Genomic DNA, 114,283 nt, shown 5'->3' on the forward strand with positions numbered 1-114,283 from the left:
GTGTGCAGGCCAGTCAAGTTCTTCCACACTGATATCGACAAACCATTTCTGTATGGACCTTGCTTTGTGCATGGGGGCATAGCCCATGCTGAAACAGGAAAGGGCCTTGCCCAATCTGTTGCCACAAAGTTGGAAGCACAGAATAGTCGAGAATGTAATCGTATGCGCGTTAAGATTTCTTTTCACTGGATAAAAAGTGTCTTGAACCATGAAAACAGTCCCAGTTCATTATTCCTCATCCACCAAACTTTACAGTTGTCATTATGCATTTTGGCAGGTAGCGTTCTCCTGGCATCTGCCAAACCCAGATTCGTCCATCAGACAGCCAGATGGTGAAGCGCGATTCATCACTCCAGAGAACACGTTTCCACTGCTCCAGAGTCAAATGGTGGCAAGCTTTGTAACACCCCACCGGACGCTTGGCATTGCGAATGGTGATCTGCTCGGCCATGGAAACCCATTTCATGAAGCTCCTGGCGAACAGTTATTGTGCCAACGCTGCTTCCAGAGGCAGTTTGGAACTCGGTAGTGAGTGTTACAACCGAGGACAGACAATTTTTACGTTCTACAAGCTTCAGCACTCAGAGGTCCCATTCTGTGAGCTTGCGTGGCCTACCACTTTGCGGCTGAGCCGTTGTTGCCCCTAGATGTTTCTTACAGTTGACCAGGGCTGCTCTAGCAGGGCAGAAATTTGACAAACTGACTTGTTGGAAAGGTGGCATCCTGTGACGGTGCCACGTTGAAAGTCACTGAGCTCTTATCCCCTGTCAATGTTTGTCTATAGAGATTTCATGGCTGTGTGATGTTCAGCAACAGGTGTGGCTGAAATAGCAGTGTCCACATACCTTTGTATATATATATAGTGTATATCTGTCATCTCCATTGCCTATGATAAGTAGATTCATATTGTGGAGACTGACACGGAACCCAAACCGGCTGCGCGCGTGCGCCATCGTGCATACATTTATTTTGCCCCCTCCCACACCAAACTCGATCACGACACGCAGGTTAAAATATCAAAACAAACTCTGAACCAATGAAATTAATTTGGGGACAGGTCGAAAATCACATGTATGGCAATTTAGCTAGTTAGCTTGATTTTGCTAGCTAACATTAATTTGTCCGGTTTAGCTAGCTTGCTGTTGCTAGCTAATTTGTCCTGGGATATAAACATTGAGTTGTTAGTTTACCTGAAATGCACAAGGACCTCTACTCCGACAATGAATCCACACATAAAACGGCCAACCAAATCGTTTCTAATCATCTCTCCACCTTCCAGGCCTTTTCATCGTTTAACTTATATGGCGTCGCAGATGCTCGTTGGCTCGCGAGAGCAGTGTGGGTGCAATAATTGAATATCAAGGATTTCTAAATTTATTTTGCGACGCTCGAGCACGCGACGTGTTCGGTCTGGTCAGGATGTCAGGGACCATTTCTTACAGTGTGAGCTTGCTACCATAACAACAAAAGCATCAGTACTCTATCCCATCTATCCTTTGCTTCCTCAGTTCTTAGCACACCCTCAGCTCTGTCAACCTCCAATGCTGGACTGTGACCCACAACATATACAGTAAATACAGCAGTGGTATACTAGCATTATCCCCTCCCCTTACTAGTGCGCTGTCCCTTTAAATCGAGGTGCTCTGTCAATGCTGCATTGTCAAAGCGCCAGCGCCACCTGGCCAAACTGTAATCGACTGCAAAGTGCACTTGGAAGTGCTCCCAGATGCCGCATATCAGCGTACCTTCCCCTCTCACTTTCCCTGGGATAACCAACCTGCCCCAAGATGGCAGATGATTCATGTCCGCTCAGGATACAACAGTCTGCTGGAAGTGCTGCCTGCTGAAATACGACCAGTCTATAACATTTATTGTCTCAGGATAAGGGAGGCAGCCTGAGCGGTAGTATAAAAGGATGTGTATTTTCTATTAATATTAAAATAAATATTTCTAAACCCATGACCATAACATGTTGTCATATTCGATCGAGTCATAAACGGTAAACCAGCTTCAATTCTATAGTGTATGAGGGGTAGGCTGGGCTTTGAAGAACATGTAAACAGACAACACTGGCTATAAGGAGAACCTTTTCTCCACCCACTGACTGACTGTGACTGACAAGTCATTCCAATGTCAGGCAGCTCTTTGCTATGCAGTAAGGAGGCGGCTGATGGCTGATCTCTCCCTTGATGCCTGGTTCGAGACAAAAGCACTGACCTGTGTCTCCATGATGCGCCGCTTTGATTTGCGTGACTCTGGCCCCACCGCTCTCCTCTGGCAGGGCAGTGACAATGGGCTACTCCACATAACAACACAGAGACACAGTCAATAACTTGAGGAGTGGTGCAATGTTTTTACTTAGAAAACTACAGTATGAGTCAAAAGTTTGGACACGCCTACTCATTCCAGGGTTTTTCTTTATTTTGACTATTTTCTACATTGTAGAATAATAGCGAAGACATCAAAACTATGAAATAACAGATATGGAATCATGTAGTAAAGTGTTAAACAAATCCAAAAACATTTTATATTTGAGATTCTTCAAATAGCCACCCTTTGCCTTGATGACAGCTTTACATACTCTTGGCATTCTCTCAACCAGCTTCATAAAGTAGTCGCCTGCCTGGAATGTATTTCAATTAACAGGTGTGCCTTGCTAAAAGTACATTTTTGGAATTCCTTTCCTTCTTAATGCGTTTGAGCCAATCAGTTGTGTTGTGACAAGGTAGAGTTGGTAAACAGAAGATAGCCCTATCTGGTAAAAGACCAAGTACATATTATGGGAAGAACAGCTCAATTAAGCAAAGAAAAACGACATGAAGGTCAGTCAATACGGAAACATTTCAAAAACGTTTAAAGTTTCTTCAAGTGCAGTCGCAAAAACCATCAAGCGCTATGATGAAACTGGCTCTCATGAGGACCGCCACAGGAAAGGAAGACTCAGAGTTAACTCTGCTGCAGAGGATAAGTTCATGAGAGTTAACTGCAGACATGAGACCTCTCAACATCAACTGTTCAGAGGAGACTGTGTGAACCTGGCCTTCATGGTCGATTGCTGCAAATAAATCACTACTAAAGGACACCAATAAGAAGATGAGAATTGCTTGGGCCAAGAAACACAAGCAATGGACATTAGACCGGTGGAAATCTGTCCTTTCGTCTGATGAGTCCAAATTTGAGATTTTTGATTCCAACCACATTGTCTTTGAGACGCAGAGTAGGTGAATGGATGATCCTTGCATGTGCGGTTCCCACCATGAAGCATGGAGGAGGTGTGATGGTGTGAGGGTGCTTTTCTGGTGACACTGTCAGTGATTTATTTAGAATTCAAGGCACACTTAACCAGCATGGCCACCACAGCATTCTGCAGCGATATGCCATCCCATCTGGTTTGCGCTTTGTGGGACTATCATTTGTTTTTCAACAGAACTATGACCCAACACACCTCCAGGCTGTGTAAAGGCTATTTGACCAAGAAGGAGAGTGATGGAGTACTGCATCAAATGACCTGGCCTCCACAATCACCCGACCTCAACCCAATTGAGATGGTTTTGGATGAGTTGGACCGCAGAGTGAAGGAAAAGCAGCCAACAAGTGCTCAGCATATGTGGGAACACCTTCAAGGCTGTTGGAAAAGCATTTCAGGTGAAGCTGGTTGAGAGAATGCCAAGAGTGTGCAAAGCTGTCATCAAGGCAAAGGATGGCTACTTTGAAGAATCTCAAATATAAAATATATTTTGATTTGTTTAACATTTTTTTGGTTACTACGCGATTCCATATGTGTTATTTCATAGTTTGATGTCTTCCATATTATTTCACAATGTAGAAAATAGTAAAAAATAAAGGAAAACACTGGAATGAGTAAGTGTGTCCGAACTTTTGACTGGTACTATGTCAGGGTATAAATGTGGTGTTTTTTATTTTAAGCCCATAGAGAATAAAAGAGAAGATGGTGTTGAGAATGTTTAGCAAGAGAATAAATGTCCACATGCAAATGCGCTCACGCACATATGCACACACACTATAGATGATGCATTTATTGATGAAAATATTATTATATTATTATAAACATATTCACCAGTGTGAAATAAGTGAGTCCTTCCCTTAAATGACTTAATGAGGCACACAGGTGCCTGTTTAGTTAGGAACAGTTGTTCCTATCCAGCTAGAAGGACCACCGTCTACAAGGTACCGCTCTTTTTCACTATTGTAAATGTGCAATTCATTACTAGAATGAATGTATCCATATAAAGAGTTGGGTCCTGTGGCTTGTGTTTGTGATAATGAGAGAATAATAATCACAGAAGTTGTCCTTACTCTGACCTTCTCCTTTGGGTGATGTTGATGGGCGGGTCAGTGATGAGGGGGGACGAATCAGAGGTCAGGGGAGGCGGAGCTCGGACCTGGAGCCCAAAAAGACACTTCTTCTTCTTGATCTCTTTACCAGAGACAAACCTGGATGACATCACAGAGAAAAAGACAACAACTTTGTAAAGTCAGGTCATCGTTCTTTTTAAAACAAGTTATCATTATGGTCTATGTTTTCGTATCGTTCTATTGACAATATCAAAGATTTAAGAAACAATTAACTAACTGTATTTTCTTTACCCTTATGTACAATTCCAGAAGCAACGCTATCATAAATCTGGTCAAGCATAGCTGTGGCTTCTGTTTATTCTTCGCATCATATGCAGACTCTCACCTGTCTTTGTTGGAGTTCAAAGCGTTGAGCAGATTGTGACAGCGATCTTGCCTTGGTGTGTCAGAGAGCTGGGGGACAGGGAAGAATGAAAATCAAGAGCTTGATTAACACTGTGGATGGTAGCCTGAAACAAATGTTAACACATTTAGAGACACATTGACATTCATTGGTGAAAGGTAAACATTTCCATGGATAACGTAGTTAGTTATTAATGTGATTTGTGAACAGATCATTAAAAGAGTGTATAACTGATTTAAATGCAACTGCAGTACCTGAGAGCCACATAAAATACAAGTGGTATTTACCATTTAAAATGTGCTAAATAACAATGACAAGTAGCTAATGAAATCAAAGCACATAATTACCACATGACTGCTAAAAAATTACGCTAGCTAACACTTTCACATCGTTTCATCATAGCACATAAGTGAGGAAATGTTTATACCGAGCCTAGAAGCAAAGAGTCCCAATTCTCATTGGCAAACGACATGATTTCATGGTCGAAATCAAAGTATTTTCTCTTGCAGCACAAGGAGAGGTGGTAGAGCACCAAATGGGCCAAATCTACCCTGTATTTACAATAAACACACCAGGAAAAGACACAGTTAGTTCAGAATTTTTCACACCACAAAGCTTTTCATTACATCATTGAGTAAGAGGAATTAACATATTGTAACCCACATGACTCAATAAACCTGTCAGAAGAAACTGGTTTTCAAGAAGGTTTCAGTGTGATAATCCCTGCAGTTTAAATGATGTAATCGTCTCTTAGCAGATACTGTATAGCTTTACCAGCTCATGGGTAGCCGTTGAATTGTCTCTGGTCCGTTTGCACAGACTGAGCACTGGAACTCATAAAACCTTTCAGAAAAAAAAGGAAACACAGATGATTCTATTTTTGTCTGTGATTGACCAGATATAAAAGTCAATGGAAACATAACATAGCACGCGGTTGCTGCTGTCAGCAAATTCTTCCCAGTTTCCATCACTTGTTTAGCAGATATACTGTAACAACCCACCACATTCTACCTCACCATCAATCTCAAAAATTATTTTTCTATGCAGAAACAAAGAGTAATATAATATATCATGGGCATTAAACCAGTAGGATAATACAGATGGTTAATGTGACAATAATGGTGTAGCGGACTGGACTAATTTGAATTCATTTTTACATCTACCACATTACATTGGACACCAGAGAGGCAGAATAACAACTGCACTGCTATTAGCAATAAACACTAACAGCATTAGCCCTACCACTGCCAGTTTTATAACCTCTCTGTTATGGTTTGACAATGGTAATGCAAAGGAGCAGTACAAGGTTATAGATAACAATACTCTGACTCACCTGTCTCCGTATAACAACGGCTTGGTCAGACACTGTGTGCAAGCTTCATGAAACCACTGACCACAACTTCCACACTGCAACATTTTCAGGTTCCACCTGCAGTTGATAAATATAAACATTATCCACACTCCCCAATGGCCTAAAACATAGCTAACATCTGGTGGCCACCTGAAAAGAGTACAGTATATTATGTATTTTTCAAGAGGCTGCAATACTCAACTGAAAAACACATTATGTCTTGACAGGAGAGCTGTATAATGGTGAAAAGGACATACAGGGTTCTGACATGAATATTCTATTAGTTTTTGTCGGTAAGGAAAATGAATAGCAAATCTTATTGACCAATACATGTGGTAAACACTAGTTATAAAATGTTATTATTAAGTGATAATGCCAGAGGAACAGTGTTTGGAGGATATATTAGTGTGGGTATTGTTAAAACCGAGACGAAGTCGAAGGCTGGCAAACCATGCCAATATATCATCCAAACACAGGCTTTGAGGGCATTATCACTTTTATACAACGGGTTAACAACATATTCAAATAATGATTGACATATTTTCATTATAAACGTTATTTTGATTAATTTATTCATACTATTTCATCATTCCACAAGATATAGTCCCGACACAAATCTAGGGTTGATACCCAAGCAGGCTGGTCATTCGTTCTATCGGTTTGGTTGCCAGAGAAGCGACCCAGTCGTTCAGTCTTTTTGTTCTGTATCTATGGATGCGACCCAGTCATTTGTTCTGAATGTTCCATTGAAATACTGACTTGCAACATTGTTATTCTTGCTTGCTAGCTAGCCAACTACGGCTAACTTACAGTCATGTCAAACAGTGCAGCCAGAATACGAGCAAAGTCGCTGCATTTGCGTTTGTTTAAGCTGTTTTCTAGTGTCATTTATTTGGATATATCCGTAACAATGAGCTAATGAGGCACGATTTCGCCTGGCATAGAAAATGTGCTCTCTCTTTAGGACACTGCTGTTCAGAGGAACTGGCCAACGCCACAGCTAACCCAATCACTTCAAACTGAAGATGGAAAAGCAACAAACTAGCTGCACTTTGTTTCGTTTTATATATATAAAAATGATGTTGATTTGTAATTTCAACTGGCTGAGAAAAGCTGCCTGCATGTCTGTCTCATCCCGACTCCCAACACGTTTGTTACTATGGGACAGCTGGAGATAGAATTTGAATGTTGAAACAATGTTGCAAATGTCAGAGAGACAGACACCAAGGTTCATACAAATCTCTGATGTTAAAAACTAAATGTTGGTCTCAAAGAAATGTGAGATAATGTCAGATGCTTTTTATAATGGAGATCAGTGGATTGCGCAGTCAGATGGAAGAGTAAATAGGCATTTTAACATCATAGACGTAGCCAGTGGTAACTTGTAGAATAGACACCATCTGGAATGCGGTTTTAACCAATCAGCATTCATGATTAGACCCACCCGTTGTATAACATAATTTATCTATTGAGGGCATCTGTTAGAAGCTATAAATTGTCACTCACTCTCCAGGTCCGGCACAGTAGCAGTAACACTGCTGCTGGTTGGTCAGATGCTGTGGGTCCCAGTCTAAAGATGACAGCTGATAGGGCAGCCGAAGTTTCATGATTTGCATGAGCCGGGCAAACCGTCCTCGTTTGATGGCTCCCCCTCTCTGAAAGACAATTTTGACAAATGGATTCACTACAGCGACCTCGCCACTCACGGTCATGTCAGTACATTCAAGATAGATGACATTGGATGGGAAACTATCCAGAATAATCAATTAATCTCATTTTATTGTAGGTCAGCTGAGTGAGATAATATCTTAAGAAAAGTCAGGTCAATGAGATTGACATTGACCGATGAGCAATTAGCCTTTAACCACAGTGCTCCCTCATCTAACACCTACAGTACAGAATTTGAGCATACATGAATTACTGACCATAATGACTATAATACAGTATAATCTTGAAACAATCTGCATTGACAAACTGGTCAGATGTCCAGGCACAACGTAGAGGAGCATCTAATCCCTATGGTGAATAATCCAGAGTTGTAACATTTCTGTGGTTTCCTTCAGATATATCCATTGACAACATTGTTTAACACAACACTGGTATTGAAATCCTCTGGATAGATAAAAAAAAAAATGTTACAAGTCTGAATTGGATATTTTCCCTGAGCCATGAGGCAGAGTGTGAAACAAAGATTAGCAGTCTAACCTTGGTTGCCACTGCAAAGACACATTGCCGACATATCCAAGAATTGCTGTCAGCTTCCGGCTCAATGGACGGAGTGTGGCACTCCGGATGATAACCTTTTATGGAATGGAGAGTGTTTACTGTAATTCACATACTGAAGATATGTTACTGATGGAGGCCTTTTCCTTGTCTCTTTTCATGAGATATTATACACTGAGTGTATAAAACATTAGAAACTGCAACGCTGCTGGGTTTTTCACGCTCAACAGTTTCCTGTGTGTATCAAGAATTGTCCACCACCCAAAGGACATCCAGCCAACTCGACACAACTCTGGGAAGTATTGGAGTCAACATAGGGACGGCATCTATGTGGGACGCTTTCGACACCTTGTAGAGTCCATTTCCCCCGACAACTGAGGCTATTGTGAGGGCAAAAGGGTTGCAACTCAATATTAGGAAGGTGTTCCTAATGTTTTGTACATTCAGTGTATATTATCCGGTAGAATACCTGAAGACAAAAAATAGATGCCATTGTTTTTTTAAACTTTATTTAAAATAGTTGTGCCTATCCGTCATAAGTTATTCTTTGAAAATACTTCTATGAAGAGTACATAACATGCTGTGTTTTCTTACCGTGACGACATTTAAGACAATTGATGAGAGATTCTTTAAGTGGCGGGGCATCACAGATACAGCAAACTTCTTCCACTCCAACTGAGACTTAAGCAAGAGAGAAAATGAGTGAGTAACAGAGAGAGGGGGAGAAAGAGAGAGAGAGATCACTCAACAGTGTTAATTTATGTATATTGATTCATTTCATTGCCACTTCATTGATTTCAATGTCTCCTGCACCCTTTCAGATTTCACTCCTTTTGACATGTGGATATTTGGCTGTGCTTCCCTCCACTTTACACTACCTACGTGGGGGCGCCATTTCCCTATGGAGTCATTACACTAATAAATTCATAAAACCACCAATTACACCTAAAAGTACCCCATCAGAATTTCCAATATTTCCAGGGAGTGTTGTATTTCAACCTTGACTAGAGACATTAATTGCGCAACATTCTTTTGAACTACAATGGATCGGAATGGAGAGAGAGCATCAAATTAAGAACAAACTTTTCAAAGCTGAGAGAAAAATCTAAAAACATTTTATGAATTTCTTTAATCTCCCTGAAGTGAATCAAGGTAGGGTAAAAGTAAAGATTATTCAAATATGATAATAGTTGGAGCATCTTCAATTAGCCCCCTATCTATAGAAAGAGTAGATGTGTATGAAATATTTGTATCAACATTTTAGGGGATATTTCTTTGATTTAAAAGTAATTCCCACAGTGCCCAAAAACCCTCTGTTAAAGGTTTTGTGTTAACTGAGGAAAACAAGAGTAAGTTGTAAGTCTTACAAGAGTGAATGTCTTTTCTTAGGACCCAGAATTCCGAGTTGTCCTCAAATCTCACCAGACAACATTGCTTGACTCCATCTACCTGAGGAGAGGGATGGAAACAGAGTGGAATTGTTCACTCAAACCTAAATGTAATACTTTCCAAATGCGCACATGCATGCACGTACGCACACACACACACACACACACACTTACTCTTTTCACATTGCCTAGGTACAGTAGTCCATCACTCCATCGAGCCAACACATCATCCCCTTCACTTACTCCCCCCATCCTGAAGAGAAGTGAGAGAGATAGAGAGAGAAGGGGTGAGGAAGAGGAGGGGGCTCATGTGAAATGGAAATCCAATTTATTTACTGGATACTTTGCTGCCATTGCCGACAGAGGTTTATGGCCTTATCGTTCCATGGGCACTGGGCTGGAGTGGATAAGGGGTTGCATTCTCACAAACCCAACACAGCCACAGTCAGAATCCAGCAGATTTAATGATGAGTGTAAATGCCCATGCATGGAGCAGGACAAACCATTATGACACAACACATGTGAGAAAATGCATTCACCACTGCATGATGACTGCACTGTAGTTTGATTGTAACACCACTGTACGCCTCTATACTTTGCTTTCTCATGCACTTCTGTGTTGTATCCTCTTTGAAAATCGAAAACGAAAAAACTTGAATAGAAAGGAATCGCTGTAGCCTATGGACATAATCTCTGCACATCCAGCGGTTGTTCCAGTGCAGGCACTCAAGTCAAAGAGACACATGATACATAATAGCGTTTTCAGATCAATAAAAATTAACATAGACCGTGTTGCTGGATGAACAGAGAGCCATTGCTACCTGTCAAGTCGAACTCCTCTCCGTTGGGGTCACAGCGATTCCTGTGCCGGCTTGACATGAAATATTTTCTCCCTTCTGTTTTCCTCTCGTCTCAATTACTGCCCGGTTGGATGTGAAGCCTACGTGTGTGCCAAAGTGGATGTGCATGTATGTGTCTGTGCCAAGCGCGTATGTCTGTCAAGTCGTCAGTGAGACACCGTCGGTACGTCGGTCTTTCTCTCGGTCTGTATGGTCTGTCTGTCCTCCGCGACGTAGTTTCGTCATGTTCCGGTGCATTTGCTCTCTTTTCTCCACCTACTGATGCTATTAAGCGTGTTTGTCAGAGCAGCACGCGAATCAACCCGCGAGAGACGCCATCATCCCTGCCTCTTTCTCGACCGACTTGTTGTGACGCAGACATAAAACACCGAGAGATAGAGTGGGAGGGAGATAGTGGGGACCGGGTCAACCGCGGCGGGAACACCTTAACATCCGAAGAAATTACCTCTAAACCGTTATGACAAGGCAAGCTGTGTTTTCTAAAGAATTAACCAAATTGTGATAAAAGCCCGTTAAAAATCAGCCGACGACGATAGTCGCTGGAGTTTAAGTGGGCAATTAGTGGAAGTTAATTGGTACCTCCCGAAGAAGGGTGCTGCAAGTTTGGAGTCCTGGAGAAAGTTTTAGAAGGGCAAGTGGAAGTTGCGCTCACACGTGTTATTCACTTTTTTTCCCTTTTTTCCCATTTCAGCAAATTGCACAATAAATAGTTTTCTTGCTATAGTAAGCATTTTTATTTCCTTCCAGCTAAAATAAAACTATAATCATAATGTAATCATACATTTTCTAATTTCTTAAAATTACTACACATCTTGATTATATAGCCTAGGCTGCAATATACAATATGTATAATAAACATTGTGAATGTTTATATAGAGTTACTTTGTGCCGTTTTTGTGGTCCCCTTGCCAGATAAGCCTATTTTCAGGTTTTGGACTATACAAAGCTAGCCTACTATGCCTAAGTAATTAAGGATAATTTACGGCTTGGATTACTTTGAGCACTTGTCACTGTAGTCATCAAAGGGAATTGATGAATGTGATTTACAATAGTCTATAATTGTCCTATACATTTCCTCTTAATATACATACTGCGTGTGAAATATTGATTATCTATGATCAATCATCTATTCTTTACTGCTCGGGTAATATATACATACGCTCAGCAATGTCATCATCACTTGCCTCTGCTCACTATCACCATGAATATCACTGGTCACACAAGCTTTCAATTCTCACAACAACTGGGTGATAACATAACATGGTAATAACCAATGTCAGAATGAGTAACAATTTTACTTATTTACCATTGGTTAATTAGGAGCCCTGGAAATTTCACACATGTTCATGTGTATCATTTATGAACGGAAGATTAAAGGGCATTTAAGTGTCATAACATAACTTAGCACTGACAATTCTACGAGTAGGCAACATAGCCTATAGTTTAATAGTCAAAACAACAAGTGATGAGGTGTTTCATATGTTATTTTTATCGTTAGATGATATGTATTTGTTCATTTGCTTGTCGTTGTCATTTGAATTTATCAAGCATATGGTAATTTTGTACTCAAAATGGCCACTGGCATTTCTAAAGGATGACAATGAGTTTCCATTGGCAACACTAGATGGCGAGCACACTACACCTTCTAATGCACTGCTCTGTCAGTACTGTAGTGGAGTGGTAGGCTAATAAAAATGCAGTGGTGGCATTTAGCTGAACTACAGTTCAATTCACATAACTGTGTGATGACAGAGATATTTTGAAATGTATCATTAGCATTTGGATGAGGATCACTTTGAATAATGGCAAAGCGGAAATATGCTTCTAGCAGTCTCACAGCAAGATTCACTATTTACCAAGAAAGGATAGTGAGCCCGTTAGCCCAAATTAAGTATCATCACAGAAGAAAAAAAGGACCCCTATTCATGTTAATACGGGGCTTGTGCAGAGGTCATAAGGGTGACAACTTGATGCCTTTCATGTGCTCTCCCTTTTGGAATAAAGATGCCTCTCACACACACAGCCGGGGCTTTGTGAGCAGTTCTGTCATGAGACAGAGAGGAGGGGAAGGAGACAGTCATGAGCTTCTGATAAAAACTCAGTGAGCTTCTGATAAAAGCTCAGTGTGGCTAGTGTCAATAGAAGGATTTAATTAAGAATATTAGAGTAAGCTTACAGAGAAAGAAGGCAACAAGCACCATTATTAGGATAATGTGATACTACATCCAGGGGTGTCATGGACAATGTTCCCTCTAATTGAGCACTGAGCAAATTTCAGGTCTGATGAGCGCAAACTTGAACATTGTGAACATTTACTATGAGCACTGAGGCTGTACCCGCTTTAAGTTACAGTTTTAACCGTGTCCAAGTAGACTACTGTGGCTATTTGATTATAATGTAGGCCTACCAGAGTGGCCTACCATCAAAAACAATGAAGAAAAAGCATCCCATAACATATTAACATGGAAATTGCTGTTTAATCATTCTATAGTAGCAGCCATTGTGTGCTGTTCAATATAGGTCTACATTCCATGAGACCTTTGAAGAAAAAAACCATACAGGGCTTGACAAGAACCTGTTAATCCACTTGTCCTTCAGACAAGGAGGTCGACTGAAAATGTTGTTGTATTGTTTGATGCAAGAAACCACTTTACAAAATAAAATGCATTATTATTCCCATACCATTATTACAGAGAATAAGACAAGTTATGCTACCCCCTGCCTATTGGCAACAAGAGTTTATTCAAGCATGCCTCAAAATACAACACTGCCCCTTTAAGACAAAATAATTGCTGTTTGCCTGGCTAGTTTTTTCAAAGAAGTCTAGAATTGTACACGTTTTGTGCTCTTGTAGGAAGGAATCACTCCCCTATTGCTGACTACAAATGATCTAGAACTGTGCTAACTCACTAACTAGCAAAGGATATTAAACAAAATGTGCTCACATGGCTACATGTAACTCTCGCCTTGATCTCATCTACTCACGATCGCTCATGCTGTAAACACAGTTTAGTTCAAAGTAAATGGCACAGATCCATATATGGAATTGTCTATTTGCATATAGGCCTACTGCAGCTCTGATTGGTTATGCCGCACAGGTATGTTTAGAGTAGGGGCTGAGTCATGCCTGTCAATGTAATAGAATCCTACTCTGATGTGTTTTGCCTACAGCAAAATCTCTTGCAAAGTTAGTTTTACTATGGTTCGTTTTGTTTAGGTATGTTGCATTGAAAGTGGCTAATATTGCATTGATTCAATCACCATTGCCACAGTAAAGGGAAATATTAATAGTGTTAACTAACAGTGAAAACTCTAGAAAGCTGAATGAAGTTCAATCATTTGCTTCTATCCATGGGCTCATATTTCTTCTGTCTGTGTGGCAGTCAGGGATACTGCAAGCCTGCACACACGCAGCTTAGAGGGAACTTTGGTCATGAGGGAACTTTGGTTATGCACCCATTATTATAGAAGGGGGTTGTTGTCGTCCCCCTGAGTTGGAGCATTTAGCATTTTTCAAACACCTGAAAATGTTTTTCCTTCAATCTAGAGCCATAATAATTATGACTATGTTAAAAATATATTTATCTGAATAGGTTATCTAAACATACATCTTTAACTATTCAATTGTTATTTTAATGAACGATGCACATTGATTCTTCAAGACCTTTTATACCTTAGGAGTTTAGTACAACTACCACACGGGTATAGAGCATCATAGCCATAAATATGCTTCTCTGCATCTCCACTAAAATCTGGGTAAAAGATTGAAAGGAATTTGAGTCATTAGTAATTGCTTGCTTTTATAAAGTCTAGCAATCTTGCCAGCAGGCATGCTAGCTAATATAGTTAGACCAGCTTCTCTGACTTGATTAATAGCCTGAAATGGCTTGGTAGCTACCCATGCATACCCCACAAGACATGCCACCAGAGATCTCTTCACAGTCCCCACATCAAGAACAGATTATGGGAGGTGCACAGTACTACAGAGAGCCATGACTACATGGAACTCTATTCCACATCAAGTAACTCATGTAAGCAGTAAAAATGTAATTTAAAAAAACATAAAAATACACCTTATGGAACAGCGGGTACTGTGAAGAAACACAAACACTGGCACAGGCACACATACACATGATAAGATATGCACTCTACACACGGATGTTGAATTGTAAATATGTGATAGTGGAGTAGTGGCCTGAGGGAACACACTAAATGTATTCGGTAAAGTGTTATGAATTATGCAATATTTTAAATTGTATATAAATGCCTTAATGTTGCTTAACGAACAGTTCTCATGCTGACGTTGCTTCCAGAGGCAGTTTGGAACTCGTTAGTGAGTGGTGCAACCGAGGACAGACGCTTTTTATGCGCTACGCACTTCAGTACTCAGACGTCCTGTTCTGTGAGCTTGTGATGGTATGCAAATGGAAGCCAGGTTTTAAATTAACATTTTTTAGTCAAATATAATATCTAGTTGTGCTTCTTGCAGTCAATTTGTAGTCTAGATTTGATTTTTAATTGTGTTCTGGCATCCTGACCATCCGCTCACAAAATTGTTGTAACGTTCGTCGTTGGGAGAAAGAGAGGAGGACCAACGTGCAGCGTGTTAAGTGTTCATCTTGTTTTAATAAGAAATACTGAACACTGAACAATACAATAAAACGACAAAACAAACAGTCCAGAACGGTGAAACAAAACACAGAACAGAAAATAAGCACCCACAACTCAAAAGTGAAACCAGGCTACCTAAGTATGGTTCTCAATCAGGGACAACGATTGACAGCTGCCTCTGATTGAGAACCATACCAGGCCAAACACAGAAATCCCAAATCATAGAAAAAAGAACATTGACGCCCTGACCATACTTAAAACAAAAACATAACAAAAGAAGTAAGGTCAGAATGTGACAATCGTCCCGCGGCTGAATCTAGTTGATGATCCCTGAACTAGAGTATCCAGCTTTCTGCTTAGCATATCTGTACTCTGTGGTGCACCTTGGAAGGAACCTTTTTTTTACATGAAAAAAAGAAAATAAAAAAAGAAGGACAAATCTGAGGGGGCTCATACCCTTGTGGCCCCTATGGACATGACACACTGTAATGCCTTCCAGCAGTGTTTGGTTCAATTTCCTTTAGGAAATGTTTTCAGCTACTGTCAGCATTGGAGAAAAAAAGGTGGCAGATAGCCAAAAGAAAATGTTTTTAAAATCGAGCAGATAAAATATTAGGTTCAATCACGTGTGTGTGTGTGTGTGTGTGTGTGTGTGTGTGTGTGTGTGTGTGTGTGTGTGTGTGTGTGTGTGTGTGTGTGTGTGTGTGTGTGTGTGTGTGTGTGTGTGCGTGCGTGTGTGTGTGTGCTTTCCATAGGGAATTATTGGTTTTGTTCTTAAACCCTAATTTTAGGAGCCCATAGATGACTTGACATTTTTGATATTGTACACCAAACACACAGTCAAAATAGACTATATTTCCAAGACGACCACTTTTCCCCCCTCTCTCAGCCAGTGAGACAAGTGTAGGCTATGTTGCTAAACGCACTGAGCACACGTCTACAGGAACTGCGCCGTCAGAGCACAGAAAGCAGTGAGGGAGTGTGCGGCACACGAAAGTGCTCAGTGCTGCTATCAGCACTAGAAGCTTGACAGGCGACCAGAGGGGGACACTGATACTGATAGAGGGGGTGAGAGACTCTCTTCCGACGTCGGTGCTGGAACGGATGGGCGCGACATTCGTCCACTAACCGGTAACGGTATATTCCACGGCGGCAAACACTACAGCTATCCAATGCTGGCGGAATTTAGCTGACCGTAGTTGGACACGCAACATTCAGTAAGTTCGTTCATACGATATTGACATGAATGACATTTTGTAATTTCATCATCTCTTTAATTGCAGGGCCCTCATAACATTTAATATATATGGCCTTCTACAAATAGGCCTAAACCTTGTGTATTTGGTTACTAAATAAACAAATGCTTTACACGCAAACTTTATCATCATATTCCGCTTAACCCCTATAGTGTCTTGTTTCCTATGATTGAAGGTGAACACAATTTGGTTGAGAAGTCAATACAGCACCACCCATCGGTTGGTTGAATTAAAAGAAAACATATGCAATTGGGGCGTGACCATCTGTAGCCTAGTTACAGTGTGGACTCACTCATGCAGACCAACATGTAATGTTTACCTTCCTCAAAAAGTCAGCAATGTCATGAATGGAAGTTATTCAGACCAGTGGATAACCGTTGGTTGTTTATGACGACAAACTAACAGTCAGTATATAGACACATTTTACAGATATGTTTTCCTATATCCAATATATATATATTTAATAACACTAGGTCTAATTATATGTAGGCCCTCAAGACTGAGATACACTTCAAAGTTTAGTACCATGTTCCCAAAGATGATGTGATTGAGTTGATTAGTGTTCCATATAAGCCTATTGTATAACAATGCATGTAGGGTTGAAAAGTGCATTTCATTTCACAGACAAAAAGCTATGTATAACAGGTAGCCCAAATCTAATCTAATTGTATTTGTCACATGTGCCGAATACAACAGGTGTAGACCTTACAGTGAAATGCTTACTTACAAGCCCTTAATAACCAACAAGGCAGTTTTAAGAAAAATACCTAAAATAATAAGAAATAAAGTAACAAATAATTCAAGAGCAGCAGTAAAATAAAATAACAATAGCAAACCCTTAATTATACAGATAAAGAGTAAACATAAAATGTTTGTTCCACCTATTTAAACACCTTTAGCATCATTACTGAAGTAATGACATGAACCATACAAGAACAGGAAGTCTTCTGACATATCCATATGCTGTACATTCATATACAGTAACCTACACCACACTTGCTTGGCAAAAAAATGTCCTGAAACAGTTTCACTAATGTGAATCAGCAATGCATGGTCACATGAATATCTGATGTCTCTAAATGTATATAGTCTAATGGGGCGGCAGGGTAGCCTAGTGGTTAGAGAGTTGGACTAAAGGACAGAAGGGTTGCAAGTTCAAATCCCTGAGCTGACATGGTACAAATCTGACGTTCTGAACTGGCAGTTCCTAGGCCGTCATTGAAAATAAGAATTTGTTCTTAACTGACTTGCCTAGTTAAATTAAGGTAAAATAAAATAGTGGTACATGTCAACATCCTCCTCCTGCCCTACAGTGTAACAGCATTTTCTAGATTTCCATCATCATGGCAATCCACATCTCAGGGAGGGAGAAGGGAAAAGGAAGGATGAGCTGGCATTCAAATTCAATGCTGGAGCAGGGCACAGTGAAATATAAATCATCATGTAAACAAATGAACTGCAACCACCAAAGCTTTGGTACACAATTATTTTTATTGTACAGTATACAGTGTTTATTGTACAGTATATTGTGTTTATTTTTTTATGCTTTTCCGAGTTAAAGTCCATGAACTATGAAATTATGTTGGTCCTGTGCCATTGACTCTCATTTACTGAGTAGAAAATTGAAATTATAACAAATTAACCCCTTAAGTGCCTATTGTTTATTTTGTGTCTCTAGCCGTCGGCACCATGATCCCTCGTAGTATGCGAACAGGTGGGATGGACCTGCCAGGGGTGGAGTCAAGGGATGTACCCCTCATTGGCTACCGGCCTTTAGCGTCTGACGATGTTCGCCTCAGCAGCCAATCAGGACAAGTGACTGAGAGTACTGGACTGGACTCCTCTGAGGTTGGAAGTGATTTTATATTTGATTAACTTGATTAGGAACATGTACTGTAAGTAACTAATTCACAGCAATTAACTGCAGTAGTAGTTTCATCTGGGGCAGCAGGTATTCTAGTGGTTAGAGTGTTGGACTAGTAATCAAAAGGTTGCAAGATCAAATCCCTATGCTGACAAGGTAAACATCTGTTGTTCTGCCCCTGAACAAGGCAGTTAACCCACTGTTCCTAGCCTGTCATTAAAAATAAGAATTTGTTCTTAACTGACTTTCCTAGTTAAATAAAGGTGAAGAAAATTGTGATGAAGGACACATCAAGGTGCAGTTGCACTTTAATACCAGTAACGTTATGGAGGGCACTGTTTCCTGTTCTCTCATATAGCAAACTTTCTCCAGTGGTCTCATATTAAATAAATTCATCTATGGGGAATCCAACAAATGGCTGATTTGATACAGACACTGTCCTGGGGCCCCCTGGGTGCACATTTTGGTTTTTGCCCTAACACTACATAGCTGATTCAAATAACCAACTCACCATCAAGCTTTAATGATCACATTCCTCAGACCAACCAGGGTAGGGGGTTAGGGTATTAGAGCGGTGGTCTGTGAAACCGTGGTAACAGGGCTCCCCTACCAGTTCCTTGAGTAAACAGCAGATGCGGTCGGTTGGTTTTCAAAGAACCTCAGGGATTTCAGTCATTTTGATTTCGAAGACGGACACTAAAGAGGAGGTACTTTCCATCAAGGCATGCCAGTGAATTAGATGATGTTTGACCATGTTTGTTCCCATTGTAAATTCTCGCCTCTTTTATAGGAAAGATTGTGTTTGTGAGATATTATACTACTTAATTTATCAATCAATCAAATGTATTTATAAATCCCTTTTTACATCAGCTGATGTCACAACGTGCTGTACAGAAACCCAGCCTAAAACCCCAAACAGCAAGCAATGCAGGTGTAGAAGCACGGTGGCTAGGAAAAACTCCCTAGAAAGGCCAGAACCTAGGAAGAAACCTAGAGAGGAACCAGGCTATGAGGTGTGGCCAGTCCCCTTCTGACTGTGCCGGGTGGAGATTATAACAGAACATGGCCAAGATGTTCAAATGTTCATAGATGACCAGCAGGGTCAAGTAATAATAATCACAGTGGTTGTCGAGGGTGCAACAGGTCAGCTCCTCAGGAGTAAATGTCAGTTAGCTCTTCATAGCCGATCATTCAAAGTATCTCTACCGCTCCTGCTGTCTCTAGAGAGTTGAAAACAGCAGGTCTGGGACAGGTAGCACGTCCGGTGAACAAGTCAGGGTTCCATAGCCGCAAGCAGAACAGTTGAAACTGGAGCAGCAACACGGTCAGGTGGACTGGGGACAGCAAGGTGTCATCAGGCCAGGTAGTCCTGAGGCATGGTCCTAGGGCCCAGGTCCTCCGAGAGAGAGAATGAAAGAGAGAGAGAGAGAGAGAGAGAGAGAGAGAGAGAGAGAAAGAATTAGAGAGTGAATACTTAAATTCACACAGGACACCGGATAAGACAGGAGAAATACTCCAGATATAACAGACTGACCCCCTAGCCCCCCATCACATAAACTACTGCAGCATAAGTACTGAAGGCTGAGACAGGAGGGGTCGGGAGACACTGTGGCCCCATCCGACGATACCCCCGGACAGGGCCAAACAGGCTGGATATAACCCCACCCACTTTGCCAAAGCACAGCCCCCACACCACTAGAGGGATATCTTCAACCACCAACTTACCATCCTGAGACAAGGCCGAGTACAGCCCACAAAGATCTCTGCCACAGCACAACCCAAGGGGGGGCGCCAACCTGGACAGGAAGATCACGTCAGTGACTCAACCCACTCAAGTGACGCACCCCTCCTAGGGACGGCATGGAAGAGCACCAGTAAACCAGTGACTCAGCCCATGTAATAGGGTTCGAGGCAGAGAATCCCAGTGGAGAGAGGGGAACCAACCAGGCAGAGACTGGGAACCAGACCAGGCAGAGAATGTGGTTATCGATGGTATCAAAAGCTGCACTAAGGTCTAGGAGCACGAGGACATATACAGAGCCTCGGTCTGATGCCATTAAAAGGTAATTTACCCCCTTCACAAGTGCAGTCTCAGTGCTATGATGGGGTCTCAAACCAGATGGAAGCGTTTCATATACATTGTTTGTCTTCAGGAAGGCAGTGAGTTGTTGTGCAACAGCTTTTTCTAAATTTTTTGAGAGGAATGGGATATTCGATATAGGCCGATATTTTTGTATATTTTCTGGGTCAAGGTTTGGCTTTTTCAAGAGAGGCTTTATTTATTGCCACTTTTAGTGAGTTTGGTACACATCCGGTGGATAGAGAGCCGTTCATTATATTCAACATAGGAGGGCCAAGCACAGGAAGCAGCTCTTTCAGTAGTTTATTTGGAATAGAGTCCAGTATGCAGCTTGAAGGTTTAGAGGCCATGATTATTTTCATCAATGTGTCAAAAGATATAGTATTAAGAAACTTGAGTGTCTCCCTTGATCCTAGGTCCTGGCAGAGTCGTGCAGACTCGGGACAACTGAGCATTGGAGGAATACACAGATTTAAAGAGGAGTCTGTAATTTTCTTTAATGATCATGATCTTTTCCTCAAAGAAGTTCATGAATTTATCACTGCTGAAGTGAAAGCCATCCTCTATTGGGGAATGCTGATTTTTAGTTAGCTTTGCGACAGTATCAAAAATACATTTTGGATTGTTCTTATTTTCCTCAATTAAGTTGGAAAATAGGATGATCGAGCAGCAGTGAGGGCTCTTCGATACTGCACGGAAGTTGCACGGAAGTTTTCCAGTTTGGTTTAGCGCCATTTCCGTTCCAATTTTCTGGAAGCTTGCTTCAGAACTCGGGTATTTTCTGTATAGCAGGGAGCTAGTTTCTTATGACATCTAGGGTATTCTGCAAGGTTAAATTGAGTTCCTCAGTTAGGTGGTTAACTGATTTTTGTCCTCTGACGTCCTTGGGTAGGCGGAGGGAGTCTGGAAGGGCATCTAGGAGTCTTTGGGTTGTCCAAGAATTTATAGCACGACCTTTGATGATCCTTGGTTGGGGTCTGAGCAGATTATTTGTTGCGATTGCAAACATAATAAAATGGTGGTCCGATAGTCCACGATTATGAGGAAAAACATTAATTCCACGGAACAAAACTAGGCCCAGAGTATGACTGTGGCAGTGAGTAGGTCCGGAGACATGTTGGACAAAACCCACTGAGCCGATGATGGCTCCGAAAGCTTTTGTAGTGGGTCTGTGGACTTTTCCATGTGAATATTAAAGTCATCAAACATTTGAATATTATCTGCCATGACCACAAGGACCGATAGGAATTCAGGGAACTCAGTGAGGAACGCTGTATATAACCCAGGAGGCCTGTAAACAGTAGCTATAAAAAGTGATTGAGTAGGCGGTGAGGCCTCATTTAACACAGTACATTCATCAGGCTTCATCAGGCTTAAGCCATGTTTCAGTCAGGCCAATCACATCAAGATTGTGATCAGTGATTAGTTCATTGACTATAACTGCCTTGGAAGTGAGGGATCTAACATTTAGTAGCCCTATTTTGAGATGTGAGGTATCACAATCTCTTTCAATAATGGCAGGAATGGAGGAGGTCTTTATTCCAGTGAGATTGCTAAGGCGAACACCGCCATGTTTAGTTTTGGCCAACCTAGGTCGAGGCACAGACACGGTCTCAATGGGAATAGCTGAGCTGACTACACTGACTGTGCTAGTGGCAGACTCCACTAAGCTGGCAGGCTGGCTAACAGCCTGCTACCTGGCCTGCACCCTATCTCATTGTGGAGCTAGGGGAGTTAGATCCCTGTCTATGTTTGTAGATAAGATGAGAGCACCCCTCCAGCTAGGATGGAGTCCGTCACTCCTCAACAGGCCAGGCTTGGTCCTGTTTGTGAGTGAGTCCCAGAAAGAGGGCCAATTATCTACAAATTCTATCTTTTGGGAGCAGAAAACAATTTTCAACCAGCAATTGAGTTGTGAGACTGCTGTAGAGCTCATCACTCCCCCTAACTGGGAGGGGGCCACAATTGTATGACACTTAGGCCAATGTAATGTCATCACTTTGATATGACAAATCATTATATTCACCCAATAATTGCAGACCGTATCAGTTCAAATTAAGATGAAAACGTGATTGCCATTTATTTGATTGTCTCTTAATTACATGTCAATTAACTCCATAATTTTCCACTGACTAACTCTCATACACTTGCTACTTGGCTTTAGTGCGTAGTGCACATGATGCTCGTCTCATTGGCTTTGACTTCACTTAGCATGCAGTCTCAAGAAACTCCCCGGGCCTATAAAAAGTCACACTGACTCAGGCACCAGCTGCAGTGGTAACTTCCCTGTTGCTCTGTTTGCATCACATGACATGACCACTGTACTATGTGTCTCGTGTTAAATAATCCATGGGTGGCCACCAGCCGGTGGGTCTATGTGTTGTGTGTTGTACAGCTGCCACATCCCCCACTCCACTCAGATATCATAGGCTGGGTTTCAGAGGACATTCTATCAAGTGGAATTGAATCAAGCCACTTGTTCACTCTTTAATGAGGGAAACTTAGATGCATGTGAATGGATTTAGACAATGGAGTCAGGCCTCACAATGACAATCCATCCCCCCCTGCAGGCAATGAAACTTTTCCACACAGGGAAACATGTTCAATAGGTCGGGTTTCATAGATATGAGCTACCAGCAGCAACATTTGTTTTGCTGGTATACTGTAGCTTGGTGGAATCATTTCAGTAGTATTTCCACTTATCTTAAAATGGGGCCTATGGTTTGTCATATAGTGCTGTGGTGACCCATATAGTCTACTGAATATTCATTCTGAACAAAACAACTAAGTGTCTTGCCAATATGACCCTGATAGTTAAAACAACCTTATGAACCAAAGATTTAAAAGAGATTTCAGATAAGACTTTGATATAAGGAAATAGAGCAGCTCTAGAATACCACCAGCGCTCACTTTAAAGAGTAGAGAGGGTACCATGGGATGCACAGATAAAAGCGTGAGAAGAAGAGCGGGGAAGGAAGGGAAGGAAGGGGTGGGAGCCTGAGAGGGAGAGTAGGGAGCTAAAAAAAAAACAATAGGCATCTTTAAATAAAACTTCAGAGGATATATTTACGAGCCCCAATTGTACTGCTGTGTAAAGCAGTCAACAATATTGGCTTCAGCGGTGGGATTACGTTTTCACATGAAAATACGCTCACATACCTATTTGCTCACATACCTATTTGATCATACTATATAACAACCATAGATACTTATTTAAAGAGACATAGCCCAAAATGTCTGATGTTGACGAATAAGTGACAGAAGTAGAACTTGAGACTGTGTAAAGACAGGGGGGAAGATTGAGAGATTGTGAGGCTCTTCCTGCTTCCCCCCCTGCACCGATGCCTATCGTAGTGGTCAGAGGAGGCCAGGTTGTCAGGGAAAGAGAAAGAGAAAAAATAGCAGCTCGTCACAACCGCATGCTGTGCTTCCTGTGTTTGTCTCCGCTCATTATGTACTTCCTCTATGGAGAGAAAAGATGGAAATATAGAGACAAGGAGCATGTTGAATCATGAGAGAGGTTCCACATAAAGAGTATAAACATTGAGTTAACGAACAGCGATGAGTTAACGAGCAGCGATGAGTTAACTAGCAGCGATGAGTTAAACTAGCAGCGATGGAAAAAGTCGGCAAACAAAAGAAAACATTGGACAAAATCTGTAAACATGAGCAGACAAAATGGGAGATTTGAATGATGCGGTATCTGAGGAGAGTCAAGCAAATTTCCTTATCAAGATGTTTCTCATGGAATGAACCTCAGCCACTTACTCCCATGATTATTATCATCTGCTCCGTGAGCCAGCTTTTCCTTACAGCGGAGCAGCCAAGTCCTTGTATTGATTGTTGGGGAAAATGCACTCAAACAGATTCAAAGATTTTGTGCATTTGGTAGAACAGAAACACTGTAGGGGTTGTTACATGCCACAATATTAGACATCCTCATTGGTGCCTCCCTGTTCCATCGCCACTCACAGACTGAGATGTGGTGATTGTGGTTGGTTGAGGTTGACACGGATGGTCCCAAGTAAGTGGTTCTACTGTAGGTAACTGTACCAGGAAGAGTTGTGGGTCAACTTAACCTTAGACCTACTGCTTGAGACAAAAACATAATACCATAGAAAAGTAGGCCTACAGTAGACCTATGTTAAAAATGTAAACAAGTTGTATTTTGCCTTACTTTTACAACTGCAATCTCTTAGAAACAGCGACTGTGCTGTTAGCCTAGTTTGTAACACCCTGATTAGTTGAATGCACAGTGCTACTGTAGGCCTACAGTACAAAGCCTGTAGTCACTGTTTTATGTGACCTGATGTAGGCTAGCATTGATGACAACACAGAAATAATAATCTCTATAAGTCCTGTGTATTATATTATTTCTGTGTACATTAAGGTGAATAAACCAAGGCTATAAATAATCTTCAACTGGTTTGCTGTCCATGTATTTTCACAACCTTCCTTCTGTCTGTTGCATAGAGTCATATGTGTGCAGACAGTGTGGTTATAGGTGCCGGTAAACAGAGCTACACAGGCTAACAAAGGCTAGTAGTCTATGCTAGCTAGAGTTCAAATCAAATTTTATTTGTCACAGGTGCCGGATACCAATGGTGTAAAGTACTTAAGTAAAAATACTTTAAAGTACTACTTAAGTCTTTTTTGGGCTTAAGCAGTTTTTGGGGGTATCTGTACTTTACTATTTATATTTTTGACTACTTTTACTTCACTATATTCCTTAAGAAAATATTGTACGTTTTATCCATACATTTTTCTTAACACCCAAAAGTACTCGTTACATTTTGAGTGCTTAGCAGGACAGGACAATAGTCAAATTCACACACTTATCAAACAAACATCCCTGGTTACCCCTACTGCCTCTGATCTGGCGGACTCACTAACCAACATGCTTCGTTTGTAAATAATGTAAATGGATTTCCATAAATAAAAAAAAAACAAGAAAATGGGGCCATCTGGTTTGCTTAATATAAGGAATTTTAAATTATTTATTATTTTACTTTTAATACTTAAGTATATTATAAACCAAATACTTTTAGACTTTTAATCAAGTAGAATTTTACTAGGTGACTTTTACTATTACTTGAGTCATTTTCTAGGTATCTTCACTTTTACTCAAGTATGACTTTTTTCACAACTGCCGAATACAATTGGTGGACCTTACCATGAAATGCTTACTTACAAGCCCTTAACCAACAATGCAGCTCAAGAAATAGAGTTATATTTACTAAATTAACTAAAGTAAAAAAATAAAAAATAAAGTTACTCAATAAAATAACAATAACGAGGCTATATTGACTCGATGCCGGTGCTGGGGCACAGGTTAGTCGAGGTAATTGTAAATCTAGGTAAGGGTAAAGTGACTATGCGTAGATAATAAACAGCGAGTAGCAGCAGTGTAAAAACAAAAGGGGGGGGGGGTTCAGCAGTCTTAAGCTGTTAAGGAGCCTTTTGACCTAGACTTGGTGCTCCGGTACCGCTTGCCGTGCGGTAGCAGAGAGAACAGTCTATGACTTGGTTGACTGGAGTCTTTGACAATTGTTTGGGCCTTCTTCTGACACCGCCTAGTATATGGGTCCTGGATGGCAGGAAGCTTGGCACCAGTGATGCAGTTGGCCATACGGACTACCCTCTGTAGCGCCTTACGGTCGGATGCCAAGCAGTTGCCATACCAGGCAGTGATGCAATCGGCCAGGATGCTCTCGATGGTGCAGCTGTAGAACTTTTTGAGGATCTGGGGACCCATGCCAAATCTTTTCAGTCTCGTCAGGAGGAAAGGTGTTGTCGTGCCCTCTTCACGACTGTCTTGGTATGTTTGGACCATGATAGTCTGTTGGTGATGTGGACACCAAGGAACTTCAAACTCTCGACCCGCTCCACTACAGCCCCGTCAATGTTAATGGGGGCCTGTTCGGCCCTTCTTTTCCTGTAGTCCACAATCAGCTCCTTTGTCTTGCTCACATTGAGGGAGATGTGGTTGTCCTGGCACCATACTGCCAGGTCTCTGACCTCCACCCTGCAGGAGGAGATCAGTTGGTTAACATGCTAACAGCCAGACCTAGCTTCTACTAGTGCTAACAGGCTGTAGCCTGAACCAGTCTATCATTGTGAAGCTGTGAAAGTCTTCACCTGTGTGTCAACATGTGCTCACCCGCTAGCGTTGTTAGCCCCTTGAGTAAACAGGGCGTGCTTCCTGATTTATTCATTGACTAGGAACATTTATGAAGTCATTAGCGTATGTCACATATTAACAGGTCAGTGTCAGAGGATGTAATGATCCTCAGAGCAGGTTTGTTGAAATGTTGATGATGGAGGATGAGTTTAGTCAATTAGGTCTGGCTCTAAATTTACTCTATTCATTGTGGGAAGAGATATAGTCAAACAGTTTTAGTTACAAATGTAGATCATTCACACAGTTAAAGAGAGTAGGAGAGAGGGAAGGAGGGATTGAAAGAAGGAAGGTATTGTTCAGCCAATAGCTGCAGGCCTTCTCATTGTGTGTAGGCTACGTGAGTCCCCTGTGTGTTCAACAGGTGAGTATAATATTATATCATCCCTCTCCTGTCTGTCTGTCTGTCTGTCTGTCTGTCTGTCTGCCTGCCTGCCTGCCTGCCTGCCTGTCTGGGTGCGAGTGAGTGTGTGCCTGGGTGCGAGTGAGTAAGTGAGTGTGTGTATACGTCTATCTCTGTGTGTGTTATGGGTGTGTTCATGTGACGCAGGCACACAGAGGGAGTGGTCCTTCCTAATGACGGCTCCAGGTGTGTTTATGTGTGTTAAGTCCGAGAACCAGACTAACTGAAAGACAAAGACAAACAATCCCTCGGTCATTGAAAAACGACGGTCAAGGAGACAATAGGAAACTAAAAAGACAGATGAAAGAAAGTGGACAAGATGGTGTTTGTGGCTTTCTGGTGAAGTTCTCAAAGAAGCTAAAGGCTTGTAGCCTGTCTGGACTTGTCGAGACAAAGGTAACTTGTGTTTTTTTTGGGTCAATGTCAATCAGGTACAGATAGGGGGGAAAGAGAAAGAGCAACAGACATGAGATCAACAACAGAAACATGCTGCAGTAGGTAGACCAACATGTTCTGAACCTATGTCACGATAATAGACGGACTCTGGATTTTTTATTCATCCTTTGTTAAACTAGGCAAGTCAGTTAAGAACAAATTCTTATTTACAATGACGGCCTACCCCGGCCAAACCCTATCCCAGACGACGCTGAGCCAATTCTCCGCCGCCCTATGGGACTCCCAATCACGTCCGGTTGTGATACAGCCTGGAATCCAACCAGAGTCTGTACTGACGCCTCTAGCACTGAGATGCAGTGCCTTAGACCGCTGCGCCACTCGGGAGCCCAAAACAAGATCCTTTCACTACATTAACTGAGCATGGACCTTCAGTACTCAGTATTGATTTGAATGAGTGGTTACTGAAGGCACCTCCGCATGTCAAACAGCAAACTGATAGACACGTTATAGGATACAGCAGTTGTTGCGTAACTGTGATGTCTGGTCTGTGGTCCAAAATGACCTGCTTTGTGCTTAATGCATTTGCACGTATATGTTGACCTGGATATTGCTTATTGTGGTTGGATCTCAACTGAAGGGGAGAAGTTAATGCAAAAGGAGGCAGTGCAATGCCCTAAATAGCTTTTAAACGTGTTGAGGTTGTTGTGGTTTTACATGTCGGTCTTCCCCCCCCCAGGTACATTGCCATTGTACTCACGGTAGGCCTGTTTCATGGAATGGCTCAGTGAAACTGTGAGCAGGTCATTTCAGTACAGTATCACAGTTGTTTTGCAAGTATTCAGATGGTTTATTTCATGTAATGTTATCCTTTCTGTTGAAGTGATGCGTTGTTTGTTTTCCAAAACATATGAAAGATGTTGTGATCCATAGGTTTCGCTGCATTTACAACAGACTGTGGATTGTTTTGCGTTATGAAGACGTACTCCACTTACAACCTTATCAGATTTTTGGTGATATTTCACCCATGTTTGTTTGTTTTCTCTTTTCAACCCATTCAGATATTTCCTGTTAAAACTGCTTCGCTCCTTTGAAACTCCTAAATATTGATGTTTATTATTGTACATGTCTAATAACATAATATGCTTCATGGGCACGTCGGGGCATTATGTTAAAACCTGAGGTTCTGGTGCTGGTCATGTGACAGTACTTATTATTATATGTTTGTATTCCACAGGGGGAGACTTCCCCCATGAAGACAACTTGGTACTGTCCTCTGGATTTGGTAGGTCAATGCAACTTGAGATAAGCATGAATAACTCGATTTTGGTGACAGTGGGAAATTTGTGCCAGAGTATGAATTATGCACTTTCTTTCTGAATCAAACTCTTAATCATACTCTTTCTCTCTTCCTCAGTCTACTGTGTTGGAGGAGAAAGAGGACGGAGTGATATACAATGTAGTGGTGAAGCAACAGCATGGCGCCCCCACCAGTGCAACAGTGAGAATACATAACATTATACAATGCACAGAAATTACAGTATAATTACACCTTACATCCTTACACGTTATCTTTGGAAGTCTGTATTGTCATGGTAGTGTTGTTATGAATCTCTCTCTCTCTCTCCCTCCAGTCCGGCTCTCGTTCGCAGTGTGTGAAGGCGGGAACAGAGGAGAAGCTGGTTCAGCACCTCCTCCACTCCTTCGCCATGGGAGACTCCTCCTTCATCACCATCTTCCTCTCCACCTATCGCTCCTTTATCTCCACCAAGAGAGTGCTGGACATCCTCATCGACAGGTGGGGAAGTCAGAGGAAACAATGCATTGCACACCGGTTGTATGTGGTGTTACGAAACATTTTTGAAGTGCTGTAGAAAGACCAAGGGAAGGAAAGGAGACGTTGTGAAGGAGAAACCATCTCTTATTCAGCTTTTTTTTTTCTCTCAAAGGAACTTTTGTCTATCTATTTCTTTCTCTTTTCTTCCCTCTTTCTCCAGATTGCAACATCCACCAGGAGAAAGTACAAGGAGTCAGACTAGGCAACCCTTCAACAGGTGAGTCTGATACTATATATATACTGTATGATCCCTCGTGTGTGTGTGTGTGTGTGTGTGTGTGCGTGTGTGTGTGTGTGTGTGTGTGTGTGTGTGTGTGTGTGTGTGTGTGTGTGTGTGTGCGTGCACACTTCTTGCATTTGTATTTCTCCCATTCCTCTCTCCCTCTCCCAGAGCGGTGTGTATGGTGTTCAGTATGTGGCTGTCAGAGTATCCTGAGGACTTCCGCTCTCTGGGAGAGCCTGGTGTTCTGCTGCGCCTGGCCCCCCTGCTGCCCTCCGACCCCTCTGGGACAGAGATCAGGGGTCGCCTCCTCAGACTGGCAGAGGAGCTCAGTGAACAGGCCCTACTGCCTGACTCTAGTTCAGGTCACTATACACTCTGGGATTATGACAGTCATGGCACTGCCAACCTGAGGTTATATGAGGATTTTGTGGGTGGCATAACCATAGATATATATGGGCAGAACTCTCCTCCAAATTGTTTCCAGGAGTTTTCTGTGATGATCTTCAGTGTTCTATTCCCACTGTCTGCTGTCCACCATCCAAATCTGGTGGAACCTGCTTCTGTAACGACCACCCTGATGTCTCTTTCCACTGCCAACCCGACTGACTAAGCCTTTCTTTTGTATCAGTTAATATAGACCTACATTCATTGGGATTAGTGTTGCATCATCTCTGTCGTTTAGATAGGACCATCGCCAGCCCTCCTGTTGACCCCACTAAGTTTGATCCCACCAATATCCTGGGCTTCCCTGCTGGGCTGATTGCTGAGCAGCTCACCAAGATAGAGATGGTGGGTTTAACCTCTGACCCCTACAGTATCATTACTCCACCTAACCTTATATAGATCATGAGAACATGCACTTTACTACAGTCTTGATTGTGTTCCTCTTTTTCTATTGTTACATCTCTCTGACCCTTTCTTACTCATACTGGACATGTTTGCCACTCTCAATCTCCCTGGCTATGCCTTGCTCTCTCTCTCTCTCTCTCTCTCTCTCTCTCTCTCTCTCTCTCTCTCTCTCTCTCTCCCTGTCTGACTGTCTCTCTCCCTCTGTGTATCTCTTTGTCTGTCTCTCTGTCTCTGTCTCTCTTGGTGTCTCTCAGTGTCTCTCTCTCTCTCTCTCTCTCTCTTTCTCTCTCAATCTTTACTCACTCTCTACCTCTAATTCCCTCAATCCCGGTCCCTCACTCACTCACTCCTTACCTCTTCCCCCACTCTCTCCTAACAGGAGCTGTTTGTGCGTCTGGTCCCGTACCACTGCCTGGGCTCCCTGTGGTCTCAGAGAGACAAGAAGGGCCGCGAGGGTGTATGTTGGTCCGTCCGGGCCACTGTACGCCAGTTCAACCGGCTGGCCAATGCCGTGATGGCTTCGTGCTTGTGGCCCACGCAGCTCCGCAGCCAGCAGAGAGCCTGCCTCCTGGAGAAATGGATCAGCGTGGCAGAGGTCAGCCGGTCATCATTACAATAGAATAACTTTATTGTCCACACACCCGTTTGGAAGCAGCATTCCTCTGGAGGAATTTTAAGGTTAAATACCTCGCTCAAGGGCACAACAGCAATAGGTTTGGGATTTTGAGTTGAAGTAGAGAGTGGGGAGCAGAATACTAAGCTGTCTTTCTCAAAACATTAACAAGACTCCACTGTACTTGACTTTCTGCATGATACTGTCCTCTCTCTATAAAGGTGCTCACAGTAGATGTAGTACTGCCATCCTGTAACTTAGGAGAACATTAGCAGCTTGCAGCAGGGCTGTTCCTGCTGACTCCGCACACACACACACACACACACACACACACACACACACACACACACACACACACACACACACACACACCGTCCTCAGGTTGTTATGGACACATGAGCATGCTGAGTCACTGCCAGACCTCTTTCTCCTTCACAACTAAAAGCCTGGCTAGCTCCTGTGTGTGTGAAGGAACTTGTTTGGAACACACACAATCTCACACACACTCTCAGGCTAGATATCACGGTTTGTTACCAAAACACTCACGTCACCTCATAAACAGGTTTTTATGGGAGAAGTCACTTTAGGAATGTATGTAGTTGACCATGTCAGACAGCGAGTGCCAAACAACCCCATTGATCCGGCTGCAGGTATTCTCAGACAATGCTGCACTGTGTGTGTTTCAACAGGAATGCAGAGCCAGGAAAAACTTTTCGTCTCTCTACGCCATCGTGTCTGCCCTGCAGAGTAACCCAGTACACAGACTACGGAGGACGTGGCTAGAAACTGACAGGTTGGTGGAGGAAGCATTCCGATTGGTATAACAGAAAAACATACTTATTGTTATCTTATTTTTTTGTCTTTGTATGTTTATTGGATAGAGAGCGATACACTCTTAGAAAAAAGGGTTCCAAAAGGGTTCTACCTGGAACCAAATGGGGTTCTTCTAAGGGTTCTCATTCTCGTAACACTATCATTGTCATAACTGTCTTTTTTTCTCCCTTTTTACAACAAAGCCATTTCAAAAACTCAGGAATTTAATCACGTTGTCATTGATATAACACCATCCTTTCCCATAGTCAAACACGTTTAACGTTCCAAAACACTACCGCGCGTTGATCATCTCATCTTGTTATAATTTCCCCAATCATAGCTAAACTAATCATGGCTAGCTGATTCTCTTGGATGTGGATTATAGTGAGGCCCAGTAGACAGCAGAGAAATGTCAGTCCAGGCCCCTAATGCCCTCTTTGGGTGCATGGCTCATTGTTGTTGTCATGTGACTCTGTCTGACAGGGAAGCAGTGAGGAGATACGAGGAGCTGTCCAACATTTTCTCTGAGAAGGACAACTACTCCCAGAGCAGGGAACTGCTGAAAGAGGTGAGTCACAGTGATTGAGAGTTACTGCACACACGTACACACACACACACACACACACACACACACACACACACACACACACACACACACACACACACACACACACAACACATACGTACTGTATGTACATACACATGTACACACAGAGAGACACAGACACACACAGTGCACTGACAGCCATCCCATAATACAAGCGGTATGAGATGAGGACAGGTCTCATGTGAAGTGTCATCGGAGATCACACCAAACGTGTTTAACTCAACTCAAATGAATATATATTCAAGAGTGGTTGCGCTACACAGATCCAGATTAAGCACTACTCCAGAGCTAAAAATCACTTTGAATCATGAATCATGCCTTATAACCTAGAGGAAGGCTTAATCTGGGAGTGTACAGCCTCTCAATGTCAACGTCCTGTCAATCTAAATTCACCCGTTTCTCAACATGTATTGTATTTAGGATGCATTATGAATTTCTGACGGGGGCGGGCTGGAAATCGGTAGGATTAGCAGCATTTTCATTCACTGTTATGCGTTGTGCATGCATCAATACCTTATATTAGCTGCAATTTCACCAAGGCATCCACGCAGGAATTCATCGAAACATATGCCGGAGCTTTCATTTGAAAGCTTCACTCCAGGCTTTGATGTTGGAAAAATCTCACACTGCCTTCTGCTGTGCTTTGATAACTTACTAAGCAAGCTGCTTCCTTACCCTCTCAGTTTGTCTGGAATTGAGGGCCTACACAGTTACGACACAGGGTTTTAGAGCACATAGCCATGGTTCTTGTAACGATTGTCCTCTTCGTCTGACGAGGAGTAAGAGATGTCGGACCAATGTGCAGCGTGGTAAGTGTCCATAACGATACTTTATTTACATGATCACTAAACTACAAAATAACAACGTGAATAACCGAAACAGACGAAACAGTCCAGTGTGGAACAAACACTGACACAGGAAACAATCACCCACAACTCAAAAGTGAAACCAGGCTACCAAAGTATGGTTCTCAATCAGGGACAACGATTGACAGCTGCCTCTGATTGAGAACCATACCAGGCCAAACACAGAAATCCCAAAACATAGAAAAAGGAACATAGACAACCCACCCAACTCACGCCCTGACCATACTAAAACAAAGACATAACAAAAGAACTAAGGTCAGAACGGGACAGTTCTAAATTCTAGATTGTGTTCCAGATTGTCATGCACCTAAACATTGTCACGCTTAGATGTTTGTCTGTGTTTTTCAGGAGGGCACTTCGAAGTTCGCCAACCTGGACGGAAAGATGACCAACAGGAGACAGATAGGGGTAAGTGCTCTTTTTAGCGAGTTTGAAGTCACTCACAAAGCTCATAATCATTTTTGTCCTTGAAGGAAGAAGCATGGAATAAACTGTACAAAGGGCATCAGATAACCCTTTGCTGATGTAACGTAATGCAATGCTGGTATTTCTTCAATAGAGGAATTGTTGATGGTTAAGTAAGGACAACTTGATATACAGTACATTCATAGGTCTTAACCCAAGGTTCTCCATCTTAACCCAAGGTTCTCCATCTTAACCCATGGTTCTCCGTTGAGCATGCATTGAGTAGGCTTCATCTGTGTCTGGGAAGCCTGAAGCCCTATGCCTCTGTTTTTCATAATTCTCCACCCCTCTCCTCTCTAACACAGTCCAGTGCCCAGGGCACAGTACCCTACCTGGGGATCTTCCTCACAGACCTCACCATGCTGGACACGGCCGTCAAAGACAGACTAGAGGTGAGTCCCTTCATGTACTGTAATTTATCCCCCATCATGTGTCCAGCAACAGGAAGTTGGTCATAAGCTCTGGTGGTGAAGTTGCATTGACAGTGACATAATATCCTGTTCCTCCATTTCAGAACGGCTACATCAACTTTGACAAGAGGAGACGAGTGAGTGATGCAGTCAGGGCCTTTGCACGGCTGCTGTTTAAATTCCTCATCACCCGTTGTCCACATGTTGAGTTATTCCAGGATCCAGACTAATTCATTAGCCTCTGGCTCAACATAGCAGATGGTCTTCATAAATTGCTTTTCAGTTGTGCCACTCATTAAACGTGTGGCAGTGTATTGAATTCTGAAGCAGTGCATTCATGCACATATTCATGTTTAACTTCTAGCATTTCAACTGATAATGTGCCATTAGTACTGGAGAGTCATTTGATGATAATGATTTGTTTTTCTCTTTGCAGGAGTTTGAGGTTTTAGCTCAGATCCGACTACTGCAGTCCTCCTGTAAAAACTGTGTTTTCCTCCCCGACGAGGCATTCCTACAGTGGTACCAAAGTGTACCCTCGTTAAATGAAGAAGAAAGGTAAGCCGTGATTCTCTTTTGGTTTTTATTCATTTTACAATCAAACCATTCACGTTTGTACATACATGTTATTTCAAACGGACCTCTACAATTATGATGAATCGCTAATCACATTACATGATGTCTGCAGTTACAGACTGTCCAATGAAATTGAGGTGCCATGCGAACCGAGCTCTGGTCGTACCCAGAACCCTACAGTCATCATCACACGGTGCCCAAAGTAATGAGGTCTATTATTACGCTCTACACACAACATGCCGGTAGTATTCACTGCAGATACCTTTCACTATGTATAGTGAAATACATTGGTTATATGGCTCAGTACTATTGTAAAAGAATGGCCAATCAGCAGTTTCTGTAAACTATACTACACTACATGACCCTAAAGTATGTGGACACCTGCTCGTCAAACATCTCCTTCCAAAATCATGGGCATTAATATGGAGTTGGTCCCCCCTTTGCTGCTATCACATCCTCCACTCTTCTGGGAAGGCTTCCCACTAGATGTAGGAACATTGCTGCGGGGACTTGCTTCTATTCAGCAACAAGTCGGGCACTGATGTTGGGCGATTAGGCCTGGCTCGCAGTTGGCGCTCCAATTCATCCCAAAGGTGTTCAATGGTGTTGAGATCAGGGCTCTGTGCAGGCCAGTCAAGTTCTTTCACACTGATCTCAACAAACCATTTCTGTATGGACCTCACTTTGTACACGGGGGCATTGTCATGCTGAAACAGGAAAGGGCCTTCCCAAAACTGTTGCCACAAAGTTGGAAGTACAGAATTGTCTAGAATGTCATTCTGTGCTAAAACATTAAGATTAAGAAACCCATTTCAGGAAGCTCCCGATGAACAGTTATTGTGCTGACGTTGCTTCCAGAGGCAGTTTGGAACTCGGCAGAGAGTGTTGCAACCGAGGACAGAAAGTGTTTTCAGCACTTGGCAGTCCGGTTCTGTGAGCTTGTGTGGCCTACAACTTCGTGGCTGAGCCGTTGTTGCTCCTAGAAGTTTCCACTTCACAAAAACAGCACTTACAGTTGACCGGGGCAGCTCTAGCGGGACAGAAATTTGGTGAACTGACTTGTGGGAAATGTGACATCCTATGACAGTGCCACATTGAAAGTCACTAAGCTCTTCTGTATGGGCCATTCTACTGACAATGTTTGTCTACGGAGATTGCATGGCAGTGTGCTCGATTTTATACACCTGTCAGCAACAGGTGTGGCTGAAATAGCCGAATCCACTAATTTGAAGGGATGTCCACATACTATATACTGTATATATAGTGACTATCTTGACTATTTGACTGTCAAATTTGTAGTAATGTGGCCATAAGTAATCAGTTGTGGAAAATGGGGTCTGGGGGTAAGTCCTCCGTACTTTCTTCCATTAAAAATATCCTCACACAGTGCAAGAGCTGGTAAATTAACATGCAACATTGGAAAGAGCTGAAAGCCAAGCTTGTACATTTACTATGTATTTCTCAGGGGCTGAGTAAGATGTTTTGTAGCTTGTTGTCATGCAGATTACGGTGCATGATGAACATACATGATATGATTCTCTCACCTCCTTACAGCCTGAATTCCTCCAGGACCAGCCTTGTTGCTGACAGTGACGGTCTTTTTGACTTCCCCTCCCCCGTCTGTCACTTTCTTTCCAAATTCACCAAGGTAATTACAAAATAAGACCTAATATTTCCAGTTATTTTACATATTTTCCAAAAATATATTTGCATTGCCAGCTAGAATTGCAGAACTAGCAATTACTATTCATGCGCAAATACTCGTAGTTATTGCTAAGTATTGCTAAGTAATCAAATATGATTGGTTTAAAACAAATGTTGTAAAAACATACAGAAGAGCACTTTTAAAAGAGGAAAAGCTTTGATCTTTTAATTCTCTTCTGTGTCTTTTTATTTGCTTTGGCCTTCATGCAACATACACTTTTTTATCTTATCATATCAGTAAGTATAATGTTTTTTTAATTATTTTCATCACTATTATTATTTCAGCATATGAAATCCCCCTCAGTTTCCTGTCTGGATGTTGACTCCTCCCCTCCCACCAATGACCCCATCCCGTCTGCATTGACACCATCCACTCCCATTAAATCACATCGTCGATCAGTCTCCTGTGGCAACAATCCCACCAATAACAACAAAGGGTCTGAGCCTGATATGCGGATTGTCAGGATACGGATGGATTTACAAGATGGGAATATGTACAGAAGCATACTGGTACTGAGCTGAGATAATGACATATTGAGTTGAGATTTGATTAGAGATATTTGCCTTTTTTTGGTTTCAAATTATACACTGCACTGCACCCTGCACTCATGACTATTTACTTTAATCCACAAATATCCGTTAATGATAGTAATCCAAAACATTTCCTCAGGTTGTACACAGGATATTATAACTAGGAGTCAAGCTGTCTGGTATCATTGTCCTTCTTCTCTGTTTCCTCAGGTGACAAGCAATGACAAGACACCCACTGTGATCAGTTCTGCCTTAGAAAAACACAGTCAGGACCCCAAACAAGCATCCAGATATGAGCTGATCCAACTATTGCCCGAGGGAAAAGGTAAAGACATTTCTCAACCCGACCATACAAAATCCCTTTAACAGTTCTCTGTTCATATTGATTGTAGTGATGACTTGTCTTGTTCTGCCCTGTAGAGTTGGTCATCCCTGCCACAGGAAACGTCTTCTATGCCATGACTTCCTCGAGTGTGGACTTCCTGCTGCGCAGACAAGGAGGAAACACCCCTTTTCGCTCTCAACCAATCAGCACAGAAACTAGTGCCACCTTCCCTCGAATCAAAGCCAAGGGGCGGAGACAGCTCTTCCCCAAATAGGCTATATCTGAGACATAATTTGGCTAGTGCTTCTCAAGGACAGGACACGATAAGAATGCAGGCAGATATCTCAGTGAGATGTGGCCTTGTCTTTCCTAATCTTTTTCCGAAGTGGAAACACATTCTGACCGAGCTTGTTCTAGCAAAAATGTATCCTGAAACCTGTCTGAACTTGTTTGATGAACGTATTCTTATCTGGGACATTTCAATAAATATGCTGCCTGTTTGTGTACACCAGGGAAGTCCATTAGTGTAGAAGGGTGCATGTTACAACTGGAAATATACACCTAGAACAAGACCAATGCAAATCTTTAACAAAGTCTCTCTGACCATTGGCATCTCATTTCCTATTTAACCAAATGGAATAGCCTTGTAACCAAGAGCAACTGAGGAATCCAAATCATCTTGAGTATTTGAGGAATGTGCCTCAGGTGCCATCCTAGAAATGAGTTGGTAGTAGAGAACTTCATTAAATCAAAGTAGTTAGGGTGATATGACCCTATTTGAATTGACCATGACCACAACAAGTTTTACATTTCTCCATAGAGAGTGGATACAAGCAAGAATATGAATGACGGGGAGAGCACTGGGCTGACATTATGACGTAATGCATCTGAATAAGTGACAGACAGAGTCACTGAAACCTCTCATTATAGCAAAGCACGGGGGCTCATCAAAATGTTTTAACTATGTATTTTGTATGTATGCATCTGTTTTTTTATGTATGGACGATGTCATGATTGTGTTTACATTCCCAAGGAGCTATCAACAAGTGTCTGAATGACATGTTATTCATTGTGAAGTGACATGAAATGTATGAAATTGCCTCAAACTGCAATCATTTCAAATGGGTCAAGACGTGTCAAAGATATACATGATAATTTCGCTTGGGCTTTCTGCATACATATTGAATGATAGTTCTGGTAGTATCTTGTGTAAAATACAACACATTTACATATACAGCCTTGCCACTCCCATACAGAATATCGTCATATTTTGAGTACTAACCATGAGGCATAACAGCATCAGCCCACAAACTCTATCCTAAACAATTCATGTGAAGACACTAATGAAAGTCCAGACTATGTTGTGCGTATTGAAAATATGTCTACCATCGCACCTTAATGCTATACTTTTCTAATACAGCATAAGCTCATCTTTATCAATGGTCTCTGAATGGGTTTAGTTGGTAGTTGGAATGGTAGTCTATCTGAAGAATATTTCATCCAGGACTCCCAAAGTCAGTCCTCAAAGACCCAGGCCAGGTTAGTGAGGGATTCTCACCAATCCCTGAGTGATGTTTAATTGATATTTTCTCTGACGTTTGATAGAGATCTGACAGCTATTAAGGTTTCATTATGCAGTGTCTTTAGTCCAGGAACTGAATGTAGTGGGTTTTGCAGAAGGCTCTGCTTCTATCCAATGAGGATGAGACCAGTAGGAAGGAAAACCTGCACGCATAAGGGCGCATGGGGGACACGTTGTCGGAGGCCCGAACTGGTGAACTCTTGTGAACTCTGGCCAGTGCTGTTGAAGTCTCTACTAAGGCTGAAGCATAGATACGGTAGTTCCAGGGAGAGGATTCTGGGTAACGTAATTTGTTGAAGTGTTAGCGCCAGGCTAAGCTACTGATTGTTTAGTGCCTTTCTCTCATTGGTGCTTGAACCACTTAAAAGTGTCCCAAATGTCACCCTATTCCCTATATAGTGTATTACTTTTCACCAGAGCCCTATGTGACCTGGTCAAAAGTAGTGGGCTTAATAGGGTGCTATTTGACATGAAGCCTATGTGATGTATGTATTGGCATGTAACAGTACATATGATGTACATTCACAGTGCTGTATAAGCTGGCATGTTTATGCACTAAATATGCCCTGTTGTTTTTGTGCGATACATTTCCTTTTTCTATGCATTTTGACGTGACAGTAATATGAGGAATTTCTATGCAACTCCCCGGATGTGTGCTGTAATTCTGCTGTGTCATTTCTTATCAAATAAATGTACAAAGATGTACATATAAAAGATTCAGACTGTGGTTTAGTATCTGGCTTGTTGGTGGGTGAGGAGGTTTAATGAAGAACCGTACACAAAATATTTGTGCACCCCGCAACAGTACTTTCTTTATTGGGACAGAAGACAGTATATTTGCCTGTTTCAAGCTAAGAGCTGAAAACGCCACCAAACATTTGACTAAAAAGTAAAAGAGAAATAAAGAAAAAACATTATACATACTTTAACGATCATTAAAAAAAATCATTTGTACATAAAAAAAAGGTTGAAAACAGACGCATATAAAATGTACCTGAGATCACAATCAACATTTCCTACAGTCATTAGCAACTTATAGAACTACACAGAATGTAGCAAAGTGCTCATTGTTGAATTATTACAGGAGTGCCACTTCCCTTTCAATTATGTTTCAATTCATGGCAATTTATGAAACCCTCCAAAACTGCCATAAAAAAAGTGAATTAGATGCTGGTACCTTATTAATCAACATTCTATGGGGTACCTTGTTCATGGAGCTCAATAATACTAATACACCTAGCTGCTCAGTGAACTGTGTGCATACTAGTAACTTTACACTGATGCTTACTGCTTCATATCTCCCTGGTAGTGCCTTGCATTCTCTACGTCCACATCACACCCGCTAGTCCCTCCCCCGCACATCTCACACTCCAGCGCCGCTGTCCGATAGGCCTTCCACACCGTGGCGTCCTGCAGGCACACTGTCCCGCCCCCTCTCTTCTCCTCAGCCTCGTTCCGGTTGATGTCGCCCACACACACCCAGCCAGCAGCTCCATCCACCCCACCTCCAGTGGTACTCACGGCCCACTTGGAGTGGTCGTTGGAGGCCTTGAAGGTGATCCTCCCGCCTGGGGAGATAAGCTGGATGTCCAGGACCTTCCAGCCCAGGGAGCAGTCAGAAGGTAGGATGCCAGTGGAGCGGATCCAGAACTGGACTAGGAGGTCTGACTGGAGGGAGGGAGCCACCCAGGAGTGGTACAGATCTAATGGGAGTCAGGAGGAGAAATGGGGATATTGTTGTTAAATGTTGGGTCATTCACAACTACAAAACGGCAATGACATGAATGGTCTTTCTAACCATGAAACAACACTTCAACAGTTTAAAAAAATACAAACAAATAGTTTCTAAATTGTTCCTTACCATTATTGAATGATCTCCCTTTGGCAAAGCTGATGAACTCGGTTCCACCCAATGAGGTGAGAGACACGCTGCGATTGGATGCTGGTTGGGTGTGCGGTAAGTTGCTATAGGCCATCTGCCCTTGGCTATTGTTACAGACGTCAGCCAGTGCGGGCACCAGAGAGGCCAAGGAAGCAGGGACACCACAGTCATACACATTGGGCTGGTTGATCTGCAACTGCTCTCCTGCAATGTAAAACATAATACATGTCAATTCAAACATTTTAATCAATGAATTGTGTAAAAAGTAAAGCAAATCATTATGAATTGACTCATCAATCTGTCTGTCTGTCTGTCTGTCTGTCTGTCTGTCTGTCTGTCTGTCTGTCTGTCTGTCTGTCTGTCTGTCTGTCTGTCTGTCTGTCTGTTTCAATATACACACAAGTGTAAAGTAATGAATAAGTATATGTACTTAAAAATATATATGGATGAGCGACGGCCGATCGGCATAGGCAAGATGCAGTAGATGGTATAGAGTACAGTATATACATATCAGATGAGTCGTGTAGGGTATGCAAACATTATATAAAGTGGCATACTTTAAAGTGACAAGTGATACATTTATTACATCCCATTTTTAATTATTAAGTGTCTAGATTGAGTCAGTGTGTTGGCAGCAGCCACTCAATGTTAGTGATGGCTGTTTAACAGTCGGATGGCCTTGAGATAGAAGCTGTTTTTCAGTCTCTCGGTCCCAGCTTTGATGCACCTGTACTGACCTTGCCTTCTGGATGATAGCGTGGTGAACAGGCAGTGGCTCGGGTGGTTGTTGTCCTTGATGATCTTTTCGGCCTTCTTGTGACATCGGGTGGTGTAGGTGTCCTGGAGAGCAGGTAGTTTGCCCCCGATGATGTGTTGTGCAGACCTCACTACCTCTGGAGAGCCTTACGGTTGTGAGCGGAGCAGTTGCCGTACCAGGTGGTGATATAGCCCAACAGGATGCTCTCGATTGAGTTTTCTTGGTGACAAGCCGAATTTCTTCAGCCTCCTGAGGTTGAAGAGGCACTTGTGCACCTTCTTCACCACGCTGTTTGTGTGGGTGGACCATTTCAGTTTGTCCGTAATGTGTACGCCGAGGAACTTAAAACATTCCACCTTCTCCACTACTGTCCCGTCGATTTGGATAGGGGGGGGGGCTCCCTCTGCTGTTTCCTGAAGTCCACGATCATCTCCTTTGTTTTGTTGACGTTGAGTGTGAGGTTATTTTCCTGACACCACACTCTGAGGGGCCCTCACCTCCTCCCTGTAGGCCATCTCGTCGTTGTTGGTAATCAAGCCTACCACTGTAGTGTCGTCTGCAAACTTGATGATTGAGTTGGAGGCGTGCATGGCCACGCAGTCATGGGTGAACAGGGAGTACAGGAGAGAGCTGAGAACGCACTCTTGTGGGTCCCCAGTGTTGAGGATCAGCGGGTGGAGATGTTTCCTACCCTCACCACCTGGGGGCGGCCCGTCAGGAAGTCCAGGACCCAGATGCACAGGGCGGGGTCGTGACCCAGGGTCTCAAGCTTGATGACTAGTTTGGAGGGAACTATGGTGTTAAATGCTGAGCTCTAGTCGCTAAACAGCATTCTTACATAGGTATTCCTCTTGTCCAGATGGGTTAGGGCAGTGTGATTGTGATTGCGTCGTCCGTGGACCTATTGGGGCGGTAAGCAAATTGGAGTGGGTCTAGGGTGTCAGGTAGGGTGGAGGTGATATGATCCTTGACTAGTCTCTCAAAGCACTTCATGATGACGGAGGTGAGTGCAATGGGGCGATAGTCATTTAGCTCAATTACCTTAGCTTTCTTGGGAACTGGAACGATGGTGGCCCACTTGAAGCATGTGGGAACAGCAGACTGGGATAAGGATTGATTGAATATGTCCGTAAACACACCAGCCAGCTGGTTTGTGCATGCTCTGAGGATGCGGCTAGGGATGCCGGCAGCCTTGCGAGGTTTAACACGTTTAAATGCTTTACTCACTTTGGCTGCGGTGAAGGAGAGCCCGCAGGTTTTGGTAGCGGATAGTGTCGTTGGCACTGTATTGTCCTCAAAGCGAGCAAAGAAGTTTTTTAGTTTGTCTGGGAGCAGGACATCCTGGTCCGCGACGGGGATGGTTTACCTTTTGTAGTCCATGATTGACTGTAGACCCTGCCACATACCTCTAGTGTCTGAGCCGTTGAATTGCAACTCTACTTTGTCTCTATACTGACGCTTAGCTTGTTTGATTGCCATGCGGAGGGAATAGCTACACTGTTTGTATTCGGTCATGTTTCTGGTCGCCTTGCCCTGATTTAAAGCAGTGGTACGCGCTTTCAGTTTTGCACGAATGCTGCCACCAATCCACGGTGTCTGGTTGGTTGTAGTGGGTACAACATCACCGATGCACTTGCTAATAAACTCGCTCACCAAATCAGCGTATTCATCAACGTTTTTATCCGACGCTATGGGGAACATATCCCAGTCGGATCGGGTTGTACGCACAGAGAGTCTGCCTCAGCATGAAACAGTTGCATGAAATAGAAACAATTCACAGTTTCATGCATTATAACAGGGTGGATAATCCAAGATCCTTTTTCAGAATTCTATGGTAAACCTATAGTATTCCAAATGACTTTTACAGGATTACAGTCTTACCAATGGCCTGAAAGCGTTCCAGTGGGTAGGTCACACAGATGAAGTTCTGTCCGTTCTGTACACCACTACCTGGGTAGGAATATTGCCCGCTTTCCTTTACAGGGGGGAAATGAGGGGTGCTGTGGACCAACCAGTAGCCCTGTGTCTTGTCCAATAAGACAACACCTGAGATGGAGAGAGGGAGATACCAGTCACTCATTGAAAACGGAGTCATTTCACAACAGTACTTTCTTGTCTGACAAAAACATTAACATACTACAAATGGAGTAGCTGGCCAGATGCCTGGGTGCTGAGATTAACATTATAATGTGATGCCTATACAGTATACAGCTGAGGTTTATATTGTCCTGACCTTTAGTGTGGCCACCTCGGCTACTAAGGAAACCAAATCCTCTTTCTCCCTCCTCGGGTGGTCTCTGGTCATTGTACAGGATGTATGCAATGTCTTCATTCTGCAAGGGAAAGTAGACACACTCATCATCAGAAGATATACAGTGCCTTGCGAAAGTATTCGGCCCCCTTGAATTTTGCGACCTTTTGCCACATTTCAGGCTTCAAACAAAGATATAAAACTGTATTTTTTGTGAAGAATCAACAACAAGTGGGACACAATCATGAAGTGGAACGACATTTATTGGATATTTCAAACATTTTTAACAAATCAAAAACTGAACAATTGGGCCTGCAAAATTATTCAGCCCCTTTACTTTCAGTGCAGCAAACTCTCTCCAGAAGTTCAGTGAGGATCTCTGAATGATCCAATGTTGACCTAAATGACTAATGATGATAAATACAATCCACCTGTGTGTAATCAAGTCTCCGTATAAATGCACCTGCACTGTGATAGTCTCAGAGGTCCGTTAAAAGCGCAGAGAGCATCATGAAGAACAAGGAACACACCAGGCAGGTCCTAGATACTGTTGTGAAGAAGTTTAAAGCTGGATTTGGATACAAAAAGATTTCCCAAGCTTTAAACATCCCAAGGAGCACTGTGCAAGCGATAATATTGAAATGGAAGGAGTATCAGACCACTGCAAATCTACCAAGACCTGGCCGTCCCTCTAAACTTTCAGCTCATACAAGGAGAAGACTGATCAGAGATGCAACCAAGAGGCCCATGATCACTCTGGATGAACTGCAGAGATCTACAGCTGAGGTGGGAGACTCTGTCCATAGGACAACAATCAGTCGTATATTGCACAAATCTGGCCTTTATGGAAGAGTGGCAAGAAGAAAGCCATTTCTTAAAGATATCCATAAAAAGTGTTGTTTAAAGTTTGCCACAAGCCACCTGGGAGACACACCAAACATGTGGAAGAAGGTGCTCTGGTCAGATGAAACCAAAATTGAACTTTTTGGCAACAATGCAAAACGTTATGTTTGGCGTAAAAGCAACACAGCTCATCACCCTGAACACACCCTATCCCCACTGTCAAACATGGTGGTGGCAGCATCATGGTTTGGGCCTGCTTTTCTTCAGCAGGGACAGGGACGATGGTTAAAATTGATGGGAAGATGGATGGAGCCAAATACAGGACCATTCTGGAAGAAAACGTGATGGAGTCTGCAAAAGACCTGAGACTGGGACGGAGATTTGTCTTCCAACAAGACAATGATCCAAAACATAAAGCAAAATCTACAATGGAATGGTTCAAAAATAAACATATCCAGGTGTTAGAATGGCCAAGTCAAAGTCCAGACCTGAATCCAATCGAGAATCTGTGGAAAGAACTGTAAACTGCTGTTCACAAATGCTCTCCATCCAACCTCACTGAGCTCGAGCTGTTTTGCAAGGAGGAATGGGAAAAATGTCAGTCTCTCGATGTGCAAAACTGATAGAGACATACCCCAAGTGACTTACAACTGTAATCGCAGCAAAAGGTGGCGCTACAAAGTATTAACTTAAGGGGGCTGAATAATTTTGCACGCCCAATTTTTCAGTTTTTGATTTGTTAAAAAAGTTTGAAATATCCAATAAATGTCATTCCACTTCATGATTGTGTCCCACTTGTGTTGATTCTTCACAAAAAAATACAGTTTTATATCTTTATGTTTGAAGCCTGAAATGTGGCAAAAGGTCGCAAAGTTCAAGGGGGCCAAATACTTTCGCAAAGCACTGTACACTTCCATGCATATTGTAAACTCTAAACTCAGAAACAAGGGTTATAGTGTCACTAGTGTTAGTTCTTTGATAACGTCATGTGCTGTATTTATTTATCATGGCTGTCTGGGTGAAAGAAAACTCCAATTGCTCCTTAGTGAAAATTAGACAGTGAAACAAGCAACCCACAAAAAGTTATAGTTCCACATTTCAATTTTCTGTGTCATTCTGTCTCATTCCACTGTGACCAAAAACATTCTGAGCCGCCAGCTACCAAAAATAGCTGCTAAATAAATACTGCTATGTGTTACTTCAAATGAAACTGTTAAGGCTGTGTATTTACCACCACAGACAGATGCTGGCACTAAGACCGCACTCATTCAGCTGTATAAGGAAATAAGCAAACAGGAAACCACTCACCCAGAGGCGGCGCTCCTAGTGGCCGGAGACTTTAATGCAGGGAAACTTAAATCAGTTCTACCAAATTTCTATCAACATGTTAAATGTGCAACCAGAGGGAAATTTTTTTAGGTCACCTGTACTCCACACACAGAGACACGTACAAACTCTCCCTCGCCCTCTATTTGGTAAATCCGACCACAACTCTATCCTCCTGATTCCTGCTTCCAAGCAAAAATTAAAGCAGGAAGCACCAGTGACTCGGTCTATAAAAAAGTGGTTGGTCAGATGAAGCAGATGCTAAGCTACAGGACTGTTTTGCTAGCACAGACTGGAACATGTTCCGAGCTAAATCACTTCTATGCTCGCTTCGAGGGCAAGCAACACTGAGGCATGCATGAGAGCATCAACTGTTCCAGACGACTGTGTGAACACGCTCTCCATAGCCGGCGTGAGTAAGACCTTTAAACAGGTCAACATATACAAGGCTGCGGGGGCCAGATGGATTACCAGGACGTGTGCTCCTGGCATATGCTGACCAACTGGCAGGTGTCTTCACTGACATTTTCAACATGTCCCTGATTGAGTCTGTAATAGCAACTTGTTTCAAGCAGACCACCATAGTCCCTGTGCCCAAGAACACAAAGGCAACCTGCCTAAATGACTACAGACCCATAGCACTCACGTCCGTAGCCATGAAGTGCTTTGAAAGGTTGGTCATGGCTCACATCAACACCATTATCCCAGAAACCCTAGAACCACTCCAATTTGCATACCGCCTAAACAGATCCACAGATGATGCAATCTCTATTGCACTCCACACTGCCCTTTCTCACCTGGACAAAAGGAACACTTATGTGAGGATGCTATTCATTGACTACAGCTCAGCGTTCAACACCATAGTACCCTCAAAGCTCATCACTAAGCTAAGGATCCTGGGACTAAACACCTCCCTCTGCAACTGGATCCTGGACTTCCTGATGGGCCGCCCCCAGGTGGTGAGGGTAGGTAGCAACACATCTGCCACGCTGATCCTCAACACTGGAGCTCCACAGGTGTTCGTGCTCAGTCCCCTCCTGTACTCCCCGTTCACCCACGACTGCATGGCCAGGCACAACTCCAACAACATCATTAAGTTTGCAGACAACACAACAGTGGTAGGCCTGATCACAGACAACGAGGAGACAGCCTATAAGGAGGAGGTCAGAGACCTGGCCGTGTGGTGCCAGAATAACAACCTATCCCTCAACGTAGCCAAGACTAAGGAGATGATTGTGGACTACAGGAAAAGGAGGACCGAGCACGCCCCCATTCTCATTGACAGGGCTGTAGTGGAGCAGGTTGACAGCTTCAAGTTCCTCGGTGTCCACATCAACAACAAACTAGAATGGTCCAAGCACACCAAGACAGTCGTGAAGAGGGCACGACAAAGCCTATTCTCCCACAAGAAACGAAAAAGATTTGGCATGGGTCCTGAGATCCTCAAAAGGTTCTACAGCTGCAACATCGAGAGCATCCTGACTGGTTGTGTCATTGCCTGGTACGGCAAATGCTCGGCCTCTGACCGCAAGGCACTACAGAGGGTAGTGCGTACGGCCCAGTACATCACTGGGGTAAAGCTGCCTGCCATCCAGGACCTCTACACCAGGCAGTCAGAAAAAGGCCTGAAAAATTGTCAAAGACCCCAGCCACCCCAGTCATAGACTGTTCTCTCTACTACCGCATGGCAAGCGGTACCGAAGTTCAAAGTCTAGGACAAAAAGGCTTCTCAGTTTTTACCCCTAAGCCATAAGACCCCTGAACAGGTCGTCAAATGTCTATTTGCATTGTGTGCCCCCTTCAACCCCTCTTTTTACGTTGCTGCTACTCTGTTTATCATATATGCATAGTCACTTTAACTATACATTCATGCACATACTACCTCAATTGGGCCGATCAACCAGTGCTCCCGCACATTGGCTAACCGGGCTATCTGCATTGTGTCCCGCCACCCACCAACCCCTCTTTTACGCTACTGCTACTCTCTGTTCATCATATATGCATCGTTACTTTAACAATATCTGCATGTACATACTACCTCAATCAGCCTGCCTAACTGACTGTCTGTATGTAGCCTCGCTACTCTATATAGCCTGCCTTTTACTGTTGTTTTATTTCATTACTTACCTATTGTTCACCTAACACCTTTTTTGCACTATTGGTTAGAGCCTGTAAGTAAGCATTTCACGTGACAAATAAACTTTCATTTGAAAACACTCAAAAACTATCTTTTGGTATTTTTTTCATTAGTCCACTGTTGATACAGTCCCAAAATGTTTGTCATTAGTCCACTGTTGATACAGTCCCAAAATGGTTTGTCAGTAGTCCACTGTTGATACAGTCCCTAAATGTTTGTCAGTAGTCCACTGTTGATACAGTCCCTAAATGTTTGTCATTAGTCCACTGTTGATACAGTCCCAAAATGGTTTGTCAGTAGTCCACTGTTGATACAGTCCCTAAATGTTTGTCAGTAGTCCACTGTTGATACAGTCCCTAAATGTTTGTCAGTAGTCCACTGTTGATACAGTCCCTAAATGTTTGTCATTAGTCCACTGTTGATACAGTCCCAAAATGTTTGTCAGTAGTCCACTGTTGATACAGTCCCAAAATGGTTTGTCAGTAGTCCACTGTTGATACAGTCCCTAAATGTTTGTCAGTAGTCCACTGTTGATACAGTCCCTAAATGTTTTTCATTAGTCCACTGTTGATACAGTCCCTAAATGTTTGTCAGTAGTCCACTGTTGATACAGTCCCTAAATGTTTGTCATTAGTCCACTGTTGATACAGTCCCAAAATGTTTGTCAGTAGTCCACTGTTGATACAGTCCCAAAATGTTTGTCAGTAGTCCACTGTTGATACAGTCCCAAAATGTTTGTCAGTAGTCCACTGTTGATACAGTCCCAAAATGGTTTGTCAGTAGTCCACTGTTGATACAGTCCCTAAATGTTTGTCAGTAGTCCACTGTTGATACAGTCCCTAAATGTTTGTCATTAGTCCACTGTTGATACAGTCACTAAATGTTTGTCAGTAGTCCACTGTTGATACAGTCCCTAAATGTTTGTCATTAGTCCACTGTTGATACAGTCCCAAAATGTTTGTCAGTAGTCCACTGTTGATACAGTCCCAAAATGTTTGTCAGTAGTCCACTGTTGATACAGTCCCTAAATGTTTGTCATTAGTCCACTGTTGATACAGTCCCAAAATGTTTGTCAGTAGTCCACTGTTGATACAGTCCCTAAATGTTTTTCATTAGTCCACTGTTGATACAGTCCCAAAATGTTTGTCAGTAGTCCACTGTTGATACAGTCCCAAAATGTTTTTCATTAGTCCACTGTTGATACAGTCCCAAAATGTTTGTCAGTAGTCCACTGTTGATACAGTCCCTAAATATTTGTCAGTAGTCCACTGTTGATACAGTCCCAAAATGTTTTTCATTAGTCCACTGTTGATACAGTCCCAAAATGTTTGTCAGTAGTCCACTGTTGATACAGTCCCTAAATGTTTTTCATTAGTCCACTGTTGATACAGTCCCAAAATGTTTTTCATTAGTCCACTGTTGATACAGTCCCAAAATGTTTTTCATTAGTCCACTGTTGATACAGTCCCAAAATGTTTGTCAGTAGTCCACTGTTGATACAGTCCCTAAATGTTTGTCAGTAGTCCACTGTTGATACAGTCCCTAAATGTTTTTCATTAGTCCACTGTTGATACAGTCCCAAAATGTTTTTCATTAGTCCACTGTTGATACAGTCCCAAAATGTTTGTCAGTAGTCCACTGTTGATACAGTCCCTAAATGTTTTTCATTAGTCCACTGTTGATACAGTCCCAAAATGTTTTTCATTAGTCCACTGTTGATACAGTCCCTAAATGTTTGTCAGTAGTCCACTGTTGATACAGACCCAAAATGGATTGCATGTCAGCAGTCAAGTTTCAAGATATTGAACTTCCAAGAAACAAAGTGTCACCAGCCATATCAACATGAAAAAAACATTTTGGGCCTGTATCAACAGGTAGTTTTTGAGTGGATTTTCCCTTTAAGTTTCACAGCTCATTCAAATGTGGTTTGATATTAATAATAGATGGAACCAGACCTTCCCCTGCTCATACAGCTGGCCCACTGTCCTCCCCAGGGCTCCAGTGCTGTCATTCACCAACACTTTTCCATCCGTCCATCCCTCGCTCCCTTTGTCCATCAGTAGATAACTCTGTCCATCGTTGGGAAATTCACGATCAACATGGGGGAGTTTGTAGAGATAGAACCTGAGAGAAAGCAACAGAGAGATAGAGAGAGAAGGAGAGATAGAGTTTGATTCTCAGTACTTTGTGTTGTTCTTGCACACCTTGCTATGCACACTGTCTGTGACTAAGTAGCTAACAGACCTAAAGGAAGAAGGTCATATCAGTTCAATTTTCAGTCTGCCCAAAGCTGTTTTCTCACCAGTCAACAGCTTCCCCTTGATCATTGTAACAGGAGATAGGTGAGGTGCCTCCCTCTCCTGGTTGAAACAGGATCAGCAGGACAACAAGTGACAACATCTGAAGCGAAAGCAATGAGGTCAAAATAGTTTTAGGAACTGTGAAAAACTATTGCCAAAATGGCAACTTCAACAATTGTTGACTAAAATGGAAAAGGGTGGCTTTAGAACAAGAAGAGAACGCAGCGATGCATTACAAATTGCATCAGTAGCCGAAAGTTGGTGTTACAATTATGTTACAATGTTGTTACAATGTATCAGAAGTAAACTAACAAAAAGTATCCGATTTTTCATTGAGTTGATATCTAATTGATTTGTCAACTGCTTTAGAACAGAAACCCAACAGGCTCCAGACCTCGTAGAATAAGAAAGAGTTGAATACACCTGCTAACGTTATAGCCTATGCCAAATGTGCCCCATTGAAAATTCTAATTTCTACATCAACAATTATCCTACCTTTGAGTAGATAAGAACTTGACAAGTATGCTGATTATACAGCTTTTCCGTATCCACGTGATCTTTGATTGTGGCAAACTATTCATTTCTAAAGTCGAGATGCATCCTTGTTTTGAAGTACGATGTCACGGGGCGGGCTTACGGTCACGAGTTAATGACAATAGTTTGCTTTAGCTACCCTTCTGCTAGCTCTGTTCCAGGGCGCCTTCAACGCCTAGTGGAGGATCTCGTACTAACGCCCTGGACCAGAGGCACTCTTCTGCCCTTTACACATGGGGAATAACCGAGGTGAAGACAGCTTCAGGTTGGATATTCGCCTGTAGTTTTCCTTACGTTAACCAACAGCAGTTAGGGACCGTCAACATTGTGACAAATCAAACTTTTCATATTTCAATAGCTCTTTAACAATTACTCCTAAAACCTTCAAAACTGGTTGTAGCTAACCCGATGGCATAGACACACATTGCACACACTTTTTTCTGTTGATTTACAACTTGCACTATTTGAAATGATTTATTTACATTTTTTAAATTTCAATAGCTCATTGGTCATATGACCTAGTGACTTCAAACAACAATTCAAACAACAATTCAGAATGTCCAATGACTACCCTTCTATATTGCACACCCTTTAGTTTGTCCATTTTCATCTCACATGATTTTACATAAACTTTTCAAAATGTGGAATTTCAATCGCTCCTTGGTCATGTGACCTACTGACTTCAAACAAGGTTCAGAATGTCCACCCACGACCCTTCTATATTGCACACCCTTTAGTTTGTCCATTTTCCTACATCTTTTGTGAGTAAAATCCTTTTTCCAAAATTGATGTAGGTACATTTTTGTGAAGAGGTATGAGGGTTGTGATATGGGTCAAATCTTTTAAGGGATCAATACATTTCTATATTGCTTCCCCAGTATCTGCATGAACCATCAGGCCAAGTGTTTTTGCTTGACCCTGCTGGACAGAAAGAGAAGGAGGAATTGGACCACTCTGCATTCAAATTCAGGTCTTAGTTATTCCATTGTACTGGATCTAATACATATTAGCATTTCACATACATTCATAAGTGTAATCATTTTTTATGACATACTGTGAAAAACTCTCCTGACTGCCCTTGACCAGCACAAAAACATCCTGTGGCATACTGCATTAGCATTGAATAGCTCCCGTGATATGTCACTTTTCAGTGAAGTTAGGAACCAATATACACAGGCAGTTAGGAAAGCAAAGGCTAGCTTTTTCAAACATAAATTTGCATCCTGTAGCACAAACTCAATAAAGTTCTGGGACACTGTAAAATCCATGGAGAATAAGAGCACCTCCTCCCAGCTGCCCAATGCACTGAGACTAGGAAACACTGTCACCACCGATAAATCTACAATTATCGAGAAATTCAATAAGCATTTTTCTACGGCTGGTCTTGCTTTCCACCTGGCTACCCCTATACTGGTCAACAGCTCTGCACCCCCCACAGCAACTTGCCCAAGCCTCCCCATTTCTCAGATCCTTGACTTCGGCGATGTCATTTACAAAATAGCCACCAACTCTCTACTCAGCAAATTGGATGCAGTTTATCACAGTGCCATCCGTTTCATCAGCAAAGCCCCATATACCACCCACCACTGTGACCTGTATGCTCTCGTTGGCTGACCCTCACTTCATATTCGTCGCCAAAGCCACTGGCTCCATGTTATCTATAAGTCCTTGCGAGGTAAAGCCCCGCCTTATCTCAGCTCACTGGTCACCTCTGAGAATACGTGGACAACTACAAATACTTAGGTGTCTGGTTAGACTGTAAACTCTCCTTCCAGACCCATTTCAAACATCTCCAATCCAAAGTTAAATCTAGAATTGGCTTCCTATTTCGCAACAAAGCATCCTTCACTCATGCTGCCAAACATACCCTTGTAAAACTGATCATCCTACCAACCCTCGACTTTGGCAATGTCATTCACAAAATAGCCTCCAATACCCTACTCAACAAACTGGATGCAGTCTACCACAGTGCAATCCGTTTTGTCACCAAAGCCCCATATACAACCCACCATTGCGACCTGTACGCTCTCGTTGGCTGGCCCTCGCTTCATACTCGTCGCCAAACCCACTGGCTCCATGTCATCTACAAGACCCTGCTAGGTAAAGTCCCCACTTATCTCAGCTCGCTGGTCACCATAGCATCTCCCACCTGTAGCACACGCTCCAGCAGGTATATCTCTCTAGTCACCCCCAAAACCAATTCTTTCTTTGGCCGCCTCTCCTTCCAGTTCTCTGCTGCCAATGACTGGAACGAACTACAAAAATCTCTGAAACTGGAAACACTTATCTCCCTCACTAGCTTTAAGCACCAACTGTCAGAGCAGCTCACAGATTACTGCACCTGTACATAGCCCACCTATAATTTAGCCCCAACAACTACCTCTTTCCCTACTGTATTTTATTTATTTATTTATTTTGCTCCTTTACCCCCCATTGTTTTTATTTCTACTTTGCACATTCTTCCATTGCAAATCTACCATTCCAGTGTTTTACTTGCTATATTGTATTTACTTCGCCACCATGGCCTTTTTTTGCCTTTACCTCCCTTATCTCACCTCATTTGCTCACATCGTATATAGACTTGTTTATACTGTATTATTGACTATATGTTTGTTTTACTCCATGTGTAACTCAGTGTCGTTGTATGTGTCGAACTGCTTTGCTTTATCTTGGCCAGGTCGCAATTGTAAATGAGAACTTGTTCTCAACTTGCCTACCTGGTTAAATAAAGGTGAAAAAAAAAATACAAATAAAAAACATGGAATATTCCTCAACTGCATATATCATAAATTGCTATTGCAAATAGAAGTATTATGTTCAACAGCTGACATTTTCAGATATTATTTTTACAAACACACTTTGGTGCTTACAATTCATTCTCTATTGTCAAAGATTTGGTGGGCACTGTCATTTGTGATCTTTGTGATAGGACTTTATTTTAAGCACGCACTGATGAAACTGTTACTTAATTTTTTTTTCTTAAAGTCTATAAACAATCTACATTCATTCACTCTGTGGTAGGGTTGGATCCTATATGCTACTTTTATTATTGTCCTCTAAATGGTTCAGTGCCTATAATTTAGGCTGTGTGTGAATGGGGCATAAAGGAAATTACCTTTACTACTAAATTACTACTAGATTATAGTGATAAGGAAAACAGCATACACATTTGGCTTGTGTATTCATTTGCCTATAACTAATCAGAATCCCCTTATGTTTACACAAAAAAAGAGAATACTTCAAAATGAGAAGATCCTGCCATGGAAAAGACAACTGGGTGGACATAAAGTGGAAAGGAGGGGTATTAACTCACACCATGCAGCAGGACACCTTCAGCTGTGGGGTCTTTGTAAAGCAGGTTTGATAGTTATATTTTCAATAATGAATGGTTAGCTGTTATGTGACAATTAGGTCAAAAACTCTAATTTATGGGCATCCTGGGTGGCGGAGTGGTCTAGGGCACTGCATCGCAGTGCTAGCTGTGTCACCAGAGACTCTGGGTTCGCGACCGGGTGGTCAGTGGGGCGACGCACAATTGGCCTTGCGTCGTCTGGGTTAGGGAGGGTTTGGCCGGTAGGGATATCCTTGTCTCATCGTGCACTAGTGACTCCTGTGGCGGGCCGGGCGCAGTGCGTGCTAACCAGGTCGCCACGGTGTTTCCTCCGACACATTCGTGCGGCTGGCTTCCGGGTTGGATGCGAGCTGTGTTAAGAAGCAGTGCGGCTTGGTTGGGTTGTGTTTCGGAGGACGCATGGCTTTCGACCTTCGTCTCTCCCGAGCCCGTACGGGAGTTGTAGCGATGAGACAAGAGAGTAACTACTAACAATTGGATACCACGAAAAGGGTATCATCCCCAAAGTGATATGGAACTTTCAAAAACACATGGAGCAACTGCGAAAAGAAATGACTGAGGATATACTAAAATGTCTGGTATGTAATGACATTTCATTCAAAGTAAATGTAAATTCTTTATTTTTATGTAGTTGTGTGGGAAATCCATATGTTCAGTTCATGCATATGATTTCAGAGTTCACAAGAGTGTGCAATATAGAAGGGTAGTCAGTGTACATTCTGCACCATGTTTGAAGTCAGTAGGTCACATGACCAAGGATCTATTGAAATGTTAAATGTAGAACAATTAATGTACAATCATGTGAGATGGAAATGGACAAACTAAAGGGTGTGCAACGTGTAGGCCCACTCAGTGGACATTCTGAACCTTGTTTGGAGTCAGTAGGTCACATGACTAAGGAGCTATTGAAATTTGAATGTAAAAAAGGTTTGTACTTTGTTCACACTCCCTAACTATTTCAACGAGGAATACAAAATGCTGCTCACATTTCCACATGTTTATTAGCTTTGGAAAGCGAATTAATGTCCAAATCGTGAAAATAAGTCTTGCGCAATGTTGTGCACAATTTTTCCAACATCATGACACTTATTTGGAATCTGTGGCTCAAGTGGTTTGAAAGCTATTGAGGTTTGAAAGTGCGAATATCTGTTGAATATCCAACTTGAAACTGTCTTTACCTCGGTTACGGACCATCTATTTATTTAAATGGAAGAGCATATATGACCATAAAGCAAGCCGCAGATGTATGATACATATTTGTTGGATACATATTTTAATGAACAAGTGTGTTTTCTTGCTGTTGTCAACAATGGGATGGAGTTGATACATTTCCACTGTGCTGTGGAAAATTAATCCACGGCACTTATAGGCTAGCCTAACAGCCAAGTTGTCTAGAAAAGTTGGTTTCTGTAAACGGCACTAGTGCATTGCAACACTGTAATGTAAAGGCAGATATCTTTTGTTTGACAAATGAATAATGAATATTGAGTGGTCCAGACAAAGGCTGAGGGACTTTATCACAAGCGTTCTCGTGGAACAACTAGAAACACTCTTGATGCAAGTCTTTAACACATAGTTTATTCTCGTGAGGAGCTGTATTGGAATATAACATGGAAACACAAACACTCTCATTCATACTCATTCACTGCTGCGCTGGGCAAAACTAATTTCCTCAAATTGCAATAAACACATTTAAAGCACCCAAAAGCTTTTGGGGTTTTGAATATCACCCAAATTATTGTGCAGTCAACATACAAATCTTCCCACTCTGTAAGCTTAATATCATACAACAAACATTGGAATTAGTCTCTATAGCATTATGCAACTGAATTGACACCTCTGTTATTCACATACAATTGTTTATATGAAATTACTGATGCAGTCATCGATACAGATGGTACTGTCAGCTCAGACCGTAACAGAACAAAATGGTCATGCCTGGTCTGGCCAGGTGAATAAGAAGCAAAAGCCATTGCACTATAGGGCTACACCACATGCTCTGAGCCATTTGAGCCCATCTATCCAGCATGTGTATCTCTTAGGTTCCCAGAATCCCAGGCAGCTCAGTCCTCTGGTCCTCCATGCGTCCTCCCTGGACACTCAGCAGTAAGGAAAAGAAGTCCTCATCATCCATAGGGCCCGGGGCTGCACTGCGCTGCTCCTCCAGCCTACCCTGGGCCTGTAGTACAGAGACAGACAGAAATACCACATGGCTTGATGCCTATTTTACACTGGACCTGAGGTACGGAGACGAGACATGACACCTACATAACACCATATGACATGATATGTTGTTACACCATACAACATAATACCTAAAGCCCATGTTACAGCACATGACACACAGGTGTAGGATATTCATTTGACCAGTAACATAATCCTGCAGCAACAGCATTTGAATGTTTAGTCCATAATGTTGCATGATCAGTGGTTAGGCTATAAACTGGCCAAAATTAAGCTACATGAAAATGACAATACTGTTAATATAACTGTGTTAGTGCTGGTTTTTGTTAATTTATGTAAATCACGAAGCTCATCTGCATTTTTTGGGCTGCAGGACAATTCTCAGCAACAACAGAGTGGTCAAATGAAGATCCTTCATCTGTAATGACAATGTAGCACTGTAACATGATATCAACGTAACACCATATGACATGATGCCTACATTATATTTTGCTTATGACAAGAACAAAATAATGTTTTGGTCAAATTGACTACGGGCAGCTTGGGTGATTTAAGTAATTTAAGAACACATTCTTAATTATCATGATGGCCAGTTACTTGCCTGCGACATGAGAATCATATTGTACAAGTCCTCGTTCTGCACTGCAATTGGAGCAGACTTTTTGGGCTTTGTATCTTTTACGCTGCTCCTCTTCTTATTGGCTTTCGGCTTAGGGGGTGGGGTGTCATGTAGTTCAGCCCGCTGGTCATCAAGCCGACGGCCTTGGGAGGTAGCCAGCAAGTCAAAGAACTCGTCTTTCTGCAGCGAGGTCATTGAGGAGAAATGCACTGTTGGGAATGGAAGGGGAGTAAAGAGAGTGGAGACATGCTACATTTAGTGGCCTAGTTCAGTTGGTGTCCTAGTTAATCATTCAAGCAATATTATTTCAATATTTCACTAATGTACAGAAGACATCCTAATATCTGTCCCTGCCACAGTTATATGATAGAAGTGCTTCAATGGATGTTGGTACCGTACAGTTATTTACAGCTTTTCCCCTTCACGAGTCAGCGTGTTTATGGGGAAACAAGGGTAGCTAATTGCAACAGCTTTTATGTTTACCACAGTCACTTAGTTAGTTATGATTACAGGGAGTTTTTTTCACATTCTATCACCTCTGTGGGCTCTGTGGGCTGGAATGTAGGTGTTGGGTTCAGAATGGCACCTTCTCCTCCCTCTGAACGAGCACCGCTGGTCATTGAGTCGTCTTCCTTCTTGCAGAGTAAAAACCAGGTCATACAGAGCGTCTGGGAAGTAAGGGGTTAACCGTTGAGCCTGGGAAAGACAGGTGGCAGGTGGCAGAAAGAGTAGCCATTATCAAGTATTTCAAAATGGGTGGTATCACTACTCATTTCAAACACGCTGGCATTTCCACACCTACAAATTCTGTAACCACAAAATGAACCCCTCATTCTTCCACCACTGGGATGTTGTTTGTTCTTTTTCTATATGTGAAAGAAAAACCTTCTACATCAAAAACTAATGCTGCATCAACAATGTTTAGACTGGTATTTGGTCACTAACGGAATTATTGTAATTGTGGGCACAAGGGAAATTTCTGTATTTTTTAGTGAAAGCAAATGTTATAAACCTGTTTTTGGGCATGCTCTGGGTTCAGCGTATCTTTGGGCAACTGGTCAGATGGAAGATGTATATTTGTGCCAACTTGTAATCCTTGTGATGGTTTGTCCGTCTCCAAATCTTGTTCTGCTGTTTTGTATTTTTCTGTTATATCCACCATCACCATCCCCTCTTTCTTGCATTCCATTTTCTGTCCATCCATTACCAATTCATTCATCCCTTTAATGTGCTCAACCCCCTCCTCTGTCCCAGTCTCTCCTTTTGCTTGATTTATTTGGTTATCCTTTTTTCTTTTGTCTCCATCTCCACTTTCAGTGTTGGCTTTTCCAATCTGTCCATGTCTGGCGGTGGCATCCTCTTCCGCACTGGAGTCTTCATCGTTGCTCTTGCCTGTTATTGGCTCTGTCCCTCCCTCAACAACTCTCTCAACATCCCCCTCCTTAATAATGATTAGATCCTCCAAATGCTCCTCTTCAACTGTTTCAACTTTGACCCCTGGGTATTCCATGACAACATCCATTTACGTCTGTCTCAGTGTAAACCTGACAGAAATGAGATAAGACAAATATATCAACTGAAGTTCTGTTGTACATTATTAGGATTGTTTAACTGGTTGTAAGAAAATGTTTTAGGTAATCTAATAGAGTTTCTTAAAATGTTAACTCGCAACAACACATGTAGAAGACCTCTCGTTTGACACAGACTGAACGGCCACTGTAACTGTAAGCATAATATAGTAGAATCTCAAGTGGGGTGTTAATGAAAAACCAGGACTGGTTTCCTGCTCACTTCTTTAAGGCACTAAATTCCTATCTTGGATTGTACTTGCCCGTCTGCTAATCATTACCTTACCCACCCACACTCTCAATAAGTCTATCGTACCTGTGTTTGGCTGGAGTTCAGTTTCTGATAAACATCATCTTCTTGTGTCCACACTGATTAGGGATGGCATCACTGATTCACGACAGTTGTCTTCGTGAGAACTAATTGCTATCAGTTATGCTTCACATATCACCGTGATGAGCTCTTTCTCACTCTCTCTCTCTGCCTGCCTGTCAGCCCTCTAGTCTCTTCCTGTTCCTCTTACCCCAACCCACCCCTATTTATTTGTCCCCTATCTCTGTACGTCATGGCATTATGAGATATTACTGTAAAAAGAAGTGAAGTGGTGCGATGTTATAGCCAGTGGTGTGATGATATCAAATAGCCTTGTTTTTAAACAAAGCCAAATCTCATAATTTGAGATGAACATCAGAAAGGGGGAAATGACTATGAAGTTTTGCTCTGCTCATGTTGCATTTTCAGCCGAACAGCATACAGTCAGAAACAGCAACATGTTGAAACAGGCCCACTGTTATTCTGACAGGGGCTGTGGTTTGACATACTTCCTGTTGACTTGCAGCTAAAGGAGAAGTAGACAAAGTGTGAGAGAGAGAAAGAGAGAGAGAGAGAGAGAGAGAGAGAGAGAGAAAGGAAGAGAGAGTCAGATGTGAGATGTGAGATGTTGATTCTTTTTGGTGAAGTGAGAGAACAGCGGGGAGGGTAATTGTTAATTTGGGTATATTCAAATATGACTTGTCTGAACTATTCTGTAGTTCAAAAAGTGTTCTGCTGTTGTGTATGAAACTTGATCACTATGAATTAATTTGTCAAATGTGTCAAATCTATTAATATCATGGAGTGCATGTATTGTCTGTATTGTCCTGTGTGGTGAGAGTAGGCAACAACACATCTGCCACACTGACTCTCAAACTCTTTTGACTCATCACATACACAGCTGCTACTGCTTATTATCTATCCTCTTGCCTAGTCACTTTACCCCAACCTACAGTTGAAGTCGGAAGTGTACATACACCTTAGCCAAATATATTTAAACTCAGTTTTTCACAATTCCTGACATTTAATCCTAGTAAAAATTCCCTGTCTTAGGTCAGTTAGGATCACCAGTTTATTTTAAGAATTTGAAATGTCAGAATAATAGTAGAGAGAATTATTTATTTCAGCTTGAATTCTTTCATCACATTCCCAGTGGGTCAGAAGTTTACATACAATCAATTAGTATTTGGTAGCATTGCTTTTAAATTGTTTAACTTGGGTCAAACGTTTCAGGTAGCCTTCCACAGCCTCACACAATAAGTTGGGTGAATTTTGGCCCATTCCTCCTGACAGAGCTGGTGTAACTGAGTCAGGTTTGTAGGCCTCCTTGATCGCACATGCGTTTTCAGTTCTGCCCACAAATGTTCTATGGGATTGAGGTCAGGGCTTTGTGATGGCCACTCCAATACCTTGACTTTGTTGTCCTTAAGCCATTTTTCAACAACTTTGGAAGAATACTTGGGGTCATTGTCCACTTGGAAGACCCATTTGCGACCAAGCTTTAACTTCCTGACTGATGTCTTGAGATGTTGCTTCAATATATCCACATCATTTTCCTACCTCGTGACATCTATTTTGTGACGAGCACCAGGTCCTCCTGCAGCAAAGCACTCCACCACATGATGCTGCCACCCCTGTGCTTCACAGTTGGGATGGTGTTTTTCGGCTTGCAAGCCTTCCCCTTTTTCCTCCAAACATAACGATGGTCATTATGGCCAAGCAGTTCTATTTTTATTTCATCAGACCAGAGGACATTTCTCCAAAAAGTACGATTTTTGTCCCCATGTGCAGTTGCAAACCTTTGCTGTTGTTCTGGGATTGATTTGCACTTTTCGCACCAAAATATGTTCACCTCTTGGAGACAGAACACGTCTCCTTCCTGAGGGGTATGATGGCTGCGTGGTCCCATGGTGTTTATACTTGCGTACTGTTGTTTGTTCAGATGAACGTGGTACCTTCAAGCATTTGGAAATTGCTCCCAAGGATGAACCAGACTTGTGGAGGTCTACAATTATTTGGCTGATTTCTTTTGATTTTCCCATGATGTCAAGCAAAGAGGTAGGTTTGAAGGTAGGCCTTGAAATACATCCACAGGTACACCTCCAATTGACTCAAATTATGTCAATTTGCCTATCAGAAGCTTCTAAAGCCATGACATTTTCTGGAATTTTCCAAGCTGTTTAAATGCACAGTCAACTTAGTGTATGTAAACTTCTGACCCACTGGAATTGTGATTCAGGGAATTATAAGTGAAATAATCTGTCTGTAAACAAGTGTTGGAAAAATTCCTTGTAAATAAGAATAAAAGAGAGCCGCACACTCTCAGATGCAAAAATTTAATTTTGAAACGTTGGTAATTACATTTTTGCATTTGAGCTCCTAGAGTGTACAGTTCTCTTTTATTCTTATTTTCAAGTTTTCTACTCCGCTAGCCAGCACCTCGCCTAAATAGGTGTGCGTTTATTTTTGTTCTAGATCGTAAAAATTCCTTGTGTCATGCACAAAGTAGATGTCCTAACCGACTTGCCAAAACTACAGTTTGTTAACAAGAAATGTGTGGTGTGGTTGAAAAACTATTTTTAATGACTCCAACCTAAGAGTATTTAAACTTCCGACTTCAAACGTATATGTAAATCTACCTCAGTTACCTCCTAGTAACCCCTGCATGTCAACTCAACATGGTTCAATTCTCGGGCTGACTCTTTTCTCTGGATATATCAACGATGCCGCTCTTGCTGCGGGCGATTCCCTGATCCACCTCTACGCAGACGACACCATTCTGTATACATCTGGCCCTTCTTTGAACACTGTGTTAACAAACCTCCAAACGAGCTTCAATGCCATACAACACTCCTTCCGTGGCCTCCAACTGCTCTTAAACACTAGTAAAACTAAATGCATGCTTTTCAACCGATCGCTGCCCGCACCCGCCCGTCCGACTAGCATCACTACTCTGGGCGGCTCTGACTTAAAATATGTGAACAACTACAATTACCTAGGTGTCTGGCTAGACTGTAAACTTTCTTTCCAGACTCGTATTAAACATCTACAATCCAAAATGAAATCTAGATTCATAAACTGACTATCCTACCGATCCGGCGATATCATTTACAAAATAGACTCCAACACTCTACTCAGCCATATTCTTTGAGTGTTTCGTGGGTGATTGTCCTATTGTCCTTAGTGTCCGTTGTGTATTAGTTTGCACGAGTATTAGGCTGTTTCGGTTTTTGTTACGTTTATTGTTTTGTAGTGTTTGTATTTGGATTCGTGTTGCTTCAGTTTATTAAACATGGATCGCAATCTACACGCCGCATTTTGGTCCGACTCTCCTTCACACCTAGAAAACCGTAACAGAATCACACTTGTGCAAACTATTACACAACGGACACTAAGAACAATCACCCGCGAAACACTCAAAGAATATGGCTGCCTAAATATGGTTCCCAATCAGAGACAACGATAAACACCTGCCTCTGATTGAGAACCACTTCAGACAGCCATAGACTTATCTAGAACACCCCACTAAGCTACAATCCTAATACAAAACACACCACATACAGAAACCCATGCCACACCCTGGCCTGACCAAATAAATGAAGAAAAACACAAAATACTTCGACCAGGGCGTGACAATATTTCACTGGTCACCCCCAAAGCCAATTCCTCGTTCGGCCGCCTTTCCTTCCAGTTCTCTGCTGACAATGACTGGAACGAATGACAAAAATCGCTGAAGTTGGAGACTTATATCTCCCTCACTAACTTTAAACATCAGTTTTCTGAGCAGCTAACTGATCGCTGCAGCTATACACAGCCCATCTGTAAATAGCCCATCCAATCTACCTATCTCATCCCCATATTGATTATATTTACTTTTTTCTCTTTTGTACACCAGTATTTTCTACTTGCACATCATCATCTGCTCATCTATCACTCGTGTTATTTTGCTAAATTGTAATTACTTCGCTACTATGGCCTATTTATTGCCTTACCTCCTCACGCCAGTTGCAGACACTGTATATAGACTTTTTTATTTATTCTATTGTGTTATTGACCGTTATTGATCATTTGTTTATTCCATGTGTAACTCTGTGTTGTTGTTTGTGTCGCACTGCTTTGCTTTATCTTGGCCAGGTCGCAGTTGTAAATGCGAACTTGTTCTCAACTGGCCTACCTGGTTAAACAAATGTGAAATTAAATTATATTAAAAAATAAACTCTGTACTGGTAACCCGTGTATATAGCCAAGTTATCATTACTCATGGTGTATTTATTCTTCGTGTTATTATTTTTCTATTTTTGTCTCTACATTGTTGGGATGGGCCCGAAAGTAAGAGTTTCACTGTTAGTCTACACCTGTTGTTTACAAAGCATGTGACAAAGGGCCCGAGAGTTAGGATTTCACTGTTAGTCTACATCTGTTGTTTACGAAGCATGACAAATAAAATGTGATGGATAAAATAGTTGATTTGATTGGTAAAGACCTGTGACCTTATTATGAAGCTGATGCATTATTACATTAACTGATATGAAATCAGAAGATGATCCCTCCCTCATCATGGATGCAAATGCTCAATGTATTAGGCAGAATGAAAGATCCCCCTCTTCTCTCTTTTTCTGTTTCTGTTTATCTTTTACACATACACATAGGCCTACACACGCCGTTGCCTCATAGTTATGTCCATTTACCTGATTGTTCAGAATAATTACTTAGTTTAAAGTCATAGCTATGAATATCCCTAGTACAGTAGCCTATGGGCTCTGTCTGGAGTACAATTCGAATTTTATTAACATTCTTGTTCGAGACTTTCTTTGTCAATCGCTAGGGGACTCTAGTGCAGGCTTGCTATAGTGTTTGAGTTTTGAAGGGTGTGTGACTGTGATTACTCGTCCGCGCCACTGTGTGCCGCTCAGGATGTTGCAGCAGCAGCCTCTCACTGGCAACGGGCCCTCTAACGGCCGGGGCCTTGGCCTGAGCTCTCACCCCGGTATGCACCCTCTAAACTCGGTTCATCCATCTTCCCACCACCGCTCCGACGGAGACACAGGCCACGAAGGCGCAGAAAATGGACATGAAAGCCGCAGAGACATTGGCGACATATTGCAGCAAATCATGACCATCACCGACCAAAGTTTGGACGAAGCACAAGCAAAGTTAGTCACAATTGTTTATAACGTATTCAGATTTAGTCACACATTTCTGCAAATTTGCTCAATGGCCAAGAGTTAGCTAAAGTTTTCAGAAGTTTTCAATTTTTTTCTACTTTGAAGTTTTTTAATAAGCTAGCTAGGTAGCCAACGCTGCTAGCTAGCTAATTGGCTTTATGTCATGATATGTTGTTTATTAAATAGTTATTACTTATTCCTCTGGGCTATTTACACGCCTGTTATTGTTGTGATTTTTTTTGTTGCTAACTCGATGAAGAGGGTGAATTCTTGCTAAGCTATAACTGGCCAGTTATCTAGCTATGCTCTATTGCTTTATTGTTAGCTTGCTAATGTGTTACTACTAACGCGTTAGCCAGTTAGAGTTATGAATTGCAATATATTATAAACGGATTGTGGCCATAATCTTGGCATTATCCATTTCATGCTACATTTGTTCTACGCATAAAATGTTAACATATTATCTACATATTGTAGCTGCTGCTAGCTAGCCATAGCATTACGTAGCCAACGTTAGCATAGCAGGCTACAGTGAACTCCAGTCAAAAGGTCACGAACAACAGAGCCGATGTTTGTTGTTGTGAATGACATCTAGTTAACGTTAGCTAGCTAAATAAAGCGTGTGAAAGCAGGGAGCGAGCTAACAAACAAATAGCTAGCTAACTAACAAATAGCTAGCTAACTAACAAATATTTTGTTCGTGCTAATGGCTCGTTGCTAAATAGCTGACTAGATATACAGCTACAGTAGCTAACGTTAGTTAGCTAGCTAATAATAACAATAATATTTTTTTCCAATCGTCAGAAAACACGCATTGAATTGCCATCGAATGAAACCAGCTTTGTTCAGCGTCTTATGTGAGATCAAAGAGAAAACAGGTAAGTTAATTTTCACTAATTGAAACCCTTTGTTTGATTTTAAACTTGTTGCTAATTCGTTTAAAAGTTTCTGGCCATCTGTGATGAAACAGAAGAAGATGTTGGCTCCATCACAATAATAACGAGTTGCGCATAATCCATGCAGTTAGATGACAGTTAGAAAATTCTTTAGCTATTTTACATTTTCAACAAAGATGTATTGTGTATGATGACTTTTCAAATATTACCGCAAGATGACCCTTCCTTTATTTGTTTCATCCACAAAGTGCTTCTCCAAGTCTGTACCTCAGAGGGATAATATTTTAATATACACTGAACAAAAATGTAAACGCAACATGTAAAGTGTCCCATGTTTCATGAGCTGAAATAAAATATCCCAGAAATTTTCCATACGAATTTTTGTGCACAAATTTGTTTACATCCCTGTTAGTGAGCATTTCTCCTTTGCCAAGATAATCAACCCACCTGACAGGTGTGGCATATCAGGAAGCTGATTAAACTGCATGATCATTACACAGGTGCACCATGTGCGGAGGACAGTAAAAGGCCACTCTAAAATGTGCAGTTATGTCACATTTAACTTTAGGTAGTGTGCAATTGGTATGCAAACTGCAGGAATGTCCACCAGAGCTGTTGCCAGAGAAAGTACTGTTCATTTCTCTACCATAAGCCACCTCTAACGTTGTTTTAGAGAATTTGGCGGTACATCCAACCAGCCTCACAAAGCAGACAATGTGTAACCACGCCAGCCCATGACCTCCACATCTGGCTTCTTCACCTGCGGGATCGTCTGAGAACAGCCATCCGGACTGGTGATGAAACTGTGGGAATGTACAACAGAATAATTTCTTTACCTGACTTCAGTTTGGCAGCGTAATCGACTTCAGTGGGCAAATGCTCACCTTCATTGGATATGGCACGCAGGAGAAGTGTGTTCTTCGCGGATGAATCCCAGTTTTCACTGTACCGGGCAGATGGCAGACAGTGTGTATGGTGTCATGTGGGCGAGTGGTTTGCTGTTGTGCGTTGTGAACAGAGCACCCTATGGTGGCGGTGAGATTATGGTATGGGCAGGCATAAGCTACGAACAATGAACACAATTAAATATGGAAATTTGAATGCACAGAGATACCATGACGAGATCCTGAGGCCCATTGTCATGCCATTCATCTGTCGCCATCGTCTCATGTTTCGCATGATAATGTAAGGCCCCATGTCACAAGGATCTGTACACAGTTCCTGGAAGCTGAACATTTCATTTTTATTTGTATTTTTTTATGTATCTGTGACCAACAGATGCATATCTGTATTCCCAGTCATGTGAAATCCATAGGTTAGGGCCTAATGAATGTATTTCAATTGACCTTATATGAACTGTAACTCAGTAACATATTTGAAATTGTTGCATGCTGCATTTATATTTTTGTTCAGTGTAATAGGAGACATTGCAACTTAGTTTACCATGAATCAGATTGACAGACCTCTCTTGTTGCAGGCCTATCAATGCGAAATGCTCAGGAGGAAGAATCACAGGACCCACAGCTGGTGCGATTGGACAACATGCTGCTGGCGGAGGGTGTGGCTGGGCCGGAGAAAGGTGGCGGGGCGGCAGCGGCTGTGTCCGCAGCCACCAGCTCTGGAGGCATGTCTCCAGACAGCTCACTGGAACACTCAGACTACAAAAGCAAGTTGAGCCAGATTCGCAACATCTATCACACTGAGATGGAGAAATATGACCAGGTACTTTTCTAGTTGTTTTTTTTTTCAAGCAGTGGGGCAGTCCCAATCCTTTTGTATTTTTTTTTTGCTGTATTGAAGAGATAGTAAAGTGTTGGAAAGACGGGGAAGATAGAGGGAGGGTGAGTCAAAGAGCAGTGGGCCGGATTCAAACTCATATCAACTCTGACATACACTGTACATGTGTGCTGGGGTCAGTGGCTGTACTTGATTTGAGGTGGAGGGACTTGACACTTTGCACACACTGAAAATTACACCCTTTGGCGAAGTAAACTAAAAGAGGTGATGTTATAATTTAGGTGAGATAATTGAACTTGAACATAAATGACCGACGTCAACAGTGTCGGCCCGCTGTTGACTTCCATCATTTGAGCTCAACTGACTGTCATATCTGTCTCCAATCCCCCCTCTCGCTCTCTCTCTCCATGTCTCCTGTAGGCCTGTAGTGAGTTCACTACCCACGTGATGAACCTGCTGAGGGAGCAGTCACGTACGCGGCCGGTGTCACCGAGGGAGATTGAGCGCATGGTGGCCATCATCCACCGCAAGTTCAGCTCCATCCAGACACAACTCAAGCAGAGCACCTGCGAGGCCGTCATGATCCTGAGGTCCCGCTTCCTCGACGCCAGGTCAGCATGTAACACTGTTATTGGGGTGACATAACACCTGTCAAAACTTGCCATGACAGTGAATGACAATTCATATACAGGTAGTATTTTTAATGAAGAATAAAACATTCCATAAATGAACAGTGGTTCATGGTCATACCAGTCATATTTCAAATCAAATTTATTTGTCACATACACATGGTTAGCAGATGTTAATGTGAGTGTAGCAAAATGCTTGTGCTTCTAGTTCCGACAATGCAGTAATAACCAACGAGTAATCTAACTAACAATTCCAAAACTACTACCTTATACACACAAGTGTAAAGGGATAAAGAATATGTACATAAAGATATATGAATGAGTGATGGTACAGAGCGGCATAGGCAAGATGCAGTAGATGGTATCGAGTACAGTATATACATATGAGATGAGTATGTAAACAAAGTGGCATAGTTTAAAGTGGCTAATGATACATGTATTACATAAATATGCAGTAGATGACATAGAGTACAGTATATACGTATACATATGAGATGAATAATGTAGGGTATGTAAACATATTAAGTAGCATTGTTTAAAGTGGCTAGTGATATATTTTACATCAATTCCCATTATTATTTACAGAGCATAATCATGTTATTACAGTGCAGGTTGTGAATGACTATTGTGTGTCAATATCAGTTGTTACTGTAGTTGTGAAACGTATACTTCTGCCTGGGTTGCATGACTACTCTCAACACACGCACCTTTGTGTTGTCAGGCGTAAGAGACGAAACTTCAGCAAGCAGGCGACGGAAGTCCTGAATGAGTATTTCTACTCCCATCTCGCCAACCCTTACCCCAGCGAAGAGGCCAAAGAAGAACTAGCCAAACAGTGTAGCATCACTGTCTCTCAGGTAACCTTGTGTCATAAGTATATGCATCATATATTTACTATTAGCTCACCCGTTGATACGCCCATATACAGTTGACTCCATTGACCAGCCTCTTACTGGCTCGTTAATTGAACAGGTGTGCAACTGGTTTGGCAACAAGAGAATCCGCTACAAGAAGAACATCGGGAAGTTCCAAGAGGAGGCCAACATCTATGCCATGAAGACGGCCATCGTGGCGACACAGAGCGAGGACTCTCCACACACGCCCAACTCAACAGGTAAGAGCTGAGGAAAGGAACCCAGGCCTAGTGATACAAACTGTTTTGAGTTTATGGTTCATTTGGTAGTAGAAATGGATGGGTTGTTAGTGTTTTTGTGTTACGGAGCAGCAAGAGGAATATATATATATTCTGTTGAGTCTGTCAACAAAATTCAAACTTAAAGGGTACACCATATTTAAAGGGATGGCTTAAAATCAATGTGCTGAAACCCGTATGAATGAAACATCTGTTGCCCAGCAAGTGGGAGGGTTTTCAGCGGTTGAATTACATTTAATCAGCGCACGCAATCGAACCATGTCTGCAAAGCCCGTTACGCAACTGAATAAGATACGTCTGAATTAAAACTACTGAGAAGTGCATAGGAAAGGCCTGCTTGAGAAAGGTGTCATTTTCTAAGTTGGAATTGGGCCTTTTGTTCTGTCTTGCCAACTCCTTGCCCAACAATAGAAGTCCGTTTTACAGCGCAATCAGATCTGGGACGAGGCTGATGTTGTAGGCCTAATAGCCCTTATTAAAGACGTCTCCCCTTTTGTTCCTCCACACAATCAGATCTGGGACCAGGTTGATGTTGTAGGCCTAATAGCCCTTATTAAAGACGTCTCCCCTTTTGTTCCTCCACAGGATCAGATCTGGGACCAGGTTGATGTTGTAGGCCTAATAGCCCTTATTAAAGACGTCTCCCATTTTGTTCCTCCACAGGATCAGATCTGGGACCAGGTTGATGTTGTAGGCCTAATAGCCCTTATTAACGACGTCTCCCATTTTGTTCCTCCCCAGGATCAGATCTGGGACCAGGTTGATGTTGTAGGCCTAATAGCCCTTATTAAAGATGTCTCCCCTTTTGTTCCTCCACAGGATCAGATCTGGGACCAGGTTGATGTTGTAGGCCTAATAGCCCTTATTAAAGATGTCTCCCCTTTTGTTCCTCCACAGGATCAGATCTGGGACCAGGTTGATGTTGTAGGCCTAATAGCCCTTATTAAAGATGTCTCCCCTTTTGTTCCTCCACAGGATCAGATCTGGGACCAGGTTGATGTTGTAGGCCTAATAGCCCTTATTAAAGATGTCTCCCCTTTTGTTCCTCCACAGGATCAGATCTGGGACCAGGTTGATGTTGTAGGCCTAATAGCCCTTATTAAAGATGTCTCCCCTTTTGTTCCTCCACAGGATCAGATCTGGGACCAGGTTGATGTTGTAGGCCTAATGGCCCTTATTAAAGACGTCTCCCCTTTTGTTCCTCCACAGGATCGGGGGGCTTCTCACTCACTGGACCAGACCTTTTCCTGGGTGTTCCACCAATGAATGGAGAGCAGCCTGTCTACATGGGAGCACAAGTATGGAACTTCACTGTCATTCACATCATGTTATATATCATCTTTATTTTAGCTCGTAACTAATTGAGAGCACATTCTCATTCACAACAACAACCTTGTGGAGGAGTTGTATTGGAGTGGAGAGGGGTTAATGTAGGTTAATGTCACTACAAGTCACCACATGTCATTTTCTCTTTGGCAGACTAATGGGAACTGGCAAGGGCAAAACACACCCCCCTCTGCCACTTCCCCAGGAAACGACCACTCAGGGGAGTCTGACTGATGGCCCCGTCCACTTTGTGTCGATGACATAGATGGAAAGAAAACGGAAAAAGACTGAAAGAATGATATCACTCTTACTTGGCTGCAGTTTTTGTATGTCTTTTCTGTTTCTTACTGTCCAATGATATTATGTCCATGTTCATTATGTTTGTATGAGCTTTGTGTGTGTGTGTGTGTGTGTGTGTGTGTGTGTGTGTGTGTGTGTGTGTGTGTGTGTGTGTGTGTGTGTGTGTGTGTGTGTGTGTTGTTTTGTATTGGGATTATGGGTTTTGTTTTCCACTACTTTATATGTTACTGTGGTATGTGGGCAGGGAGGCTTGGGAAATTGCATTACCATTGTTTTATTAGGCTATATTATTAATGCTGTTACAAATATTTTAGGATTTTAGTTTAAAGGTAAGATATAGTTGCATTTAGAGGATGTGGGGGCAATAGAGAAAATCCAAAGATTTTGTGTGTTTGTTTTCTCTTTTCTACTGGGCTTGTTTGTCTGTGTGTGTCTATATCATGAATGAAGTATGTGTGCTGGTTATGTTAACAGTTTGAATGAGTATATCAACAGTGCTGTCATTCTGTACAGTGAGTGAAAAACACCTGTATTCTCTCTACCTCTTTTACAATAAAGACTCTGTATTCACAGTCAGTTGGTTTGTCTTGATTGGTTGATATTAGCATAAGAGAGACAGGTCACCTCGTAATATGGCAGAAGAAGAAAAAATTGCACATTAATCGTTTATTGATTTAGATATTTAGAGTAAATGAAGTTACTCATTTGTTGACTGAGTTTATATCCCTTCTGTCAATCTACTGTTATTTAGGAGCAAGGGGCCTTTTACAGAAAATGTAAACTGCACATGATTGACATGATGGTATTTGGGGTAATTTCAGCATGATATCTCACAGCAGAGCCCCCTTACAAAGCTGTTTGGTTAGAGTCAGGCATGTGGTTATTTAGCTTCTCACTTCGGGCTTTCTGTTCTGCCTTTTTAAAACTTGCTGCCTCAATCTCTGGCGCTGCCCTCCTGGGGTTGTCGCTACTATCGACTATTGATCTGCGATCTGATTGGGTGGGAGCATCTGTAGGAGGGACTACGATCACTCTTTCTATGGGCTCAGTGGCTATTTTCTCTGATAAGGCAACATAAGTCGGTTCGGGCTGCTGTGAACTGGAGCGACGCTGCAGTGCATTCTGGGTACAGGAGAAGGACCGCTGTCGAGGAGCAGGCTGGGGTAACAGGAAGTGCGGTGTCGCTGCTCTCGGGACTTCCTGGGGCCTTTCACGATCTTCGTCCTCTGAGGTAACCTCCTGTAGAGTGCTGATTGGTCTTGGTGGACGCCCCATGATTCTTGGGGTAACCAATGCTGTTGCTGATTGGTTGAGCTGTGGTCGCCAGTTCTGAGGGGAAGGGCACTGCACTCTGCCCATTGATAAATCACTATCAAAAGAGGAGGGAGATCATACGAGTAGGCAGTGATGAATTTGCCTTATCAAGATGAGTAAATTACTAAACGTTATTGTGAGTAGATGTATCAAATGCCACAAGACTTTACCTTGGTGGAGGCGAAGACATATCCCGATGCCCTATGACACCAGAGAAGGAGGCACTTCTCCCAGGGAGCCCAGGGGAATTCACCCATTGGCTATACAGAAAGGCACGCTCATCCCACAGCATATCATTGGTTTGCTCCATAGGAATAGGCCCTCTCTGAACCCTGTGAGCCAATAGGAGCTCCAGGACTTGATGATGCATGCCCTCTCGGGCAACATCCAGTGCCCGGCGTCCTCTGCGATCAGACAGATCCTGATTTGCCCCGTTCAGGAGCAGGAACCGGGCGGTGTCGTAGCAACCGTGGAGGGCGGAGAGGAACAGAGCAGTCTCACCCTATCAGATAGTGGGAGTGGTATATATCAGAATGGGAGTGTCGAAGCAATAAAAATAGGAGTACCCTAAAGTTTAAACACTCTACGCAGATTTAACTGAACATAGTTTCTTTGAAGTTCCTCTTCCTAAATCTTCATACAAGTATGTGAAGAATCATTAAAGCAGAGGCTTCTGCTGGCCTTGGTACCTTGTTGTCCTGTAGGTCCACCGCAGCACCGTAGCGAGTGAGGGTTCTTGTCAAGGAGAGGTGGTTAACTGAGCATGCCCAGTGGAGGGCTGATCTCCCTGGGAGAGAGAGTGCATTTCAAGTGGAGGAAGGTAAGGGAAGGAAGGTGGGAGTTCAGTACAGAAAGAGAGGGAGTAAGTCAGCCAGTGAACAAACATTATACAACAGAGTCAAGCCCAAATGGTGAAAGATGGGGAAGAGGGAGATTTTGAAAGGGAAGAAATGAGAATGAAAATGATGGTGAGGGACTAGGGAATCAGTCTGAGAGGGAGAGAGCGAGAGATAGTGTGTGTGTGTGTGTGAGAGAGAGAGAGAGAGAGAGAGAGAGAGAGAGAGAGAGAAAGAGAGAGAGAAGAGCAATGAAGGTTAATATGGTACATCCACACTGCCTGGGCACTAGGGCACATTAACTTCTGTATCAGTTTGGGAGGGGGGCAGCAGGGGTGCTGTAAAGAGGAATGGAAGGGAAGAGTGGGAAGCCATGTAGGTTTTACCAGAACAGAAGAGAAGAGAAGGGGCACATGGAGAGGACCAGAGAGAGATGAGATCAGTTACACTGGTTACTCAAACCCTCAAAGTAATACAATATAGTAATATGTATGTGAGGCAGTGTGTTTATAAGGTCGTTATTACACCCATGGAAGCTGCATAACAGTTATGGATATTTGTTCCATGCAATATTGATTTTTAAAATACGTTTGCAAATAATCCTCCCATGACACTCTACAGGGAAGTTCAGTTAACTTGTTTTTTTCACCGTCTAGCCTAAATTTTGGTTAATAATGTAATTGGGAAATTGGGAGAGTAAAGTGATACCAGTGTGGTCTGTGTTATTGACCGGCACCCCAGCTCGTAGCAGCTCCAGAACCACACGGTCAAGCCCACTCCGGACCGCACGAATCAGGACCACTGACCCATCTGGACCACACCATTGAACCGAAGCAGACTGTCATAATAATGTTTGGTACAGTCAAAATGGAATACTGTAAATAACAACCAGCGTAATCTACAATTGAAATAAACATATTGACATTTATGTAGAATATGTATGGAACTTACTTGATTGGGTGTTCTGTGATGTGTCGACGGGACAGCATTTCTCTCCCATCCTCTTGGGGGGGCTAAAAGTGGAGCTGAAAGTCAATTTAGTTACTTGCGTAGTTACATTGTGCAAACCGTAAATCATTCTGTGACAAATTAATGTAAAGGAACAATGAGTCATTTTACAAGCCTATTAATACAGTATGTTAACCATGATCAGGAGGTGATGTTACGTTGTATGGGTGATTGTGGGTGGCTCGGGGGGCTGCGGTAGTGCTTCTGCTCTTGCATTCGGTGGTCACAGATGGACCTGTTGATGTCCTCCATAGAACTCTGGGTAAAGTCAGTGTCACTTCCAATATCCAGGTCCTTTTTCAGTGGCCTGAAATCATACGTTTATGCTCTGAATAGCAGTACTTTGTACATACTTAGTGATATTACTACAGTATCACTAATATTGTGTAAATTAGAGATAGTCCAACACAACATTTTTATCTAACAGAGTAAAAGTTCAGTTAGGTTAAAATGACCGTAATGGAAACAACTGAAAGCCATACAACCCATTACAATGAAGCAAACTGTTATCTGATCACAGCGCTGTTGATTCACTAGACTGAACATCCTCTAACTTCACCTATAATCATTCATCTTCACTCACCGCAGTCGAAGGGCATCCTCCCCCAGTGGCTCTCTGCGTCTTTTCTTCTCAGCCTCCTTCGCTTTCCTCTTCTTTATCCCATTCCTGTCTTTCTCTCTGCCTGTCCTGCCCCTCTGCTCTCGGTGGGGTGTGTGCTGTGCCCATGCCTTGGCCACATTGGCTCCGCTGTCATTCTCAGTGACAGTGGATCTGTGCCTAACCCTCTCTCCTCCTCCCTCCCTCTCCTCTCGTCGTCGTCTCACCCTTCTGATCACCAAGACAACCATCAAGACCAAAGCCAGTACCAGGCCCGTTGCCACGCCGATCACAGCCCATATCCATGGAGGTGTTGCTCCTGTGTGGAGATGGGGGGCAGAGATATTAGGTGGTACTCACACACACAAACACGCACACACACACACACACACACACACACACACACACACACACACACACACACACACACACACACACACACACACACACACACACACACACACACACACACACACACACACACACACAAACTATGTAACAGGATACATACCATCATTAGTGTCCTCCTTTTCCTCAACTGGGTCCTCCTCTCTCCCTCCTATTTCCTCCCCAACCCCTCTTACACTAATAATGGCCTTTAATTCTTGGTGAGAGGGGACCGACACACGAGTCGATGACGTAGCAGCCCGCAGGAAGTTAGCTGCTTCGATGGCGTACGGGAAACAGGTAGAAGGAAGACGGGAGCACGGCCTGTTATCCACTTGCAGGAATAGGAGAGAACTGTTTCAGAGAGATTGGGAGTGAGAACATTGATGAGATGTTAACAAAAGAGACTAGGTTAAAGTTTTAAAAAAATAGTGGAAGCAAAATCACAATCTCTTCATAGTTACCCATTTGAGTCATCCGAAGAAGCTTGAGCCAGCAGGTTTTCGAGCTGCTGGGGATTAAAGTTGAAGAGGTCCTTGCTGGGGTCAAGGGGCACCGTGCCGCGCAGTTTGAGGGGCGTCTGCAGGAGGGTGCTGAGGGCCCAGAGAAGGGAACTGTTGGAAAATGTGCCGTGTTGCAGGGGGACGTGGGTGTGCAGGAGCAGGGTGCCCTTAGCCCACAGAGGGCTGTGGTGCCTGTGACAGTCACTCCCGTCCCAGCCACAGGCGGCACTTTCACAGCCCTGGTCACAGTAAGAGTTGGAATAGTGGTCTCGGCAGTAGTGGATGTGACCTGAACTGAGAGAGGGGATAGTTAGAAGGATGCAGAGAAAGCGTGAACCCCAGCTGAAACATCTGGATGTATACAAAAAGGAAAGTGAAAGAGCAGGGTATGTTTCATTCCAGGAACATTTTCTCTCCCCTCTGCTCTTATTCACTCCCCTCACCATGAATATGAGACTACTGGGTTAGAGTAAGTCACCATATTGCTTTCACATATCCAGTCCTATCAGATCCATGAAGGAGAGTGAACAAATGGAAGAGAGGATGGAACATCTTCCTGGAATGAAATGCAGCCCAGATCTCCCTGCTGCTACAGTGTCTTACTTGCAGAGTCCTTTGTCCCTCAGACAGTCGAACCCGTCTCTCAGACACTCGGGCTCGGTGCACTCTTTATCACATGACCCATCTCTAAACTTGGCCTCACACTGTCTGGACGGACACTGGGCCCAGGGGTCACCACCAGGAGACGCTGCTGCTATTTGGGGAGGAATCACTCACACACACACACACACACACACACACACACACACACACACACACACACACACACACACACACACACACACACACACAAACACAAAGGTTGGATTCCCACTTAATACTAATATACTAACTTAAACTGAATCACTTTGGATAAAAGCATCTATTAATTACAATACTGTATTACTGTATCAAGCAAGAACCTGTGCTTTGACCTACATTTTCAAGCTGTGTATTGTATAGGCCTAGGTGTATCTATCACCACCAAGCATTCATTGTTAACAATGCTTGGTACCGTGCCAGCCAGGCAGGCTATGAAAGGTGTGTCCTTGGCATGAACCATGAAACGGGAAATAGGAGGCCTGACACAAACAGGAAGTTTCCAGGAGAGGCGAATAGCAACAGGAAATGGAGTGGGCTGGGACTGGATGAAGGTCGGAGGTCGTCACCCTGGCGATGAGGAATGGAATGGGACAATGGAGAGGCTTGGCAGGTGTGTGAGGGACAATAAAAGTATAGCACAGGAGAGTTGGGATTGGACATGGTGTACTGTATAGCAGTGAACATTCAAGGAAATACAGTACAATCTTTGACTCTTATGCAGGCAAAGCACTTTTTGGTCAGTCATATCTTTAAATCAGTGACACATTCACGCAGCATCTTATAAAGTGATGATGAAAGGATGTGAGAGCAGTTTATGTCAAGTACGTCACAGTATTTTTTATATATCCTCAGAAATCTATAAAACATAGAAGTGAGAACATCAATGTAAAAAAAATGTATGTTTTGTTCTTGGGTTTCAAAATAAAGAAAGTTGCACACTCCATGTATAAACTCCCATAAATTAAATGGGTATTTATCAACGTTTCGGCATCACTGTGCCTTCCTCAGGGTTGCTAGGAAGTACCATGTAGGACTTCCTCTCTTTAGTCAATTACCTAGTAGAGACTTTACCTCACTCTCACAGGTATCGAACATCATATCAACAAGATAATAGCTGGAAGATGGACTCACCTTGACAGCACCTGCTCAAACCCAACAGAACAGCTGTCCACAGCACCAGCATCATTAAGGCAGGCAGGTCCCCGAGAGGATGGAGACGGCAGTAGCCTACTCTCTCTCACTATCCTCCCAGCTGTACCAGTGTGGTTACTAGGTCCAATGCCCTGGTCCAGCTATGGCAGGTCCGGCAGGACTGTACTCCGCTACAGTGTTGTGGGGTATCTCTCTGGGTCTCTTCTGGAGAACTTACTGTCTCACTACGCTCCTGACCACGTTCGCAATGGGACCATGTGAACAGTTTATGTCTAAAGTGGTACACCCCAACTTCCAGTGCTGCTACCACCCACCTCTCTCTCTCTAATTATTTTTCAGAAGCACTGCGGATATGTGGACAACTTCCTGACACTGTGTGGAAAACAATAGGAGCGGTGTGTGTGTGTGTGTGTGTGTGTGTGTGTGTGTGTGTGTGTGTGTGTGTGTGTGTGTGTGTGTGTGTGTGTGTGTGTGTGTGTGTGTGTGTGTGTGTGTGTGTGTGTGTGTGTGTGTGGTCTTTGTGTGAGTCTGCAGTCTGTTTTTCTACTGATTATAATGCCTCAGGATGTAATCTTTCAAATGAACCAGGCCCTGTATTCATGAAGCAATCTAGGTGCCCCCTGTTCATGCAATCATATTAATTACGTTAAAAAAGGCTAAACTGATCCTAAATCAGTACTCCTTCTCTGAAACACATTATGAATATATGCCCTGGAGTAAGCCTGCATATATCACTTTTTTTTTTTACTTCCCTTGCAGGAGCATGTTCTTTGCATTTTAAAATATATATATAATCTTAACTACTGCAAACGACAAATAAAACTATTTCAAAATCTCAAAGAAGGGATAATAACCTCCAGGAATGTGGTGGGTGTTAAAATAGACAGATACAGCTGCAGGCCCATATGTCACCGGTCTCAAATGAAAGGATGGATCCAGGAACAGGAAACTAGGGGGTTCTGCTTTCATCCTGAACCTCAGGACTCATCAATTATGCCAAGAAACAGCCTCACAGCTGGTGGTACAGCAAAGATTGTGTGTCTTTTCAAGTTTTGGTGGGGGGGGGGGTCTATTTCTATTTCAGGCTAAGGCATACTACTTACTCATTATCTGGGCAAAAAAAACTAAAATAGTTTTTATTTATATGATGAGTTTATATATAGAAACATTAGGCTGCTGTGCATTGTCAAGGGGAATATGAAAAAGATGGTCATGGAAATAATGTTTCAGTGATGGTAGTGATGATGGTTATGGTTATCATCGTGTAGGTCATCAAGCATTCCACACGATGTCGCTATTCTGCATTAGATTCCTTTCAAGTTCAAAGGTGAATCAGCCAGTAAGTCATTTACTGTACAACATGTTCATATATATCAATCCCTTACACAGTAATCACCTACTCGTTTCACATAAAGTATAGCATAGTATAATTAATATAAAATCGGCATTTGCCAATGTCAAGAAGGGGCGGGTCGTTCAAAAGGGACTTTCCAATTGTGTACTTTCGGTTTTATCAACTCGAACGTGGGGTACTCAAGTTTAGTCGCTGGCTGCTGCTGTATAACTCAATTAATACGAAGATTGCCCTTTATATGATATGCGTGTGTAACATAGAACATAGGCTAGAGTTATTCTTAATAGATATAGGCTATCGTTTCCTTGACATTCAGAAGAAATTGCAACCTCATTCGTAAGAGCCCACATGCAAACGTGAGTAGTCTATATATTTTTTAAAGCTATTTAAACGTGTTATATTGTGTTATATATTACAGCATGTATTGTAATGCGTTGTTACAATTCGTCATATCTTTCATGAAGCCAAAAAGACAATTCAAATTCACCTAATTGAAAGTGAAAGTAAAAATGGAAGCATAAGATAACAGGTGATTACACACCAGCACCCAATGTTGTCGCTTATTGGACGGTCAGCTGTTTTTCATTAAATGGTCACACTCCCTCAAATATTTTCAGATAATCTATGTCCCAGGGGTTTAATTTGGATTTTGTGCGAACTCATTCCCAAATTTGCCACTTTTTCCATAATATGCTATAATAGATCTATGTGCACATTTCATGTTCCATATGCTATCCCACTTAGTCCTCCTCAATTTACCCCCTGGATATGATGATCCTCAACCTCATTATCTGTCTCTCCCAACCTCCTGTTCTAGAGCCTGTTCAGGATGCCGAAAATGAACTTATCTCCCCTGCTCTTCCTGTGCATGGATGTGTGTGTGGTGCAGACAGTCCGCTTGGCCCAACTCTCCCCTCTTCTCCTCCACCATCCCCTCATCACCTTGTGGGGTGGAAGCCTGCTCCGTGCCGGCCTCCACCTCTTTCTCACCTTCAAATTCCCTGGAAGTACCCCATGGATGAGCAGCTTCGAGGGGCTCCAGAGCATGGGGGTCCTCTGCTTCCATTGCCCACTCTACATCAGCCTTCTCTGGGCATGTGGCCAGTCCATTCTGGGGCAACTATGGGGATGGCACTCCTGGCAGGGGGTGGGTGACAAGTCTATATTACTATTATTATGTTAATATATATACCCTTTTTGTTTTAAAAATTGACAAACCAAACAGACTAAAATCACTTGTTTTTCAGCTACTTCAGGGCTACTGCGTAACAGTCGTAGCATGTTTGTACTGGACACGCTACGTCCCTTCTCTTCTTACCAAGCCCACCAAGGAACCACAGAAGAAGACTGGGGCCTCTCTAGAGAAACTGTTGGGATACATGAAGCCTTATGTCATACGCTTTGGAGCCGTGCTGAGTCTTGTTGTCATCTCCTCCCTTGGTGAGATGGCTATTCCCCACTACACCGGCCGAATGACAGACTGGATTATGAATGAAGACGAGCCTGAAGCCTTTACTCACGCCATCACGGTCATGTCTCTGATTACAGTCATGAGGTATAGTACAGCATATATCAATCATTGGTGATACGATACTCTTGAGTCCTTCCAATTGATGCTCAGTGTTTGATACTACTGTTTAATTTGGAAGTTTCAAGGGCCCTAATCACTTCCACAGGGCATTTATTACACTGATACTGTAGTAACGTGTTTATTTGCCCTCGTTCTCCCATCTCTATCATTCAGTGCTGTGTGTGAGTTTGTGTGTGACCTCATCTACAACATCACCATGAGTCGCATACACACCTCCATCCAGGGCCTAGTCTTCCAGTCGGTGCTGAAGCAGGAGATTGCTTTCTTTGACACAGCACAGACTGGTGAGTCACATCTCATTGCAATCTACAGGTAACTGCCTAAATAAATTAAACACCAACATAAAGTGTCTTAATAGGGTGTTGGGCCACAACTAGCCGCCAGAATAGCTTCAGTGTGCCCTGGCATAGATTCTACAAGTGTCTGGAACTTTATTGGCGGGATTGGCACCATTCTTCCATGAGAAATTCCATAATTTGTTGTAGGGATGCACCGATATGACATTTTTGGCCGATACCGATGTCCGATATTTTCCTTACCAAAAACAAACCCGATACCGATAACCTATATTTAACATTTTAGCAGCCTTTTAAGCATTCTAGTACAGTTAAATAGTTGAAACCAAGTGTCATATGTTCATTTGTTAAATTAGGAACAGATTGTTTAATAACTTGTAAATTCGAAAAATTAATCATCTATGAATGTATTTTATCGCACAACAGATATTCATGACACAAATATTTTAGCTGCCCTGCATTACAAAGATGGTTAAGTTGTTGGTGGCTCTTCTTACTATCCAATCTTGTCTGTATGGAGAAACTTAAATGCTTTAAAATAAATATTGGTGAAGCTGCACTGAAAAGGTGCTTACTGTCCACACTAGTACAGGGAGCACCAAGATACTTGCGCACAGCTTAAGCTAGGATGGGGAAACGGTGCTTGTTCCTTCCCCAGTATCCAAGTGCATCTTCATTCCTGGGAATAGTAGGTTCTGTCAGGAAAATGTTGGCCGATGTAGTAACAGAAATTGAAAATACAATGCGTCTCCATCTCTCTCTCTCTCACACACACACACGCGCACACGCACACACACCAAAAAGTTATTTTGTTGGCATTTACGTATGTCCTCATTACCAGTAAAACATCATCAAAACCTATTTCTTTCACTTACTTGCTGTGCTGTTTCGTTGTTCATTTGTTCAGTCGTTTCATTCTCAACCAGGATTTCATCATACACGTCAAGCAGTGACGTTTCAGCCCTGTCTGTCCGTGGCCTCTTCTGTCGTGGGTCCTCTTCTTTGGTGCTCACTGTCACTGTGTCCTTTTCCATCTTGTCCAGCTGTGTCGGTAACATTTCATGTAAACCCTGTTTCTTGTCTGCATCGAAGTAGCGGTCCTTGTACCTAGCATCGTGCATGTTGGCGACACAGTAAAGAGGCTCAGAAAGAATGCCACCAAATCGCTTGTTCACAGCGTCTAGTAGAGTATTTTTGCACGTTTTAACTCCACTGTCTGTGTCGGAAGTTTTGTTGAGCAGGTGTTTCAATGCCATGACAGATCGTATCACGTCTGCTGCAGACGCAGTTGAAGAGCTTATTTCTTGAGTCAGTTGTTCGAATGGAGCTATCACGTAGCACAGCGTGTACTTTGTTCTTGGGGATTTTCCAAGTTTCAAACATTTTCTCAAATGCCATTGAAATGGCAGCAGCGGTAGGAGAAGCAGCACATTCTTGAGCATGCAATACGGCTTTCCTCAATAGGAAATCCTCATCGACCCACTGTGCTGTCAGACTCAGCATGCCCATGGGGCTGATGTCGCTGGTCCAAATGCCAGTCGTGAAGCTAATAGCAGCGACACCCATAGCAAGTAGCTTGTGGATGTGCAATTCAGCAATACTGTGTAATTAGGGCAACATCTGAAAAATAGCGTCTATTTGGTAGTGTGTACCGGGGCTCGAGATGCTCGACCAGTCGGTGAAAGCCAACATCATCCACAACAGAGAACGGTTGATTATCAAGGGCAATGAATTCCATTATCTTGGCATTAATGGATTCCACCTATGAGTTGTCTCGCTGAAATTCTCTTACTCTTTCAAATGACTGCTCAACTTGAACTTTTTTTTTGCTTTTGTTCCAAGTAGACGCTGAACCTCTGGGGTGATGCACTTTCAAATGAGTAATTAGGTTTGTGGTATTGAAAGATTTCACTTTCTCCCCTCTGGAAATAATAGCAGCACAAACGTTGCATATGGCCTTTTTGTTATCTTCCTTTGAAACTTCGAAATAGATTCACACCGCAGTCATTGTGGCCTAAGTTAGGAACGCTGTGTTGAACATGGAGCGCTGTATTTTTCGTGGCATCCTTACGTCACCTACCTACGTAGGTATGCACTTCTGCTTTGACCTCCGCGTTAAACTAGATATTGGCATTTTTGGCTAAAATCGCCCAATTACGGTGCATCCCTAATTTCTTGTTCTGTTGATGGTGGTGGAAAACGCTGTCTTATGCGTGTCTAATTGGGTTGCGATCTGCGACTGAGACACACACACACCCTTTAAACCTCCTATGATCTTTGAGGCCCCTCTTTCAAAGTCACTAAGATCTCTTCTTCTAGCCATGGTAGCCAAAATAATGGGCAGCTGGACATATTTATACATGACCCTAAGGATGTTCATTGCTTAATTAACTCAGGAACCACACCTGTGGGGAAGCACCTGCTTTCAATATACTATGTATCCCTCATTTACTCAAGTGATTTCTTTATTTTTATCAGGTTTGAAGGTAAGACCCAGATGCAGACTGTGTCGGAGGAACAGTGTTTATTACAGCAACAGGGCAGGCAAACGACAGGTCAAGGCAGGCATGGGGTCGATAACCAGAGTAGTGGGGTAAAGGTACAGCACGGCAGGCTCACGCAGATGTTGGTAATCCAGAGGTGGGGTAAAGGTACAGCACGGCAGGCTCACGCAGATGTTGGTAATCCAGAGGTGGGGTAAAGGTACAGCACGGCAGGGCAGGCAGGCTCACGCAGCTGTTGGTAATCCAGAGGTGGGGTAAAGGTACAGCACGGCAGGCTCACCCAGATGTTGGTAATCCAGAGGTGGGGTAAAGGTACAGCACGGCAGGCTCACGCAGATGTTGGTAATCCAGAGGTGGGGTAAAGGTACAGCACGGCAGGGCAGGCAGGCTCACGCAGATGTTGGTAATCCAGAGGTGGGGTAAAGGTACAGCACGGCAGGCTCACGCAGATGTTGGTAATCCAGAGGTGGGGTAAAGTTACAGCACGGCAGGCTCACGCAGATGTTGGTAATCCAGAGGTGGGGTAAAGGGACAGCATGGGCAGGACAGAGGCTCACGGCAGGCCATGCAGATGTTGGTAATCCAGAGGTGGGGTAAAGGTACAGCACGGCAGGGAAGGCAGGCTCACGCAGATGTTGGTAATCCAGAGTTGGGGTAAAGGTACAGCACGGCAGGGAGAGGTAATCCAGAGGTGGGGTAAAGGCTCACGCAGATGTTGGTAATCCAGAGTTGGGGTAAAGGTACAGCACGGCAGGCTCACGCAGATGTTGGTAATCCAGAGGTGGGGTAAAGGACAGCATGGCAGACAGGCTCACCCAGATGTTGGTAATCCAGAGGTGGGGTAAAGGTACAGCACGGCAGGCTCATGCAGATGTTGGTAATCCAGAGGTGGGGTAAAGGTACAGCACGGCAGGGAAGGCAGGCCAGAGATGTTGGTAATCCAGAGGTGGGGTAAAGGTACAGCACGGCAGGCTCACCCAGATGTTGGTAATCCAGAGGTGGGGTAAAGGTACAGCACGGCAGGCTCACGCAGATGTTGGTAATCCAGAGGTGGGGTAAAGGTACAGGACGGTAGACAGGGTCAGGGACAGGCATTATACCAGGGGATAATGTGGAAGATGGGCGACACCTGGAGGGGGGTGGAGACAATCACAAAGACAGGTGAAACAGATCAGGCTGTGACAATTTTGTAATTTATAGTTGTTGGGTTATTAATTGATTAAGCGAATTGATAAACACATACTGTATGTCCAAAGGATATACCCCAGTTATTTTTAAATGAAAAGGAGAGTATCTTAATTAACATGAGTGATCAGGTCAAGAGTATTGTGCTGATCTTTCTTTTCTTCAAAGTGAAGAGGATACCTTTATGCTATATATTTATGCTTTACGCTATATATATGATATATATACTTGCACACCGTCCCCTCCAAGGGGCTAACTTAACCTATGACCTTTGTTCCAGGTGACCTTGTGTCACGCATCACCACAGACACCAACGACATGAGTGAGTCTCTGAGTGAGAAGTTGAGTCTGCTGATGTGGTACTTCATGCGGGTCACTTTCCTCTTCATCTTCATGCTCAATCTCTCCTGGAAGCTGTCCCTCTTCACCGCAATGGGGCTTCCTATCATCTGGGTCATACCAAAGATATCCGGCAAGTGGTACCAGGTACAGGAAATCAGACCTTTTTCTAATGTATTGTAGTGGAAGTAGCCTGGTCCCAGATCTGTTTGCGTCTTCTTGGCAAAATGTATGGGGTGACAATGACAATAAGAGTTGGCTAGACAGCATAAACAGATCTGGGACTAGGCTATAGTGGGGGTAGTTGTGTGAACTACTAAACACTCCCATGAGTAACCTTGTCTGAGAGTTGCAGTTTCGTGTTTGCATACATCTTGATTCTACAAGTTACAGTCACCAAAAATAGCACTACAGAGCAGACAGAACGTTACCTGACCAATCAGAAGGTAACTGTGAATTTTGTTTTTGTCCCAGGAGCTCGGTGCGAAGGTTCAAAAGTCACTAGCCCAGGCCAATGACGTTGCCACGGAGACCTTCTCCTCTATGAAGACAGTACGCAGCTTTGCCAACGAGGAGGGCGAGACGGAGCGCTACAGGATGAGGCTAGAGAAGACCTACTCTCTGAATAAAGAGGAAGCAGCAGCCTACGCAGCCTCAACCTGGACCAATAGTGTGAGTCTCAGCTTCAATTGTAAACGGTCACAGGGTGAGAGCAATTTATCCAAATTCAGTTAAAAAGAGCTTGGATTGCACATTGATTCATGAGGGTTCATGAATTTGTCTGTAATACGGGCCCTGAGTTATTCCTGGCCATGTGAACTGACAAGGGAAAGTTCTGGACAATTGTTATATAGACTATAACTACTGTAGGTCCCAGAGTTTTTCCTGGTTACATGATCTGGAAAACTCTGAGCCCTAGTCATAATCAATAGTAACCCCATCTGTCTTCCTCTCAGATGTCAAGCCTGTTCCTGAAGGTCAGTATCCTGTATTATGGCGGTAGTCTGGTGACAGGGGGGACCGTCAGCAGTGGGGATCTGGTGGCCTTTGTGCTCTACGAGCTCCAATTCTCCTCTGCTGTGGAGGTAAGGCCATAGATTAACAATCTCCATCCAATCTACCCGCAGCCATCTTATGTTTAATGCCTACTGCCAAATCCAAACAGACCTAAATGTACACACCCTAACAAGGCACTGCCAAGTTGTTCTACAGTAAAATAGGGGTCAAAATGATTTATTAGTATCACAACATTTCAATCATAACTAGAGCTTTGAGTAGCAACATTTTGACTGTCACTTACTGGTGTCGCTTTTACATGTCCTGTCTGACAGGCCGTGATGTCGTATTACCCAAGTGTGATGAGGGCAATCGGTGGCTCTGAGAAGATATTTGAGTATGTGGACCGACAGCCCCAAGTTCCTCCAGAAGGCACCCTTGCCCCACAGAATCTTGAGGGACATGTTGAGTTTAAGAATGTCACATTTACCTACCCTACCAGGGAAGATACACCGGTGCTCAAGGTATCTACAGTATATTTACTGTATACACATATACTGGATATTAATTAAAATTACATATACATTAAATTACAATTTCTCTTAATCTCTCAGGGCCTGTCTCTGGAGCTGAGGCCTGGGCAGATCACTGCCTTGGTGGGGGCTTCTGGAGCAGGGAAAAGCACCTGTGTGAGCCTGCTGGAGAGGTTCTACCTGCCCCAGGAAGGAGAGATCCTATTGGATGGACAGCCACTGCACAGCTACAAGAACCAGTACCTACACGACAAGGTCATTATGAACAGCAATGGAAGCAATGTTACTCTTCTCCTAAGCCATATTAGTGCATAACATAATTAGCTACCAGCCTTTAAGGAAAGGTACATGATCCCAATGTTTGCAAAGAAGTTATTAACCAACTAAATGCATTATCTAAATGAATAATTTCTCTCAGATCAGTGTGGTGAGTCAGGAGCCGGTGTTGTTTGCTCGTTCTGTCAAGGAGAACATCAAATATGGCAGAGATGATGCCACTGATGAGGAGATGTACCGGGCTGCTGAGCTGGCCAACGCCCACAAGTTCATCTCTGACCTGCCCAATGGCTATGATACAGGTATGTCCCAAAAGATGAACTCATATTGACTTCATCCTGATAGGATTGGTAATATTGTTTCCTTGGGGCCTTGTTTAGTCCTTACTGATAGAAAGTTACACTTTTCTCTGCATAGCTTTGACTTTGAACTGTTAGTACTTTTCCTTCCTTAAACTACTGATGACACGATTGTAGTGTATGTGTGTTATTCAGCTCTACTGTTCATACTTAATTGTTGTTCTTTATTCCAGATGCCGGGGAGAAGGGAGGCCAGGTTTCAGGAGGGCAGAAGCAACGCATAGCCATCGCCAGAGCTTTGATCAGAAAGCCTCGGATTCTAGTGCTGGATGATGCCACCAGTAACTTGGACACAGAGAGCGAGCATTTGGTAAGATAACTCTGAATCTTGTTATCTTTCACTGACAGGTCTATTTATTGGGGGGTTAACCAGTTTCTGTTGATCATCTACTCATAATATAACCCAATGGAGGCTGTTTCCTTCCCTAACATGAATAATTTATTTACAATGTATTGTAATCTCAGCTAATCTCTGACAGTTCAGTGGCTTTAATTCAAACATACTCATCATGTTTCTCTCCATGTCCTTAGGTCCACCAAGCTCTGCTCAAGGACTCAAACCCCTGCTCAGTGCTGCTGATTGCTCATAAGCTGAGCACTGTGGAGAAGGCCAATCACATTGTCGTTCTTGAGGAGGGAAAGGTGCTAGAGGAGGGGAGCCATGTTGAGCTGCTGGAGAAAGGTGGAACCTATGCTGACCTGGTGAACAAGCAGAACACTGGCTTCCAGCGCAAAGAAGGGGAGGATCTGAAAAACTAAAACAGAGGCTCCAATCCCATGACAATTCTCAATTTACACTGAAATCCCACTTCTGCCACCATCTCACATTTTCAACATTATTACCTACTATTTCTACTGTATCACATATGCTTTGCAAATACTCTGAGATCATAGCATCAAACTTTAGTTTAATTATCTCCCCTAAGTGATTTTGAGGTACTCAAAGAAAAAACGAATCACAAGAACAGTCCTGTAATATAAAAGGTTTCATGCAAAGAGCACATTTCTATGTTCAACTTTCTATTTGCACTATACTGCAACTTAGGTATTCTTAATGCCCCAAATGCATTGTGTATTTATTTTTACATTTATTTTTGTTGAATTGTTCTCCCACATTTTTGTTATAACTATGTAAATAGGGATCCCAAATAATGTTTTGTTTTCTGTGTACATTGTCTCGAAGGCAGTACAATACATTAGCCGTTTTCTGTTCTGTGTTAATGACAATAAACATTCTGCTCTCTGAAATCATTTCTTCATTTAGTAATCTGTATGTGGGGGAATGGTTACATAATACCCGCACGTTTAGCAGTTGATCTGTATTACAGTGGGAAACTCCACATCTCATGCTTTCACTTTTACTTTTCTTTGCTACAGGCCTAGATAATGATGCCATAGTCGAATCGCATACAATGACCTCCACCAATACTGTTACTGTTTAGAGGGTATTTCAATGAAGGCAATACGATGCTTAACGCAGAGGCAGTTTCATAACAGTTAACTATGCAATAGCATAGTTTTAGGTCCACAAACGTACACACTGCTGGAGCAGCCAGACCCACAGACAAGGGGTAACCCAAACATGTCACTGGGGCTGAAAATCTGAAGCATCCGTTTAAAACGTATGTCAACACCAAATAAATCCAGTCGCTGGTAGAGGGAGTGGATGGAACTAGGTGAAAATGTGCTGACATTCTGCAAATGTTCTCATCGATTAAACATCTGATCTCAACCCTTTTAGCTGTTCCCACAACTGAAATGTTACGAACATAGTGCACTACGTGTTATAGACTTGACGCTTAGCGTAAGTTAAAAAACATTGTTTAGGAGTGCACGGTCGAATTGAGTCTGTCTCGGTCCATGCGCACTTCACGGAATGTACACTAACGAAAATATGCAAATACATGAAACAAACGTACCAAATAGGATCTCGCTAGCTCGTGGCTTTGCCCACCTTGTTCTGCGCACAATTTAATTTGCTCACACTGTAAACGACTAACTATCTTGGGTTAGTTATAAATATCTTTGGTAGCGGGTCCATCACAGCTAAACTGTCGTAACACCATAGCAACAGTATTTGTTTTCCCATTAGCTTTTGTTGAGGCAGAAACTATTCCATGGGGTCCAAAAAAAACACAAAACATGAGAAGTAACAAAACACTGGTACCCTGATAGACAGTCGCACACATTTTAAACACAACGATAATTAAACAATAAAGTATAATAACGCTGATCCACGACATGTTTATTCTTTTTTTTAAAGGTAATTTTGCTGTTAGCTTGAGTAATTGGAGAATGGAATCCTGGCTCTGTGTAAACCTGTGCATTGTCGTGAATTCGTTTTGGATTTGGGTATTGTGAAGAGACCCCTGGTGGCATGTCTTGTGGGTATGTATGGGTTTCTGAGCTGAATGTTATTTGATTATGCAGACAATCTGGATTTGGCGTATTGCTCTGTTTTAGCCAGCTGTGCTAGGTCTTTCTTTGCTGCACAACCATATTACCAGGCACTAATCAAGATGGGACAAGACCAGAGTCTGAACAACTAGTACAGTTGATTTGTGTGTTAAAAAAACGCAGAACATCTAACATCTTTTCATAACAGACATACATGTGTAAGACCAGTTGCAAATTATTTTTAAAATAGGGAAGAGTAATGGCTGAATGCAGCTGCCCTAAGGGACACTGTGATGCTAGAGAAGCTTCCATTGAAGAACACTCCCTGGGTTCTATTGGATAAATAACTCTCCAATCATGTGATTTCAGGTGATGTAAAGCCAAAGCAAGTGGTTATTGATCCTAAATAGTTATTGAAGAAACTCAAAAGACTGCACTGAAAATAATACAGCTCCAACTATCATATTATCCATTTATTTTAAGCAATCATCTGTCATCTGAGTCAGTGCAGTACAAGTTGAGTGCCCTTCTCTATGCATGCTGAAAGTCAGTAGTTAACTTGTTCTCTGAAAAATAGCATTATATTCGCTCCATCAGTTTACTAAGAGCAGGCAGCGAAACTGATTAGGTGGCTATTAGGGCCAAAAAAGGCTGTTTTACTATTTTTAGGCAGTGGAATGACTTTAGCTTCCCTCTATGCCTGTGGACACCCTTTTTAGGCTTTGGTTAAAGATATAGCAAATAGGGGTGGCAATACAGTCTGCTACCATTCTCAATATTTTCTCATCAAGGTTTTCTATACCGTTTGGCTTATCATTATTGATGATAACAATAGTTTTTCCAACTCTCCCACACTAACTTCACCAAATTCAAAACAGCCATCATTCTCTTTCATTATTATACATTTTACACAAAAATATGATGGTTCACCGACCTGAGTTTTTCCACTTCACTAGTGAAACAGTCATTGAAATGATTGCCAATATCAAAAAAAAATGTTATAAATTACCCATCAACTTCAATAAATGATGAAGATTAATTGGGTATTCTACCCATGTAATTTAAGGTACTCAAAGTCTTTAAAAAAAATTCACTGTGTTTTATGTCATTTATCTTGGTTTGGTAGTTTCTTATTTTTGTACATTTCCCAATTTACAGTATGCCAACGAATCAACTGACCAGCCTGACTTGTTTGCCACCTCTTTTACACCATTTCTTTGAACTATACAATTTTTCAATTCATCATCAACCCAGAGGGCTCCAACAGTTCTCAGTTAATTCCTTAACAGGTGCATGCTTGTCAACAATTGGCATGAATAACTTCCAGTGGATTAACTTCTTCATACACATCAATGGGAACTGATATTGCTTTAGAGCAAAGCCCTGCAGCATTATTGAAGATATGATCAATACAAGTGGATGTCACAGATCCAACACTATTGGTATGCACTCTAGTTGGTTGAGTAATAAGCCTGAGTCATATTACAGGCATTAGCCACAGTTAGAAGCTTTCCCTTCAGAGGACAGCTTCCCCTTCAGAGCACTCAGAAAAAATACCTATCTGTTAACATCGCACACACTATTAAGCATTGCGCACATATTTAGATGAGGCAGATGAATTTGCAATCTTCTTATGGTCCATCTGCAGCTTTTTGGTTGATTTTTCTCACTTTCTCCATCAAGGTCTCATGTGGAGACTGGAACGCCATCCACAACAATGTTATTCCGCTTGGATTGTCCCTCTAGATATTTATCTGTAATAATGATTCACATACAGTACTGTCATCATCTCACGTGGACTTAGTTTATCATCATCTTGCTGCAGTCAACTGCAATTGCTAAAATGCCATAGATTTGTTATTTTATCAGGCAAGTCAGTTAAGAACACATTTTTATTTACAAAGACTGCCAATTGTGCGCCACCCTATGTAACTCCCAATCACAGCCAGTGATTGAGAGCAGCATGGATTCAATGCAGCCTGGATTTAAACCAGGTACTGCAGTGAGCCCTCTTGCACTGAGATGCATTGTCTTAGACCATTTTGCCCATTGATTGTGGAACCTTCAGTCTACCATAAGGACAAAACCTGATTTTCCTTTCCTAATTAATCATGTGACTTTTGGCTAAATGTCAGGTTTAAAAACATTCACTTTCAACTTAACCTTTATTTAACTAGGCAAGTCAGTTAAGAACAAATTCTTATTTATAATGGCAGCCTACCGGGGAACAGTGGGTTAATTGCCTTGTTCAGGGCAGAACAAGATATTGTCAGCTTGGGGATTCAATCCAGCAACCTTTCGGTCACTGGCCCAACGTTCTCACCACTAGGCTACCTGCCGCCCCCAACTTTAATAGTCCTGGAAAAATATATTTCACTGCATAAGCTTGTAGGCTACTCTAGCATATCTGTTCAGTAGTGCAACTCATGGGAAAACCCTGGCCTAAACTTTATGATAAACTGGCACATCCAGGGTTACAATTATAGTATTGACTCTGGGCCAAGATGTTGAGAACAACTTCTTTAGATTTCAGAATCATCATGTCATGGCTGAACTGCACCACACTCCCCCTGATGTGACAGATTGCATAACTTCAATTTCAAATAAAAAAACGGAGTTATGCTCCAACCTAGTGACTGAATAAAACCTACAACTGCGGCTGATACAGCCAATGGAGTGGGGACTGAGGCTGCTAGACTTGTAAAATGCACCCAGGGGAGGTTGCGTTTTATTCATCCAATACATTGCAATTCTAACGTTTGGCAGGGGCCTTGGCCCATAAAAGGCTGTTGATTTTCTGGCTATTTTAGCTAGCTACCGTTAGCTACTTGGGGCTAAACATTGGGAAATTAGTACGCAGTCATGACATGAGGAAGACCTACCACCGGTAATAATTGTTTTGTATTTAGAATTCGGTTTCGTAAACGTAAAGATTGTAACGGTTATATAAACAAATAATCTGTGTTGTTTTTATCTAACTAGCTAGATTAGCCGCCAAACTAAAGGAACGGGATATTTTTCTTGCAGGGTGTGGCATGTTAAATTACAGACAGCGTGGATAGCCAAACATAATCTAGCACCCATGCGGAGTAGCCAATCGGAAGCAAGTATTACGAGAAGTAGGACAGGAATTGCACGGAAACGACACGTGATATGTTTATAAAGCGGCAGGCCGAAAGCTTTTCGGCGCCATTTCATTGTAGAACTGTTTGGTTTTTATTTAGTGGAAACATAACAGTGGACAAATTTGGAACATAAAAAGAATCCGGATCCATCCTGATGGAAACGGCCGTTAACCCGCCCCTTGACAGGTACATTTAGAAACATTGTACCTTCAGGCTCGGGTCGGAACTGATTTTGCAGGCTTGAAAATGAACACGAATCGGGACTGAATGGCTAAACCTAGTTAGCTAGTATTCACTGTCGGTGCATCATCTAGCTAACTAGTCTTTACTCAACTTGGACACCAAACAATTAAAATATTCCCTTGGCTAGTAAGATGTAAATATAGAGGTTTTTGTTCCGAACAACCCCTTAGTTAGTTATGCAGCGAGGGTGGATATTGCCATAATGTGGGTCAGCCTACTCAATAACTTAGTACTGGGGGATTGTTTAAAATTGGCTGTGGTGATGAAACGCGGCACTGCGCCACCGCCATTTTCCTGCTATAAATCTTAATGACTGAGAAATAAACCGAGATATGGCCGCAGATGTGCAATTTATTTGTAGCTTATTCCGTTGCTCAAACCCGTTTGTTTACTTTCTGATGTTCGCTAGCAAACGTTAGCATCCTGGCTAACTAGCTTGGTAGCTAGCTGGATTCAGTTGTTGACAAACGATGCGATGGTTCCAAGCTAGCCAGCTAAATTAGCGTTTCAACAAATGGGGTCTCACATAAACAATCTAGTAACAAGAGGAGGTGATTGGATAGTTGTGCAAGGGTTTAAGTCACAGGAGTTTGAAGGTTTTGACTGACGATCCTGAGGGTCTGTTTTGGCGTCGGTGTGTTTACAAACACTCATAAAAGGCGGGGCGACGACACTGACCCCCACGCAATAAGCGCAGAAGCCTCGCCTCTCTGCCGGCTGAAATGATTGCCACAGTTAAGAATTAAAGCATATCACAATCTAACTAGCTAATGCCTTTGATTATAGCCTATTACCGGTTAACACCCACAAATCAATGTTAACCTAACCTCCCAAGTATTTTCGTTGGATTAAGTTTAACCAACACACATAGTATGTTGACCAGTTTACTGCCCTCTCTATCTATCCGTCTTTTTCCGGGTTATCAAGGAATAATATTACTAATATGTTGACAGATACTCTGCAGCTCTTTCTCTTTTCTTCAAATGGGTTAACTTCAAAGCTCATGAGCGTTGCCTACTTTTGAGTCAGTGGGATGGCATGTGCTTGCTGTGAGCCCTGGGGTGACTGGGATAAAAATCATCAAAATCTGGTCCAGTGCAAAAGATGGAAGCGAATAGAGGGAGAACCTGCATGTTTTCACTATTCTATCACTAATGCAGGTTTAACTGCCATAAGTGGGGTACAGTACTGATGTTTAGTACAGTAGTGCTTCAATGCTGCCCCAGTGATTTTCCCATCCAGTGATCTGGGTTGCCGGGCTGTGCCAAAAGTGGCAGCCTATTGATAGAATCCTCATTGCATTGGTGAGAGAGAAGATGGCGAAGGGCCTGTGTTGGCGAAGGGTTCCTTCCTAATGCTTTCCTGCTTGAATTGTAGGGCAATGATGAAATATCGCAAATATCAAGCACATTGTAGCTTACTACTTTTGAAATGCCAGGGCTGAGGGATAATTTTAGCATATGAATGAGTTTTCTGCCCAAATGTATCTCTCCCCTAATACACCCCTTTCTGTCTTCCCACGGCCTGTCCTGTCTATCCCACTACTTTAACCTCTCCCACCCTCTGTTCCTCTCTCCTGGTCAGCATCTCTCTGGGAGTGGTGGGGCTGTCTGGTGGCGGGATGGAGCACCATGTCTCGGGCCCAGGCAAGCGCATGCGGAAGCCCTCGCTGCTGTATGAAGGCTTTGAGAGCCCCCAGTTGCCACATGCGCCGCCCCCTCCCCCGGTCCAGCCCCCCGTCAGGGACCCCGGCCGGCAGGGTTGCATGACCAACCAGCTGCAGTTCCTCCAGAAGGCTATGATCAAGTCCCTGTGGAGACACCATTTTGCCTGGCCTTTCCATGAGCCAGTGGATGCCTTCAGACTCAACCTCCCAGTGAGTTACACTGTTTGTCTATGTGTAGAGATTAGTGGTCACCAACATTGGTCCTAGAGAGCCATAGGGGTTGCAAGCTTTTGTTACAACCCACCACCATGAAGGCCTACACCTATGAGTGTTTGTCCATAGTTGACATCCTTGTCATACCATCATTCAACAGTCGTTACTCTCTTTTTCTTTATTCTGTTCTTTCTTGCTCTACTAGGATTATCACAAGATCATCAAGCAGCCCATGGACATGGGCACCATCAAGAAACGGCTGGAGAACAACTACTACCGCAGCGCCAGTGAGTGCATGCAGGACTTCAACACCATGTTCACCAACTGTTACATCTACAACAAGGTATGGCCATAATATTTACATGTGTAGGTCAGGCTAATGCATCAATGACAACGGACCGAATATGTTTATCATAAGGTCTTTCCATATTCACAGAAACTGTAGATGTTAACGGTGTTAACTGGATTTTGATTATAAAGTGCCAGTGGCCTCTTCTCCTCTCCCAGCCCACAGATGACATAGTGCTGATGGCCCAGTCCCTGGAGAAAGTGTTCCTGCAGAAGGTGGCCCAGATGCCCCAGGAGGAGATTGAGCTGCCCCCTCCTGCCCCCAGGGGCAAGCCTGGCAAAGGAGGCCGCAAGTCCAACGGTGAGTCACTCTGGAGAATGTGGTGGGGAAAAGAACGTAAGGGCAATGTTCAATGAAGAGTTGGTTAATGTATTGTGTATGTTTGGTTAAATATGAGTTGGAACAACAGTGTTTAACGTGTAGTTCACTGTACATTTTTGGCCATAATATTCTTGGTAGTATTACCATTATGTATGTGTTCTTGTGTCTGATTTTTCTCTGTCCATCTTTCAGTGTGGAAAGCTCACCAGGTCCCTGCGGTGTCCCAGTCAGCATACTCCCCCTCCTCCTCTGACACGGGTGACTCCGACAACCCCCTCAGACCATGCTGCCCAAGAGTCTGCCCCCCACACAGCTGTTGAGCCTGCCCCCCACACTGCCCACCGCTAAGGTACCACACCTCACTTCACTAAGACCTGAATAGGAACTTGCTATAGTACTGTACATTGTATTGATGCTACATACTTGTTGCTGCCTTCACACTGTATATAGGCTACAGAACCTCCATTGACAAGCAGAATACCATACTGTAACTTCTCTCTCTCTCTGTGCAGAAGAAGGGAGTGAAGCGGAAGGCGGACACCACCACTCCCTCCAACATGATGACCATGCCCCTGGCCGTAGGAGGGGGTCGGATTGTGGGCCTGGGGAAAGGAGGCCACGGGCAAGGCCTGAGCCACGACCCCTCCACTCTCTCCCTCACCTCCCTGGGGGACATGGACCCCCCTCCCAGCCTGGTTAGAGGACCCATGGGCCCAGGAGGCCCCGTTCTGCTCCAGCCAATGATGGCCGGAGGTGGGAAGACCTTGGCTCGGCGCGGGGGCAGTGGACGCCCCATCAAGCCCCCCAAAAAGGATCTGCCGGACTCTGTGCAGCCCAAGGCGCCGCGGCGGGCCAAGTTGAGCCAGCAGCTGCGTTACTGTAACAGTGTACTGAAGGATCTGCTGTCCAAGAAACACGCGGCCTACGCCTGGCCCTTCTACAAGCCAGTGGACGCCTCGGCCCTGGGCCTGCACGACTATCACGACATAATCAAGTGCCCCATGGACCTCAGCAACATCAAGGTCAGCTTGCAAGATAGAGATGTCGCACTGCCGTGACTCAATGAGAACTGAATGTGGCTGAAATACACAGTTCATAGACTACCTCATATCTTCTCAGATTTGTTTTGCGTGGATATCTGTAACAGTATGAAACCAAGGAGGCTTATCCCGATCTAGAGTCCTCTCCTTCATCTGTTGGAGTTTTAAAACAGTCTCTTTTCTCTCCCATCTTTCTCTCAGAGGAGGATGGACAGTCGGGAGTACAGGGATTCGCAACAGTTTTCCGCTGACGTCCGACTCATGTTCTCCAACTGCTACAAATACAACCCCCCCGACCATGACGTAGTGGGCATGGCCCGCAAACTGCAGGTGAGCTTGGTTCCGTCACCACAACTCACCCTGGAACCCTTAGTTCACTGTTGTTGCCAGACTTCTATGTCCACTTCACGCTCAGTGGGTTTTACTTGCAATGACTGCGGTATGTGGTCGTCTTACCTACCGTGGCTGAACGCGCTGACTGCAAGGCACTCTGGATTAGTCTACTTAATGACTAATATGTCAATCGTTTTGGTCTCCATTTCCTCTGTTCTGTCCTTACAACTTTGTCTCTCGTGATAACCGTTATTGTTGTGTAACAAAACAAAAAGGAACATGATCCACAGTGGTGTTAAAAAACAAGCTCTCACTCACTCCGTTTTGTCCGTCCATCCAGGACGTGTTTGAGTTCCGCTTCGCCAAGATGCCGGACGAGCCCCTCCAGCAGGCTCCCCCCAAGTCCCGTGGCATGGGCGGCAGCATGGGCGCTCACGGTGGAGGTGAGTCCTCGTCTTCGTCGTCGTCGTCCTCCTCCTCGTCAGAGAGCGAGCCCAGCAGCGAGAGCGAGAGCAGCCCCAGCTCGGACAGCGAGGAGGAGCGAGCACACCGCCTGGCCGAGTTACAGGACCAGGTGTGTACACAGGTAGACTCAACCCCCCCGTTCACCTAACACACTGCACCACACACACACTGTACCACACACATAACAGGCCTGCTTTCATCTACACATCACAAGCATAGACTGCATCAAGAGTTTAGACTTCTGTCTGACACAGGGTTTTCTAATATTCTGACAAATCCATGCTCCTATACATACTTTCACTCATTTGGTGTACATGTTTATACAAGTACTCTGTCTGTGTTCAAACATGCATGTACATAAGCCTGCCATTTTCTGTATTTTCTCACTATTACACTAAGGTAGGCCATCATTGTAAATAAGGATTTGATACCTACTGACTTGCCTTGTTAAATAAAAAAATATCACAGTATTCCATCATGACCTAGCCATATACGTGAAGTGTATTTGTGCAGTTGAACACTCCACCTCTGGTCTGACCCCCGGTCACAGCTCCGAGCCGTACACGAGCAGCTGGCAGCCCTCTCCCAGGGTCCAATTGTCAAGAACAAGAAGAAGAGAGAGAAGAAAGACAAGAAGGAGAAGAAGAAGAAGAAGAAGCCGGAGAAGCGAAGCCGAGGACGGCCCAGTGCGGAGGTAGGGGGTGAGGACTGGGAGATGCCGATGAGGACTCCGAAGAGTAAATCCAGTAGCAGGAGCTCAGCTCCCGCCTCCTCACAGGGCAAGAGAGGCCCCGGCAAGAAGAAGGGCAGCAAGTAAGTACACATTGACCTCAAACATGACCTTTCTCTTTGCTTTTACTCGACTTTTCGATCTGTGATCCATGTCCTCTATTTCTTCTACCTTGCTTGTTTCAGTCTCTCATTTTGTAGACTTTCACATGGCTTCCTCTTTCCACCTTTTCTGTTTCCTCCCTTTGCTTTTTTAATGTTTCTTACACCATTTTATACTTCCACTCTCATCACATTCCAATATCCAACTTGACCTGTTTGTCTCTAGAAACTACAGTGGGGTCGCAGAGTATAAATTATTGTATGGGACCGTATATCAAATTCATTTTGATAAGAGATGAAAATGTAATTAATTGAAGGTGATATGTTTATGTAAAAATGTAAATGTACTGAAATGTCAGCTGTCAATATATTTTGGGTGGGATCACGAGAAATAATTGGATCCCCACAAGTTTGGGCATGAAAAAATGGTCTCCCTGCTGGAAAATTTTGCATACAACTTCCTTAGGACTACTCCACTGTCTCTAACCCCCCCCTTTAGAAACACCAAGAAGTCCCAGGCTGCTACCATGCCCTACTACGCTTCGCCTACTTTCTCCATGCTGCCCCACTACGACTCCGAGGAAGAGGAGGAGACGTCTCCCATGTCGTACGACGAGAAGCGCCAGCTGAGCCTGGACATCAACAAGCTGCCTGGCGAAAAGCTGGGCCGCGTCGTCCACATCATCCAGTCCCGCGAGCCCTCGCTGCGCGACACCAACCCAGAGGAAATCGAAATCGACTTTGAGACGCTCAAGCCGTCGACGCTGCGCGAGCTGGAGCGTTACGTCATGACGTGCCTGAGGAAGAAGCCCCGTAAGCCCTATGGTGAGCGGGAACAAATAGCGATAGCTAATGCTAGCTAGTATGTTGTCACTGCAGACACTTGCTAATGCCATGTTATTCTACAAAGAACTGATGCTACAAACTGGTGCTGTGTTGATAATGCTAAATGCTAGTGCTCTGGTTGACTAATACCATACAAAAGGAACCAGTCTTTCACTAAGGAATGTTTGTATATGTGTGTGTGGGCTGAGTATGTAACCTGTCCTCCTGTCTGTCTAACAGTGAAGAAAGGGGGCCCCGGCAAGTCCAGAGAAGAACTGACCCTGGAGAAGAAGAGGGAGCTGGAGAGGAGGCTGCAGGATGTCAGCGGACAGCTCAACTCTGGCAAGAAACCCCAGAAACCCAAGGGTGAGAACCACAGACACACAGAGCTGCTTTTGCACATGTAGCATTTAGCGTTGAGATAAATGCTAATCCTTTTCCCACTTTGTCTCTCTCTCGCAGCGGAGAAGCTCAGCGGCGTGGAGCCCCATGCCCAGCCCTCCCGCCTCAGTGGCAGCAGCTCCAGCTCAGACTCTTCCTCCTCGTCGTCATCCTCCTCCTCTGACACCAGTGAATCAGACTCTGGTTGATGAGACAGTGGGAGAGGGAGGGAACCCCCCGTAGAGCTCAGGGACATGCAGCAGCCCCAGGACGAGGTCTCCTGGGACGGTCTAGGGAGGAAGAAGAGTGCCCCTCCCTCGAATGGCACCCCAGCACGAACACTCCAAGATGATTGATGATGATGGTGGGATTTGTATGCAGGGTGGAGGACGCGTGAAGGTCACTAAGGATACTCAAGGCCAGAAACATAGAGATCAGCCAGGTTCAAGAACAGCTGCCATGTTAGCGCCTTTATTCTCAATGTTGGTAATGTAACAATACGAGAGCGCCTCTGACCGTTCTCAATGAAATGACCATTCAGGATAATGTATATCCAAGTCTTCACTGGTGTCAACAAATTGCATATCTACTTTTGCTGAACATCTTCATAGGTTTTGAAACTATCAGGAATCAACAGCACAGCGGAGAAGCGTCTATCACTTAGCAACAGCTATGGAGGAGGAAGTGGCTCTCAGAACGTTCAGACAGAACCCGCATCGGCCCAACTCTTTGACTCTGCTCAAGACCCCCCAACACAAATGCATTGTTATCCCTCTCCTCCCTGTGTAAATACTTGTACAATTGATCTATGTTTCTTTTATAAAGAAGAATTTTATGGTGATCCCCCAAAGAGGGAGACTGCGGAGTAGTGAAAGGATGTGAGATGTGCCCAGCCCCATGTTGGACACTTCTTGATATGCACTTATAGATTGATAAGAACTGAATGGGTATAAGCAGTATGGCAGAAACCCCACTTGCCCTCCCAGAAGCTATGTGGAGTGAGTATTGTGATGCTTCACACACATCTGTTTTTTCACTACGAGGCAGTCACTGTCTAGTGGTTGATTTTCAGATCAGATTTTCAGACTTATGTATTTTCTGTCAAGTCTTATAGCTACAGGCACGAGTCAGTACATTTTTGTTGTTGCTGTCTGTGTTTCATTTGACATTTGTTCTAACTGCTAACAGACCTACGTTCAGATGGACATAAAGTTCAGAGGCAAAAGGAGAGTTTTATTTCCATTCCATATGTTACTCTTAAGAGATCTAACTACTGAAACTGTTTTCCTTGACAGTGAGATTTGTCCTACATGTACGACACTCACCATTTAAGAAACAGCCCGGGTGTCATTTCCCAGGAAAGGAGTAGGTTTCTTGATGGTGACACTGCAGTCTTACAATCACAGCAGTCATAGAAGCTGATTGGTTCTTCAGTTCTAAGCAATTCCGTTAACTCTGCTTAAAGAAAAATTCCAATCATTTGGTATTTGTTTCATTAGTCCACTGTTGATGCAGTTCCACAATGTTTTGCATGTCAGCCATTAAGTTTTCAACATAGAACTTTCAAAATAAAGAAAGTGTCACAGTATGATGCGCTTTGCAAGCTAACTGTTGGTTGGATGTTAAATCATCATGTACGCAGGAGTAAACATCCTAAGTTGAAGTTTGGACCAAGAGATACATCAGATGAGATGTACAGAAGCTAGGCTGTTAGATATCGAAGGAAATGTGTGTGTATATATATATATATTATATATATTACTGTATTTCAGTGGTCAAATGATCATGTTTCTTTCTACCAGCGAGTCTTTTTTTCCCCAGTCTTTTCTTTTATACTCTATTTTTATCCTCTTCCACTTAGTCATGTTTTTATTCCAGAACATGTCCTGAACATTGTTTTGCCTCCTGGTTGACTGGATTGCTGCCTCAGGAGCATGCCACTCATTTGAAAACTGTATATATTAAAATGAGACCTCTTCTATAAAGCCTTTTATATTTGTTTGCGATAATGTATACGCAGTACACCCCTATTATTTGTCCAGTGCCTATGGAAAGCATTCCGACCCCTTAACCTCTTCCACATTTTCTTACATCACAGCCTTATTCTAAAATTGATGAGGAACAAACAATTTAATCAATCTACACACAATACCCCATAATGAAAGTGGTTTTTAAAAATGTTTGCCAATTTATAATAATACATTAAAAAAAATCACATTTACATAAATATTCAGATCCTTTACTCAGTACTTTGTTGAAGCACCTTTGGCAGCAACTCCAGTCTTGAGTCTTAATGGGTATGACGCTACAATTCTTCTCCGCAGATCCTCTCAAGCTCTGTCAGGTTAGATGGGAACATTGCTGCACAGCTATTTTCAGGTCTCTCCAGAGATGTTTGATCGGGTTCAAGTCCAGGCTCTGGCTGGGACATTCAGAGACTTGTTCCCGAAGCTACTCCTGCGTTGTCTTGGCCTGTGCTTAGGGTCGTTGTCCTGTTGGAAGGTGAACCTTCGACCCCAGTCTGAGGTCCTGAGAGCTCTGGAGCAGGTTTTCATCAAGGAACTCTGTACTTTGATCTGTTTGTCTTTGCCTCAATCCTGACTAGTCTGCCATTCCCTGTCGCAGAAAAACATCCCCACAGCATGATGCTGCCACCATGCTTTACCATAGGGATGGTGCCATGTTTCCTCCAGACGTGACGCTTGGCCTTCAGGCCAAAGAATTCAAAATTGGTTTCATCAGACCAGAGAATCTGGTTTCTTATGGTCTGAGAGTCTTCAGATGCCTTTTAGAAAACTCCAAATGGGCTGTCATGTACGGTTGAAGTCAGTTTACATACACAGGTTGGAGTCATTAAAACTTGTTTTTTAACCACTCCACAAATTTTGTGTTAACAAACTATAGTTTTGGCAAGTTGATTAGGACATCTACTTTGTGTATGACACAAGGAATTTTTCCAACAATTGTTTATATATATACATACACACAAACAAACAGACATTTTAAATTTGACTTGAGTTAGTTCATAAAAAGGAGTCAGTCAATCGAAATAAATTAGGCCCAACCTAGGGATTTCACTGGGAATATAGATATGCATCTGTTACACGGAACCCAAACTGGCTGCGCGCGTGCGCTATCGTGCATAAATGTATTTTGTCCCCCCACACCAAACGCGATCACAACACGCAGGTTAAAATATCAAAACAAACTCTGAACCAATGTCATTAATTTGGGGACAGGTCGAAAAGCATGAAACATTTATGTCAATTTAGCTAGTTAGCTTGCACTTGCTAGCTAATTTGTCCTATTTAGCTAGCTTGCTGTTGCTAGCTAATTTGTCCTGGGATATAAACATTGAGTTGTTATTTTACCTGAAATGCACAAGGTCCTCTACTCCGACATTTAATCCACACATAAAACGGTCAACTGAATCGTTTCTAGTCATCTCCTTCCAGGCTTTTTCATCTTTGAACTTATATGGCGATTGGCATCTAAGCTTTCATAGTATTACCACGACAACTGGCAAAACAGTTGGTCTTTCAATCATCCTTGTGGGTATAACCAATGAGGATGGCATGTTGGGTACCTGCTTCTATAAACCAATGAGGAGATTGGAGAGGTAGGACTTGCTGCGCGATCTACGTCAGAAATAGAAAGGACTTCTATTTTAGCCCTTGGCAAAGCAGACGCTCTTTAGCGAGCGGGAGCAGTATGGGTGCAAAAATTTAATAACATGAATTTCTAAATGTATTTTGCAATGCTCGCACACGCTACGTGTCCGGTCTGGTCAGCATGATAGTATGGGTCAGAAAACCAGTCCATATCTGGTGTGTCCACCATTTGCACGTTTTCAGGCTGTTGATTGTGGAATGTTGTCCCACTCCTCTTCAATGGCTGTGCCAAGTTGCTGGATATTGGCGGGAACTGAAACAACTCGAACACGTCGATCGAGAGCATCCCAAACATGCTCAACGGGTGACATCTGGTGAGTATGCAGGCAATGGAAGAACTGGGACATTTCCAGCTTCCAGGAATTATGTGCAGAACCTTGCGACATGAGGCTGTGCATTTATCATGCTGAAACATGAGGTGATGGCGTTGGATGAATGAAAGGACAAAGGGCCTCAGGATCTTGTCACAGTATCTCTGTCAGTGGAGGCTGCTGAGGGGAGAACGGCTCATAACAATGAGCGGAACTGAGAAAATGGCATGGCATCAAACAACCTGGAAACCGTGTGTTTGATGTATTTGATACCATTCCTCCGATTCTGCTCCAGTCATTACCACAAGCATGTTCTCCCCAATTAAGGTGTCACCAACCTCCTGTGCTGTGCATTGAAATTACTAGTGATAAAATGCAATTGTGTTTGTTATCCGTAGCTTATGCCTGCCCATACCGTAACCCCACTGCCACCATGGGGCACTCTGTTCACAACAACAAACCGCTCGACCACACAACGCCATACATGTTGTCTGCCTGGTATAGTTGAAACTGGGATTAATCCGTGAAGAAGACACTTCTTCAGCATGAGTGGCCATCGAAGCATTTACCCACTAAAGTCAGTGACGACACCAAACTGCAGTCAGGTCAAGACCCTGGTGAGGACAATGAGTATGCAGATGAGCTTCCCTGCGAAGGTTTCTGACAGTTTGTGCAGAAATACTTTGGTTGTTCAAACCCACAGTTTCATAAATGTCCGGGTGGCTGGTCTCAGACGATCCCGCAGGTGAAGAATCCAGATGTGGAGGTCCTGAGCTGGCGTGGTTACCCATGGTCTGCGGTTGTGAGGCGGGTTGGACGTACAGTAAAACTAAGGACAGACACTGTAATGATCATGACTCCACAGTAGGTGGCAGCAGTCAGACGTGGGCTATGTCAGGGCGATGCTGATCATTCAGATAGAAATGTTTTGCGTAGAATAGGGAGTCATGTCTCAGCTCTATTTATTGCGTTTCTATCTGCAAAGTTCTGTGTGTTTCACCTCTTTGATACATGCTAGTTTTGTAAGGTGTGCCATGCATACTCAGAATGCCTAACATGTTCTATGTAGTAACCATAGATATGGTAATACACATCAGTGTCATCCAGATAAAAGATTCAATTGGCTGATGATATTGAGGAAGTCACCTGACACCTTCAGCAGGACTGTTTGGAGTACAACACTAGATTCGGAACAAAAACATTGGTACATTACTGATAAGCCTCACTGGACAAGTGTACTTGGGATGGGGGGCAGAGTGTTCCTGGCTTTAATACTGGGTGTTTGTCTACTGTCACACCGCATAAGTCCACTTTTACTCATTTCATATGAGAGACAGGAATGTGATTAGAGGAAGGAAGCAGACTGGGCATTATTTTGCTTGCAAGAGTCACTTTAGCAGTATACTGGATTCCAGTATTCTATTCCGTAAACCCATAGATGCAAACAGCTGCTTTATATCAGTTCGCATTGTTATTAAAACAACATTTACTGAAAGGCGTAACCAAATTAATTATATTGCATTCAACTACTCTCGTACCAGAGAGCAAGATTGTCATATTTGTAATTTTCCATCTCAACTTGTGTTATTGAACACAAGCAACCATTTGCTGTGGTTTTTGACCTTCTGCCAAAACAACATCACTAGCGACAAAGAGTATGAGGTGGAGTTTGATGGAGATGAGCTCTTTTACGTTGACCCCATGATCTACCGGGTAGAGCAGTGACTGTCAGAGTTTGCCCAGTAGTGGACCCCTGACCCAGGACTGCTTCACTAAGTGTACATGTCCCTCAGAACCTGCCAGTACAATATCCCCCACTGCATTGTGGGAGAAACTTCGGGGTGGCAGGTAGCCTAGTGGTTAGAGCATTGGGCCGGTAACCGAAAGGTTGCAAGATCAAATCCCCGAGCTGATAAGGTATGAATCGGTCGTTCTGCCCCTGAACAAGGCACTTAACCCATTATCTAGGCCGTCATTGTAAATAAGAATTTGTTCTTAACTGACTTGCCTAGTTAAAAAAATATTAAATATTATTATTATTGTATTTTTTTAAGAGCCTGCAAGAGGCAATAGGTGAGTGCTGTTTCTGTAAAGTTGCACCCCAGCTAGCACATCATTATCAGTTTTTTAGAGCTTGGTGAGAGTGTGGTTTCCTATGGTTATATAACCTTACCACAACTTTATGGGAATGGTACAGGGAAGTTGTTTGGCTTTGGAACATTCTCAGCACATTTAAGGTACTTGACGAAGTGGTTTGATATTGCGAATGTTCTCAAATAGTTCAGAGAAGGTTAAGAAACAACATTCTTCTGTGTGAATTTCAGTACTTCAGCATAACATAACATTTCCTCATGGTTCTACTTAAAATCATGTTCTCAAATTGTTCAGAGAATGTTAAAAAAACGTTCCATAAAAAAACCACAGGAAAATGTTTGTAGCGTTCTAATAATGTTATTTAAAAACATATACATCCTGTTCTCAGCATCAATAAAACGCTCTGTTCGGTGCGGTTTTTTTTTACAAACTCTGGTGCATTTAGCCCCTTAGTTCAGGTCGTTTGGACTGGTGTGAACACTATCCTCACTCGGGAGTGAACAACAGAGCCTCCCACATATAGTCCCAGAGAAAGGTGGAACAGGGAGTCCCCAACACACTCATCTGCCAGGTCATTAATTTCCACCCAACACCCGTGGATGTGACTTGGACCATTAACGAGCAACCGGTGGGAGAGAGGAACGTCAGTCAGACCCAGTACTACTCCAATGAAGACTTCAGCTTCAGGATCTTCTCCTATCTGAGCATCACACCTCAGGAGGGGGACATCTACTCATGTAGTGTGGGTCACGTCAGCCTGCAACAACCTCCCACCCTTCTCTGTGTCATACCCTACAGTATGTGTCATACTGTAGGGTATGACACAGAGAAGGGTGGGAGGTTGTTGATACTGTATTAGGGACACTAATACATCAGTTGTTTCTTCACTATATGTGTCCACAGAGGTTGAAGTGCACGCGGCCCACCAGACTGTAGAGAGAGCAGTGTGTGTTGGAAGTGTGACTCTAGGAGTGGTGGGAGTAGCGACAGGAGTCTGGTTTATCAAAAAAGCCAAGAGGTCTGGTTGGGCCTTAAGAACATAGGAAACTATCAGCAATACAGCAAGGGCTCCATGTAACAATACCAAGTACAATTATCATATTCAGCAACCTACAACTGCGCTGGTGACTATGATGCAGTTCACTATTGTGAGGGAAATTTCTGTTAAACCTTACTAATGCTGTTGTACTAAAATATTTCTTTAACTTCTTGGTGACAGGGGGGCAGTATTGAGTAGCTTGGATGAATAAGGTGCCCAGAGTAAACTGCCTGCTACTCTGTCGCAGATGCTAATATATGCATATTATTAGTAGTATTGAATAGAAAACACTCTGAAGTTTCTAAAACTGTTTGAATGATGTCTGTGAGTATAGCAGAACTCATATGGCAGGCGAAAACCTGAGAGAAATCCAACCAGAAAGTGGGAAATCTGAGGTTTGTAGTTTTTCAACTCTTTGCCATTTCAATATACAGTGTAAATGGGGTCATATTGCACTTCCTAAGGCTTCCACTAGATGTGAACAGTCTTTAGAACTTTGTTTCAGGCTTCTACTTTGAAGCCTGAGAGGGGATGAGGGGATTGATCCAGGTGCCTGGCTCAATCCATTGCTTTTCTACAGACAATGGTTTCTACGACCTGTAATATAACTTTTTGAACTTTTCGTCCGACGTTCGGCTGGACCTGAACGCGCTTTTGGATTTGTTTACCAAACGCCCTAACAAAAGAAGCTATTTGGACATAAATTATGAACTTTATCGAACAAATCAAACATTTATTGTGGAACTGGGATTCCTGGGAGTGCATTCTGATGAAGATCATCAAATGTAGCTAGTCAGAAGCTAGCCAGTTTACTGGCTAATGTTAGTATTCAGCTAAACATGGTTTGTGTTCATCAGCTATCCTTTAGCTCAAAAAGCTATCGCCAGTTTTGTACAACGCAACTCAGACCAGAACATACCGGACCTATTTTCTCTCCATATCCCCGGATTTCAACCGCAACCTCTGGACATTTACACCTGGATCTCGCAGCTAGCTAGCTGCTATCCGTGTGACTATTGGCTTACGTTGATCCCCTGAGCAAACATAAATTATTCCGGAGCTAGCCAGCTGAAGAGTAACATCAGCCACTCCTGGGCTACAATCACCTATTCGGACCCGTTTTACTGCCGATGCGGAGCCCCACCGACTGGACTACTGACATTATCTGCCCATTATCTGCCCGAGGGAGTTATCCTACTGGCCCCTCCGTCACGACGTTACCTGAACGCCCATCTAGCTCCACTCCTATTCCCCAGGCGCTCTCTTTTGATGACTTCTGTAACCGTAATAGCCTTGGTTTCATGCATGTTAACATTAGAAGCATCCTCCCTAAGTTTGTTTTATTCACTGCTTTAGCACACTCTGCCAACCCGGATGTTCTAGCCGTGTCTGAATCCTGGCTTAGGAAGACCACCAAATATTCTGAAATCTTCATCCCTAATTACAACATTTTCAGACAAGATAGAATGGCCAAAGGGGGCGATGTTGCAATCTACTGCAAAGATAGCCTGCAGAGTTCTGTCCGACTATCCAGGTCTGTACCCAAACAATTTGAACTTCTACTTCTAAACACCTCTCTAAAAACAAGTCTCTCACCGTTGCCACCTGCTATAGACCACCCTCTGCCCCCAGCTGTGCTCTGGACACCATATGTGAACTGATTGCCCCCCATCTATCTTCAGAGCTCGTGCTGCTAGGCGACCTAAACTGGAACATGCTTAACACCCCAGCCATCCTACAATCTAAACTTGATGCCCTCAATCTCACACAAATTATCACTGAACCCCAAAGCCTTAAACACGGCACCCTCAAAGATATCATCCTAACCAACATGCCCTCTAAATACACCTCTGTTGTTTTCAACCAAGATATCAGCGATCACTGCCTGATTGCCTGCATCCGTAATGGGTCAGCGGTCAAACGACCTCCCCTCATTACTGTCAAACGCTCCCTGAAACACTTCAGCGAGCAGGCCTTTCTAATCGACCTGGCCGGGGTATCCTGGAAAGATATTAATCTCATCCCGTCAGTAGAGGATGCCTGGTTATTATTTTTTAAATGACTTCCTCACCATCTTAAATAAGCATGCCCCATTCAAGAAATTTAGAACCAGGAACAGATGTAGCCCTTGGTTCTCTCCAGACCTGACTGCCCTTAACCAACACAAAAACATCCTATGGCGTTCTGCATTAGCATCGAACAGCCTCCGTGATGTGCAACTTTTCAGGGAAGCTAGAAACCAATATACACAGGCAATTAGAAAAGCCAAGGCTAGCTTTTTCAAGCAGAAATTTGCTTCCCGCAACACAAACTCAAAGTTCTGGGACACTGTAAAGTGCATGGAGAATAAGAAAACTCCTCCCAGCTGCCCACTGTACTGAGGATAGGAAACAGTGTCACCACCGATAAATCCAATAAGCATTTTTCTACGGCTGGCCATGCTTTCCACCTGGCTACCCCAACCCCGATCAACAGCACTGCACCCCCCCACAGCAACTCGCCCAAGCCTTCCCCCATTTCTCCTTCTCCCAAATCCAGTCAGCTGATGTTCTGAAAGAGCTGTAAAATCTGGACCCCCACAAATCAGCCGGGCTAGACAATATGGACCCTTTCTTTCTAAAATGATCTGCCGAAATTGTTGCAACCCCTATTACTAGCCTGCTCAACCTCTCTTTCGTGTCATCTGAGATTCCCAAAGATTGGAAAGCAGCTGTGGTCATTCCCCTCTTCAAAGGGGAGGACACTATTGAACCAAACTGCTACAGACCTATATCTATCCTACCCTGCCTTTCTAAGGTCTTTGAAAGCCAAGTCAACAAACAGATTACCGACCATTTCGAATCCCACCATACCTTCTCCGCTATGCAATCTGGTTTCAGAGCTGGTCATGGGTGCACCCCAGCCACTCTCAAGGGCCTAAACGATATCTTAACCGCCATCGATAAGAAACAATACTGTGCAGCCCTATTCATTGACCTGGCCAAGGCTTTTGACTCTGTCAATCACCACATCCTCATTGGCAGACTCGATAGCCTTGGTTTCTCAAATGATTTCCTCGCCTGGTTCACCAACTACTTCTCTGATAGTGTTCAGTGTGTCAAATCCGGAGGGCCTGTTGTCTGGGACCCTGGCAGTTTCTATGGGGGTGCCACAGGGTTCAATTCTTGGACCGACTCTCTTCTCTGTATACATCAATGATGTCACTCATGCTGCTGGTGAGTCTCTGATCCACCTCTACGCAGACGACACCATTCTGTTTACTTCTGACCCTTCTTTGGTCACTGTGTTAACAACCCTCCAGACAAGCTTCAATGCCATACAACTCTCCTTCCGTGGCCTCCAACTGCTCTTAAACGCTAGTAAAACAAAATGCATCCTGCCCGCCTAGCATCACTACTCTGAACAGTTCTGACTTAGAATATGTGGACAACTATAAATACCTAGGTGTCTGGCTAGACTGTAAACTCTCCTTCCAGACTCATATTAAGCATCTCCAATTCAATATTAAATCTAGAATTTAATCTTCCTATTTCGCAACAAAGCCTCTTTCACTCATGCTGCCAAACATACCCTTGTAAAACTGACTATCCTGCCGACCCTGGACTTCGGCGACCTCATTTACACAGTAGCCTCCAACACTCTACTCAGCAAATTGGATGCAGTCTATCACAGTGCCATCTGTTTTGTCAGCAAAGCCCCATACACTACCCACCACTGCGACCTGTATGTTCTCGTTGGCTGGCCCTCACTACATATTCGTTGCCAAACCCACTGACTCCAGGTCATCTAAGTCTTTGCTAGGTAAAGCTCTGCCTTATCCCTGCTCACTGGTCACCATAGCAACACCCACCCGTAGCACGCGCTCCAGCAGGTATATTTCACTGGTCATCCCCAAAGCCAACACCTCTTTTGGCTGCCTTTCATTCCAGTTCTCTGCTGCCAATGACTGGAATGAATAGCAAAAATCATTGAAGTTGGAGACTTATCTCCCTCACTAACTTCAAGCATCGGCTGTCAGAGCAGCTTACCGATCGCTGCAGCTGTACAAAGCCCAACTGTAAATAACCCATCCAACCAACATCATCCCCATATTTGTTTTGAGTTTTTCCTGCTCTTTTGCACACCAGAATTTATACTTGCACATCTATCACTCCAGCTAAATTGTTATTACTTTGCCACTATTGGCATATTCATTGCCTTACCTCACTTTGCTCACACTTTATACAGATTTTCTATTGTGTTATTGACTGCATTATTGACTGCATCCGTTTGTTTATCCCATGTGTAACTCTGTTTTTTTGTCACACTGCTTTGCTTTATCTTGGCCAGGTCGCAGTTGTAAATGAGAACTTGTTCTCAACTAGCCTACCTATAAAAAAGGTCCCTCCCAATGTGTTCTCCAATCTCATAGAATATTTTAGAAAAATACTGTGTTGTCCTTGCAAGGACAGGGTGCTTGGAGTACTGAAAACAGGAGTACAAAAAGTACCCAAAAAGTTTTTTTGGTGCTATCTTTTTTAGATTTGTATTACTTGTTGAACAAAATCTATTTCTTTATGCTATTGTGTTAGTATAATGAGTTTTCTTATAGGTTTTGTGTGTGTGTGTGTATATATACAGTGCCTTGCGAAAGTATTCGGCCCCCTTGAACTTTGCAACCTTTTGCCATATTTCAGGCTTCAAACATAAAGATATAAAACTGTATTTTTTTGTGAAGAATCAACAACAAGTGGGACACAATCATGAAGTGGAACGACATTTATTGGATATTTCAAACTTTTTTAACAAATCAAATACTGAAAAATTGGGCGTGCAAAATTATTCAGCCCCTTTACTTTCAGTGCAGCAAACTTTCTCCAGAAGTTCAGTGAGGATCTCTGAATGATCCAATGTTGACCAAAATGACTAATGATGATAAATACAATCCACCTGTGTGTAATCAAGTCTCCGTATAAATGCACCTGCACTGTGATAGTCTCAGAGGTCCGTTAAAAGCGTAGAGAGCATCATGAAGAACAAGGAACACACCAGGCAGGTCCGAGATACTGTTGTGAAGAAGTTTAAAGCCGGATTTGGATACAAAAAGATTTCCCAAGCTTTAAACATCCCAAGGAGCACTGTGCAAGCGATAATATTGAAATGGAAGGAGTATCAGACCACTACAAATCTACCAAGACCTGGCCGTCCCTCTAAACTTTCAGCTCATACAAGGAGAAGACTGATCAGAGATGCAGCCAAGAGGCCCATGATCACTGGATGAACTGCAGAGATCTACAGCTGAGGTGGGTGACTCTGTCCATAGGACAACAATCAGTCGTATATTGCACAAATCCGGCCTTTATGGAAGAGTGGCAAGAAGAAAGCCATTTCTTAAAGATATCCATAAAAAGTGTTGTTTAAAGTTTGCCACGAGCCACCTGGGAGACACACCAAACATGTGGAAGAAGGTGCTCTGGTCAGATGAAACCAAAATTGAACGTTTTGGCAACAATGCAAAACGTTATGTTTGGTGTAAAAGCAACACAGCTCATCACCCTGAACACACCCTATACCCACTGTCAAACATGGTGGTGGCAGCATCATGGTTTGGGCCTGCTTTTCTTCAGCAGGGACAGGGAAGATGGTTAAAATTGATGGGAAGATGGATGGAGCCAAATACATGACCATTCTGGAAGAAAACCTGATGGAGTCTGCAAAAGACCTGAGACTGGGACGGAGATTTGTCTTCCAACAAGGCAATGATCCAAAACATAAAGCAAAATCTACAATGGAATGGTTCAAAAATAAACATATCCAGGTGTTAGAATGGCCAAGTCAAAGTCCAGACCTGAATCCAATCGAGAATCTGTGGAAAGAACTGAAAACTGCTGTTAACAAATGCTCTCCATCCAACCTCACTGAGCTTGAGCTGTTTTGCAAGGAGGAATGGGAAAGAATTTCAGTCTCTCGATGTGCAAAACTGATAGAGACATACCCCAAGCGACTTACAGCTGTAATCGCAGCAAAAGGTGGCGCTACAAAGTATTAACTTAAGGGGGCTGAATAATTTTGCACGCCCAGTTTTTCAGTTTTTGATTTGTTAAAAAAGTTTGAAATATCCAATAAATGTCGTTCCACTTCATGATTGTGTCCCACTTGTTATTGATTCTTCACAAAATAATACAGTTTCATATCTTTATGTTTGAAGCCTGAAATGTGGCAAAAGGTCGCAAAGTTCAAGGGGGCCGAATACTTTCGCAAGGCACTGTATGTATATATATATTTTTTTTTTGCTCCTCTTTATCAAGGGTGCTGGTAATTACGGACCTGGCTGTATGTAATGTTAACATGTGTGCAGGTAATTGATGTGCATTTCAGACAATAATGCTAGCTAGATACAGGGGATACAAGAGGTTATACAACAAGGCCATTTTTCTGTCTTTATTTAATTGGTAATGTTGACTCATTAACATCCATAGAATTGTTTGAATGTCGATTATAGCAAAAAATATCATAGAATATCACAGCTCTGTTATACCAAACGTGAGGAAAAAGCTACTCATTATGCAGGTCCTGTTGAATGAAAATGATTACTTCAGTTGCCTTGGGACTGCACATGCACAGCGATAACAGAAAGGCTCTTTATGTGAGGTAAGAAAATGAACATTTTGAAGTCAATGTAAATTAACTGATCTATTTTGATAAATAGTTGCTCCTACCTATCTCTCTGATTTGGTCCTGCCGTACATACCTACACGTACACAAGACCCAGGCCTCCTAATTGTCCCTAGAATTTCTAAGCAAACAGCTGGAGGCAGGGCTTTCTCCTATAGAGCTCCATTTTTATGGAATGGTCTGCCTACCCATGTGAGAGACGCAAACTCGGTCTCAACCTTTAAGTCTTTACTGAAGACTCATCTCTTCAGTAGGTCCTATGATTGCGTGTAGTCTCGCCCAGGAGTATGAAGGTGAACGGAAAGGCTCTGGAGCAACAAACCGCCCTTGCTGTCTCTGCCTGGCCAGTTCCCCTCTTTCCACTGGGATTCTCTGCCTCTAACCTTATTACAGGGGCTGAGTCACTGGCTTACTGGTGCTCTTTCATGCCGTCCCTAGGAGGGGTGCGTCACTTGAGTGGGTTGAGTCACTGATGTGACCCTCCTGTCTGGGTTGGCTTCCCCCCTTGGGTTGTGCAGTGGCGGAGATCTTTGTGGGCTATACTCGGCCTTGTCTCAGGATGGTAAGTTGGTGGTTGAAGATATCCCTCTAGTGGCGTGGGGGCTGTGCTTTGGCAAAGTGGGTGGGGCTATATCCTTCCTGTTTGGCCCTGTCCGGGAGTATCATCGGATGGGGCCACAGTGTCTCCTGACCCCTCCTGTCTCAGCCTCTAGTATTTATTCTGCAGTAGTGTATGTGTCGAGGGGCTAGGGTCAGTATCTGGAGTACTTCTCCTGTCTTATCCGGTGTCCTGTGTGACATTTAAGTATGCTCTCTCTAATTCTCTCTTTCTTTCTCTCTCTCGGAGGACCTGAGCCCTAGGATCATGCCTCAGGACTACCTGGCATGATGACTCCTTGCTGTACCCAGTCCACCTGGCCGTGCTGCTGCTCCAGTTTCAACTGTTCTGCCTGCGGCTATGAAATCCTAACCTGTTCACCTGACGTGCTACCTGTCCCAGACCTATTGTTTGACCATGCAGGTCATTTATGAACATTTGAACATATTGGCCATGTTCTGTTATAATCTCCACCCGGCACAGCCAGAAGAGGACTGGCCACCCCTCATAACCTGGTTCCTCTCTAGGTTTCTTCCTAGGTTTTGGCCTTTCTAGGGAGTTTTTCCTAGCCAATGTGCTTCAACACCTGCATTGCTTGCTGTTTGGGGTTTTAGGCTGGGTTTCTGTACAGCACTTTGAGATATCAGCTGATGTACGAAGGGCTATATAAATGAATTTGATTTGATTCCAGCTGCGTGTGGAGCCCCACCAGGGTATATTCGGTGACGACACAGCCGCCAACAACATCAGGTTCCGCTGCAGCAGCAACCCCACCCTCACAGGTGCCGGCCTGGACTACGGCGAGTACAGCCTCTGGAGCCCAGGATTGTGGCGATGGCGGAATCTGTGGCATCGAGACCAAGATGGACGAATACCAGTATGGTCTGGATGATTCATCTCTCAATGACGTGCGCTCCGACTGTTGCGCCAAACTCCAGCAGGTGAGATAAGATGGTTGTGATACCGGATCATTTATCATAGAGGGTCTTGTGTGTGATATTGATATCATGGCAGCTCTAACAAGGTATATCACTCATTTTCTAACCCTCTGGTATTCTTTTGTCTTATCTTCACTGTAATAATCTGAGGGAGATACCTCTTCTGGACCAAACAGCCCAGACCGGTCAACACACAGACCCATGGTCCATTCAAGCAAATCTACACTCAATATCTGAATCTACCACTGGTTCAAACCTAATAAATCATTCAACTGTGGCTTTATGACTCCTTTGTTCAGTGAGGCTGGAACAAATGACATTAGCTCCTACTGAATATAACCCACTCAGCTGAAGCCCCCCCCCCCCCACCCCCCCTAGATCACTCCACAATACACACTGAAATCCTCATCAGCATGAGAACAGCATGTTTTCATAGAGCGTCTCTAATGAACCAATAAACTCAAAAAGCAAAGTCATAACAAGTGTGCACAAAATGGAGGTGCTGACACATGCATTTGTCCTCCTAGAAAGGGAGCTAATTAAGAAATGACAAGGGTTATTAATTCATTTACAGTTTAAAGGCCTGACAGGGTTCGATAAGGCGGTGATTGGCATACACAGAGGTAATTGTGTTAATGTGTAATCTGCAAATGCAGTGAAGGACCGTGTGACTTTATCAAGCTGCTCCACAATGGTTTTCACCAGATAATCAAACATGAGGCAATGGAGGCATACTTATAATGACCCATAATTCACTGCTCTGGAGTCTCTCTTTCATGCTAATGTGTGAACTTCTGGTGAACTCCAAGTTAAGTTCAAACTTATTTGCCTCTTGGTACACAATACTTTAATTTAGTGTGGGTTAGATTGGAGTGATGGTAAAGAGTGATGACATAGGTCATCTGTATATGTATGTTGA

General features: G+C 43.1%; 7 protein-coding genes, 1 long non-coding RNA gene and 1 pseudogene across 14 annotated transcripts in view; 5 read left to right on the forward strand and 4 right to left on the reverse strand.

Annotated features, from left to right (window-relative positions):
• Positions 1-11,127, reverse strand: part of LOC135522289 (PHD finger protein 1-like) — a 15,484-nt gene extending 4,357 nt beyond the window's left edge. Inside the window, exons 1-12 of one of the 2 annotated variants that reach the window (XM_064948396.1) lie at positions 10,504-11,127; positions 9,857-9,935; positions 9,662-9,743; positions 8,889-8,975; positions 8,277-8,371; positions 7,578-7,726; positions 6,054-6,149; positions 5,495-5,563; positions 5,148-5,271; positions 4,703-4,770; positions 4,324-4,455; positions 2,218-2,296 (exon numbers count right to left, since the gene is read on the reverse strand). In XM_064948396.1, the coding sequence (XP_064804468.1) occupies positions 2,218-2,296; positions 4,324-4,455; positions 4,703-4,770; positions 5,148-5,271; positions 5,495-5,563; positions 6,054-6,149; positions 7,578-7,726; positions 8,277-8,371; positions 8,889-8,975; positions 9,662-9,743; positions 9,857-9,934 (1,059 nt within the window). In that variant the 5' untranslated portion in view covers position 9,935; positions 10,504-11,127. Of the gene's footprint in view, positions 1-2,217; positions 2,297-4,317; positions 4,456-4,702; positions 4,771-5,147; positions 5,272-5,494; positions 5,564-6,053; positions 6,150-7,577; positions 7,727-8,276; positions 8,372-8,888; positions 8,976-9,661; positions 9,744-9,856; positions 9,936-10,503 lie in introns of both variants that reach the window. The other variant, XM_064948395.1, reaches the window with a different exon arrangement.
• A 4,974-nt stretch (positions 11,128-16,101) lies between these two features.
• Positions 16,102-39,444, forward strand: LOC135522290 (ral guanine nucleotide dissociation stimulator-like 1). Of its 4 annotated transcripts, XM_064948397.1 has the most exons (20): positions 16,105-16,370; positions 18,088-18,257; positions 28,565-28,612; positions 28,745-28,828; positions 28,962-29,125; positions 29,325-29,381; positions 29,556-29,749; positions 30,070-30,176; positions 30,616-30,831; positions 31,539-31,642; positions 32,146-32,230; positions 33,484-33,543; positions 33,906-33,992; positions 34,115-34,147; positions 34,447-34,568; positions 34,699-34,788; positions 36,141-36,234; positions 36,576-36,800; positions 37,032-37,146; positions 37,242-39,444. In XM_064948397.1, exons 2-20 carry the CDS (start codon positions 18,099-18,101, stop codon positions 37,418-37,420), a joined length of 2,223 nt encoding a protein of 740 aa, XP_064804469.1. In that variant the 5' UTR covers positions 16,105-16,370; positions 18,088-18,098; the 3' UTR covers positions 37,421-39,444. The 4 variants fall into 4 exon arrangements, with proteins under 4 accessions (XP_064804473.1, XP_064804469.1, XP_064804470.1 ...); XM_064948398.1 differs by lacking the exon at positions 28,565-28,612; XM_064948400.1 differs by lacking the exons at positions 16,105-16,370; positions 18,088-18,257 and adding an exon at positions 25,780-27,330.
• A 68-nt stretch (positions 39,445-39,512) lies between these two features.
• On the reverse strand, positions 39,513-50,926 carry LOC135522291 (deoxyribonuclease-2-alpha-like). The gene is made up of 7 exons (XM_064948402.1): positions 50,720-50,926; positions 50,227-50,324; positions 49,880-50,048; positions 43,601-43,700; positions 43,249-43,413; positions 40,590-40,814; positions 39,513-40,431 (listed from the first exon to the last, which is right to left on the reverse strand). Exons 2-7 carry the CDS (start codon positions 50,322-50,324, stop codon positions 40,013-40,015), a joined length of 1,176 nt encoding a protein of 391 aa, XP_064804474.1. The 5' UTR covers positions 50,720-50,926; the 3' UTR covers positions 39,513-40,012.
• A 4,740-nt stretch (positions 50,927-55,666) lies between these two features.
• On the reverse strand, positions 55,667-58,997 carry LOC135522292 (uncharacterized). Its single transcript, XM_064948403.1, has 5 exons — positions 58,798-58,997; positions 57,926-58,457; positions 57,450-57,609; positions 56,896-57,122; positions 55,667-56,289 (listed from the first exon to the last, which is right to left on the reverse strand). Exons 2-5 carry the CDS (start codon positions 58,433-58,435, stop codon positions 56,149-56,151), a joined length of 1,038 nt encoding a protein of 345 aa, XP_064804475.1. The 5' UTR covers positions 58,436-58,457; positions 58,798-58,997; the 3' UTR covers positions 55,667-56,148.
• Positions 58,998-63,649: 4,652 nt separating this feature from the next.
• Positions 63,650-70,569, forward strand: LOC135522294 (pre-B-cell leukemia transcription factor 1-like). The gene is made up of 8 exons (XM_064948407.1): positions 63,650-63,944; positions 64,761-64,834; positions 66,330-66,574; positions 67,010-67,200; positions 67,940-68,075; positions 68,191-68,332; positions 69,581-69,669; positions 69,851-70,569. The coding sequence occupies exons 1-8, from the start codon at positions 63,706-63,708 to the stop codon at positions 69,929-69,931; spliced, it is 1,197 nt and encodes a 398-aa protein (XP_064804479.1). The 5' UTR covers positions 63,650-63,705; the 3' UTR covers positions 69,932-70,569.
• On the reverse strand, positions 70,103-76,762 carry LOC135522293 (neurogenic locus notch homolog protein 1-like). Of its 3 annotated transcripts, none has more exons than XM_064948406.1 (11): positions 76,417-76,762; positions 75,247-75,397; positions 74,605-74,937; positions 74,265-74,494; positions 73,739-74,072; positions 73,314-73,462; positions 73,099-73,160; positions 72,856-72,985; positions 72,001-72,098; positions 71,482-71,813; positions 70,103-71,366 (listed from the first exon to the last, which is right to left on the reverse strand). In XM_064948406.1, the coding sequence occupies exons 1-11, from the start codon at positions 76,469-76,471 to the stop codon at positions 70,844-70,846; spliced, it is 2,397 nt and encodes a 798-aa protein (XP_064804478.1). In that variant the 5' UTR covers positions 76,472-76,762; the 3' UTR covers positions 70,103-70,843. The 3 variants fall into 3 exon arrangements, with proteins under 3 accessions (XP_064804478.1, XP_064804477.1, XP_064804476.1); XM_064948405.1 differs by having other exon boundaries at positions 73,099-73,172; positions 75,247-75,394; positions 76,417-76,761; XM_064948404.1 differs by having other exon boundaries at positions 73,099-73,172; positions 76,417-76,761.
• A 1,109-nt stretch (positions 76,763-77,871) lies between these two features.
• Positions 77,872-87,118, forward strand: LOC135522296 (antigen peptide transporter 1-like). The gene is made up of 12 exons (XM_064948408.1): positions 77,872-78,147; positions 78,609-78,938; positions 79,039-79,346; positions 79,536-79,666; positions 83,648-83,853; positions 84,181-84,378; positions 84,663-84,791; positions 85,038-85,226; positions 85,317-85,490; positions 85,654-85,813; positions 86,044-86,180; positions 86,402-87,118. Exons 2-12 carry the CDS (start codon positions 78,621-78,623, stop codon positions 86,627-86,629), a joined length of 2,178 nt encoding a protein of 725 aa, XP_064804480.1. The 5' UTR covers positions 77,872-78,147; positions 78,609-78,620; the 3' UTR covers positions 86,630-87,118.
• On the forward strand, positions 79,673-83,100 carry LOC135522297 (uncharacterized). Its single transcript, XR_010452669.1, has 3 exons — positions 79,673-82,700; positions 82,771-82,842; positions 82,923-83,100. It is a non-coding gene; the product is annotated as an uncharacterized LOC135522297 (long non-coding RNA).
• Positions 87,119-90,925: 3,807 nt separating the features above from the next.
• LOC135522299 (bromodomain-containing protein 2-like) lies at positions 90,926-99,912 on the forward strand (annotated as a pseudogene).
• The last annotated feature ends 14,371 nt before the right edge of the window (positions 99,913-114,283 follow it).

This window comes from Oncorhynchus masou, chromosome 30 (genome assembly GCF_036934945.1).
Source record: "Oncorhynchus masou masou isolate Uvic2021 chromosome 30, UVic_Omas_1.1, whole genome shotgun sequence".
Lineage (NCBI taxonomy): Eukaryota > Metazoa > Chordata > Actinopteri > Salmoniformes > Salmonidae > Oncorhynchus > Oncorhynchus masou.

Bases quoted from the DNA above. Each gene is read 5' to 3' on its own strand.
- LOC135522290 (XM_064948397.1), top strand. From the start codon at position 18,099: ATGATCCCTCGTAGTATGCGAACAGGTGGGATGGACCTGCCAGGGGTG. The intron at 30,177-30,615 runs GTGGGTTTAACC...CTCTCCTAACAG, and splicing joins AGCTCACCAAGATAGAGATG to GAGCTGTTTGTGCGTCTGGT. The intron at 33,993-34,114 runs GTGAGTCCCTTC...CCTCCATTTCAG, and splicing joins CCGTCAAAGACAGACTAGAG to AACGGCTACATCAACTTTGA.
- LOC135522291 (XM_064948402.1), bottom strand. From the start codon at position 50,324: ATGTTGTCACTTGTTGTCCTGCTGATCCTGTTTCAACCAGGAGAGGGA. The intron at 43,701-49,879 runs GTCTGGTTCCAT...TTTCCCTTGCAG, and splicing joins AGCTGTATGAGCAGGGGAAG to AATGAAGACATTGCATACAT. The intron at 40,815-43,248 runs GTAAGACTGTAA...TTTACATTGCAG, and splicing joins GGAACGCTTTCAGGCCATTG to GAGAGCAGTTGCAGATCAAC.
- LOC135522292 (XM_064948403.1), bottom strand. From the start codon at position 58,435: ATGGATGTTGTCATGGAATACCCAGGGGTCAAAGTTGAAACAGTTGAA. The intron at 57,610-57,925 runs GTTTATAACATT...TGTCTTTCCCAG, and splicing joins CAGAGCATGCCCAAAAACAG to GCTCAACGGTTAACCCCTTA. The intron at 56,290-56,895 runs GCAAGTAACTGG...TCTGTACTACAG, and splicing joins ATATGATTCTCATGTCGCAG to GCCCAGGGTAGGCTGGAGGA.
- LOC135522294 (XM_064948407.1), top strand. From the start codon at position 63,706: ATGTTGCAGCAGCAGCCTCTCACTGGCAACGGGCCCTCTAACGGCCGG. The intron at 66,575-67,009 runs GTACTTTTCTAG...TGTCTCCTGTAG, and splicing joins AGATGGAGAAATATGACCAG to GCCTGTAGTGAGTTCACTAC. The intron at 68,333-69,580 runs GTAAGAGCTGAG...GTTCCTCCACAG, and splicing joins ACACACGCCCAACTCAACAG to GATCGGGGGGCTTCTCACTC.
- LOC135522293 (XM_064948404.1), bottom strand. From the start codon at position 76,471: ATGATGCTGGTGCTGTGGACAGCTGTTCTGTTGGGTTTGAGCAGGTGC. The intron at 74,938-75,246 runs GTAAGACACTGT...CCCCTCTCTCAG, and splicing joins AGGGACAAAGGACTCTGCAA to TTCAGGTCACATCCACTACT. The intron at 73,463-73,738 runs GTGAGTGAAGAT...GTATGATTTCAG, and splicing joins GAGGATGCCCTTCGACTGCG to GCCACTGAAAAAGGACCTGG.
- LOC135522296 (XM_064948408.1), top strand. From the start codon at position 78,621: ATGCCGAAAATGAACTTATCTCCCCTGCTCTTCCTGTGCATGGATGTG. The intron at 85,227-85,316 runs GTATCTACAGTA...TTAATCTCTCAG, and splicing joins AAGATACACCGGTGCTCAAG to GGCCTGTCTCTGGAGCTGAG. The intron at 85,814-86,043 runs GTATGTCCCAAA...TCTTTATTCCAG, and splicing joins GCCCAATGGCTATGATACAG to ATGCCGGGGAGAAGGGAGGC.